This window comes from Haliotis rufescens, unplaced genomic scaffold (genome assembly GCF_023055435.1).
Source record: "Haliotis rufescens isolate VD_foot unplaced genomic scaffold, xgHalRufe1.0.p SCAF_2, whole genome shotgun sequence".
In the NCBI taxonomy this organism is placed as follows: domain Eukaryota; kingdom Metazoa; phylum Mollusca; class Gastropoda; order Lepetellida; family Haliotidae; genus Haliotis; species Haliotis rufescens.
This window is the reverse complement of record NW_025963890.1, coordinates 5,908,470-6,052,648: the sequence shown is the minus strand read 5'-3', so window position 1 is coordinate 6,052,648 and position 144,179 is coordinate 5,908,470. Positions and strand designations below refer to the sequence as shown.

Sequence of the window (144,179 nt, the reverse complement as noted above, 5' to 3'; positions counted from 1 at the left end):
TACATACGTTGTTAATTCTGTAACACGTGAACGAATATCAGATATTTTGGATAGGATTTAAATGAGAAGTAATAAAATGAGGACGCTCCTATGATATCTGTTAACACATATATGTCCAAATTAAAGTACATTCTAGTTCGACAAACTTCAAACAAACAATCCCCATCGTTTGACCGTTTGATTTATCTATAGGATTATTTTTTTTAAAAATACTGGAAAAGATAAAATGCATAAAAATATTTGTTCCCCTAATAAGATGTTTTAAAAGTATGCATTGAAAAATAGTATGACCCTGCTTCTCCTTCAGATCACTGAGACCAAAGTGATGGCATAAATCCTGCCGGGAATCATGCAGGAAGCAAAAGCCCTGTAAGTCCCCATGATCCCCAGTTAGGTGGTCTAGCTTTGGTTGCTAGTGGTCTATAGCCTGGTTTTAATTTATAGGAAATAATCTGCTTAAAAATTCTTTTTTTTGTTATTGCTTAGGTTTGTTTTATATCTAAACGATGATATTTACCTTACTGTTTTACTGTCCTTTGTCGACAGGTCTTTAATTGTAGAAACTACCTTGTTCTCATCGCGATATGGCTGCAATATTGCCGATGCGATGTAAAATTTTAACTCACCCACACTCACTCACTCTCACTAACTGACTGATTGACTCACTCACTCTCACTAACACACTCACTCTCATTAACTGACTTTCTGACTGACTGACACAGTAGTCATATCGCCACTCAAGCCAGGGGTGAGGTGATATGGGGTTTAACGTCGCGTCCATGATTATTGCACTTATATAGCGACGTGCATGTGTGTGTGTGTGTGTGTGTCTGTGTGGCTGCTTGTACTAGTCCGGAAGGATGCCGATTTATAGTGCTAGCCCACTGAGATACCATGCTGCAGTTTAACATGAATACCCCACTCGGGCACAGTATACAGACTCCGAGCCGACCAGTCCTTGTTTTAGTCCCTTAATGCTGAACGCCAGACAGGGTAACAACAAGTACCATCTTTAAACGTCTTTTGGTATGACACGGCCGGGGATCGAACCTCGAATCTTCCGCTCTCCGGGCGGACGCTCTACCACTAGACCACGGAGGCGGTCCTCAAGCAAGAAAGGAATACCGTATCAGGTTACGCGTATAGATTCAATTCTTATAACCGTCATTTCATGCTACGTAAATGTAATTAATTATACTTGCAAACATTATTCTGATGCCGATTTGAATAACCAAGGAAATCGATCAACATATCTGAGTCAATTAACCGATTTCGTTGTCAGATACCTAGACGCCTTTCCAAGGTTAAAAAATGTGATAAACGGCCTATTCCGGCCTGTCGCTATTGATCCACATATTCTATGGCTTTGTCTCTGGGCCTAGTGTCTATTTCTGGACAAATCTATTGATTTCTTATTTGTTTTCATCAACAACAATACTGTGGAGAACACTATGGGCGTGATATATCGAATCCGTAAACATTTTCAGCTTTGTTTTGTTGGAATATGTACACGTGGGTTATATACGGTTGGTCTATAGTGAATATACATGATTGACAAAAATGGGTAGTCTTGTCTTGTAGCTTAATCCCAACGGATGCTGGTTTGATCAAATAATCGTTGAGTCAGCATAGATTTACTGGACTAGACCATAGGTTCTATAATCTGCGGATAGATTTCCATATTGACATTGTAAGTGTTGACTTAATAAAACATTATGTCAAAAGAAGAAGTGAGGGCACGGGTGGCCCAATGGTCCAAGACGCTGCATTGATCTGGAGTAGTGCCCCTTAGTTGTGACAGGATCCGCTGATCGTGGGTTCGAATCCGTGATTCGTACTCACTCACTCACTCACTGGACGAGAGAATAGTCACGATTTTGTAATGTCTGCTAAAAGTTCATACACACACGCTATCTGTCAAATTATCTTGTACCTGCTTGTATTTCTCTTCTCTCTTCATTATATGATGCTGTCACATTAAAACTGGCTACATATGTTAAAAATGCAATTTCTCTTAGAGACGAATTGTTAAACATTCAAATATATCCAACTATGTTTGTTTTTGTTTGCTGTTTAATGTCGCACTCAGAAATATTCCAGCTATATGACGGCGGTCTGTAAATAATCGAGTCTGGACAAGATAATCCAGTAATTTGCATCATGAGCATCGGTCCACGCAATTGGGATACGATGACATGCACCAACCAAGTCAGCGAGCCTGACCGCCCGATCCCGTCTGTCGCCTCTTACGATAAGCATTGTCGCCTCTTCACGGGTCTCCAAGATGTAAAACTACTCAGATGTAACTGTTATGTATGGGGGCCTTAAATGAAATAAAAATATTTAAATTTGACTTTGCGACCAGCCTGACACTCACAACCCAGTGGGCGACATTGTGGCTCAAGGAGCAACTAATACACGCGTATACGCGTTCCCTGGCAACCACCCATCCGTGTGCTATCCATTCTGCGAAGCCATAGTGACCTGATTTCTGTTATGGTAAATTCCTATACGATAGGTCTACACGTGATCTATTCTGCTTCGGCATCCCGTGGGTCGGTCGGTTGGTTGGTTTGTTGTCGAACGCCGCACTCAGCAATGTTCCAGCTATATGACGGCGGTCTGTAAATAATCGAGTCTGGACCAGATAATCCAGTGATTAATATCATGAGCATCGATCCGCGCAATTGGGATACGATGACATGCATGAACCAAGTCAGCGAGCCTGACCACCCGATCCCGTTAGTCGCCTCTTACGACAAGCATAGTTGCCTTTTACGGCAAGTATGGGTTGCTGAAGACCTATTCTAACCCGGACCTTCACGGGTAGGCGTCTCCTTGGGAAAGTGACTATGTTCACCAGTGAATGGGTACCCGGTAGGAAGAGAGGTTGTTAACCTTCTAGCGCCTAACAGGCAGCTTGGTTTGTATACTCCCCAGGGAGCTGAGAATTATTCTTGAGTGTTCACTGATTCAGTGGCCGGTGTAATAATAGCGCTTTGAGCATGCCCCTGAGTGGTGTGGAAATATGCGCAATATAAACAATCCTATTATCCTACAACAAAACACCTAAAGATCTTAACTGGTGTAATTCTGCAATTCAAACCCGCGACCAGTGGATCAGTACACGACTAAGGGACACAACTCTGGTGCGCTCTGAGCATGTCTGGCATGTAAACAGTGAATACACAAATGGACTATTATTATTAAATCTAAACTTTGGAAACTTGAATAATAAAGCTAATAAGCAAGATTCGTTCGGGCTGCCTAGAATTGTAGACAATGCATTTAAGATTTAAGGAGGTTTTTAAGCATACGCATAACTAAACGAATTTCGATCTGGTAGGTTAAAACATAATTAATAAATTAAGTAAAACTGTGTTCATGGCACCGATTTAACGTCATGTTTTATTCAGCAACGAAACAATCAATATCAATCGTATAATTTGTATTTCTTCTGAATATATGTAATAATAATCATTCCAAGGAGAGGAGACCCGTGAAGATCAGGGTTAGAATAAGTCTTCAGCAACCCATGCTTCTCTAACGGGATCAGGCTCGCTGACTTATTTGATGCTTGTCATCGTATCCCAATTGCGTAGATCGATGCTCATGATGTCAATCACTGGAATGTCTGGTCCAGAATTGCTCATTAACACACTACTTTCATAAAGCTTGAATATTACTGCGTGCGGCGTTAAACTACAGCAGCAACAACAAACAAACAAACAAACAAACAAACAAACAAACCGAAAGAGAGTCCCGTTATTTTCGGTTTGTCACACAGTGAAGCGGACTGAACTGTGATAGTGTTTGAATCTAAGTACACACTCCCCTTGAAAACTACGGAAACATTTTACTGATTGATGCAAAATTGAACAAAGGTGAACGGGAAGTATTCTGCAATGCTATTCGGGTTAGCGTGTACAAACAGGGTTAACATGAATTGAAGAGACGCACAGGACAAGGTCCCTGTGATGTTTTATCGATAAGATATCAAATTGCTGTTTATCAGTCATTTCTCTGTTGTGTCCCTTGAGGCGACAGAGCTGACATAACTGTGTCGACTTGTCTGGTTATATAAACCTAAAGAAAGGCGGAGCGGTGAACATTTATACAGTGAGTATTTTGAGGATATTTGGCTTTTCTTGTCAAGTTGGATAATATCAACCTGGCCTGACAATTTGGATATTTTCATGAGTGGCGCCGTGAAAATGGCAACCTATAAGTGTCATAGAAGGACGAAATGTTATATTTATTTCTTATTTTTTTACCTATCTCACTCTGAAAAGGGTGGTCGGGTAGCCAAGTGGTTAAAGCGTTCGCTCGTCACGCCGAATACCTGGGTTCGATTCCCGACATGGGTACAATGTGTGAAGCCCATTTCTGGTGTCCCCCGCCGTGATATTGCTGGAATATTGATAAAAACGGCGTAAACCCATACTCACTCACTAACTTACTCACTCACTCACAAACACAAACAGGAGCTACTTCGACCTGTCCTGTTCCCCGGTGGGGGCGGAAGCAGAAAAGATCACATGTAGACCTGTCGTGTAGGAATTTACCATTCATTTTCAATTCAGATCTCAGCGTGCCTTCTGAACTTTCGTTATACTATTTGACATTGCTCAACCTATACGAATATAATCAGCCCTGTCGGTCGTGCTATCTGTTTAGTTCATGGTCATGTAATAAATACCGTAAATCTTTGAATAAATGACAGGTGTTTATTCATTTCCCGGGACCTGGTGTTAATTCTAGACAGGCGTTTAATTTTTTTCAGGAGGGGATTTTATTCTCGCGTTCTTTAGGTGAGGTGCTTTCCACCATGGATCAATACTTCACAGGTTGTGCATATACTACATTCACGTTCCTCCACGGACCAATACTTCACAGATTGTGCATATACTACATTCACGTTCCTCCATGGATCAATACTTCACAGATTGTGCATATACTACATTGTACGTTCCTCCCTGGATCAATACTTCACATGTTGTGCATATACTACATTCACGTTCCTCCATGGATCAATACTTCACAGATTGTGCATATACTACATTCACGTTCCTCCATAGATCAATACTTCACTGATTTTGCATATACTACATTCACGTTCCTCCCTGGACCAATACTTCACCGATTGTGCATGTACTACATTCACGTTCCTCCCTGGATAAATACTTCACAGATTGTGCATATACTACATTCACGTTCCTCCATGGATCAATACTTCACAGGTTGTGCATATACTACATTCACGTTCCTCCATGGATCAATACTTCACAGGTTGTGCATATACTACATTCACGTTCCTCCCTGGATCAATACTTCACAGATTGTGCATATACTACATTCACGTTCCTCCATGGATCAATACTTCACAGATTGTGCATATACTACATTCACGTTCCTCCATGGATCAATACTTCACAGATTGTGCATATACTACATTCACGTTCCTCCATGGATCAATACTTCACAGATTGTGCATATACTACATTTACGTTCCTCCCTGGACCAATACTTCACAGATTGTGCATATGCTACATTGTACGTTCCTCCCTGGACCAATACTTCACATGTTGTGCATATACTACATTCACGTTCCTCCATGGATCAATACATCACAGATTGTGCATGTACTACATTCACGTTCCTCCATGGATCAATACTTCACAGGTTGTGCATATACTACATTGTACGTTCCTCCCTGGATCAATACTTCACAGATTGTGCATGTACTACATTGTACGTTCCTCCCTGGATCAATACTTCACAGGTTGTGCATATACTACATTTACGTTCCTCCCTGGATCAATACTTCACAGATTGTGCATGTACTACATTCACGTTCCTCCATGGATCAATACTTCACAGGTTGTGCATATACTACATTGTACGTTCCTCCATGGATCAATACTTCACATGTTGTGCATATACTACATTCACGTTCCTCCCTGGATCAATACTTCACATGTTGTGCATATACTACATTCACGTTCCTCCATGGATAAATACTTCACATGTTGTGCATATACTACATTCACGTTCCTCCACGGACCAATACATCACAGATTGTGCATATACTACATTCACGTTCCTCCACGGACCAATACATCACAGATTGTGCACATACTACATTCACGTTCCTCCATGGATCAATACATCACAGATTGTGCATATACTACATTTACGTTCCTCCCTGGATCAATACTTCACAGATTGTGCATATACTACATTGTACGTTCCTCCCTGGATCAATACTTCACAGATTGTGCATGTACTACATTCACGTTCCTCCCTGGATCAATACTTCACAGATTGTGCATGTACTACATTGTACGTTCCTCCCTGGATCAATACTTCACAGATTGTGCATATACTACATTCACGTTCCTCCATGGATCAATACTTCACAGGTTGTGCATATACTACATTGTACGTTCCTCCCTGGATCAATACTTCACAGATTGTGCATATACTACATTCACGTTCCTCCACGGACCAATACATCACAGATTGTGCATATACTACATTCACGTTCCTCCATGGATCAATACATCACAGATTGTGCATGTACTACATTGTACGTTCCTCCATGGACCAATACTTCACAGATTGTGCATATACTACATTCACGTTCCTCCATGGATCAATACTTCACAGATTGTGCATATACTACATTCAAGTTCCTCCATGGATCAATACTTCACAGATTGTGCATATACTACATTGTACGTTCCTCCATGGATCAATACTTCACTGATTTTGCATATACTACATTCACGTTCCTCCATAGATCAATACTTCACAGATTTTGCATATACTACATTCACGTTCCTCCATAGATCAATACTTCACTGATTTTGCATATACTACATTCACGTTCCTCCCTGGACCAATACTTCACAGATTGTGCATATGCTACATTCACGTTCCTCCATAGATCAATACTTCACTGATTTTGCATATACTGCATTGTACGTTCCTCTATGTATATACTAAATGTGGGTTCTACATGCTCGATCGTCAACATTGTGGGTTTGTTGGTACCTGTTCCAAAGTCTGCTAGTCACGGACTGTGAACATTGAACGTATTGGCCACTGCACGCTGACCTGCCAGTTTCCAGAATGTCGTTAGTCCGTAGGCGTTCCGCGCGTTGCAGACGCCACATCGCTAGTTCATACACACACATGGAATGAAACCAAGTAAACCACTGTATAATAAGCAGAAAAAATAACATTGACAGAAAGAATGGTCCACAGAGATTAATCGGTCTTCCCTGAAAGTATCCAAATCAGGAATGACGCTCAACGCAAGTGTGTTGCACGTTCAAACTATCGGGTGTGTTTTGGTGTTAACTTTAACAGACATAAAAGTTCTTCGATTGGGTGTTTGTCGTTTGTTCGAATACCGTATTCGACGTAATAAGCACCCAGGGCGCTCTCAAAATTAGAAATAGTGGGCTCTTATTAGAATATTATTTGGGTGAGAAAAAAAAACAGAGTTGAAAGATCGTAAATTTCGTTGTCTGTGCTGATAGCCTTAAATGTTTATATACAACAGATATATTTTTCTAGAATTTAATTGCCCATAATTAAGGGTGTATATAACACACGATTGCGTATTATACGCGAATAAATAAGTCTTGTGTGCATTGATCAATCGGAAGGGGTGCTATTTGGGATTGTTCACTAGCCAATATACATGTATTAGTAAATATCGCCGTGGGCGCTTATAAGAGCAGGGCCCTTATTACGTCGAATACGGTACTTGGTATTAAAATTTATAGTTCATGATCCCTACCCTTTTTTTAAGAGTATATTAATGTCTGAAATGGAACCTCCAAATTAGAGACGAATTCTGAAAATTGAAAAACAAAACAAATAACCACAATCTTAATCAAGATTTCAAATATTTTTTCTTAGAAAAAAACCTTACGCAGTCGTAGTATCTATCATTTCGTGAAGTAATTTCTGAAACATCATTTGGGAGAGAGAAGGTACTCATGGGTTTTCATAACTTCACAACACATACATTGAAACAAGAAAGCCATGTATTATAATATTTCTACAGCTACATGTATTATTAGATATAATATAACCATCCCTGCGCATAATGTCTTCTCTACTCAACCATAGTTAGGATAGCCACGTCGATGTGACGCTTGTGAATATAATTAAATGTATTTATTATTTTTTCTACAAGTAACTGTAAACTTTCTTGCTCTTTGCATTAGAAAAACTAGTTTTAACACATTATATATTACTGAAATATTGAAGATGTACTCTGAATAATTAGAAAAGAATATTTCAAGCGGTTTTGTAACATCAAAGGGTGTTTAATTTAGGCATAAGAACCTTTTTGTGGAAAAGAGGTGATAGATTTTAGTTTTTTTAAAGATAGAAGCACTACATGACGTAGGAGTAAGTCTTTAAATGGGATAACAAAAAGATCATTGTTTCGTGTGGTAAACTGATAGAAATCCTTTTGTGGAATTTAGCTTTAAGAGAGTCGAACACGTATATGTGTCCATGTGCGCATGAATAAGATGCATGTAAACCTTAAAGAAGCTATGAATGGAGAAATATTAGAGTTACTCCCCTTCGCGCACCTGTTACCACTGGAGGGCGTTGGTAGCAATGGCTACCTTAGGATGAGTTAACGGAAACATACAGTCAGGTTGACGATTCGGATGATTTAAAAGTTTCATGGGTAAATATTGCGATGAAGCATAAATACTTTGCAATTACTTGTCAATGGAGTAATGAGTCACTTTTCCATGTTTGCTAAATAGTTGCATTAGCGGAATGGTCTCAAATGCCAGTAGAACGGTTTAGAATTTTCCTGATGATCGTTTGCCAGGAACTACACTCGGAATATCTCGGGGTACTTCGTGCATCAGCTGTTAGGGAGATATGTTTGCGATATGGCGATAAGCATTTCATAGGTGCGAGGCATGGTGAGATATTTTTTTTTATTTTTCGAAAAATAGCTATATTTCATGTTCGTGTTTATTTTTTACATTAGTCCCAGTGAACATTAGATCTATATAACATGTAGCCTATGTTTAGGGACTGGTCATTTATTATAGGGTGGGGTTGGTGGGTCTCATGAATAAAAAAATTAGATTCAGTCCAGATTCATATTTCTGAAACTCAGTGGTGTGTTAACACTGCTAATGCCGCATTCAATGCAATAACATTAAACTAAGCAAAATGCCATTATGCCTTTACAGGTCCTGTTGTCAGTAATCATGGTAATGTACAAGTCACCATAACAAAGCCTAACACTAGTCAAATATTATGAGCATGATGAGTTGAGTTGGGAAACTTAAGTTTCCAAATTGGAAATGTTTACTGACATTTGTTGCAGACTTGGGACCAAGTATCTGGCTCCGTGCGGGTCTGGATAAATCACTGAGTTGAACACAAATATTTTTTAAGGAGCTGACTGAAAATTCTTGAAAACATGCTATGAATGTGTTCGCTGACAGTTAACCAATTGGACATTTGTAACAACTACAAAGCATTAATTGATCGGGTAATGGCATACAAGAGGAAGTGTGTTGAAGCTTACTGAGCTCCATTTGATGTAATGGTATCAGATCCAGGCTAATGGTAATCACAATTGACATATTGTTTGTTTGATCCAGGCCCATAGGTTTTTGTTGTAGTTGTTCTGTGTAGGTTCTAGTACCTCACCATGTTTTATGGTGCAAAACCTTTCTTACACACTTAAGTTCTGATAAGGAATTAACTCACACTGTGATTGTATATGTATTTCAGCAGATGGTCTAGATTCAGTTTTTTTTTCAGATTGGTCAGCAAGATGGAAACTGATGTAAAGGACGACCATATAAAACCTCCTGAGAGATCTCCAGGTGGTTCAATGGAGGTTCCTGACTCGGCTAACAAGGTTATATACCATTTTGGTCATACTCTATGGAATTCACTTTGACTTAGATTTTAACTTGTTTATGTTATGTTGCAATTAAATGATTGCAATTTTGATTGTTGTACTTTCTAGCATGTGTCTAGTAGGGATGGGTATTGAAAGTTTAAACAATGTTAAAGTGTATCGCAATATTTTACTATGCATTTGGCCGTATTATGATTGGTATCACGATATACTGTATAAATTTGGAATTTAGAAGACATTTGAAAGTATGAATTGAAGTTCATAAATGGAACAAAACAAGATACTGGTACAACACAATGTTTATATATGCATGTATGTATGTTCCGGATGCACGCTCCATGTATGTGGTAAATGTATTACGTTAAAAACATGATAAAAAATACTCTTTGAATCAGCCGAAATACTGAGCATTAAAAAATGATATTCGGATATGTATTGTGGAAATAATGAACCTCAATTTACCGGTAATACCTCGCACCCTCAGTGTGTAATATTAGTAGTGAGGACAATGCATGAATCCATGAAATACAAATTATGAGCTTGATTGACCAGACTTTATACATTTGGCTCCTTGTTATGTTCATGTCTCAGCATTAGAAATTGGCACTAGTCCTGTAGTCCTTGCCATACTGCCCAACAGTTAAGGACTTGTAGAAATTTACCACTTTTAAGGGATTTGCTATATGCTATAATTATAAAAATGTTAGTTTCTACCGCTCATGTCTTGAAACACTGACAAAAACATGTTCTGTCTCAAACATGACAAATGAAAGTCTAACAATTAACAGCAGGTAAACATGGTCAACTAAACCACTGTAGTTGCTGTTGTTGCATGTTGCAGATGAAGCTGAAGGAGTCCAATGGGACGGGGGGCAAGAAGGTGGTGAAGGGGAAGGCCAAGCCCCTGTATTTCTGGTCCAGTGCCGATGTCAACAAGTGGCTGCGGAAACATGGAGGGCAGTGTTTTGATCTGTATGGGGAACTCTTCAGTGAGCATGACGTGACAGGTGAGATTGGATGGGTATTGATGCATGCACCAACCTTCAGACTCCAATTTATTTTCTAAAATTACTCGGCTGTCAGGTAGTCTAGTGGTTAGAGCATTTTGCTCGTCATGCTGAAGGATGAGGTTCCAGTCCCCCTATTTCTGGTGCCCCCACTGTGATATTGCTGGAATATTGCTTAAAGCGTTGTAAAACCATACTCCCTCTAAAAAATACATTATTATTATTATCATCATCATCATCATCATTATTATGGTCTTTTCTTCAATTATCATTGATTAGTGTGGATTGAGTTCCAGTACCACACAAATCCAATCTTTTACTTCGATATGATCCTGATGTGAGGTATCGTATTTGAGTAAGACATCTCATGTTCTTAATTGAACCTGTTGAAGTACAATCTCAGTTCTTTATTGAAATACAAAAGAAAAGTTCTGTGGTCAAGGGGAGGTAATTCACACAATTGTCTAGCATGATTATGATAATTATTTCATTTCACCCAGAATTTGACTCAACAACAAATGGCGTGGCACTGTGACCTTGTAACTGTATTTAATCAATAGTCGTGAATTTTCATGTCAAGTACTATCATATTTGACATAATAAGCATCCAGGGTGCTCTCAGTCTTGTGTACATTGATCAGTCGGAATTGGTGCTAATTGTTGGGATTGTTCACTAGCCAATATATGAGCAAATATCGCTGTGGGCGCTTATAAGAGCAGGGCCCTTATTACGTCTAAAAACGGTACTTAGTATTAAAATTTATAGTTCATGATCACCACCCTTTTTTTTGGAAGAGTATATCAATGTCTGAAATGGAACCTCCAAATTAGAGACGAATTCTGAAAATTAAAAAACCAAACAAATAACCACAATCTTAATCAAGATTTCAAATATTTTTTCTCAGAAAAAAACCCACAATCATAGTATCTATCGCTTATTAGAACGGGACGCTAATTAAGTCGAATACGGTACATTGTACACTCATGTGGCTTGGTATGTGACATCTTCATGTTCTGTCTTGTCTTGCAGGGAGGACACTGATCAGGATGAATGAGATAAAACTAGAGAAGATCGGAATTACGAGTAATGACCACAGGTTTGTACTTGGGCACCTACTAAGTAACCACATCAGAATACTCAAGCATGGATACAATTTTCTTTTATGATGGTTCATTTTTAGTGAGTTTTTGTTGAAAACATCATAAAACATGGAAAAGGGTTTAGTTATGTATTATCTTATACATTTACATATTTACCTACTAAGTAACCATGGTAACCACATCAGAATACTCAAGCATGGATACAATTTTCTTTTATGATGGTTCATTTTTAGTGAGTTTTTGTTGAAAACATCATAAAACATGGAAAAGGGTTTAGTTATGTATTATCTTATACATTTACATATTTACCTACTAAGTAACCATGGTAACCACATCAGAATACTCAAGCATGGATACAATTTTCTTTTATGATGGTTCATTTTTTAGTGAGTTTTTGTTGAAAACATCATAAAACATGGAAAAGGGTTTAGTTATGTATTATCTTATACATTTACATATTTACCTACTAAGTAACCATGGTAACCACATCAGAATACTCAAGCATGGATACAATTTTCTTTTATGATGGTTCATTTTTAGTGAGTTTTTGTTGAAAACATCATAAAACATGGAAAAGGGTTTAGTTATGTATTATCTTATACATTTACATATTTACCTACTAAGTAACCATGGTAACCACATCAGAATACTCAAGCATGGATACAATTTTCTTTTATGATGGTTCATTTTTTAGTGAGTTTTTGTTGAAAACATCATAAAACATGGAAAAGGGTTTAGTTATGTATTATCTTATACATTTACATATTTACCTACTAAGTAACCATGGTAACCACATCAGAATACTCAAGCATGGATACAATTTTCTTTTATGATGGTTCATTTTTTAGTGAGTTTTTGTTGAAAACATCATAAAACATGGAAAAGGGTTTAGTTATGTATTATCTTATACATTTACATATTTACCTACTAAGTAACCATGGTAACCACATCAGAATACTCAAGCATGGATACAATTTTCTTTTATGATGGTTCATTTTTTAGTGAGTTTTTGTTGAAAACATCATAAAACATGGAAAAGGGTTTAGTTATGTATTATCTTATACATTTACATATTTAGCATGCTTCAAAACATTTATAGTGGGTAGGGGTGTACCCCTCCATCCCTCCCCCACCCATCCCTGCACCCCTTCAATTGGACCTACATATGAAAATTAATTCTGGTGAATTAATTAGTGACAATTTCAGTCCCCAGTGCCTTGCTTCTCAAAACCCCTTTGCCTATGTTAAATCAAATTGACACCCAGTACCAACTGTAGTGTTGACTGACTGAACCATCGGAACCTCAATGATGTGGGTCGTTGCTGATGGCTGATAACTGAAATATTGTCTGACTATGGTATAAAACATCACTGTGATGAAGAGGATGATCAATAAGATGAATATGTTTCAGGAAAGACTTGATGCAGCATATTCTCCGGTTGAGGCTTAAGCATGAACTGACTGATTTGAAGAATCTGGACCAGAAAGGTTTGTTATTGAGATTGTTTGTATCTAAGAATAACAAAGAATAAAAAAGTATTATTTTACCTTCATCATGTTAAAAGTGTGTCTTTTGGGAGAATGTTTTCTTGACTTTTTCTGTATTCTAAAACCAATTTAGGGATGAAAATTTGTCATTTACAAATCTGTGTGTGTGTAATCATGGTTGTAGTCAATTTCAGTCAAGTCCCATTAATCCGACATGGTTGGTTGCATATGATTATGTCGGATTAACGAGTATGTCGGATAAACAAAATTAAGTAGTATCTACGTTCCTGATAAAAAATCAGACAGCTACACGATAGATAACCATTCCAAAACGTAATATAAAAATGGAAAATGAAGTATTTATATCGTTATGTTACATTGTTAGCGGAATCTTGTTGAATCTGCAGCCGTTGTAATATGCAGTTATTCGCCGACTCGTCTCGCATCAAAACACGGGCTGGGTACTCGCAGGCAGATGGCCACGGAGTACGCTGATCACTGTGTCCGATTAACGAGACTGATTAATGAGGGATTTTGGTAATTCAATGCAAATTAGGTGTGTCGGAGTCGGAGTGCTAGACTGTCGTATTAACAGGTCTAAATAGCACTAATTCAATCGGTTCCCATCATTTGTGTCGGATTAACGAGACTTGACTGTATAAATTATCTTTTTCAGGATCAGGGTTTGAGCTGAAGCTGCCAGAGCCTCGACTGCAGCCAGAGAAACATGACAAATCCACAAAATTGACACCAACAGGAATCAAGTAGCATCTAGACTGTGCTATCAGACTCTGGATACAGTTGACAAGGATGGGGCACACAATAGACTTCTTCTCATCTGTCCGGCATGACCACAGACCTATCAGCGGAGGATACTGTCTTCCAAACTGGAAGGCCTGTGAGCAGAGAAGAGCCAATGTATTTCAGTCACTGTGTTATAATAGGACATCAGCCCCAGGAATTACCGTACTGAGAGGTTTTCAGCAGGTCAAGTATTACTGATGCTAAATATAGTGTCAGTTGTAGCTATGGTAACCAATCATGATATGAGGTCAAAGTCATTGTGATGGTTACTGATGCTGACTATGCAGAAGACAAATCAATGATTTGGATATGCACCCATTTCCATGGTAACTGATGCTGAATACAGTGCACAGATAGCTTGATATCACTATGGTTACTGATGCTGCAGATGTAAGGAAGAATGTCTAGATATCGCTATGGTTACTGCGGATGCAAATGTAGAAAGAAAGAAGAGCCAGTTGCTATGGTTACCAATGCTGCCTATGATGGAAGAAAGAGCTAGATATTGCTATAGTTACTGCTGCTGCTGCAAGCTAGTAGGCTGTGGAGGAACTTTCCGTTATTGGTATGCTGTGTGTTACTGATGCTACTATATATTGTGGCTTATAAAAGGGGTAGCATTGGCCACCCAACCATAACCAAAATAATTGCTCCGGGCAATGGAATGTAACCTTGGAAACGTCTCTCTGTGCAAATCTGTGGTGTTGTGACCAGTTTGGAGTCTGAAAGAAGAATGGGAAAAAGAAAATTCTGAGAAAGTGACTCAAGGACCAATATCATCTTTGATGTTGGTGTTGAAGATTCACAATGTTCATTGGATGATTTTACAGTGGTCTGAACAGCTAATGTTAGGATTATGAATGCTTTCTTAAGTAATCTATTCAAGCATGATCAGTAGATCTTTCGAGAAGTCTTATTATTATTACTGACCTGAAGATATGTTACTATCAGTGAAAAAACACATATTTATTGAAATAATACATAAACATGTACCTTCAAGGGGTAGACACCATTGTATTATCCGATTAGGCCACAGCTTATTTTGGACTAGTGGTTTACTTAAAATAACTAGATTTGGGGAGAAAACTAGTCCCTCTAGATTTTCACTAGTCTTGAATTAACAAACTAATGTCTGTGTCTAACCTTGTCCTTATTTTGAGTCATTCCAGGTGAAGAATTAAACTGTTTTACTGAGTTTTATTATCACTTTTATCAGGTGATACATTAGTCAATTCAATTTTACAGTAGCCATGGTAACATGCGAGATAAACCAGTTTTGAGTTTATAGGTACATTATGCATAATTTCTCATATATGTAATGTTAAGACTCCATGGAAGACATAATCTTGTAATATTATTCTGATTATAATACAAACATTTGATTAAGTTACCGTGGTTACCTCCACGTTTTAAAAGAAATTTCACGGTACAGATTGTAACTCATACCACTGTTTGTTGTTATGGTATTTGCTGTGACAGGATCTTCAACGTGTAAATTATAATTTGTTGTATACATTTGTTGTATATAATTTTATGATCTATTTATTTGTGTTGATTAATCAATGAACTTCATGCATCACATCCGAACAGTTCTGTGGATGTGACAGTCAGGATTTGCACTGGTCAGCCTGGCAAGGAAATGGTTCAGTGTATTGTTTGATATGCTTATGAATTGGTATGTGTTTGAGCAAATTGAGTCCAAAGTGGAGCTGTTGATGAAATGTTGATGTTACATTAAGCAAGAATAGGGACTGTGGATATTGTAGTGGATATGTCGAGTCCCTGTGTGAATCTGTGTGGTCCTTCCACAACCATCATACGATTAACTTCCAAATGAGCTGTGCTTAACAGTGGCAACTTGACTGTTACACACGTCTTTCATTCTCGGAACCTGTCTCAAAAGTTTTCAGTTTTTTATTCATGTTATTAAGTGTTTTTGATAGTTTGGAAATAATCCATGAATTATGTTTGTTCTCAATCTCATTAAAATCAGATCATAGTTCTTGCTGCCGCTAAACAAAGATCTGAGGACATCCCATGTCAGAACGACCTTTCATCCGACCAATCAGACCGTTGCTTACCAGATCATGAAAGTGACAGTAGGAATGTGATTTCTCATCATGCAGCCTCGAAAACTTTAAAACAGAGTATTCCGAACGATAGTTACGGGCTTAAAGACTGAATCTATACAATCTAGACCATATTTTAGCCATTCGAGAATGTTCTTTTGTTCAGGTTTCAAATTTTTCAAATTTTTAAGCGAGAATTTGTCAAAATATGTTTTGATGTCGACTTCTTGTCAGTAATTCCAATCGTCGGTCAGAGTTCGCGAAAGGTCTGTCTGACGTGACCCGTAATGGGATGTCCTCAGATCTTTGTTTTGTGGCAGCGAGAACTAAGATCTGATTTTAATGACGTCAGGTTGTTACTTTTGTTTGGTGTGCATTATTTTTGCTGAAATGTACAAATGGCAACATTTTGCATGATTAGCGGGAAAACCTCATGAACACAGAGTCCTGATTCACTAGTGAGATTTAGAAAATGAGAAATCTTTTGAGACAGTTCCCAATCAAGTGCAATAAAAATGCATAGTATATTCCTTAATGTATGCACAGAACATTTCGCTCATTTAAAATGTGTTTAATGAATGAATGCACTGGTAAAATCACTTTAACTGTTTATCATGTCAACCCTTTCAACTGTCATTCTTCCTAAGTAAGACACTCATGAAAGTCTAACCAATACATTTATTGGCTCATTCATAACATAGCATAGGTTTTTTGTTTTGTTATCAGTGTTAGCATTGGTTAATAAGGGAATGTATTCCTGTTATCAGTGTTAGCATTGGTTAATAAGGGAATGTATTCCTGTTATCAGTGTTAGCATTGGTTAATAAGGGAATGTATTCCTGTTATCAGTGTTAGCATTGGTTAATAAGGGAATGTATTCCTGGTTATCAATGTTAGCATTGGTTAATAAGGGAATGTATTCCTGTTATCAGTGTTACCATTGGTTAATAAGGGAATGTATTCCTGTCATCAGTGTTAGCATTGGTTAATAAGGGAATGTATTCCTGTTATCAGTGTTACCATTGGTTAATAAGGGAATGTATTCCTGTTATCAGTGTTACCATTGGTTAATAAGGGAATGTATTCCTGTTATCAATGTAAGCATTGGTTAATAAGGGAATGTATTCCTGTTATCAGTGTTACCATTGGTTAATAAGGGAATGTATTCCTGTTATCAATGTAAGCATTGGTTAATAAGGGAATGTATTCCTGTTATCAGTGTTAGCATTGGTTAATAAGGGAATGTATTCCTGTTATCAGTGTTAGCATTGGTTAATAAGGGAATGTATTCCTGTTATCAATGTAAGCATTGGTTAATAAGGGAATGTATTCCTGGTTATCAATGTTAGCATTGGTTAATAAGGGAATGTATTCCTGTTATCAGTGTTACCATTGGTTAATAAGGGATTGTATTCATGTTATCAGTGTTAGCATTGGTCAATAAGGGAATGTATTCCTGTTATCAGTGTTAGCATTGGTTAATAAGGGAATGTATTCCTGTTATCAATGTAAGCATTGGTTAATAAGGGATTGTATTCCTGGTTATCAATGTTAGCATTGGTTAATAAGGGAATGTATTCCTGTTATCAGTGTTACCATTGGTTAATGAGGGATTGTATTCCTGTTATCAGTGTTAGCATTGGTTAATAAGGGAATGTATTCCTGTTATCAGTGTTAGCATTGGTTAATAAGGGAATGTATTCCTGTTATCAATGTTAGCATTGGTTAATAAGGGAATGTATTCCTGTTATCGGTGTTACCATTGGTTAATAAGGGAATGTATTCCTGTTATCAGTGTTAGCATTGGTTAGCATTGGTTAATAAGGGAATGTATTTCTGTTATCAATGTAAGCATTGGTTAATTAATGAATACATTCCTGTGTTAGCATTGGTTAATAAAGGAATATATTCCTGTGTTAGCATTGGTTAATAAAGGAATATATTCCTGTAACCATGGTAACCAGTGTTAGGATTGGTTAACAAAGGAGTAGTTTTATTGGTATTTCTGAACATAACATTGGTGTGAAATCCGATATTGACTGATGCTCGCACCTCCCCCTCCATCAGTGCCTCCATATATACAGGTATGCAATTGTCAGTGTAGTCGTGTGGATGGATGGTATTCGTGTGTCTTGGGATATGTGTAGTAGCCTAGCGGTGAGTGGTACTGGGCTCATGTTGGGGAAAGGCATCTGGGACTGAGCAAGTGTAAACTGACCTTTCACTTAAGGAAACGAAAAGCTTTATAAGATAACAACTTCTGGCTTATTGCATGTAGTGACATTTTGATGTAAGTTCTTATCATCAAGCTCCAAGTGTAGGGATCTACATCCAATTCTTCAATGCCAATCAAACGGTGACCTTTCACTTGCTTACTATTAAAACATTCCGAAATTTCATGATTTTAGAATCATGTAGTTAGCTCACCATGAGGCACAAGTCACATAACTCAATAATCATTTCTGGGTTTTGTGCAGTCGAAATATGAAAAAATCTGTGAGAACATATGCTTAAATGGAGCAGCCAAATACATTTAGTTTATATATATGGAATATCCTGAATTTGAGTTTCTAATTTTAGAAAATGTTTTTCTCTCTATTTGCTTTTTACCTGAATCCGCAGACCTGAGTTAAATGGGCATTGCTCTTTTTAAAGAAAAGTTGAGAACCTTTTAACAGTTATGTCCCCTGATTGAGTTGAAATCTGATGTCTTCAGGTTTAATCTGCTAAAAAGTTTCAATTTGGAGGGCAACTAAAATAATTTTGTAACTTGAACATTAATGTATTCTTATATTTCAGAAAAAAATCAATGTTTGTTAGATGCCTTGTATGGTTTACTTTGACTATTATCAAAGGAAAGCAGTGTGTGTCATTATTTAAGAGGGTGCATGAATAATAAGTTTAGTTGCTGTTGCATGGATATTGCTAGAGGTCTTAAGTTTATGGTAAAGTTTGCATGCAATTTTGTGTATTTTCAGTATATCCATGTATACTATAACATGTCTATACTGGCTCAACTTGTGTTGCCATTACCATGTAACAAGTATATTTTGTATTCATATCATGTTACAGACTGTGACTGGTTACCTCCCTTGGTTCTGGATAAATTAATCTCAGAAGCATCTGTCCTCAATATCCAGTATCAGAGGTCTTGCATCATAAATATTGGTGTTAAACTGTTATTTTTGTGTGAGAAGCCATTTATAGGTAATGGATAGAATTGAAAAAAAAAGGTCACATTGTTGGTGTTTTTCAAATAAGCTTAGGTAAAGATATAATTTTGTTACATTTTTTTTCCCAATGAACAGTCTATTGTGTGGGTCAGTTGATTTATTTGATCAAAAAGATACAGTAAATTTACATTAAATGTAGTTTGACCAACCTTCACATGTTCTTAAGTAAAATTCAGACAAAAACACCATTACCTTTTTTTTTTTTTTCGTCACTAGGAGTATCTTTAAACCATAAGTGTGGCCTTGGTGTGAAGCGAAAAAAGCTGGTGGGAACAATGTGTGCACAGTACTGAGACACTTGTCTTGGAATTACTCCTTCATATTGTTGTTGGGAGAGAAGTATTTGCCGGAACTTGAATTGTAACCAGTGCTTCCCTGTGTATGTGGGTATGACTGTGTATTCTTCATGTTCATCGGGGGGCGGTCGGGTAGCCTAGTGGTTACAGCGTTCGCTCGTCACGCCGAGGACCCGGGTTCGATTCCCGACATGGGTACAATGTGTGAAGCCCATTTCTGGTGTCCCCCGCCGTGATATTGCTGGAATATTGCTAAAAGCGGTGTAAAACCAAACTCACTCACTCACTCATGTTCATCGTCACGTCAGGTACCTACATTTTTCACAACTTGGATGGCTTTTGAATTCCCAGCAGATCTTAGTGGTATGTCTATCTGGCATTGACAATTTGACTCTGTTATCTGTAAGAAAGACATGTCAGAGAAGTGAAAACTGTCTCAAACTACTGGTTGGCGGGTCAACTCTGTCAGGACATTGCCAGAAGATGTTCTTCCTGTTGTTATGTCAGGTCTTTCACAGTAATGTATGTACGGGGGGCTCGGGTGGCCAAGTCACCGCGATTAGCTGTGCAGAGTTGCGCCCCTTGGACACGCCAGAAACCTATGATTGTGGCATCGAATCCCGGTTTGCCCCGATTATGTTTCTAGGTTTGTCAGCACCATACCCCTGCTCCTGGGTCTGAGACCTGCATCACTTCGGGCTTTCCTCACACATTAAGCTGACACGCCGTGATATAACTGGAATACTTTTAAAAGCGGCGTTAAACCAAACTCACTCACAGTAATGGATGTATGAATATGTCCGCTGAGAAGTAATCAGGAAGACCTAATCATTTCTCAAAATATGACATCAGCCTATCCTCTCTCCAGCTATATTTCTTTTTAAACTTGGCAACAGTAATAGAAACTAACGGTAGTCTACCAGTTGCAGTGTGGTGTCAAAATATTCCCTGCGAGCTTGTTGCCTATCACCTTAAAGAAACACCTATATCATCACTATGCAGGCTAGCAAAATGTCCTGGCTACTTTCTATCCTGCAATGCAACTTTTTAGTATTTTCTGACCTGACCAAACTTAATTTCTTGGTCTACTACTTGCCAAACCATGTCAAAGGCAGGTGGTAAAATAAATAAAATAAATAAAATGTCTTGAAGGTTGAATTGCGATTAATTTCATAAGAAAAAGACATCTAGAAATACAAGTGCTGATAAAAGGGCATTTTCAGTCAAACATATTTTTGGTTTCACCCTGTCCAAAGAATTAGAACGTAGATTTGACTGGCCTCATGAGTTTCTGTGCCAGAAGGCAGGCACTTTAGACAAGAGTCAAAGCAGGAGTGCAATGTCTGGAAATGTCATGGTCAAGCACTGTACTGTTTAAGACCAGTTAAATACATGGTGCTATATGTGTACAAGACATTGACAGAACAAATCCTACACATAATGTACATTTAATGATAATAAAATGATTCATACAGTTATGTGTTGCTGTTACTTGATATCCGACTCTTTTTTCCCCACCCCCTGCATGGTCAACATTACCATGTGGAATGTTCATCAAGTGTGTTGACCATAAAAATTTGATGGTTCTTTGCCATTAAGCTAGAAAAAGTATAAACGTGATAAAAATTATACACAATGTACATCAATTCTGTGTGAAATATGAGATAAGAAAATCAGTAAAAATCTACCACACGGAGATCTGGATGATACAAGCCATCCGATACACATGTAGCTCTTGAGGCCGTTTTTAAATAAACTGTGTAAAAGACAGCACAACTTTCTTCCCAGTATGGCCCAGCCAATGCATGTGTGGGTTTTGCGGTCCGGGCTGAGCCACCCAATACACACATGGGTCCAGATAAGTGAGATATCCCATTCACATGGAGATCTGAGGCCCTGAGAGGCTCTACATCTGGACTCGGGGCCCACTTGCACACAGCAATCTTAGCGCTAAGATGAATGTAACTCCCATACTTTAACATAAGCTTACAATAGTCGTTGTGCTAAGATTGCTTTGTGCAACTGGGCCCAGGAGGGAGAATCTGTGAATTGACCCCAAGATCATACGAGATGCAACGTTTGACACAGACTTGGGGCGACTGAAAGGGCGCCTCCATTCCTCAGTATAAAAATGAATGACTTCATCAGCCTTTGGAATATGATTTCGAATAGTGAAATAAAAGTCCAGTTCCAAAATCAGAATTCATATTCAATTCATCCCAACAACTATGTATGCTTAAAAGGAAGCATTTTTCTGAAATATGGTTGCTTGATGTTTTCCATGTAGCTGTTAATTTGTGTGTTGCATTTTCATCCTGGACGATGTTCCTGGACGATGTTCCTGGACGATGTTCCTGGACGATGTTCCTGGACGATGTTCCTGGACTATGTTCCTGGACGATGTTCCTGGACTATGTTCCTGGTTGATGGTCCTGTTTGATGGTCCTGGTCAGTGGTCGTGACATCTCAATCTCTGAATGATCACAGCTACAATGAATTCTCCCATGATTGTTTGAGAAGTCGATGAGCTGTGACAATCGCCTCAGGTCACGACTCTGTCCCTTTCATATACATGTCCCCCTGTGAAGCAGGGATGGTCATGAATGTCGTAACCTCACCACCATGACTTGAATATTACCAAACTAACATGGAAAGAGAAACCCATGCCAGTATCACCTATCATAGGCCTCACATATAGTGGCTCCAGCATTACAACTGTGCACTTCAACCACGAGGCTACCCCACCACCCTCCACCACAATGGAGACTATTACTTTAGGAAATATTAATTGTCAGAAGTAGATTTTTCAAAAGTTTCACATGTCGGTCAGTCAGCATCTGTCATGAATCTTCTCCGTCTAGAATGAGCTCCCCATAGTAGGCAGTGATGGTCTTGAGCTTAGTGTTGAGGATGTTTTGTTCAATCTCGACACACTTTCCCGGACCTGCGAGTGCCGTCAGCTGGAACAAGTCATCAAGACAGTTGAATAGAAGTCACATAATTCAGTGAGGTTTGTTTGTTTGTTTGTTTGTTTGTTTGTTGTTTAATGCTGCATGCAGCAATATTCCAGCTATAAGACGGTGGTCTGTAAATAATCACGTCTGGACCAGACAATTGACACGAGCATCGATCAATGCAATTGTGATACGATGACATCTATCAACCAAGTCAGCGAGCCTGATCACCGATCCTATTAGTCGCTGCTTATGACAAGCATGGGTTGCTGAAGACCAATCCTAACCCGAGATCTTAACGGGGGGTCAACTCACAGTGAAACTCTGCTCATGCAAATGTACTGTTCATGGTGAAATTATAGCAATTAAACATTTCCAGGTTAATAAACCACAGGTATTTAAGAATTGTCTTCAATATTATTTTGCACCATGGAGGCATAAACATAAGTCAGTTCTTATAAAATAGATTAGTCAACTATAATAACTTCACAGACTGCTTATTTAAGTATAACAAAAAAGACAACTTAAGGAAATCCATGGCATTATTCAGCAACACCAATCTCATTAAAATCAGATATTAGTTCTCGCTACCGCTACACAAAGATCTGAGGACATCCCATTACGGGTCACGTCAGAACAACCTTTCGCTAATTTTGACTAACCAATGAAATGACTGACAAGAAATCGACATTAGCCAATCAGAAGTCAGCTTTCTCGAGCTTAACGACACTAGTTTCAAATTGGCAACTACACATCGAAACATATTTTGACATATTCCCGTTAAAAAAAATTAAAACTGATAAGAATAACATTCTTGAATGGCTTATAGATGGCCTAGATTGTAATGGATATAATCATAAAACCCATAACTGTCGTTCGGAATACCCCGTGTTAAATATTTCGTGGTTGCATGATTAGAAAACACATTTCGACTGTCACTTTCATAATCTGGTAAGCGACGCTCTGATTGGTTGGATGAAAGGTCGTTCTGACGTGACCCGTAATGGGACGTCCTCAGATCTTTGTTTAGCGATAGTGAGAACTAAGATCTGATTTTAATGAGATTGTCAGCAACACAAGCCATGCCCTCAGTATTATTAGCCAATCAGGAAACAGTAGTCTGATAGTTGGCGTGTCCTACTTTTATAATTTTAAATTTTGCTTGGTTAGCCAATCAAATGCCAGGGAATCCATTTCAATTTATTTCTGGAGTAATGTCCTCCTTATCTGACATTCCTAAAAGTATCACTTACATCATGGTTTTGTCACAAACAGGGTTTTACTGTCCATACATAAATGTAACATATCTCTTTATTGTAGTGAGTGAGTAAGTTTGGTTTTACGCTGCTATTAGCAATATTCCAGCAAAATCACAGCGGGGGACACCAGAAATGGGCTTCACACATTGTACCCATGTCGGGAATCAAACCCCGGTCTTCGGCGTGACAAGCTATGGCATTAACCACTAGGCTACCCAACAGCCCTTTCTTTATTGTACCAAAGGAATGGTTAATAGTTTTTATGACCATAAACATGAACACGGTCAACAGTTCTATGTCCTAGTTAGCAACTATACAGCCACACTATGAACTGGATTAGAATTCTGGATAAAAAGGGGGAATGTGAAATATTTTGACATTCATTTTGACATCTCCAAGCTGATTTGTTCAAAATATCTACAAATTCTCAAAAGAACTAAACTATAGAAGTATAGCTCAACAATCATGAACTACTGTGAATCCAAGCGACGAGGGGGAGACTTGACCTACCTGTTCAACATTGGCATTTCTTGGCACAAAAAACGCTATGTTCTCGGTGATTTTCCTCGTCACTTCAAATATCCTGGAAGTAGACTAGTTAAGGAAAATAGTAACACAGATCATATTACAGTGCACAGTGAATTAAAAATAACTTGGAGATGATCGACAACGAAATCATACCAAATCTTGAGAATGAATATAAATTTAAAACCCAAACTACTGAAAATTAGCAAGGAAATTATCCCCGTAACTGACACTGTCCCCTCCATACTGATACACCAGTACATGTTAAGACAGGATGTTGATACACACTTGTCTTCACCAGCAAACATATATTACACTTCATGCACTCGCACGCGTTGTCACAAACTGCCGGCCTAGAGCAAATCAAAATGGCTCCCGTAAAGTCATTCCCAAACCAAGTTTCGTATCCAAAAGAAGTTTTATATTCAAGGGGAAGTTTTGTATCACATATCAACAGTACATACAGCCAACATAGAGTGTGTGAAGACATGAATAATAACATTGGAAAGGATATGTCTTGAGTTCTATCATGGTCTCGAGGTCATACACCTCTGCCCCCAGGTAATCTGGCCCTCCCCAGGGCGGGGACAGGAAGACCACGTCAGCCTTGAGGGTGGGGGCCACGAGGAGGTAGTCCCCCAGGATGAACTCGATCCTGTCTGAAACACCATACACCCCAGCATTGTGGCGGGCTAGCTCCAACTTCACCGGGTCTATATCAACAGCGATTACTGGAACATAAAGACACATTGGACGTACAGGGTACTATTTCTGAAATTGTACATAGAAATTTTACAGGCAAAATGTGTACAGGGAAAAATGATAGGCTTATACTTTTTGGTATGGCCTTTGATTCGTTCTAGGTATGATATGAACAGATTAGTTACCCATCTGTTTGGGAAAAGGCTTATGACTTTTCAAAAGGGCAATAAAATTGGTAAATTTAGAAGGCAGTCCATTTATGTTGTGGGACTGAAGTAGTCCATATTCCTGATCAAGGTTTGGGGTGCTGATTCTTTATAAATATAAACTTGTACTAAACACATGTTAAAGACTTCATGTGTTTTTTCCACCACTACTTTTAAACATTGTTGGTAATGGCTAACAAGGCCATGTCATGTAACACTACCTAATGTGCTGGTAAGAAGCCACGAGTAACATACCCCTCTCACAGAAGAAGGCAAACTGTATGGCGTTCCCCCCGGCACCGCAGAAGGCGTCTACGATGGTGTCACTCTGGCATCTCTCTGCAATGTGTTCTGCAATCTTCTCTGGCGTCACGGAGAACCAGCTCTCTGGAAGCAGGAAACACTGGTTGGCACTGGGTATACCTGACATCTTCACATTTACCAAACATTCTCTCAACATATGGAAAAGTTCTCATGACATAACAAGAATTGGCAAAGAAATTTGTGAATGAAATTTCTTGACCAAGAATTCTTCAACCATAAATTCTTTGTCAAAAGCACATTAAGCGTAACTTCAAATTAGTCTCTCAAGGGAATTCTCTCAAGCTAAATGTAAACAGACATGCTGAAACAACAATTCGATTTTCTCAAATATTACTCAGAATTCACTAAATTATTATTATTATCTTTGCTCACATGACCAAACCAATTGCCATCAAACTGAAAAGTATACAGAACCCAATCTAATTTAAACTCCGATCTTTACCCTGTTTAGTCCGACATCTCTCTGTGGGATGTTCTGACGACACATCCCTAGGGGGTTGAGTTTTCTGATCAAACAATGAAACATTGTGGCTTCTAAATTCTCAGTGTAAAGCATTCACACCTGAGAAGCTGATTTCTGTATCTCAAAAACTAACTAAAAAGACAACTTCTGAACGCAGATAAATAAGGTGGTACCATCATATTTTTGGGGAATTCTTTCACACCCTGTCGTTTCTGAGCGCAATGGCATCCACAGTCAAAAGGCAGTACCATCAAACGAATACAAATCAAAATTTCTGAATCAAGGCAAAGAAATGAAGCCGAATCATTTGACAAAGCAGACATCTGATTGGCTCAAGAACTCGCGCATCCTTCATTTAGACTGAGCGGTCAAAATTTGTTGATGGTTCTCCTGATGAAACTTCCTATGGCGATGCAGATGGGTGTTGTTTCGGATTAAGAGATCTTATTTTAATGAGATTGATACAGAATGAACAATTCCTTAACTTTGTGAGTGAGTGAATGAGTGAGTGAGTGAGTGAGTGAGTGAGTGAGTGAGTGAGTGAGTGAGTGAGTGAGTGAGTGAGTGAGAGAGAGCGAGAGAGAGAGAGAGAGAGAGTAATGCTTTAAGCATTATTCGGAAATATCACGGCGGAGGACACCAGAAATTGGCTTCATATATTGTACCCATGTTGGGAGTCAAACCCGGGCCTTCGTCGTGACGAGTGAACACTTTAACCACTAGGCTACCCCACCGCCCTTGCTGTGGTAAGAACCTGCATAGCACCACCTTGACTGTCAAACCCACCTCTATCCAGCTTAATGCCCTCATCGAACTTGGAGAACAGCCTGTATCTCTGAAACCAGTATTTCTTCAGCTCCTCATCTGATGCAACATCTTCAGGCATGGGAATACTGGGACGCTTCTGCTTCTTCTTTTTCTTCTTCTTAGACTTTGATTTTGATACAACCTTATCCCAAGTGTCCGTTACCTTAGAAGCAGCTTCAACATCATCAATCTGTTTCTCTTCCTTCAAAGCAACAGATGCATCTTTCTGCTGCTCAGAATCGGAATCCTCCAAGTCCACACCCTTGTCTTCAGCACTGGCTGCCGGAACCAGATGCTCCTCCAGAACCAGATGCTCCTCCAGAACCTCATCTGTTTCCTGTGAGGCTTTCAAGCGTTTGTGCAGGAAGGACTTGACTTTCCTCAGAGCTTTGCTCTCACCTTGTTTGCCATCATCATCAAACTTGATGTGGACAGGCTTCTGACCAAGATTTAGGTTTCGAGTCTGACTCAAAACCTTAGCTTCCTTATATGTTACATGTCCATCCTTGATTCTAGGCAGAGAATCACTGAAATATACAAATTGGCACTCATATCTAACAGCAAATGTGTACCTGTACAAGAACATTGTTCACGAACCTGAATGATAAGTAAAAACTGCATTACATTGTGAAAAACAATAAAAACTTACTTCATTCAGTTAAGTGAGTAAGTTGGGTTTGGTTGGTTGGTTGGTTGTTGGTTTGTTGTTTAACACAGCACTCAGCAATATTCCAGCTATATGACGGCGGTCTATAAATAATTGAGTCTGGACCAGACAATACAGTGATTAATGTCATGAGCATCAATCCACGCAATTGGGATTGATGACATGCATCAACCAAGTCAGCGAGCCTGACCACCCGATCCCGTTAGTCACCTTTTACGACAAGCATAGTCACCTTTTACGGCAAGCATGGGTTGCTGAAGACCTATTCTACCCCGGAATCTTCACGGGTCGAGTTGAGTTGGGTTTGACGCCACTGACCAAGGGACACAACCCTGCACAGCGAATTGCAGTGTCTTTCATTCAGTTAAAAGTCACAAATGTAATAATTAAAAACAAGAGCATATCATATTCTCAATGTTTACAGTAAGTACTCTCAGTCCATTAACCATCTGACAAGAACCAGTGTGATTATTTGCATTGCAGAAGATAAATCTATGTTTAGAACAGCGAGAAGAAAAACATACCTCTCCTCAGCAGACAGTTTGTAACCAAAAGACTCCAGGCTTTCCCGAACTGTCTTCTTTTTCTTTGGACTGCCATCTATTTCATGACTGGAATGAAGAATGAACATACATCAACAAGTTACTTCAGTAACAATTTAAAACTTGTAAACTTTCAGAACAACATCATGAACATAGCTAACATAAAAATCAAACATTTTTTGCATTATTTCATTATTCATTTATTCAAAATCTTAAAAATATAAATTAATGTTGACATCATTATCTCACCCTCTGGGAAGTTTGTTAGGAATCTCCTCGGGAGGTTCTTCACCATCATCTTCCGACTGGGACGGCTTATCGGTGGAAGTTCTCTCCCCTGTGCCTAAAGATGCCAAGTACCAAAAGGTAGTATTTTCAAAGCGACACAAGATATATGGATTTCAAATTATGTATTCTATATACAAACTGTTTCGAGACTGCTTCTTCATAAATAGCCTTGGAAAACAGTCTATAAAGAATACAGAAGCTGAAATCATATACACACTGACATAAGTTGTTTCCTTGACAATGTTTGTTTGTTGCTTAATGCCACACTCAGCAATATTCTAGCTTTTTGAGGACAGTGTGTAAATAATCAAATCTGGACCAGACAGTCAAGTGATTGACATCATGAGCATCAATCTACACAACTGGGATACAATGACATGCATCAAACAAGTCAGCGAGACCAAACACCTGATCCCGTTAGTTGCCTATTACGACAAGCATATGTTGCTGAAAACCAATTCTAACCTGGATCTTCTGGGGGACAAATGTTGTGAAAGCAGTGCAGTGTGTATTTTCTGAAGGAGTGAGTTTGGTTTTAATTTCTTTTTCTACAGTATCAATTCATATTGTGTCAGTATTCATGTTGATTTGGGAGTAGTGAGTGAGTATGGTTTTATGCCGCTTTGAGCAATATTCCAGCAATATCATGGCGGGGGACACCAGAAATGGGCTTCACACATTGTATCCATGTCGGGAATCGAACCCGGGTCTTCGGCGTGACAAGCGAATGCTTTAACCACTAGGCTACCCAAGCGCCCTCATTTGGAAGGAACAACACAAGTTGATATATTTGGACTAGACAATCCAGAGATTGACATCATGAGCATTGATGACATGCATCAATCAAGTCAGGCAGCCTGACCACCCATTCCTGTTCGCTGAGGACCAAATTCTAACCCGAATCTTCACAGGGGTGAACAATCAATTCCCGAAAGACAAAGATCTTTGGATTGGTATTAATGTATTAACTTATTTGCATCTCTGAATCAATTTCACAGAGAATAGATAAATTTCACTTCGGTAAAATACTGCAAAACATAGCCAAACTGATAATGTTCCTAAACACACTTTTTACTTTTAATAAAATTATCTCATACTAAAATAAAGAGCATGACAAATAATGTATCCATACCTTGACAATGACTTGATTGGCTGTTCTTTGAACCACTCGTTTTGCGCCTTCTCTTTCCAGCCCCACTCCCATCACATGGTTCAGCATCAGCATCTCCATCAGGTCTGACCTGCCCAATAGCATGTGGAGGAGGCATCAACTGATGCTCAACATCTCCATCAGGTCTGACCTGCCCAATAGCATGTGGAGGAGGCATCAACTGATGCTCAACATCTCCATCAGGTCTGTCCTGCCCAATAGGATGTGGAGGAGGCATCGACTGATGCTCAGCATCTTCATCAGGTCTGTCCTGCCCAACAGGATATGGAGGAGGCAACAAGAGGCCACTATCACCATTAGGTGTACTTGCAACACCTTTGTCATCTTCAAGACTTAAACTTGTCTCTTCAAGTTTTGGACATGGCAAATCCTGCTGCTGATCACCATACTGCTCGGCATCACAGCCAGCCTTACAGGAAATCAAAGAGTTGCTTTCATCACAACCAGTCTGATCTTCATCTACCTCATCATTAACAATGACAGCACCTCCTTCAGCTTCTAGACTACCGTCAGGACAGGGACACAAAGGTTCAGAAGATTCTGATTGCATAACTTCCACTGATGAATCAGGGTTGACTTGTATGACACCTTCTGCTATTGTGACGTTTTCAGAATTAGCTTTGTCTTTCAGTGCATGGTAGTTCTCTAGACTCTCTGTGAACCATGAGGCAAACCTGTTGTAGTGATACCAATAGATCTCAGTGTAATGTTCCTCCCATAGATCAGTCCACATTTTGTCACTGTTCACCTCCGCCTCCATGACTTCCTCCCCACCATCTTTCTTCCTGACCTCTGATTGGTCAGTTTCACCTGTGTCAGGCTCTGCGATCGGTTGGGGACATGCATAACTATGCATCATCTGAACAACTTCAGCACTTCCTGAGAGTGCACCAGCTTCATCTACTGTTAGTTTTTCAGCCTGATGTTGTTCACTACGACATTTCATTGTGCTTTCAATAGCCTGGTTGAACAACACAAAATTATCACTAATCCTCTGAGAAATATTATCCTGCTCTTGCTCCACTGTTTCAGAACTTTCCCCGGAAACAACACAATCCACACCACCTGAGGGCATAGTTGAATGTCTCAGATGACTATTTGCTACTATTCTTTCACCAGCTTTCCCACACACATCAGCACCATCATCAACAGAATGTAATTTAGTCCCAGTAACCCTGCCATCAGAACATTCAGGCTTCGTAACATCTGTCACAAGAGGTTCTGGAAAACGTTTTACCTCTAAACCTCCCGAATTATGTCCTTCACCATTTTTATCATGCTGCATGCTCTCACCATCAGATCCTAACCCCTTCCCCACCATGTCCCCTACAGCATCTGGGTCCCCCTGTCCCTCCCCCTTCCTTTCTGCATCGATGTCCCCCTTTCCCACTGCATCTATATACCCCTGCCCCTTCTGTCCTGCATCTATACCCTCCTGCCCCTCCCCTTCTGCATCCCTATCCCCCTGCCCCTCCCCCCTTGCCCTGACAGTCCAGCTGCCCTCCTCGTCCAGCACCAGTTCGTCCCCAGCTCCTACCTCCACCTCCACCACTGAGGGCATCACAGTGAGCTTGTCGTAGTCAACATGGTCCGGATACTTCGACACCCAGCCCTGCCACACGACCATCTCGCCATACTTTGTCCAGAACTCCTGCCATGCTGTCTCCAGGTCCTGTGTTGGTTCCGCGTCAGTGCAGGCGGAATCGAAATTCGTATCAGACATCATTTGTTGAGCAAAGGTTCCATCACTGGAGTTGATTTCTTGTGTAAACTGCTCTGTATCGACTGGTGGATCATCTTTTGATTGTTTGTGTTTTGATTTCTTTGCCTTTTTTCGTTTTTTTTTGGAAGATGTTTTTTCAGTTGTATATACCACTGTCTGAAAACGTATTACAGAAACATCAGAGGTGAGCTTATATTGGGGTTAACGCTGTGTTCAAGATTATTGCACTTATATAGCGAAGTGCACGCATGTTTATGTGTGGCTGTTGGCACTAGTACTGACTAATGCCGGTTTTATAGTGCTAGCCCAGAGAAATATCCTGTCGCAGTTTAACATGTATACCCTACACAGAAACTGTATACTGATTCCAAGCTGCCATGAGCTTCTGCTCTCCCACTAGACCACAGAGGCTGTCACAACCCAAATAAGTACTGTGTGTGCCAGACTACTGTGGGTGGAAAGCTGAAAGTGACACAGTTTCACACTCATGAGTGACTGAGCTGGGTCTAACGCTGCTTTGAACAGCATTACAGTTACATCAGCGTGTCAGCTTAATGTGGGAGAAAAGCCCAAAGTGACGAAATTCTCCTACGTTTACCACTTTGGTGAAATTCATGAGCACAGGTATTGTGCTGAAAAACTAAAAACATGATTGGGGCGATAATCTGCACAGCTAATTGCTGTGCCTTAGATGACTGTGCCACTCGTGCCCACCACACTAAACTTAGGGGCATTTTCATTGCAAACTAGACATACAGATAATCCCTCATTTGTTGGGCATGCCATACATTGAAGTGAATGAGTGTAGTTTTAGCAATATTCCAGCAATATCATAAAATGACACACCAGAAATGGGCTCCACACATAGTACCCATGTTCACATGTTATGTTGAGAATCTAACCCAGGTATTCAGCATGATGAGTGAAGGCTTAACCACAAGGCTACCCCACAGCCCCTATACCATGTATACCTTTCAACATCTTAAATCAGATGCTAAACCTCAATTCACAACTTCTTTAATGTTTGTGAACTTGGCAAAGCATGTAGATTGTAAATTCTTCATTACATGTTCTGATCTCAATATAGCAAAGAACAATGGATATTTGAATCAGTGATTGTAGTCACCTGGGCTTTCTTTTTTGATTTCTGTGATCCAAAACTGGCAGGTAAGCCCATCTGCTGCATCATCAACAGCTCCTCATTATCGTAAGGACACTCTTCCTCCAGGCCATCCTGTTCCTCCTCATTTATTAATTCTTGACTTATCCTCTCCTCAGTTGTAGCCATCTTCTCGAACTCATCTGAAACAGTGTCGATGTCATGCTTCTCTGTGTGGGTGGAGGCCAGATCTGTTGAATCAACACCTGCAGCAGGTTCTGATGGTCTGTCCATAACACTGTCCCCATCCTCATCATCTTCATCTGTTTCTGAGACTGACTCTGTCCACAGACCTTGCTTATACAGCCTGGAATCACTAAATTGTAAATAAATGAGTGAGTGAGTATGGTTTTACGCCGCTTTTAGCAATATTCCAGCAATATCACGGCAGGGGACACCAGAAATGGGCTTCACACATTGTACCCATGTCGGGAATCAAACTCGGGTCTTCGGCGTGACGAGCGAACGCTTTAACCACAAGGCTACCCGACCGCCCCAAATTGTAAATAAAAGAATAACACATATAAAATATATAAATCAAACAGAGATAGAATTTGGCTTCAAGGACGGGAGTAAGTATAGTTTTAATCTGCTGTTAACATTCCAGACAACTCATGGTTTGAGACACAAGCCTGAAGTCTGACTGACTGAATAACGATACAAACACCAGTTAGAAAAGCCCTGCAAATAAGTCTCAATTAGCAACTTATCATTCGGGAAGTGATCGGGAAGTCAAATATCGCGATCCACCGATGCATTGGTGTATGGTCCCACCACTATTGATGATCGGATGTAACTAGGATACATCACAACACTTCTTTATGTCATCATTCCCTGTGGGGATTCCTGGTTAGAAGAGGTCCCCAGCAACCTAAGCTAGTTGTTAGAAGTGACCTAATGGATCGGGTAGTCATGCTTGGTGACTTGGTTGATAGTATGTCATCACACCCTGATCAGCTGATGGTTGAACGCTGCTCACAATATAGATCACTGGATTGTCTGGTCCTGGCTTGATTATTCACAGCCGCCATGATATAGCTGGAGTATTGCAAAGTTTGGCATTAAACAACAAACAAAGGAAGTCATCACAAGTCATTAGTGTTTATAGGCTGCACCTTATGAAGGCCCTGGTACACTGGCATCGGACTGTCTGTACCTCGTCAGGTGCCCCCAGCCCAGTCTGCAGGATCTTCACCTCAGCAAGGTGGCTCCATCGATAACACATTCTGAAATTGCAACCATTCTGCGCTCAAATCAAATCAGTCAGGGGATCAAAATAATGTGTTTTCAACAATGTGTTCAATGTAGACCTAACATAGTAGCTATAGAGCTAACATAACAATCTGCTCCAAAACCTTTTTTTAATAATGCCATCAACTCTACATTGGACATGGCTGCAGATTGGAAACACTGTACATAACATACATTTAACGATTTCTTGGAAATAGGTTGACCTCATATTGGAGTGGAGAGACTGTGCCTGTGGTAAACAGTCCTGCCAGTGATGCAAAATTTCTCATAGCAAATTTTGTGATCCCTGTCATATCAATAGTTATCAACAGAACTAACTCCATATCGTTGTGGCTGAGACGCCACTGGGTTTGTTTAACGCCACACTCAGCAACACTCAAGGTATATGATGGTGCTCTGTTAATAATCGAGTCTGGATCAGACAATCCAGTGATTGGCATCATGAGCATCGATCTACACAATTGGAATACGATGACATGCATCAACCAAGTCAGTGAGACCGAGCACCCGATCCCTTTAGTCACCTCTTATAACAAGTATGGGTTGCTGAAAACCAATTCTAACCTGGATCTACACAGGGACAGCATCAATTCATATTGTGTCCGTAATCATGTTAATTTGGGAGGAACAACACAAGTTGATATATTTGGCACTAAAAGACACATGGGTAAGATTCTATTTATCATCCAAACTCATTCTTCCAACTTTTCACATGTAAACAGTAATTAGCAGTGTCTTGAATATAATACATACTACTGAACACCTTCAGTGGCAGGGAGATTAGTGATGTCATTTGATTGAGATATCATGTAAGAGGCGACTAACGAGATCAGGTAGTCAGGCTCACTAACTTGGTTGATGCATGTCATCATATCCCGATTGTGTGGATCGATGCTCATGATGTCAATCACTGGCTTGTCTGGTCCAGACTCGATTATTTACAGACCGCTGTCATATAGCTGGAATATTGCTGAGTGTGGCATTAAACAACAAACAAACATGATAACTTATGACGTCACAATGGACGCCACAAATTCATTGTCACAATATCTCCCAAATGATATGCTTTATCTCATCCAAACGATATCTCCTGTGGAAGTCAGTTTTGGATGATAAATCCCAATGTCAAAGACTGACCAACAAGCATGTTTATGTTCGGAGAAACCAAGGATCATAATCACAATGAGAAGCGCATGACAAAAACACAACCCTGCACATCAAGTTGCAGCACCTTCGACTGCTGAGCCATATTTGACTCCTTAATTACACAGAGCATAACCACTGATATCTTGATCACACATGATCATATAATAAGTGATCTATTTAATTATTTAAAGTATTTTTCATAGACAATTAGATACTTGGTGTTTCATAATGTATGTTTATAAGTTGATGCATTAAAGTAATTCTTCTGTGCCACAACGCACAAACAAAATCTAATAGAGAAAAAAAGTCAAGAAAGTGTATGCATAGAATATTGAAAAACATGAATATTGAATTTACTGCAATATGGTTCGAGGTATTTACATAATCTTTTTTTATTCGATATCAACAAACGTGTCAGCTGAATATTGCGTTCATAAATATATTCAAGCCAAAATGAGTTCACTTAAATAAAGGATCTTAAACATGTTACAGAGTCGCGTGAAAAAACATAGCTTCGAAACTGTAAAATGGTATTTTGCAGAGCGCACACAAGTCGGTTAGCGATCACCAGCACAATTACTGTTAGTAGTGTTACAGTCTCTCAAGAATCAACGATGCTGTGTCGTTGGGACACTAGTCATCAAATTAAATGCTGTTAATTTTCTATCAGAATCAATTATATCGTTAGCATTAACTGAATGGAAAACAACCTAAAAATGTCTTGTTTGTAAATGTTATCAGAGTCGTAGAACAAACTATCTAACCTTCACCTTTAGAGATAATTCTTACATCAAAACAACGTGTGTACAGATGCCATTTCGCGCTATGAGGGAGACCTGATTATTTGAAATACTACTGATATTGTTAACACCGAAATGTCATTAAATTGGACTTGCTTTGCACCGAAAGTGGGACAGTATTTTAAAAAAAATATAGTTTATTAAACATCGACGTACATATTCAAGCTTAGCACGCAGCATTAAACCAAACACATCTGAACTTACGTATTACTCCCTTGTGAAAAATCCGGAAATTAGAAAACAACCAGTAACCGGACCCTTGTGTACGGACTACCGCCAAACAAATATTTGAATGAAAAGAATTGTCTCACAGAGATATTGTTTATCCGTATAAGTTGATTCCAACCAAAGAAATGCCTAAGATAATATTTGATGGAGATTGGCAATTTTCTTTCCATTTGGCTGTTTTGATAATGTCAACAATTCCCTTTAATGCTAATACAGGATATCATCAGTGCCCACTGCATGCACAAATAAATATAAGGTTAATAAACACCCCAGCCACAGTCCGTTTTTAAAGACAAAATATCTAAATGGTTTTGACAGACTATTTTTAACTTTGAAAACTGGATTTGTGTTTAAAAATTCGGTGTTTACAATTCATTAAAACGTTTACTTAATATTAACCTTTGCACTTATACCAATCTCGTGAAATTTCTCAATATGCAATACAGGCTCGGTACAAAATCCACTGATAGACTGATAAAGCTGAAATGTCACTGGTTTGTCTGGTCCAGATTCGATTATTTACAGGCCGTCATCATATACCTGGACTATTGCTGAGTGTGGAGTTATATAACAAAAAAACGTATGGCCAATCATGTCTCATTGATGGTAAAACTGACAGACTGATAAAGCTGAAAATGTGAAACAGTGTCAACTCAGTACAAAGGACTGTTAATGTCAGTTAATTACAACTCTTTCATGTACAAGGATCCATAATATGAAACGGGGCGGTCTAGTGGTTAAAGCGTTCGCTCATCACGCCGGAGACCCGGGTTCGATTCCCGACATGGGTACAATGTGTGAAGCCCATTTCTGGTGTCCCCCGCCGTGATATTGCTGGAATATTGCCAAAAGCGGCGTAAAACCACAATCACTAACTCATAATATGAAACACAACAGAGATCCGAAAGAACAATGTTTAACAAAAACATGAAACGATCCAATATAGCCAGGGCAATCAGTACAAGTAAAGATCCTCAATATGCATTTCCAACTATATCCGATCAACACAGAATAGAACAAGTCAGAGAAATATAGAACAGGTTAAAAAAAGAAGGTCTTTGTCTCTTACACTGTTTATTTTAGATATCTAGATCACATATACAACCTACTTCTCTGGTGTCGTACAGCCTTTCCTTCTCTGTCTCAACACCTCCCTACATATCACACAGCATCAAGGGATAAAGTCCTCATCTCAAATCTAGCCAGGCATCCTCTCTGGGACCCCACTGTTGGTATTTGTAAACATAGCTTAATGTATAAGTCTGGAAGGTAATTTAAGGTACCGATGTTTACTACAATATCTGAAAAACTATCGGACCTACTCCAGTCAAAGTTGGTATAAGATTATTAAACAGTGATACATAACTGGATATTACATTTAATGCCCCTTCATCTGGTACTTTTGCAGTTACACTTCTAACTACCCATCTGGCCACCACAGGAATCTGAGTACATTAGTCGTCAGCGTGTGTAGAATCCATGTAGAAGGTTTCATTCTTCATGAAGTTTCTTCTTAAAGGGGAAGTGTACACGCAAAAGTTACTTTCTTTCTTTTTCTAAACAAAACGCAATTTTAGAATTAGTTAGTATCTGTGTTTGAAAATATACACTCATTTTTTCACAGTGAAAGTAGGAAGCTCACAATAGTGTGAAAATGATATGCCGTTATGAGGCCTTCGTTTTTCGAGCTAAACAGGCCTGAGTTATCCCCCTTAGATTATGACGTAATTGGTGCCAATTCAACTGGGTCCCTGTCTATTCTCAACGCAAAAGATATCAAGTACCAGATTGCGGTAAAACAACATGGCCCACGACACACTCCGGCGCAGTGGTGACTCAGCATAACACTATGCTAGCTGGCATCTGAGACGCAAGAATCACACAACTGTACCTACACCACGTGAAGCGGCTCTAACAAAGCATGATGACGTCATAATGTTTATCAATTGGCACCAATGACGTCATATTGCAAGGGGCATAAGCCATGGTGTTTTTGTTGTGGAAATAGAACACTTGGTAAATGTGAAAAATATAAATCGTTTTAATGCGAAAAATATGTTAAATTAAATTAATTGTGATATTTTTATATTTTTGTCTTTGACACCTCTAGGTTAACACTTTTAATGTGGAAAAAGTACAAGAAAAATAGGTTCATTTCCGTGTGAACTTGCCCTTTAATAGCATGCCATTGTATCCAAATGTCATGGATCGATGCTCATGAGGTCAATCAATTGATTGTTCACACCAAACTCGATAATTTACGAATGGCCGTCGTAACGCAGCAATATTGCTGACTGGGGCGTTTGAAAATCAAAACAAACATATCTAAGTGACATGTATTTAAATCTATGAATTTAGCCAAAAGGTCTTACTTACACTGTTTTCCTACTCCCTCCGGGAGTTGGGAACTTATTACACTGGGCTGCAAATCCATGTCGAATCCGCTCGTGAAGAGGTTTCTGGATACAAATTTGAAACGTGCGCGCCTACAACTACTAGAGGTTTTCGGAGAGTCTTGTCCTCAGTATGTGTGGCAGATGTATATGTTTGTCCTGGGAAAGGGAGGTATGTATATATGTCAACCTGAAGACGATTGGTTTAGCTAATGGTTAACATTGATGGCTAATTGATTGGGTTTTGCATGTTAAGCCAATTATATGTGTCTCCTGTCGAGATATTGCTGGAATGTTGCTAAAAGGATCAAAAGCAAAATTTACCAGCTCGCGATCTTTGCTACATACAATAGGTCGGATCCTGTAATGTGCCATTGGCAAGCAATTACCCTTTAAGGCAAATAATTAGCTGTAGCATAGTTAAATGTTCGAGTTGGTGTGAGTGAGTGTTATGTTATACAAAAGTCATCCATATTGCAGCATCAAAAATGGTCGACAGACCCAATGACAGGACACAAGGATACCCAAAAGCAAGGCAGTGTCGTAGATCTAGCTAGACCGTATAGCTGACATATTGCTAATTTCATCATTAAGCAACATTTATTCAATGTACAATCTTCAATGTGCAGTGAAAGAATCAGTGTGCAATCATGTATGTGAGCTATTCTCCCGACCAAGACAGATTCCTTTGGGGGTAAAAGGCAATAAAGCTGGTGAATAAAACATGAATGGATGTCTGAGAGTCAGAGATGGACACCTGGTGTTTACGCAAAGGGTTAGCTTTCAGCATGTCCTTTCTCCTCGCCGACAGGAGGCGAAGGGCAGGGTATCAGTCTTGCGGTATCCAATCCCTTTGCCTATACAGCCTTTCGCTGCGTTGAAACGTTGACCCATTGCCGTGAAGCTGGTGTGTCTGTCGTGAGGGACGGAGACAGGCTCATAGTAGATCGCTATGCGGAAAACATTAACAAAGTTCCAGTGTAGCGAGGCATTAGCTCTTTTGGACAGTGGTTATTGGTTGTCACACACTACAAATTAATCTTGTCACGTCAGCTCCTGACATTTTACGAGCCTTAGAATTAACTGCCACTTACAATCTTCGGCACTACTCTTACAATATATTCAGCCACATGACATGACTCAAAGATGACTCAGTCAAGTAAAGGAATAATGCATTGTTAATATTCGTATTGGCTTGTCAATTTTGACATGTAACACTGATATTGCATGCCAATCACCATTGATTTGGGCTCCATGTGGATAAATCGCAAATGTGGATAATCTGTTTGGCAGCCATGTTGGTTTGAAAGTTTTGACAATGCAAAGTTTAAATACACCCACTGTCGATATATATCATTCATGAAAGTACACAGCAACGCCTGCGTAACGGTATTGTATTCAGGCTTTAATAGCATAATGGCCAACACAGGTGTCCAAGAAGCCAGTCTTAGAGGATTATACCTGAGGATTATCCTTCCTCGTCATACGTGTACGTAAACACAGATTGGACTCAAGGGCACCACCTGCAGGGAGCTACAACGACTGTGGTCAACACAGCGAGGCAACAAACACATTGATCATACCCGGATCTGGACGTGTGTGCGTGCGTGCTTGCATGCGTGCGTGTGTGCTTGCGTGCGTGCGTGCGTGCTTGCGTCTCTCTCTATCTCTCATTTGGTGACATATATACAGACTGTAACATGCATGTATTGACAAAGTAATGGCTTAAAAAACGCAAAGTTATCTTGTTTAATCTGTGTATTTCTAATATTCTAAACAAATCTGCGCACACACCCCACACACGGTCTGTAATTAATCGAGTCTGGACCAGAAAATCGCAGTTGGCATCGATGACATGCATCAACCAAGTCAGCGAGTGTGACCACCCGATCCCGTTAGTCGCATCCTTCGACCAGCATAGTCGCCTTTTACCGCAAGCATTGGTTGCTGAAGATCTACGCTACCCCGGTTCGTCACGGGTCGCTTTTATTATGGCATTCACCTGTGGGAATTCCCGATTGGCATTCACCTGTGGGAATTCCCGGTTAAAACAAAATGCTTTTCGCAAGAAGTGACTTAATGAATCTGTGGTGGCCGGTTTGGTGACTCTGCTGACTGCATGTCATCGTATACCACCACGGGGTATCTTGTTGCTTGTAGCATCAATCACCGGTCTGTCTTGTCCAGATACGATTATTTACAGGCCGTCGTCATATAGCTGGAATATTGCTGAGTGTGGAGTTATTGACAAACAACGTGACAAAAAATGTTCCATTCATTGCGGTAAAGGCTCATTCATGGTTCCACCGGCTGGTACTTCTAAAGCTTTATTTTATTTGATTCAGTATGTAACTATTGGTGATAGAGCACAAATATTCCCTTGAGATAGCAATGAGGAAAAGGTTGTCCTATGTGACTTCTTTGGGTTTTTTTATGCAACAAGACTAAACAAATATTCTATGGTTGATAAACTATCGTACTACATCACCCTAAATATACCAGAAACGGAATGTTTCAAGCTTGGTTGCTTTGGGAAACAAGGAAATGCCAACAGAGCACCAGCTTGCATCACTGTGTACCCATGTAGAACGCTCCAGATGGACAAATACAAAATGGCAGCATCCTGGACCATATGGAGGAATATGGAGACGGTCGCCGACTCCCCGCGCACTGGCATACCAGCTGTAGTGCCTGTCACCAGTCCCTGCTCCCGCGGCCTCTAGTTGTGTGTCGGTATATGGTCCCTGTTTGTAAGGCTACTGGACCGCCTCCGTGGTCTAGTGGTAGAGCGTCCGCCCGGAGAGCGGAAGGTCCGGGGTTCGATCCCCGGTCGCATTATACCAAAAGACGTTATAAGAAGGTACACTGCCTGTTTCTCGGAAATAAGGGGATAAAACAAGGCTCGGAGTCAGTATACTTTGTCTCAGTGGGGCATCCGTGTTAAAGTGCGGCATGGTATCTCAGGGTTAAGCACTGCGCATCTGGCATTATTCCGGACTAGTACACCACACACACGCACACACACATTTCACCTCGCCAAACCCTGTACAGATACTATATTCAAAATATGCAACGACTGTCGCAAGTCTATGTTAAAGTATGGGAGTTACGATCGTTTAGCTTTGTGGAATGGGGTACTGTTTAAATCTCTAGACAGCTGTCCCTAACCCGCTTGCGACTTAACACATGGTGACTATATATTAATGAATGTGCGATCTCTACAAAGGACGAGGTGTTAAGAGTTCACCTGGGCTGTTTAATGCCGCAAAGAGCTGTATAATCGGATGAGATATGGTCAACTAGTGAGATATGCCAGAAGAAAAGTATTTGGTCAAACTGGTAAACCTGAGGCCAGGCAATCCCGAAATCAGCGTCCTGTCATTCAGGAAGTTAACTCTGTACTCTGCTCCTCCAATGAAACCAATTCTGCTGAACAGAACAGAACAGTTTATTCTCTCCAAACCATCGGCGGTGGTACAAAAGAGTACAAAAGAATAAGCATGTACACATAAAGTATTAATGTGTGACAAGACTATAGTATGTCATGCATGGATATATCATATCTTTTCTGTTTTGTGTTTTCGTACTGCTTTAAATAATTCACCAATAAATTTCGATAGGAGTAAGATCTCTAGTGTTTTGACTGGACAATAACCTCTTAAATGTACACAAATTAGACCACTTATTTTGGTAAGCAATTTGTAAATACAATGTATACAAGTCTATGTTTTGACAGTGCGTTGCATCAAAGCAGATAATGAAATTCGTCTGCAACTGAAGTTGCACACCACACATACACAATGCTCTTTCTTTACATTATTCCAACGTTGGGTTTCAGTTGGTAAATTATGGGTACATGTTCTGAATTTTAAGATTGGGATATACATATTTTTGCCATTAAAAGGTATCTTTCAAATATGTTTTTTCTGTCAGATACTGATAACAGTAACCTTTTACTGCTCAGTGAGTCAGAAAGTGTATGTGCAGAGTGTGATCATACTTCTATTTATTATACCTTCATCGATGCATGTTAATGTTATTGTATAATTGTTACATATGCGATTGAACGTAATCATGGTAATGTAGGCTATGTACAGTAGTGACACGTTGATAATCTCTCTCTCTCTCTCTCTCTCTCCCTCTCACACACACACACACACACACACACACACACACACACACACACACACACAATTTCATTAAAATCGGACCTTAGTTCTCGCTACCGCTAAACAAAGCTTTGTGTTATAACGATCTCTTCTTCAGCGCTTGCTACAATAGATCATATCAAGGTGACGAGGTCTCGCTGCCAGGAGCTGTGAGTGTTTCTTTTTTTCCAAGCTCCTTCCCAGCGCGTGACGCCTTCGTTACAATCTCGGTATAGAGAGCACCGGGAACGTACTATCGCTGTGAGGAGCTTGCTTTTTTTTCATGAGAGGTCGAGGTCGTCGGTCGCTGAGATTTCCGCTTGCTGTCAGTCAATGGGATGAAATATGATGTAGGACCGCTGTAAAAAGTCACTGGACATGGCCAAAATACCACTTTCAAGTCGGAGTAGGGGTGTAACACCCTATCGCTATCTATTCGGACCTGATTCAGACGAGGATGAAGAAAGTGACGATCTCAATCATGTCACCAACAGGCCATCGAGGAAAATCGAAACAGCAAGCAGACGAAGATCTGACAACTTGGATGGAAGAATACAAACAGCGAATAGAGATCACTTTTACAAACCCAATGAAGTCAAAGAAGATGTTATTGACTACCTCACTAAGGACAAAAAACCAAAACCTATCATCATTTCACACGACTCCCGTGATATGGGCGTGGTTAGGGCTGGGGTTCCGGAGACACCGTCAAGTTCAACGCCTTTACACAATAATCATAAATTTCCAACAAAACAAAAGAACACATTCCATTATGAGTTTGGCCTGTATGAGTTATTGATCGGACTTGGGTCAATCATATTATATTTTGGAGATTTTGGAACTGACATTTGGCTTGTCGTGAAATATTTCATAAAAGGGGAAATATTCTACGGTTCAGTTTCACTTGTACTCACAGCGGGGCCGTCAGTTGTGACATGTGGCCTCGGTCTCACCTGGTATGTTTTGGACTATAAAAGAGAAAAAGAAGCATTGACTGAAGCAAGACGGGACAAAGACCCAAGTAAACTTGAAAAAGTGAATGAGAAGATAACACCAGGCTATCAGTGGGCACTTAGGTTCATCATGACAGCTCTACAATTTGGACCAGTGATCAGGTATATCCTTGTTTAGATAATAGTTCTCAAATTACTCAAGAGTTTCTAAGCAATGCTACTTGGACTACAAATTGTCAGTGGCTTAATTTTGTCAATGACCTCAAATTTGGTCGATCTCATTAAAATCAGATTTTCAATCTAAAATCTCTCTACATCATGATCTTACGAACCTACCAAAAGAAGGCGCATCAGCTGAACCCAAACTTAACATTGAAGGCACAAGAGAGCTGATATTTGATATCATGTATATTTTATTCATACGTGACTGCCTGTTTATGTTTGTACTTGGAATGCAGATACTATGAATTTTGAAGTCTTCACACTGATAAGCTGAATAGAAATTTCACCTGGCATTACCTCCACATGTGCTATGGAAGGTTTGTCAGATCTTGACTCTGAGAGGTATTGAATGTGAGGAGATCTTGTTGAGATTGTCAGTGATCTCAGTTTTAGCATTCATTCTAATCAAAACAGACAATACTTGGTCAATATCCAATAAATGGATGTGTTTCTACACTACATGTCTAATGGTGTTCAACTGTGTATAAACATGATAAATATGAAATGAGCTTATGAAATAGTATAAACATTTGATAACTTTGAAGTTGAATACAATGACTTGTTTACATAATGAAATACATGTATGTGAATATGTATGCCTTATAGGTTCTACATGTGTTTGTGTAAACATGCTAAACAGATACCGGTAAACATTGAAAAGGTTCTATTTCTAACATGACATACAATGCATCTTCAAATCTTTCAGGATTTCAGAGTACATATACAATGGTTGGATGTTCATGAAGTCAGAGGGCAAGTTAAAGAAGCACTACTATTGGTTGATGTTGTATGAAGATGTGGATGCATGTCTTCTTCGACTATTTGAGAGTTTCCTGGAATCGGCTCCACAGCTCACCTGGCAGCTGTATGTGTGGATCATGCTGAAGCCGGAGGAGGATGTGGTGGGATGTAAGCAAAGATGAAGGGCCAGATCACCCTCCATTTTCTCTCCATATTTTTATATCGTTACAGATAGATAGCTGCAGTTCCTACATCCCCTCATCCATTCCTCAATTTTATCCTTGTTTCTTTGCCAAGTATGTCAATACTGAGGGCTTCAGAGTTACCTGTTAGAAAGTCTGCCAATGTGCGGTGTAGGATTTACAGCAAACTTCTTCCATGTTAACCATGTCTACATCTCCAATTGGATTCAAATGAAAATACAAATTTTGATCGATATATGCCTTTTTTATGTCTTCCTTAATCACTTAACTCCTTCCGGGGTAGAATAGGTCTTCAACAACCCATGCTTGCCGTAAAGGGTGACTATGCTTGTCGTAAAAGGCGACTAACGGGATCGGGTGGTCAGGCTCGCTGACTTGGTTGATGCATGTCATCGATCCCAATTGCGTGGATCGATGCTCATGATATTAATCACTGGATTGTCTGGTCCAGACTCGATTATTTACAGACCGCAGTCATATAGCTGGAATTTTGCTGAGTGCGGCGTAAAACAACAAACCAACCAACCAACCACTTAACTCCAAATACATATGCTTTTTTCATGAAAAGTGAACTTTCAATAAAGGATTCCAGATCAAAATAAAAAATCAGTAGATGTTTTGTAGGTGCTGTCATCTTGTTTTCCTTAACAATAACATGTATCTGTTTTTGTTTTTTCTCTGGAAGTAGCGTAATTTGAAGGCAGTTTATTAAGGAAGTGATTAGTATTTAAGATTTTAAAATATATTTTATGATTTGTAGCCAATCAGAGATGTAGAAGTGCACTGTAAATCATATTGGCAGATTTCTAATTGGACAAACCGTAGCCCCTAGTTGTGACATATAGAAGTACAGATCTTAAACAATGATTGGACAAGTTGTTATTGTAACTGCAACTGTACAGATAGTTTGAAATATCACAAAATAAGGATGAAGATAGGCATCCTGGGGGGTACTTGTCGGTAAGAACAGTGAGAATACCATGAATTACCAGCTGTGTGGCACTGAAAACCTTCCATACCTGAGCATCCCATAACTTGAAAATATTGAAATACTCAATATTCAATGTCAAACTGAAGATTTAAAAACTTTATCAAAAACATTCAGGAACTGTTAAAGACAAGGTTTGAAGGGAAGTGATTTATTATCCCCCGCCACAAAGTGGTGCGGGGGATATTGGAACGGAGTTCGTCCATCCGTCATTCAGTCTTTCCCTCCATCCTTCTGTCCGTCCGTCCGGTTCTCAAAGGGGACAAATTTTCTCAAAAACTATTTAGTCCGAGAAATGAAATTTTGCACACTGATGTTTCTGGTCATGATCTCTAATGAGTTCAAAAATTGATTTCGTTAAAATTCAAGTTTTTACAGAATTATGACCCTTGCTCTGTGGTTTTCAACTTAGTGCATAGTACATGAAATGGGGACAAGTTTTCTCAGAAACTACTGAATTTACATGAATGGAACTTTGTATGCTTATCTATTAAGAGATACTTGACAAGACTGAGTTCAAAAATTGGTCCTGTCAATTATTTGTTTACGGAGTTATGGCCCTTGCCCCATGTTTTTCAACTTAGCGCATAGTGGGGATGGGTTTTCTTAGAAACTGCTGATGCTACAAGAATGAAAGTTTGCATGCTTATCTAAGAGATACTTGACAAGACTGAGTTCAAAAATTGGTCTGTCAATTATTTGTTTACAGAGTTGTGGCCCTTGCCCATGTTTTTCAACTTAGCGCATAGTGGGGATGGGTTTTCTAAGAAACTACTGATGCTACAAGAATGAAAGTTTGTATGCTTATCTAAGAGATACTTGACAAGACTGAGTTCAAAAATTGGTCCCGTCAATTAGCATGATTAGTTGTTTACAGAGGTACGACCTTCGATCCTTGTTATTTGTGCAATTGGACAAGTTTTCTCAGAAACAACTGAAGTTAGTTCATCTAAGAGATACGTATCAAGACTGAGTTGTTTTTTCCAGAGACACAGCCTTTTGTGTGCATTAATTTCACATTTAAACATTAATCCGATGACAAAAAGCGGCGCAAGTGCTTATCTCTTTTTAAGGCTTTATGGGGCTCTTTTTTAATAGTACATGTTCACTATAATATGAATAAACAAACTCATGGCGGGGGATAGTGACAACGCTGTTTTCTTGTTATGCATGGTTGTGATTTTATTTTTGCAATTTTCATATCATGTGCAGTGTATGATCATGACACATACCTTCACTCTACACAGCTGTCAGCTTCATACCTGAGTAAATAACTACGTCATTCCTTCCCCCAACACAAGGGGGCTATACAGCCCTTCTTCTAAGCTGCATAATTTGCTGAACTCTGTTGCAGCCTTTAGCATGTTTAGGTGTGCCAGAAAACCATGATTTTGTGTGTCTGAATCACAGATTCACACTGATTATGTTTATAGGTTTGTCAGGACCATACCCAATGTTGTGGGTTTACTTTAAAGGGGTAAATGTCTCAGACCTGCATCACTTCGGGTTTTCCTCCCACAACAACTTGACGTTCTTTGATATTACTGAAATACTGCTCAAATAAGTAAATTCACGAAATGACACAAACTTGACAGATATTACAAAATACTTTAATTACTAACCACTGAATCACACATTACATATGTGGTCTAAAAAATAAAATGCACTTACAAAAGCATTAAGAATGATATTTAGATGATCTTGTTTCTTTGTTGCAGTGAGTGAGTGAGTGAGTATGGTTTTACGCCGCTTTGAGCAATATTCCAGCAATATCACGACGGGGGACACCAGAAATGGGCTTAACACATTGTACCCATGTCGGGAATTGAACCGGGGTCTTCGGCGTGACGTGCGAACACTTTAACCACTAGGCTACCCGACCGCCCTCTTTGTTGCAGTGTCACTCAGGTTGGGCTCTCTGATGTCGTCCTGGCTGTCACTGGCTGTGTCGCTGTTGTCGTATCACCGCTCACTCAGGTTCTCCAGGGAGGAGAAGGCTGTCATGGAGATCCGATCCATCCCCTTCTACTTCATATGGCGGGCCAGCGAGGTCGGGACACGTGTTCTTTGTTTGTGCCTCTTCGCGTCTTCCTTCCAAGCGTTTGTGTTCATCCCTGTGGGAATGCACTGGGTCATCATATCAGTCTGGCTCATGTGCCAAAAAACAAGGTTTTACAAAGATAATCTCTGTTTTGAAAAGTTCTTTGACATTATCTGTGGTTATGTAATGATATTTTGTTTTTTGAACCTGAAGGAAGGTCATTCAAGGTTTAGGTATTTGTTGTATTACGCTCTGTTCTATTCCGAAAATATTGCAATGTTGACAGTTTGGTTTTTGTATTCCTCGCATGTCGGAGAATGGTTTCATGTTGGAGGCTTCATCGCCATTTTGACCATGGCAGGATTGCATGTGGTTTTCCAGCTGCTCTACTACATGTGTTGCCATCCAACTGACAACATCAAGTTTTGCTTGCCGTGTGAACAGTACACATGCTACGAGCTTGTTTGTCATGACTCAGAAGAAACAGCTGATCGTGTCAATGTAGAAATGATTGTGAAACGTCCCAGTCAAGCACAACAGGAGAAAGAACAGACACAGATATGAACAAGGATATAGAGAATCTCTTCTGCTTACCACCGTGTTAGTCAAAATTTGTTTTCACTTATACATCCACCAATGTTCATGTTTAGGATTTCAAGTATTTGCCATTTTTGGTAAATATGTATTTTATTTTTACTTTTAGAGTTGCAGAAAGTATAGCTTGTTATTTCAATGTTGAAATCCACAACTCACATCCAATTGTCTCTGATTCTTCATGTTCTTAGCTACTGACATACATGCTGTGTATCAGTGTTGGAAAAATTAAGATTGAGAGGGATCGTTGTCTCAATCCTAATGTTAAAAAGCAAATACTATAACATCAAACATCAAGGATCCCACGATGCCTGTTAATTTAAAGGCGACAGTTGATATAATCTGTTAGTAATCCTCAAGGTAGGATTACGACAAAATCTGTTTTTGCTGATTTGGGATTCTATATTCTGATTTTGAGAAGTATTATTGAAAAGAAAACAGTATTAAACACAAACAGACAAAAGATGATTATTTTTATATAATGTAGCCTTATCTTTTGTAAAATTATAAGTAACGCTGTTTATATTGACAGTATACATGCTGATTATTATTATGATGATTATGAATGCATATGAACATCATAAACCTGTGTGGCATAAGGGGAAGGTAGTGCATAGTAAGTGCTAATATTCACATTGTAAATATTCATATTTGTTTGTAGATAAGTGCTTGTCATTATCATGCAAAAACTAAAATGAGTTGTAACGATACAAGGTTCCTGAAAGTGAAATGAGCAATAATCAGTATCCATGTGTCGTATCATGATACACTTGAAATATACCATTGTGAGAATTAAGGCTTTTGCTGTGTCAAACCAAGGGTAATAAGTATAATGGCTTGTTGTGTATCACAAGTAGTCTCACAGGACAAGGGTGATATCTTGAACTTCTACACTGTGTATCATGTTGTTACCATGGTTACCCCTGAAGATGTGCCTTGGTTTCATATGTAAGGTGGCCCATACCCGCCACTGGTGAGATCATTTTTCACTGTATGCCTCTATATTTTGTCTGGCGCCCGCCAGATACTTCCACTGGTGAGATCATTTTCTCCTGTAAACCTCTATATTTTATCTCACCAGTGGAAGTATGGGCCACCGTACATATGTGATGCTCTGTAAAAGAACGTTATTGCAAAACATTGAATTGCTAATGAATTGATTAAAGCTGGGTACACCATTTGTTTACCATGTGTATAAATATTCACTTAATGTGAAAGATATGCAAACCAGTTTGGTGTGTTATAAAAGCGTTATAGCATGGTACATATTGTATGTAACTCTGAAAACATGTTGATAACGATAAATATATTTCAGTGTACCTGTTGTTTTGTAACTGGCTGTATGTCATTTGGAGGTTGTAGATAAGACAAATTCAGCTTGTAACTAAAGCCCCACAGAGCACTGTTTTCATTTGACATAATGTACTATTTTAGCTGTGTTCAAGAAGTTAAAGGTTCGTATGAGCAATACTGATGTCCATCCGAAAAACATGTTTACCTCAAGTTTACAATGTAATTACCTCTAGTGTGATTGAGCAGAGCTGATTGATTTGCCAGACTGAGGTGAGGTACTGTGGGGGACTATTATGCTCAAGATGTTTGTTTCATATAAACGCATCTTTGATTTGTTAGGCTTCATCACAAAGTCTGCCGCAGGTTTCGTTTTTATTTCCATTTTTAAAAAAACCCTAAAAATCCTTAAATATTCCAAATCCAACAGTAGTCAAATACTGTATTCCACTGTTTTACTCATCAAGGAATTCATTTATGTAGGAAGGCCCTTTTTCGAGAGTGATTGTACACAAGTACACAACTGTTTATTTGGTAACACAACTGTTCTTTTGTTTACATACTAGTTTGAAACATTCCCCCCCCCCCCCCAAAAAAAAATATAGACACTGCCTGCCTGCACTATATTTTCTAAAACCATTGCCTGAGAGTTTAAAGAAGTACAATGTGCCTCTTTAACAATAATATGATCAACATGGTTATATTGAGAAACAAAAGTTCATCAACATGCTGGCATTACCCTCATCTCTTCCTGGAAATGGACATGGGTGGCACCGTTGTCTTGGACATGGAACCGGGCCGTTGTCAGTTTGAATCCCAGTTTCACAAGCTTACTATTCATTGGCTGATGCCAGTACTTGCAGGTTTCAGCCTAGGTGTGAACATCTACGGTCTGTGTCACTTGAGGCATTTACCCACATCAAAAATGAACCAGTGTATTATGACTGGAAGACTGTTAAAGTGAATGAGTGAGTTTGGTTTTATGACGCTTTAAGCAATATTCCAGCAATATCACGGAGGGGACCACCAGAAATGGGCTTCACACATTGTTCCCAGGTTTACAGTGTGATGAGTGAACGCTTTAACCACTGGGCTACCCTACGGCCCTGTTGACAGTGGTGTTCACCCGCACCCATTCACTCTCATTTCTGTTTATTTTTCCCAGGCACTTTGGAATAATCTTTCTAAATTTTGAATATCCATGTCTGAATACGTGTTTTGAAATATTTATTTTCTTCAAAACATGAATTATGATTTTAATCTGTAGTTAGAATGGTGCTGCATAGTTATCATTCCTGTTGTTGTTTAACATTTGTTTACTGGTGCATGTTTGACCTTTGTTTATGCAGAGTGAGTGAGTGAGTGAGTGAGTGGGGTTAGAGCAACCATGACATGTTATCAGTTGTTTTTCGTACTTCGTTTTATAATTACTTCTTCTAATACTGTGTTCCTCTATACTGTATATTTAAATGTATAGCCAAGGCTCGATCAAATTCATTTCTTGTTTCACATATTTTCTTGGTCAACTTGCAAGAGACAATGAGGCAAACTAATGAAAATAGAAAATGTTTTCCTTCTTGATTTGAGGTATATTTGTTTTTATATTACCTTCATGTTGAGAAAAGTGTGTTAATTAAACACATTATTAAGTTTTTTTATTGATTTTTACTCTTTTCACTTACTGGTGTTAGCTTGTCCGTGAAACAAGAAAATGAAGCAGTCCTTTTGAGGATTTTTTAATGTCTTTATGTAAATTTTATTTTATTCTATAAATGATTTGTACTTAATATCATTGTGTGTCTGACCTGTATCGTATGTGTCGTAACACAATGCTGTACATTTGCATGAGTGTTTCCCTTTCTTTAAGATAGGTCTGTTGAGATTTGTTAAGTCAGTTTTGAACAATATCTTGACATTTGTTATATTTATGTAACATTTAAAAGCTCTAGCATCAGTGAAGACAGAATCGAGTTATGGATTTCAACTTCTTTGTATTCTTTAATATTCAAACAAAGGTGCAAGTTTCTGTACTGAAACAACCAGATTGAGAAGGTTGAATCCATAAGTTGTCTTGTCTTCATCAGCATATGAAATGAGGATGTGTTGAGACTGGGGGTTTCTTAAGTTAACCTTGTTGCAAATCTTGCTTATACTCAGAAGTAATTCTTCTTTTTATAGAATAGAGTTGATGTTTATCATATTTAAATCTACAATAATAAGTAAAGAATAAATTGGCATTATTAGATTTAATCATATATCATGCTACAGGTATAAACACTTTCGAAAGTTAGTGCTTGAACAGGAAGTAAAAATGACAGAAGTAGTTTGTTAAATTAAATTTTAATTCCATCCAATCCTTAGAAACTTTGAATATTTTTGTCATATATTGTGTATCTTTTAACACTGTTGATTCAATGCATTTTTGTGAGGTGCTTGCATTATGTCAGTCGTATACAATTTGGCATGCAGCGACAGACTATCAATATATAACATGCAAAATATATACATCGTTATGAAATAATGCATTAGATATGATCATAATAGAATATTATAAACTCTGCTTTAAGGGCAATTGTATTTATAGTGAATTCCCATCAGGCCGGCATAGACTAAAGGTAGGTAATTCTTGGTTGATATCCTGACTGGGACGAGGTGTGCATTTAAGAACATTTCAATTTTCTGCTGTGTGAATTTTCAAATCAATTACTTATTTGAGTTTGTTTTCTATATATGATTTCAGTTATTTTGTTTTTTAACTTCCCTTCTCTTTTGTTTTATTTCTCTATTTGTCTTCTAGTCATATTCTTAACCTCTGCTGAATGGTGGGAAAGCTTTATTATTTTGTCTTTTTTCTTTTAGTTTTTGTTAGTGATATCCTGATGATTATTATACTCAATATACTCTTTATATAATATAATAAAAAATAGTCTTTTTTAATTTGAAACTACAGTAATCAAGACTTGCCAATTAATATAGACATGCATGGGATGTATTGGACATATTTATTTCAGGGTCTGTATGATAGAGTATGTCAGGTATTGACGAGCAGTTAAGCACTAATTTGACACTAATGTTTTAGCAGTTGTAAATGTATAAACATTCATTATGCCTTATCACTATGCAACCATGATAAATTAGCATCCGGGTTTGATCAATGATCAAGGATAAGATCCGAACCATGTCCTGTTCCAGTTTACCGTCTACGTAGAATTACAAAATATTAGCAATATTATAACCAGAAATTATTGTGTTTATTTATGCTATATGACATTATCTTGGTAAGAGAATAATCATCTGTGACATACTTGATTTTAGTGATACTAATACATTCTTTATTGAAGCTACTTTTAATTGTAACAATTTGGTAAATAAGGATTTGTTTCCTCTTGTATGTCATCTGAGAGTTCTGCCAAGACATCCCAGCTCCAGGGACTGTGTCCTTGGTGATCTCTCCATGCGGTATAGGATATGTCTCCATCCAAAACCTGTTTGACCAATGGCAGTGAACATGAACAATCTGTGTCCTTCCATGAAAAATAGTATTTAAAAGGAACTTTCATCCGCCAATTGATATTAAGAAAATATATTTTTCTTGCACACTTTTCGAAAGCATTTCTGACACTGTTATCGTTCTTTCAGATGTCTGATTTTGATTTGTTCAAAACCAACCTTGAAACTGCTTCATGGGACTTGACCAGGAGTAGGAAATGACAATCAAACTAGTTGTTGTATATTGTACTATTGAGATTCTGAGAGTCCAGTGTGTTCCTGTTGACTGTAGGTGAGGTGAGGTGAGGTGAGGTGAGGTGAGGTGAGGTGAGGTGAAATTGGGTTTAACGTCACGTCCAAGGTTATTGCACTGATATAGCGATGTGCATGCACTAGACTGGACTGATGCCGATTTATAGAGCTAGCCCACTGAGATACCATGCCGCAGTTTAACATGAATACAACACTCAGACACAGTATACTGACTCCGAGCCGACCAGTCCTTGTTTTAGCCCCTTAATGCCGAGCGCCAGACAGGGTAACAACAAGTACCATCTTTTAAGGTCTTTTGGTATGATGCGGCCGGGGATCGAACCCCGGACCTTCCGCTCTCCGGGCGGACGCTCTACCACTAGACCACGGAGGCGGTCCAGTTGACTGTAACCTGTTAATCTGTTATATAACAATCAGATTAGAAAAGTTAGATCTCAATGACCTCTGAAGTTCCATTCAACAAACCCTATTGATAGAAGACTAGATAACAGATCATTTCTGCTTTCTAGCTTTATGTTGTATTTATGTACAGTGAAAGTCTGATTGTTCGGACCAAGCTGTTTGTCCAGGAACTGCCTTACAGATGAGTATTATTGGCAATGTCTGTATGTATTTATAGGGACCTTACCTGTGCTTTGTTAATCTGTTAATCTGTAACTCTTTGTAAACAGGATGATTCTGTAGGGATGGTATAACCAGATTAACATGGAACAATTGACTTGACTTTGCATGTGTTTGTGATGGGTACCACTGGTTCGCAGGCACCTGGTATCATCACTACTTGATAGTGATTCACATACACATTCATATGATATAGGCCTACAATGGACTCTGCTTTTAGCAGATATTTCATATGATATTATGGAAATGGTTATGCCGCTTTTTAATGTTGCATGCTATATGCAGCCAACCATAAGGATTTGGGTGGAATCATAATGATATTTGAACCAAATTCCACCAATACATTTAAGTGAAATATTTATCGAAACCATACAGTCAGCCAGTGTATGGTTAGATCTGGCAGTACCATGTACTTGATGAAGCTTAACTTGAAATGTGAGTGTTCCCTTGTAATGATTCTATCGCCTCACAATGCGTTACTACCAGTATAATGAAAGTGAAAATTGAACTTGTTTTGCACTGTGTTATCTAGGGTTAAATAGAACCACGAAGTCATATACTGTGTTTATAGTGTACAGATAAATACTATAAGTTGAAAAAACTTTTCATGTTCAATTTGCAGTAATGTACTAGGAGGCATTAATAGTGCAACTCCCATGAATTCTTGTTTCACCCAGTTGCAGCAGTTAGTGTCTGTTAAGTCTAAAGCAGTATTAACACTGTAAGTATCCAGAAAACAAATATGATATGAGTGACAGCCTCTGTCATGTATATGGGGGCATGAGTTGCCGAGTAATCTAAGGTGTTGCAATTCGCTGTGCAGGGTTACGTCCCTTAGGCATGCCAGGAACCTATGATGATGGGTTCAAATCCCAGTTAGCCCTGACTACGTTTCTTGGTTTGACAGCCCCATACCTGTGCTCATGGGTTTCACCAAAGTGGTAATCCAGTTTTTAATCAAAATATTGTGTTTGTTTTATTTAATTTGGAAAGAAAACATGTCCCAATTCCACGAAACAAACTTAGCCCAAAGATGCTCATGACTCCCATACATGCTGTCTTTTGGCAAATTGTCGGACTAAGATTGCCTTATGGAACGGGGCTACAAAATTCCTAACATTGTTGGATCAGTATGATTGAAGTACAAATATTTACAAAAACAGATTGAGTGATTATTTCTACTAACAGGGCATTGCAGTTTTGTTGCCTCCCAGTACATTCACCAAGATTTTATGCGTAATTAAGTCAAATACCGTAATGCCTTAAGAGAATGATACCCTCCCTAAATATGAGCAATATCAATATGTGATTATTTTCTACCTCCAAACGTAAGCACACCTAAAAGTTTTAGAATGTGACTTACTGGAATAGGTTTTGCATTTACAGGCAAACAAATACCTAGATCTGTAATTATGAAGATAAAATGATGTATGGAAGCTCCTTAGTAAATAGTTTTGGAGACGATGTATATGAGGATGCATCTGCTGTAACATTGTATGATAATTGTATATTGCACTGAGGACTGTATGATAACCTAGTGTTTAATATCTTAAAAACTTTGCCATATCCATCAATAAATTTCTGTAACCAAAGGTTCCAGTTCCTAAAAGCTGTGGTACCAGGTAAATTGTTCAAGATGTTTTGATGAAAGTTAAAGTCATCATTCTGTCATTTATTTCAAGTTCCCAATTTTAATGTTTTTATGACTTTACTGCAGCGAGTGTTTGGCCTTATAGTGTGGCATAACCATTGTTACATCATTTTGATTCTTGTTATGTTATCTTTTCAAGGTCACATGTCCATTACTCTCAAAGTGTTTGATATGGCATATGTTAATATATACTCCTCAAAACTAGTTAAAGAACAGCCACATTTTGGTGGTTGTGTGTTGCAATGACAGATTAGTTATACATGTAGTCATATGAAAAAATCAGGTGTTCTTTAACTTCTTTTGAGTTGTATATTTCCTCTATTTCCATGCTATACTTGTATGTGTTTGTGAAACAAAGGGAAACCCATTATAACTGTCACTTGAAATATATCAGAATATGATTTGAATGTAATCAAAAAGGTGCTGCAGAGCAAATACAGACAAAGACCAGTCTGTAAGAGAAGTTCTGCACTGCAGCATGTGACAGAATTGTTAAGCTCTCTGTAGAGAATGACTGATATATCACCTTGTTATAGGGAATCTTGTAATAGAATGGAAACCTTTGAGGCCATGATCTATTGCATGTATTAATGAATGAGGATATATGTGTTCAGCATTACGTTAACCATGCTTTGCTCTGCGGTTGTAAAGGAATCTAAATATATATTATGTAGGAAGAAGAAATATGTTTCTCTTGCAGAGTGAGTGAGTATGGTTCTAGCAATATTCCAGCAAAATGGGGACAGGTGTCAGAAATAGACTTCACACATTGTACCCGTGTGGTCTCTATCACAATATCCACACAAGCTAATACTGTTAATCTGTTCTTGTATCTCAAAAGGATTTTTTATGGATTTGAATTTTATTTGAATTTATCATGGTAATGTGTTTCATCGATTGTATCAGCCTTTTACCTATTTTTACACCTACCTGTTTATGAAAGAAATAAAAACCAATATGAAAGGACAGATTTTGCAACGTGGTTACTATGACAACTATTTTATAAATAGTTTTGCAATGTCTGGAAGACTGTGAAGTGCTTAATAAATTGTTTTCTTTGAAATGGTAGGAAGATTATTTTTATACAATATGATTTATGTATCTTGAACTTGTATGCATGTCAATTTCATACTTACAACTTGTAGTATTATGTACAAGTTTATAAGTAATAAATCTGTTTTCTACACTTCGATTGCTTGTTTCTGTATCACTGTCATTATCAGTGTCTCTTTCCCTCATCCATGATTTACCTCATACTGCATCCCCTTGCTGGAATCATGTGTTGACAAGCCATTCTGTGCCTGTTGTAAGAGGTGAAATCGATCGGATGGTCAGGTTCTGTGACTTGGTGACCGCCTCCGTGGTCCTGTGGTAGAGCGTCAGCCCGGAGAGCGGAAGGTCCGAGGTTCGACCCCCCGGCCGCGTCATACCAAAAGACGTTAAAAGATGGTACTTGTTACCCTGTCTGGCGCTCGGCATTAAGGGTCTGAAACAAGGACTGGTCGGCCCGGAGTCAGTATACTGTGTCTGAGTGTGGTATTCATGTTAAACTGCGGCATGGTATCTCAGTGAGCTAGCACTGTAAATCGGCATCAGTCTGGACTAGTACAAGCAGCCACACACACACACACACGTACATGCATGTTGCTATATAAGAGCAATAATCTTGGACGCGAATTTAAACCCCATTTCACCTCACCTCAACTCACCTCACCTCACCTCCGTGACTTGGTTGATTGTGTGTCATCGTACCAAGATGGTGTTGGATGTTGATCATAATGTCAGACACTGGTTTGTCTGGTCCATAATTAATCATTTACAGGCTGCAGTCATATGACTGAGTGCAGCATTAAAAAACAAAAACACAAAAGTGAATGAGTGACTGTTGTTTTATTACAAGTCATTTAATCTATATTACTGTGGCCTGTAATTAACTTAATCTGATCCTCACTAGTCAGCTGCTGTCACAAGTGGGGATAACTGGTGATATTCTGTCCCACATGTAGGCGAGGCATCTCAAATTTGCTGCTGAATATTGGCAGGAGTTTTAAACATTTGGACACTTGAATACTGTTTCTGCTTGTTGATGTAGTGTATTATTGCAGTAGTCAGAGGTTGAAATCTGGTCCTCTGGTTGCTACATGCTTGGTATGTTTCAGACTTCATGGACTTGTTTTGTTGACTACCGTTTGCTCACTCACTCACTCATCAGATGTGACATGTAGATTGTTCATGTTTGGTTGTAAAAGCAGGACAACAGTTTTGCATCCCTTGAGGTATTTTGTGTCCATGAGCTAAAGCCACTTTCATCTATGTGCTCTGAGCTACAATCACTTTAAACTGTTGCCTAGGAACTAAACCACTTTGATCTGTGGCCTATGAACTGAAACCACTTTCATATGTGTGCTCTGAGCTAGCTTAGTGCTTAAAGCGTTCGCTCGTACGCGGAAGACAGTGTCGATTCCCCACATGTTTACAGTGTGATATTGCTGGAATTTTGCTAAAAGCCAGGCAACCCTACTCACTCACCAAGGTTGACGCGCTGTTGTATAAATGCTGTTCACGGTAGCATTAACCTTATTAAACCAAACCCAATCATTACATCAATGACCTCTCCGGTGATTACACAACTCATTATTGAATAAAATTTTCGAAGGGGCTTGGCAGGTAGTATTCGGGTTTTATTGGCTATAGCATGTGAACGTGCAGCTGCTTGTTTCCAACGTCTTGCCCTTGAGTGAGCTGGGTTGAACGCCGCTTTCAACTGTATTCCAGTTATATCGCGGCGTGTCAGCTTAATGTGGGAGGAAAGCCCGAAGTAATGCAGGTCTTAGACGATTACCTCTTGAGTGAGACCCACGAGCACGGGTATGGTGCTGACAAACCTAGAAACATAATCGGGGCGAACCAGGATTCGAATCCACAATCATAGGTTTCTAGCGGGCCTAAGGGACCCAACTCTGTACAGCGAATCGCGGCGCCTTAAATGACTGGGCCACCCGCACCACCTTGTCCTTTGAAAATGCGATAATACATGATTATTCAATAATGGACATTGTGGTGTTATATTCAAATACACACAGTCATGAAACTAAAGACACAGGAACAACGAATTTCTCAGGTATTTGCACGTACACTTTTAACCTGTGTCATTTAAGTACATCATACTTACTTGTGTCCTACAGATGTGGAAGGGCCAATTATATTTCTTTGAAACATTGACAAGTCCTGTATTATCACGCGGTATTGTATTTATCCGCCCTGATTTTTCAGCGATAGTAAGAGAATGTTTAACGCAGCAATCAGCACTACTCCAGGCCTGAAAAAAAATCGTTCACGGACCAGGGTCGTTCCACACAGCGATTTTAACTACGCTAAGATGTTCTTATTCATACGTTGACATGGACGTACGACGATCGTATCGCAAAGATCGCTTTTTATTTGTGAAACGGATCCCAGGAAATAGCTATGGTGGCCGAGAGGGGACATCGCTTTCTCGCTTTCTCGCTCTATCGCTTTCTCGCTTTATCGCTTTCTCGCTTTATCGCTTTCTCGCTCTATCGCTTTATCGCTTTCTCGCTTTCTCGCTTTCTCGCTCTATCGCTTTCTCGCTCTATCGCTTTCTCGCTTTATCGCTCTATCGCTTTCTCGCGGTTAAGCAATATCCCCTCTTGACCACTATAGGGGCCGCATGTGATATCTGCTGCAATTGGGAGGTAATGTTGAACTTTTCTCACTATTTACTTAAAACATAATTTAACTGTAGAGACGTCGGTGATTTTAAAACAATCCACCGAATTTTGCGTAAAATATAATTGATTTATTTATGGCCCTTTTCGGTTGTATGTGACCATCTCGCCGAAAGCGCGTGGCAGATACTGGCAATACGTTCTAAATAAATCAGGTTAAAATCTAAATATATACTATATATAAAAGTTAAGAAGACTTTGGTTAATTAGTCATGGCTGATTGTTTTGCAAAAATACAATCTTATAATTTTGGATGTTCTATAACTAGTTTTCGGTAGTATATGATGTTACAGTGTGTCATAATTTGGTTGTCCGTAAATGTTCTTTTTGACATTTAACTTGAATTGTGTTTCTTGTCTTGTGCAAATCTACAAATATATGTACTTGCATATAGTAATTTGATAAAGACCGCTGTGAGTAAGTGAGTGGGAATGGTTTCACGTCGCTTTTAACAATAATCCAGTAATATCACGGGGAACACCAGAAATGGGCTTCACGCATTGTACCCATGTGGGGAATCGAACTGGGTCTTCGGGTTGACGATCGAACGCTTTAACCACTTGGCTACCCCACTGCCCCCATCGCTGTGGCGTTACCACAGTTGATATGTGTTCTGTGTTAACTACACATATGGAGAGACATAATTAGTGTGGCCACATAGTTAAGGTTGATAACAATACGAAATGCATTACTATAATTATCTATAACATATATTAAATCAGCTATCATTATAATATGCTATGTATATCTTAAGTATAGTTTTGTCAAAATTATGTATGTGTGTATGTGTTTGTGTGTGTGTCCGGTAGTAGATAACTACAGAACTCACATCAGAACGCACAATTGTTAACCATACAGTTTAAATGGATAGAGAATTGCTACTTAAATATGTATATTCCTGTCTGAGCCTATACTATAATTGGATATCTAGTCTCTCCTGGCGGGAAAGTTAAACTATATTTTACAAGCACTTTAGCATTAAATTTAATTCCCGAAGACAGTTTGATCGAAAGTCATTATAAGAAACGAGTTGTTTTTAAAAAATATCTACGACGCATTTCATTTCTGTTGTCCAAGGAATGGGGTTACGGGTTAATGACGCTCTCGAAAGTCGTATATATGACTTAAGGTAGAGACATATATCTAATTCATCTGTATTTTGTAAGGGAAACATAACTGTGTACATGTACATCTTTTGTTTGCATAATGTGCATGCAACTTAACTGCATGAACATAATTGTGATCCCGAAATCGGACGAGCATATATTTTGCTTCAATTCCAAATCTAATGACCGAAAAAAATAATTCTTTGGACGTTGTAAAACAATACAAACTGGCTAATAAAACTGACAATTGTTTGTCAATATATTATCAGTTTTAAGATTGATGGAGGAATGAGGGGAGGATACTATGAACAAAATGAAAATATGAACAGTGAATCTGTATTCTGTGAATCTTGCTTATTTATTACACTACAAGAAAATATACAGGCTAAACGAGAAAAAAATACGTGTGTATTTTGTAACATATTTATCTACTACAAGATGTTTAGAAAATCTAATCATAAGAGGCAAAATAGCGGTGAGAATTACAGGAATGGATCACTAAATGTCAGCAAAAACCGTTTTAATGTACGGCATTATGGGAAATATCGCTTTCTCGCTCTATCGCTTTATCGCTCTATCGCTTTCTCGCTCTATCGCTTTATCGCTCTATCGCTTTCTCGCTCTATCGCTCTATCGCTTTCTCGCTCTATCGCTTTATCGCTTTATCGCTTTCTCGCTTTCTCGCTCTATCGCTTTCTCGCTCTATCGCTTTCTCGCTCTATCGCTTTATCGTTCTATCGCTCTATCGCTCTATCGCTCTATCGCTTCCTCTAATGACTAGTCATATGAAGGAATCGGGTGTTCTTTAACTTCTTTTGAATAGTATGTACTGTAAATCTTGAAATTAACGTTAGAGTTAATAATAGATGCAAACAAATTAGCGTAGACTTAATTACCGCATTCGACGTAATAAGCGCACAGGGCGCTCTCAAAATTAGAATATTATTTTGGTGTAAAAAAAGTTGAGTTGAAAGATGAATTTCGGGGTTTATGCTGACAGCCTGAAATGTTTATGTACGACAGATATATTTTTCCCGAATTTAATTGCCCATAATTAAGTGTGCATATAACGAGTGCTTATTATACGCGAATAAATAAGTCTTGTGTACATTAATCAATCGGGAGGGGTGCTTGGATTGTTCACTAGCCAATATATTAGCAAATAACGCTGTGGGCGTTTATTAGAGCGGGGCGCTTATTACGTCGAATGCGGCAATTAAACTTAGCATTTATGTCTCAGAAATGACTGTTGATAAGACGGCTTCACTGAACACTTTGAATAGCGGAAATACCAACTTGAATATAAAACCAATCAACTATCTATTTCCACATTACGGTTACTGAGAACAATATGTCATCCAAAAACTAGAAATTACATAACGAATATCCGGTAGTATTACCATTGCTTGGGTGAGGACTTCCACTTTGATGACATCTACTCCGCAAACAGAATAAGCATTGATATAAGCGTTGTTTTTAGGAAAACACTATTGCCTTTTAGGAAGTACGTACTACTCAGCGCTGTTGAGCGGTGTTATTTGCTATTTGTTTCGATACCTTGGCCTGGGGGCGGGGGATCCAATAGCTAAATAGGGCCTTAAATCAATCAAATTCTTTTTTACGCAGAAATACGTGGATTGTTATAAAAGCACCTATGTCTGTACTGTTAAATTATTTTTAAGTAGATAGTGAGAAAATTTCAACATTCTCCGTCCATAAGTATAATTGGAAATGCGACTTGGAAAAATCTCAGCCCCCCCCCCCCACACACACACATCAGCCCCCCGACCCCCCCACACCCCCCACCCCCACCCCCCCACCCCACCCCCCTCTCACACACACACACTGAGGACAATTCATTAATGTTGTTTTACGTATATACTTTTTATCGTATAGAAACACATGACGCATGCGACCCATATCGTGGCCAAGAGGGAATATTGCTGTACCGCGAGAAAGCGATAGAGCGAGAAAGCGAGAAAGCGAGAAAGCGATGTCCCCTCTCGGCAACCATAAATAGCTGGGTAGCTGTTCTGACCCGAGGTTCCCACGTGGTGTCTTTAGGAATATGATAACCCCGGCTAAACCCAGACACTGCCGACGCAACGCCTGTTCACTGGCTAATATCGCCGTTACACAGAAATATACCGCATCATGCAGTGCTGCGTTGGTGTAAGTTATTCATCCGTTGGCGGGTCTTTACTGCAGTGCAGGTCGCAATATCACAACGTGTGACCGTCCCGGGAAGGCCGTATAAACTGACGTTGTTGTGGGTTGAGATATAGCTACTTCAGGTATTCTTTTGTTACTTCTTTCAGCGCGTAACACACACACCACAAATGAACCGGCAGAGAGAATGACGGGTTAGGGTTACGTTTGCCACCCTGCAACACGATTCAACACCTAGCTAGCTGTTGTCTGATTCACAGCGTTTCCTGTCTTCCAAGGCTTCCTATATTACCTTCACATGCTACCTTCTCCTCAGGATTCGGCTAACTTGAGCCACTGGGTTCATAAACAGAAGGTTGCAGTTACGTCAAAAGTGTCGAAGCGATTCAGCAAAAACTCGCCAGTCGGGACCCCGGTTATACAGAACCCCACCTCCAAGACGAAAGCTGCCTGCTTACAAAGTGTCCTTTATTCGTTAACACGGAAATTCGTAATCGGAACGGATAAGGGAATAAACCGAGTGGGTCTGAGTGTCACTTCCGAGCGTCATGGAAGCACCGGATAGAAGCGAAGACCCTATGGTCATGTCAAATATACCTTTGTCAAGCCGGAATAAGGCTGTAACGCCCTATACTTATCTATTTGGGCCTGAATCAAAAGAAACAGCTGATGATACTGTGGACATAGGCATGAGTTACGTTGCGCCTCCAATAGGAAGAATGGCAGCAGAGCCAACCAAGGAGGAAAAATTCGCGTCCGAATTTGGAAAGGTGGGCGCTGTGTTCGGATTTATTGGGATTTTATTCTATGTTTTCGATGTTGGATCTGACATTCAGATGGCTGTGATGTATTTCATAGGAGGGGAGCTACTGTATGGGTCTGTGACGCTGGTTCTGATTGTTGTGCCATCACTGGTGATATGTGTGCTGGGGCTCATCTGGTATGCTGTGGACTACGACAAAGAACAGAAGGCACTGGATGAAGCAAAACGGGATGAAGACCCAAGTATGCTTGGAAAAGTGAAAGAGTTGCTAACACCAGCTTATTTGTGGCCGATAAGGGTCATCGTGACACTTCTACAATTTGGAATGGTATTCAGGTATGTAAATATTATTGTTAGATGATTGGTTCTCAGATTATCTGTTAAATGGTATGAGACTTGAACCAAAGAGTGTCCTTTGTCCGTCTGTTCATCCATCTCCAAAACTACTGATACTGTAAGTCTGCCTTGTTGGTTCCCTTTTCGAGTCCTATGCAGTGTTAAATTGTCACTACACATCTCCAGCATTGCTTGATGTTTGTAATGCGTGTTCCTGGCCAAACACGGGAATGTATGTAACGAAATCTTAAGCCCCCAAGTTAGGAAAGTGTGAGTGACTGTATTTTTTTCGACTAATTTAGCAATATTCCAGCAATATATCCTGAGGGGTGCGGGGAATATGTTTCACACTTGGAGAATCAAACCCAGGACTACAACGTGACAAGCGAACGGTTGAACAAATAGGCTGCTCTCCCACCCAAAGGAAAGGGTGACTGTTAGGGAACTTAGACGTTTTCGGTGTGCGTAAATAACAGTCTTTAAAGATACATGTTGGTACAAAAAACATCAACGTGAAGCTGTGCCACAATGTGTACAGAGGTTTCAACAATGGTCATAATAATGTGCAGATGGTCATTCATTTTAGATCATCATCGTCGTCGTCGTCATCATCATCATCATCATCATCATCATCATCATCATCATCATCATCATTTACACATTATTTCACATCGGTTACTGAAATATTCGTATTCTTTTTCAAAAACGAGGAAGGTGGAAATAATGCAGGTCTTGGCCATTTACCACTTCACTTCTAGTGACTGTAAACAAACAGGCTTGAGTGAGTCAGTTTTCTTTAACGTCTCTTTAAACAGTATTTCAGGGGGGAGTACTATGTGACGCAGATCTAGACATTTACCTCTTTGGCGAAGCCCACTAGCAGGGTTATGGTCCTGACACATGTAGAAATATTCAGAATGAAACTGATTCGAGCCCACGAATTCATTGGTTTATAAAACGCGCAAATCTGCACTGCGAAACGCGGCGCCTTAGATCACCGGGCCACATTTGAAATAATAAAAACATATAGTTTTAAGTCCATTTTTATACCTAGTGCGATGGAATTCTGTGTGTAGCAAGTGCTTGTTAGGGCCTCCACCCACCAGATATATTTATTGTAATATCCATGACCACAATGAACATAACTTAGTTTAATCATCAAACACAATTCACTTCCACTGTTTCAGGATTTACGAGTATTTAAAGAGTGGTCGCAAGTTCATGGAGACAAAGGGCCCGAAGAAGAAGGTCTACTATTGGCGGGTGATGTGCCAAGATGTGAATGTGTGTCTCCTGCAGCTGTTTGAGAGTTTCCTGGAATCGTCTCCACAACTCACCTGGCAGCTGTATGTGTGGATCACGCTGAAGCCGGAGGAGGATGTGGTGGGATGTAAGCATGGAGTGTAATTCACTTACGTTTTTCTTTGTCATGTATTTTTACAAGAATCACTGACCAAAAACCTTCCTTTAACATAATAATCATTGAATGAAATTAACGTGAATCAATCACTTTCGGGATTCCTCCCACATGAAGGTGGCGCGCCGTGACATAACTCAACTACTATTCAAAGCGGCGTTACACATAATCCACTCACTCACTCAATATATGGGAGGGAAGTTTCAATGGCTATGATGAATCATTGCATCAAAATTTAAATCTTTATTTTGCAAGTCACAAGTATTGGGTATTCTGATGTGGTGAAAATTGACAGACATGATCGTAAGGTATATAGAAGACATTGTTGGGTGCTTAGATGGCATATTACATAAGGTATGTAGATTACGTGGGATGCTCAGTGGGTCATATGGTTCCCTGGTTGGGGGCTAGGTATATAGGCAGGATAGTAGATGACGCTCTCCTCTATTTCTTGCAGTATCAGGACGTGTTATAGGACTGCTCTCCTCCTGGATATCGCCGACAATGAGTCTGATGCTTTATCACCGAGCTATCAGGTTTTCCAGAGCTCGAGATGGTTTCAAGCCAATGACGTTTAGATCCATCCCTTTCTATTTGATATGGCGGGCATGTGAGTTGGGGACGCGCGTTCTATGCATATCTCTGTTCGCGTCTTCCTTCCAAGCGAGTGTGTTAGTCCCTGTCGGGGTCCACTGGTTCTTAATTTCTGCCTGGCTCATGTGCCAGGAGGTCAAGTTCTACGAAAAGAATCCACGACTTGATAAAGTTTTTGACGTCATATGTGGCTTCGCTATGATATTTTGTTTCTTGAACCCGAAAAAAGGCCATTCAAGGTTTAGGTGTTTACTATTTTACATTCTATTTTATGTTGAAAATGTTGCAATGTTGACGGTTTGGTTTTTGTATCCCACCAATGTTGCGGAATGGTTCCATGTTGGGGGCTTCATTGCTATTTTGGCGTTGGCGTTTTTGCATGTACTCTTTCTATTGCTATATTACATGTGTTTCCATCCATCTGATGAAGACATCAACTATTGCTTGTCGTGGAATGAGGTTACGCTCTACAAGCTAATTTGTTAATGAAGTTCCGTTCATCTGACCAAAGGTCAAGCATTTTTATGTTATGGCCTGATTATCCGTTGTCGTCTTCTCAGAAACTAGTTTGTTTGTTTGTTGTTTAACAAACATAGTCGCCTTTTACGGCAAGCATGGGTTTCTGAAGATCTATTCCACCCCGGATCTTCACGGGTCCAGAATCTAGTGGACCAATGAAGTTGACATTTGTTTGATCACGAAATGGCGACTATGCTTGTCGTAAGAGGCGTCTAACGGGATCGGGTGGACAGGCTCACTGACTTGGTTAATGCATGTCATCCTATCCCAATTGCGTGGGTCGATGCTCATGATGTCAATCACTGTACTGTCTGGTCCAGACTCGATTATTTACAGACCACCGTCATGTAGCTGGAACATTGCTGAGTGCGGCGTTAAACAACAAACACCACCACACCTGAAATGACGAGACCTATATTCGTACAAGAGGCTCCAATTAGAACAACAAATCATTCCTGGTCATTATGAAGATTTGTGGAATTCTAAACGTTATGGTACATGGGAGTACACACTGTTGTTATTCTGTTTGTTTATAACAGTTTATGTTTTAAAATATGTTACCACTGGTAGTGTATTGTACCCGGTATTTAAGTATTGACTTCAACATGTTTTGCGTTTATGGAGGTACACACGTATACAACCGGTATGCATACGGTGTTGGTGCCAATTGTGCAAGGCAGCTTTTACTTTTATTTGAGAAATAAACGAAGAGTGGGAATTCTATTCAGGGAGTCATCATTATTAAAATTAGGGTAACTATTATTGAAGCTTGCACATTTTATCAACATCCTTAAAGAGGCTGTACATAATGACGATATCTTATAAGAAATTAACGACTCGTGGTTGGTGTTTATCGTACAATGTAACACTGCAGGGAGAATAAACAATGAGGGCCGCAGACCCAAGTGGTTTATTCTCCCTGCGGTGTTTTATTGTACGATAAACACCAACCACGAGTCGTTAATTTCTTATGAGATATCGTCATTATGTACAGCCTCTTTAAGGATGTTGATAAATGTGCAAGCTTCAATAATAGTTACCCTAATTTTAATAATGATGACTCCCTGAATAGAATCCGTCGGCAATGACGGACAAGTCCATTTTATGAACAGGTGGGTTAAGTTTGGTATTTCCCGCATATTCTCACAATCCTCACGTCGATTTTATTTCGAGCGCATATTCGAATCTCCACAAATGACGTAATGGTAGAACAATGTTTCATCGTGAAACAAACCACGTTACGTTCTTCATTGCTCTTTGCCGTTTATCGCGAAACCATCTTTTATAACTCCATAAACGCCCCCAAATTATTATTATTATAAATACGTCAACATAAATAACTTCGCAGACTGCCAAATCATTAACACTTAAACAACTGAAGACAACAAGATGGACGTCGCTGACGTCAATAATGCAACACAAAGCCCTGCCTATTTTATTAACAGCCATCAATCAGTATCAGGAAATAGTTGCCCCACAGTGGGCGTGGCCTAGTTATGGGGTTATAATTAGCTAACCACAGAAACACTTATTGAATAATTAAACATATTTTTTCTGCCCTGTGTGTTTTTTGTTTTATTATTCATGTATAATTCCCTCTACCCCCTTCTTGCAGTCTGTATAATACGAGGGGTGACTGGAAGGTTCCGAGCCCTACTGCGAAGGATGCGTGTTACACCCTGACCAGTTTACATGCTTTACGTCAGTACTTAAGTGTCCATGCTTACAGGCTGTATTGGAACCAAATACACGGCCAGGCAACATATTTCTGCAGGCATCAATATGACTACCTATTTTCTGTTCATGGAAATGGACAAATGTGGCTACCACGCTGTGCTCAAGTTTCTCCATTAGCCACCAATGCCTGCAACTGCAACGAATTTTGTTAATTCCCTTTCCACTGTTAAGAGGTGAAGATGGAAAGAAAGAGCCTCGAAGATGATCTAAGATCAGGAGAACCTTCAACTGCCACCAGGAAGGAAAATGTTGATAAAATAAATGATATGATTATGTACGATCGACGACTCACTACAAAGTACGTAACCAATTCAGTAGGCATCTCTCATGAGAGAACCGCCTCCGTGGTCTAGTGGTAGAGCCCTCCGCCCGGAGAGCCTAAGTTCCGAGTTTCGATCCCCGGCCGCGTCATACCAAAATACGTTAAAAGATGGTACCCCTTGTTACCCTGTCTGGCGCTCGGCATTAATGGGCTAAAAAAAGGACTGGTCGGCACGGATTCGGGTATTGATGTTAAACTGCGGCATGGTATTTCAGTAGGGTAGCACTATAAAATCGGTATTAGTCCAGACACACACACACACACACACACACACACACACACACACACACACACGTCGCTATATAAGTGCAATAATCGTGGACACGACGTTACATCCCATTTCACTTCACAGGTGCTCGCGAAAAGAGTATGCAAGAGTAGATAATCGAGACTGCTTATTGACGTTTTATGTTTACAAGCGCATTGGTTGTGTGCGCATTGTTTACAAGCACACTGAACCCGGTCAATAAAATAATTCATCTTTTGTTCCAGACAACCAACGTCTGACCAACTTTCTATCCAAGTTGTTTTTTTCCCCAGTACTTCAGCCTATACAGATTTCCAATGCAGACAGCGGCCCACAGAGCGTTGACATATTACATTAGAACAAGTACACTCAGATGTTAAAAGCACACTGGCAATACCTTACAAGAGTGAGTGAGTAAGTGAGTTGGGTTTAACGCCGCTTTTAACAGTATTCCAGTTATATCACGGCGTGTCAGCTTAATGTGGGAGGAAAACCCGAAGTGGTGCAGGTCTCAGACGTTTACCACTTCGGTGAAACCCACGAGCACGGGTATGGTGCTGACAAACCTAGAAACATAATCGGGGCAAACCGGGATTCGAACCCACAATCAAAGGTTTCTGGTGTGCCAAAGGGACGCAACTCTGCACAGCGAATCGCGGCGCCCTAGACGACTGGGCCACCCGTGCCCCCCACCCTGCAAGAAACAATAACTAGTATAGAATGAACTTTGACACCTTCTAACTTGGCGATGCTTAGATTGTACTTAAGTGTGCATATTATTGCCTTGTGAAGAATCAGTGCAAGACACGGAGGCGGTCTCAGTCGATGGGGCGCCTCCTAATTGTTATGTGCTTATAGTCCCTATCCGATATCCGTCTTAATCCAAAGTCATTAAATAAACAGTTTTAAGATTTATGCCTACGTGTTAACCTGTGTACCTGTATATAATGTAGATACTCGGGTCGACTGGTTTTCCGACTGCTTGTGTTGGACGATCGCGAGCAGGATGTTCCACTCGTGGGAATTGCCCGGATGTTGAGCTGGGACTCGTTTCATCTCATGTATGCCTTGGCTGGAAACTCAGCTCATTGTTTATTTGTGTATTAAATGTCCAGTGATGCCGATGTTTTTCTTTATTCCCCAGCACGGTGTAAAAATGACATAAGATGTTTAGCAAAACCTATATTTGTTCTAAGATGTGTAGGGGCGGCCGGGTAGCCTAGTGGTTAAAGCGTTAAATCGTCACGCCGAAGACCCGGGTTCGATTCCCGACATGGGTACAATGTGTGAAGCCCATTTCTGGTGTCCCCCGCCGTGATATTGCTGGAATATTGCTAAAAGCGGCGTAAAACCATACTCACTCACTCACTCTAAGATGTGTAAAGGACTGAGGCTGAGCCAACTATTCTTTCCTTCAAGTGTTTATTTTCCACGTTTACCATCACTACACAAAGGTAGTGTATATTATATAAAGTAATTGTCTAAAGAACATGTGTATCAGATATGTACAAACATATTTCAAAACAAGGCAATATTCAGGCATAGGCATATATAGGTATTATAGCAACGGTTAGTGAATCAATGCTTGCCAGAACAATTCTTCAGCATCTGGAGTCAAAAGAAAACTACATTAGACCACAACAATTTATAAAAATTGTTCTTTCCCATACTTCTTTATCATTTCTTGCTTTCAAGGATTTTTGTCAAGACACATTTTCATAGCTCATCCCCGTCAACTGATTGAATAGCAATTAGATGACAAAGTCGATATTTTTTATATATTGTTTTCTATCTTTCTAACCTCAGGGTTTTTTTCAAGGCCCAATTCAATATTCTCACCTTTATTAGGCCCAGTTGATCAGTAGCAATGTTTCCAAGAGTGAGTGAGTTAATATTTAACGTCACATCGTCATTATTTCAGCCATATAGCGACTTGTTTCCAAGAAGATGAGAAGAACGGATAAATAACATGTTGTGGCCAACAATAGTTATTACTATTTATTTATTTCACTTGTATTTTAGGTAACGGATCATAAAAGTACCGAGAGATAAAGAATCTTCAAAGGATACATTGAGGCAATAATGTGAATTCAGGCCATTAACCCATGAAGAGGATCGTATGACATTGTTTAAATTTAGACGATTGATATAGTTTGTGATCATTACTGACCGTACACAATAATGATTTTACTATGATTCTACTTTAACAATACACAGGATATAAAAATACAAATCTGGATGACATTGAAACTGTATATGAAGTATGCGTTCTATGTACAAGGGTATCTTACAAACAGCAGATGTATTGAAATACAAACACAATGTTGAACACCGTCTGGCCCTACACACATGTCCACAGACCCTATACACATGTCCACAGACCCTATACACATGTCCACAGACCCTATACAAATGCTGCGATCATAAGGTAAAGATGTATGTACAAAGCTTTAAACGTATAAATAGGAATTATTATTTTATATCGCCATTGTGTCTATCGTATACAACCATTCTGCACGGTATATTGATATATGCTAAGTAGCAGTGAAGTACAATGGACGTGTTTCAAAAAGTTGCTTTGACCAATCACTGACTTCGTTACATCAATTGTTAGATAACTTAACAGACTGTAAAAAGGAGCCTTGTCATAAAGGGGGTCCCGTGTGCGAAATACGCATCAGTCGGAAAGCGCACGTTAAATCTCCAAAGTAAGTAAGTAAGTAAGTAAAGGGGGTCACATTTCAATACATCATTACGCGCGATTGGGTTAGAGGTGGTGTATAAATGTTTCTGATTGGTTTACAAATATAATCAATCAAAATGGGAAATTGTACGACTATCAGAGTGTCACATTACTTGAACAGGTAAAAATTGCCCTACCTTCACTTCAATACATGACGTTCAAAGATACAATAAACTCCCCGATTTCTTTGACAAAGTTCCTATTCACATATCAATATTCAAATAAACAACCCCATTGGTATACATTTACCTAAATGATATAATAGAGTTAAGAGCCAATCAAGTAATGTTTGTAGTGTTATTCGACCACGTTTTCAAGTATGAACTAGTTTTAAGAGCTGGTTGTATCAGAAACCATGGCCATGTGGAGAACAACTTCTTGAAACATTTCCACAACTGCGTCACAATAAATGTCTGAATACGTACTGGCATGTCAGTAATTGTTATTTCTTCATGTTCTCTTTGAGGAACACAAATAAAGTAGTACACTGAGCACGTTCTCTTGTTCAGAATATAACGGGCAAACTGAGAGATCGTCTTTCAAGAGTTATCTCCCTTCCACTGATGCCTGTTGACCGTCAGCTTCTTTGAGACAGGAATTCTTTTTTCATTTTCAGACTTGCTGTACGTTAATGCGGAAGGAACAAGAGAGGTTCAGTGTTGGTAGAGTCCTGCTAATGACCGGTCAATCATTTGAAAAGAAGTGTTTAACCACGTCTTCTGGGAAAGAAGATTACTCATATTTGTCAAATTTTCTCTCGCACTGTAAGAAAGTGATTTTAGGATTTTTAGTTTGCGGTCCAGACAGCAACACTGCACTATCTTTCATTCAAACTGCAAACATGGAATTGGTGAGTTCCTGTGATCAGCGCTTAATGTCTGGAGGCTGGACGGATGTTTAATGTTGAGCTACTGTAGGCCTGGTTCTGAAATGAAATAATTTGTTGAATAAACGAAAACCAAGTACAAAGGCAAGAACGATAAGATTACGATATAATATGAAATCTCCCTCGTGAAGGTCTGGGTTAGAATTTATCTTCAGCGACACATGGTTGTTAAAGGCTACTAGGTGAGGTGAGGTGAAATTGGGTTTAACGTCGCGTCCAAGATTATTGCACTTATATAGCGATGTGTGTGTGTGTGTGTGTGTCTGCTTGTACTAGTCTGGACTGATGCCGATTTATAGTGCTAGCTCACTGAGATACCATGCCGCAGTTTAACATGAATACCCCACTCAGACACAGTATACTGACTCCGAGCAGACCAGTCCTTGATTTAGCCCCTTAATGCCGAGCGCCAGACAGTGTAACAACAAGTACCATCTTTTAACGTCTTTTGGTATGACGCGGCCGGTGATCGAACCCCGGACCTTCCGCTCTCCGGGCGGACGCTCTACCACAAGACCACGGAGGCGGCTAAAGGCTACTGACGGGATGGGGTCGCCAGGCTCTGATTTAGTTAACGCATGTCATCGTATTCCTTTTGCGTAGATCGATGCTTATGAGGTTAATCACTGGATTGTCAGGCTAAGATTCGATTATTTACAGACCGTCGACATACAGCTGGAATATTGCTGAGCGCGGCGTTAAACAACAAACAAACAAACAAACAAACAAACAAACAACGAGAGAAAATAAGAAAGAAACAGCTGGTGTCAGCAATGTGATAGGGTGGGAGTGAAGTGTTAAAGTAACTCAGGAAGTGGGTGGAATACGTGGGAGGGGGTTGTGTGAGTGCGTTCCTGGGGGGTAAAGTGGGGGCGATAGAGATCGAGTGAGTGAGGATGACGTTTAAGGGGCTTAGTTAGTGAGGGAGTAAGGGAGTGAGTGATCGATTGAATGAGTGAGTTGGGGTAATAGCGCAGCAAGGAGAGGTGAGGTGAGGTGAAATTGGGTTTAACGTCGCGTCCAAGATTATTGCACTTATATAGCGACGTGCATGCACGTGTGTGTGTGTGTGTGGCTGCTTGTACTAGTCCGGACTGATGGCGATTTATAGTGATGGCCACTGAGAAACCATGCCGCAGTTTAACATGAATACCCCACTCAGACACAGTATACTGACTCCGAGCCGACCAGTCCTTGTTTTAGCCCCTTAATGCCGAGCGCCAGACAGGGTAACAACAAGTACCATCTTTTAACGTCTTTTGGTATGACGCGGCCGGGGATCGAACCCTGGACCTTCCGCTCTCCAGGCGGACGCTCTACCACTAGACCACGGAGGCGGTCAGCAAGGAGATAGGGGGTTGTATGAGTGTGTTGATGTTGGGGTAATAACTGAGTGAGGAAGGTGATTGATTGTGTAGTAGATTTAGTCGAAGGGGATTCGATAGAGAAGAGAAGTGAATGACGGACGGGGTCCAGTGAGTGAGGAACTGTGTGAGAGAGAGAGAGAAGGATGGAGGAATGAGTGAGTGCGAGAATCAGAAGTGGGACCACAAGGTCGGTCAAATGGATACTCTGTTGTATATTTACCCCGTATGCAGGGTAGAATCTTTTCTTGGCGTCGTGTGACCGCGGGAGCGGCAGCGTCTCGGCATGAACGTAGTCATCCATCATCTGCAGCAACAACGACAACATCATCAACATCAGGGGTATACAGGGGGAGGATATGTGGAGATCAGAGCCGTGTAGAGACCAGAAGTAACTCGTGATGTAAACATGAATTATATCTCCATACATTGTTAGTGAGTGAGGAAGGTTTTACGCCGCTTTCTTTTTCAGTTGTCCAGCCACATCACCAGAAATTGGCTTCAGTCATAGAACTCATGCTGGTAATCGAACTCGGGACATCGACGTGACGATCAAACGCCTTAACCACAGGGCTATTCAACCGCTCTGCATCACTATATTAAGGTGCCCGGCTGAGAGTCCATGAGTATGTGGGCACAAGACCTGTTTGACACTCCCTGAACCATGTTATTTTCCCTTCTGCTCAGCCCTTACTGTAATGCTATAGCCCTAAATGAAGCAAGTCTCGATTTTCTGAAATTTCCATATCACTGGGGATCCTTTTCAGTTCAAGTGTAGTTTTCATCAAAGTTATAAACTGCCAGTCAAAAGAAAGAATACGCTTGAAAATTGTACTTGACTAAAAAGTTACAAACTACATGTATATCGAAACGTTACTAGGCTGAAAACGGTCGCCGAAACACTGTCAACTTAAGGCCCGAAACACTGTCAACTTAAGGCCCGAAACACTGTCAACTTAAGGCCCGAAACACTGTCAACTTAAGGCCCAAAACACAATCTAAACCGTCATCAAATACATCTCCATCGAATCGTTGTTTGTTTCATATGACCGGCAGTTAATAGTTTCAGAGACGAAGCGTCAGGCCACTAGGTCAGTAGTTTACTATTGCATGCTTCATAAATAAACATACACCCCCCTACCCCCTCTCTTAAACCTAATTCCAATCCCAACTACGCATAGAAATTTAGGAATGATTATTTTTCAGCCAAGTTGACACATGTCAGAAAAGTTTCCCACCAGGGTATTGTACTGCTGTCAAACCAATGGCACATGTTCATATCAGGGATCACATCAGCGAATCAGGGATTGAGCCCCCGCCACTGTTTCCTGTCAGCTCGCAACACTACGTTGCACCTTAGGCCACTCTGGAATGTATCACATCCACATCGTTAAAGGTAGACATCGAACAGCCATTTCATGAAAAAAAGACTTGGGTGTATGCCAAAAATACTCGAATATTGTTGTTTGTGAGATTTAGACAACGTGCTGTACTGCTACTGTGCAGGAAGAGAATTCCACTGTGACGTATTGAGGCCACGTGTAAGTTTAGATCCTCCAGCCTTTTAGTATGACTCGATGACTATCTTTAAGTATATATGTGTGGTTACTAAGATACACTTACATATTCATCTACGTAGCGTATAGGTTCCGACACATAGCTCCATCTCCTCGTGTCCCTAGGGGGTAGTTCATATGGGCGTGTCCCATCCATCCACACCCGGGGTAGCTTAACCACACTGGTGTCTAAACTCCCCACTCCAACAGTGCTGGATCGGCTGGATTTTCTAGAGATTCCAAAAGATTTTGTGAGCGAAATATTAAACAAGGCCGATGATAGTTATCCTAACAAAAGCGACAAAACCATTTCCATAATCATAAGAAACTATATTATAAGCATGTGTTCATGAATTACAATCAAATAGATACCGGGTATCATGAGGGTATCGTGCCCAACTGGGTCCACTCGTCACAAACACATCCAAAGGCAAGTTAATTGTTCGCCAGAAATAAAACCATGGGAAAATGTCCGCCACATGTTTACATAAAAACGTTTTGAAAGCCTTTTAGCAAGAATCGTTTGACAAAGTTGTGAAATTTAGACACGAAACATAAGGATCGAGATGCTAAATATATTCTCGGGCGCCTCTTTTTTTATATTGACCAAGTTGCTTGAGCGTTTTCTTGATCAAAATTATGTTTTAAAAATCTGAACACAACCTTACCCGTACCCCTACTAGTTCGATGCTGTAAATAGTTACTATTGAATTAAAATACTTTGGTGGAATAATTACAAATTGTATTTATTTGTGTGTTTTTTTATGTGTCGATGTTTGTTTCAGAAGTGGATTGTAAAGTAAGGTATTTCGATTTCATATACAAGAGTATTTCAGAGAATTCGTTAGATGTACACAAGTAATAGTATAGAATGCATTTTTTTACTTAAAGACGGAACCGCCGTCATATAGCTGGAATATTGCTGAGTGCGGCGTTAAACAACAAACCAACCAACCAACTTAAAGGCGGTAGACACATAATGGCATCCACACATTCCTCACATGTGGGGACCAGAACCCGGTCTTCGGCGTGAGGAGCGAACGCTTTCACCACTGGGCTATTCCACTGCTTCGTATCTAATCCAATATAACCGAGATTCTATTCTATTTCAGGCCCCCGCATGTTAACTATTTTTAGGAAAGATATTTTTTTTATTCATGTTAACAGATCTGCCCCTGATTGTGTAAGTGGGTGAGTTTGATTTTATGCCGCTTTTAGCAATATTCCAGCTATATCACGACGGGGGACACCAGAAATGGCCCCCCCCCCCCCCACACACACACACACACACACCCGATTGTGTAAAATATTAAACAAAAAACAATTTTTAAGCAAGGCTTTGAATGATCCTTTGGAACAAATATTTGTATGAATCTTTCCTAACTTTCACATTTATTTATTCATTTGTTTATTTATATCCTGTTTAAGAAGACCGCTATTTGGTCTGGTCTTACCTGTTTTTGACAGCACAGATACAGACAAGACACAGCAGGACGGTGAGGACCAGGAGTCCCCCAAGAACGCTACAGCAGATGATGAGCAGGTCTGAGGCAAAGATAAACATCCGGTTATTTCAACTATGATAATAGGACATGTCGTGGTGTCGACGCTTGCCTTTTGGCAAGTTGTCAAAATATCGTGCCATTCATGTGATAAGCAAATAGTCCTTACCCATGCTATGCAGTAGGATCGACATGTTTTAACATTCTCGACTACATTTTTAGATTTTTTGATTTTTTATGACTGACCTCAACAGCGTCATTGCCGACAACATGTCAGCAGCAATGTTATCAAACCCCGGAAACAAACAATAGAAATACGGATAATGTTTTACAAGTAATTCCGTTTGCTAATTAGATTTAGTTCTCAGCTACCCTCACATGCTGACTTCTCAAAGGGTCAGTGATTGACTTTACATCATGCAAAAGACTGGACACTAGGGCTGCAACGATACAGGAAGGTCACGATACGATACGCATCTCGATATTCTGGTCACGATACGATACGTATCTCGATACGCAATGATAAAAAAACAAGACTTAAAGCATGTCAAGATTGAACCTTTCATGATTTTGGAACAGTCAAAATTATTTTATAATAACAAGGCTACTGAAGTTGTTCAGCTTCAAAGTGAAACTTTCTCTAACTTTCCTTAAAAACAATTCAAAGTTCAAACACCAGAAAATAATTAATGTGCTCCACCAGTGATACAACGTCAAAGAATTTTGATGCAATGGTCGAAGAAATTGTATCTGAAATTATTGTTTTATCAGGAATAATATTTTCCAATATCGTGTTACCTTAGTTGCAGCTTTTACTATATATATATTTCAAATTATAAGAACCACAAGTGTAGCATATTGGTACTGGTGATTGCTGTTGCAGGATATTTTTACACATGGAACAATTTGACCAGTCACCCTAGGGACTTCCCGTGCTACATGTATTTCGATTGCGAAAACGTTATGTCGGTGTAAAACCTGAGCTTATTAAAAATGTAAGTACGTTTTTGGGAGCCATGCGTTTCCGCGCGCTATAACCAGGTTAGCGGTTTATTGAAAGGCACAATAGCGAGGAAACGCTGTACTTGAGATTTGCGTTCCGTATCGGGGCGTATCAATAAATGGGCCTACGTTTATCGTATCGTGGGTCAAGTATCGCGATGCATCGGTGTATCGTTTCACCCTTACTGGACACTCACGGTACATGACAGTGGAAAAGTTAGTGTACACTCACACACTACCAGATGTTCACACACTACAAGATCCTCACACACTACATGTTCACACACTACACGATCCTCACACACTACAAGATGTTCACACTACAAAATGTTCACACACTACAAGATGTTCACACACTTCAAGATGGTCACACACAAGATGTTCATGCACATGATGTTCACACACTACAAGATCTTTACACACTACAAGATGGTCACACACTACAAGATGTTTACACACTACAAGATGTTCACTCACTACAATATCCTTACACACTACAAGATGTTCACACATTGCAAGATCCTTACACACTAAAAGATGTTCACACAATACAAGGTGTTCACACACTACAAGATGTTCACACACCACAAGATCCTTACACACTACAGGATGTTTACACCCTACAAGATCCTTACACACTACAAAATGTTCACACGCTACACGATGGTCACACACGACAAGATCATTACACACTACAAGATGTTCACACACTTAAAAATGTTCACACGCTACAAGATGGTCACACACAATATGTTCATACATAAGAAGTTCACACATAAGATGTTCAAACACTTCAAGATGTTCACACAAAAGATGTTCACACACTACAAGATCCTGAAACACTACAAGATGTTCACACAGTACAAGATCCTGAAACACTACAAGATGTTCATACACTACAAGATCATTACACACTACAAGAATTTACACACTTCAAGATGTTCACACACTACAAGATGTTCACACTACAAGATGTTCACAAATTACAAGATGCTTACACACTACTAGATGCTCACACACTACAAGATGTTCACACACTGCAAGAGCCTTACACACTAAAAGATGTTCACACACTACAAGATCCTTAAACACTACAAGATGTTCACACACTACAAGATGTTCACTCACTACAAGATCCTCACACACTACGAGATGTTCACACACGACAAGATCCTCACACACTACAAGATGTCTACACACAACATGTTCACACACTACAAGATCCTCAGACACAACAAGATGTTCGCACTACAAAATGTTCAATCACTACAAGATGTTCACACACAAGATGTTCACACATAAGATGTTCACACACTTCAAGATGTCCACACACTACAAGATCCTTACACACTACAAGACGTTCACACACTGCAAGATCCTTACACACTAAAAGATGTTCACACACTACAAGATCCTTACACACTACAAGATGTTCAGACACTACAAAATGTTCATACACTACAAGATGTTCACACGCTACAAGATGGTCACACACAATATGTTCATACACAAGATGTTCACACACTTCAAGATGTTCACACACTACAAGATCCTTACACACTACAAGACGTTCACACACTGCAAGATCCTTACACACTAAAAGATGCTCACACACTACAAGATGTTCACACAACACAAGATGTTCACACATTACAAGATCCTTACACACTACAGGGTGTTTACACACTACGAGATCCTTACACACTACAAGATGTCCACACACTACAAAACGTTCACACACCACAAGATGTTCACACACTACAAGATGTTCACATACTACAAGATCTTTACATACTACAAGATGTTCACACATTACAAAATGTTCACACACCTAAAGATGTTCACACACTACAAGATGTTCACAGTACAAGATCTTTACACACTACAAGATGTTCACACACTACAAAATGTTCACACACCACAAGATGTTCACACACTACAAGATGTTCGCACACAAGCTGTTCACACACTACGAGATCCTTACACACTTCAAGATGTTCACACACTATGAGATGTCCACACACTATGAGATGTTCACACACAAGATCCTTACACACTTCAAGATGTTCACACACTACAAGATCTTTAAACACTACAAGATGTTCACACACTACAAAATGTTCACACACCACAAGATGTTCACACACTACAAGATCCTGAAACACTACAAGATGTTCACACAGTACAAGATCCTGAAACACTACAAGATGTTCACACAGTACAAGATCCTGAAACACTACAAGATGTTCATACACTACAAGATCATTACACACTACAAGATGTTCACACTCTACAAGATGTTCACAAACTACAAGATGCTCACACACAAGATGTTTACATACAAGATCTTTACACACAAGATGTTCACACACTACAAAATGTCCACACACTATGAGATGTTCACACACAAGATCCTCACACACTACAAGATGTCCACACACTACAAGATGTTCACACACTACAAAATATTCAGACACTACAAGATACGCACACACTACAACATACTCATACACTACAAGATGTCCACACACTACAAGATGTTCACACACTACAAGATGCTCACACACTAAAAAGACCTCACACACTACAATGTGTTCACACACTACACGATGCTCACACACTACAATGTGTTCACACACTACGAGATGTTCACACACTTCAACATGCTCACACACTAAAAGATGTTCACACTACAATATTCTCACACACTACAAGATGTTCACACACTACAATATTCTCAAACACTACAAGATGTTCATACACTATGAAATGTTCACACACCACAAGATGTTCACACACTACGAGATGTTCACACACTACGAGATGTTCACACACAACAAGATGACCATCTATTATAAACTATTCATACACTACAGAATACGCAACGCCCAGAAGATGCTCACCTATACACTACAAGATTGTGACCAAGGGTATACGGAGGATTTCTTACCTTTTCCATTGATTTCACAGTTGCTTCCGATGAACCATTTCGGGCACCTGGTATGAATGGGATGATTTAGTTATACTAGGAATCTCACGGTACAATGCTTTATCAGAGGCAACTTAGATATAAATAGAATGACACATTTTTCACTGCACTTGTATTTATTGACTACACACATCCCTCGTGGTGTCGGGGGTAAAATAGCTCCCCTACCTTTCCCCAGCTAACCGGGGTTTCCTACGTGACGAGCGAATGCTTTAACAAGTAGGCTGAGCGAACGCTTTAACCACTAGGCTACCCTGTCAAGCTAGACTGAATAATGAACATGGTACATAATATATATATATAGTAGGTGAAGGACACCATGGACACCAGAAATGGACTTCACACATTGTACCCATGTCGGGCATCGAACCCGGGTCTTCGGCATGACGATTGAACGCTTTAACCACCAGGCTACCCGACCGCCCCAAAGAGAGATTAACATGAGTAGTTTAAGTAATGACAACAGAAGGATATCTATTCTATTTAACCACTGTGCCGCCCTAACACATGACGTCTATGGTATTCGTCGTATGAATGCAAGGGCAACAGAATGTCGTTTGTGTCGTTATAGTGCGTACAGATGTGTCTCCTTACCGGCACTCAGTCTTTCCGTTAACAGAGTCACAGGTTCCGTTATTGCGACAAGGACATTTGACTGAAACACAATTGAGAACATATACATGTATGTCGACGTGCCACTGAATTGTGTATGTGGATGTTATACACAAGTATTTTATTTCCAATTTCACGACATTTCTTCTGTGTAAATATAAAACGTTAACCCAAGAGAATAATCATTGTCGATTATCTGCTGAAACAGATTCCTTTGGGCGTAAAGTCAAAATAGTCATGAAAATTATATGAATACATCACTAAAAATCAGTGATGACACCAGGTGTTCGCGAAAAGAGTAACCATGTCCTGTTCTATCGGTAGCACCCACCACTAACACAATTTGTTTCTAAATAAAATCAAATGACATTATTTTAAGCTACGTAATTTACTTCCCTGCCTACATATAACATTTAAAAAAAAAATCAAGTTACGTCAGTTTTGGGCAGGACATTTGATGAAAGAGTAATCGATTTGCTGAGGCCTGCGTTGATGTCTTCACATTTACGGCCCGGTTTTTGTTTGATTTTTAACTCAGCTGTTTGCAATCTTGCCCTGGGTTTTAAACAAAACAAGATCGTACAGAAAACTAACATACCAGCACATTGTTCGCCGGGAGTACGAAGCTTGTCAGGAGAGACGTCGACAAACCCGTCGTTGCAACTACAAGTGAAGGATCGCATCTTGTGGGTACATCTGGCGTTCACGTCGCAGTAGTTGTGTGCCCGCTCCACACAGTGGTTGGTTTCTGGAAACAGCACTGGACACTTATACTTCTATTACGTTTGGCGTCTTTGAACGGAAACCACCGGAAATATACGGAAACCTTATCCTCCGTCGGTGGTTCGATCCCCGCCGCGAAAGATATGAAACCCTTTCCAAGATTGAGACGATGTAATAAGTAAATTAAAAAAAGTCCTAAATTATCCTTCCTTTTAGAATTTCGTTTTTATTGTTACGGAAAGTCGTGGTTCGATCCCCGACCGCGTCATACCAAAGGCGTTAAATTTGGTTTGGTTTCAGCAATTACCAGTTATATGACGGCGGTCTGTAAATGATCGAGTCTGGACCAGACAATCCAGCATCGATGCACGCATTTGGGATCGATGACATGTATCAACCAAGTCAGCGAGCCTGACCTCCCGATCCCGTTAGTCGCCTTTTACGACAAGCATAGTCGCCTTTTACGGCAAGTATTGGTTGCTAAGTACCTATTCTAACCCGGAATCTTCACGGGTCCAAAGGCGTTAAAAGATGTTACTTGCTGTTACCCTGCCTGGCACTCGGCATTAAAGAGACATATGTGAAACAAGGATTGGTCGGCTCGGCATACACGTTGCTATATACAGTTCAATAATCTTGAACGTGCATATAACACTTTAACGCCAGAAAGTAACCTGTCTCGATTATGGACGTAAAAAGGAAAATAGCGGTGAAAATTATGTGAATGGAACACAGAAGATGAGTGATAACACCAGGTGTTCGCGAAAAGTGTTGGCATGTCCTTCCCTACCAGTAGTCCCTGCCACTGACACTATTTACATAAAAAGGTAAATGTTTGATTGGTGCCCGACGCCGCACTTAATCAAAATTAAACAAAAAATTAAGTTCGTTGTATCCGTCAGTTCGTTATAAGCGTGTTCGTTATAACCGTAGTCTACTGTATATGACTGCGGTCTGAACATAATCGATCTGACAATGGATCTGACAATCAAATGATTTACATCATGAGCATCGATCTACAAAATTGGGATACGATGACACGCATCAACCAAGTCAGCGAGCCTGACAACCGATCCCGGTAGTCGCCTCTTACGACAAGCATGGGTTGCTGAAGACCTTTTCTTACCCGCACCTTCACGGGTCGGGAACATACGTCAGTGAAGTACATATTTTACAAATAATATTTTGGCAAATTTCTATTTGTCTTGTATTTGTAAATCCGACTCTTTTTCACACGGTAAATAAAGACAACTGATCATCTTATATCCGAATAGGAATACTCACCGGTGAATGGTTTTAAATACCAAGCAATACTGCCATTGGTTCCAAGGATCAAGTCTGTGCCCTTAAGCTTGACCAGTCCCTCATTCTCATCCCTGTGGGCTGTGCTGGTCAGGCCTTGATAGTACTGACGCTGCAGGTAGTCACGGCCGCCGGAGTTCACTTTGTCCACTGCAATCTCAAAGGTAACCAACACCTTCTCTGTAGCTATGTTGGTAACTTTGATACGCAAAATACCGGCTACATCTTGGCTTTTGAAAGCTCGTAGCAACTGAAAGACGAAGTAAATACGTGATTTATAATTAAGCATAGTTTTGTGAAAATAAAAGGCAAGAAATTAGATAAAATCATCCCCTTATTTACTTCGCGGAATTGGTAGAAAAAGATGACGTTTACAGTGCAGGTTGTGATCACGGTTGGAACAAAGTCTCAGGGTTAAGATACTCGTCTTGCATGGAAAGATTTGAAGGAAACACTAAAGGCGAATTTGATTAAGCATAAAAAGCAATACTGACCTATCCTTTTTGAATAAAATCCTCCTATGTGAAGTTTGTATATTTATCACAAGAAGATTTGATAAAGTGAAAAAATGACCATATAGTGCATTAATATATATTTGAGGCTTAACACATTATGGGCGAAAGATAATTATAAATGATCATTATTATAGAGTATGACTCGACATAAAGATAATTTCCTTACAACTTGCTGCAGTTGTGATGTCAGTTTTATATATGCATCGCTAGATTTATCTGCAAAATCTTCTGTGTAATCGTTGGCTAACTCAATTTCACCAGTGAAGAACTGTGCAGCTGAAACATTAAAAAGGACCACGTATAAAGACATAACCTTGGCTGTCAAATATATTTCAATTATTTTCCTTGAATTGTTATAAAACACATGAAGGATTGTACTGTTTGAGTGAACGAGTGTGTTATATCACGACGTGTCAACGTTATGTTGGCGAAAAGCCCGAAGTGACGTTGATCTGAGATGTTTACCATTTTAGTGAAAGCCAAGACCACAGGTACGCTGCTGAAAACCTAAGACAAGAGCCAATCTTGGATTCGAACCCGCGAGCACAGGTTTCCGGCAAGCGTAAGAGCCGCAACTCTGATAAGCTAATTGCGGTGCCTTGGGCGACTCTGTCACACGCACCCCCTTACAGAATTAGAGCAATAGTCTTTCAATAGTTTGTCATTTTACATTCACAACTTTTGAGGTAAAATCGAGCATTTTCTTTTTACGAACATTTCAAATAGTGTCACACGACGATCAAGGCTTCAACATTCAAGACCTTGAGCTTTCAAATTTTATATGGTTTGGTTTGATTTGGTTTGTTGTTTAACGCCGCACTCAGCAATATTCCAGCTATATGTCGGCGGTCTGTAAATAATCGAGTCTGGACCAGACAATCCAGTGATTTACATCATGAACATCGATCCACGCAATTGGGATCGATGACATGCATCAACCAAGTCAGCGAGCCTGACCACCCGATCCCGTTAGTCGCCTTTTACGACAAGCATAGTCGCCTTTTACGGCAAGCATTGGTTGCTGAAGACCTATTCTACCCCGGATCTTCACGGGTCTAAATTTAATATGGTAAACATATGGAGGCCATTTCCAAGTCAGTGACAAAAATGATGTCAGATGCAATCACCTATTTTGACCTTTGACAACGTCTGAGGTACAATCGAGCTTGTTCTTTCGTAGCGTCATACGACTCATGCTCAAAGGAGTTGACTGATCAAGGTTACAACATTCAAGTATTGCCTCAGTAAAGCTTACATTTTACGGTAGCCATGTGGATGGCATTTCCAAATTTGACGCATCAGTGATAAAATGATGTCCGATGCTCTTCCCTATTTTGACTTGTGGCATATGTTCCCGTGTTTAATTCAGGTGAACAATTGACTTGCTTTTGCATGTGTTTGTGACGGGTGCTAGGTTGGGCAGGATACGCTCACCTTTTCACGACACTTGGTATCATCACTGTGTGAGCGTGAATCATATGAATCAATGTTTTTTTTTGTCGTTTTTATTGAGAAGACCACAGCTTTATTTTTAACAAGAGACGTATGACGCTATTCGAAATCTTTGTAGTAAAACCATACTCGATTATACCTCAAAAGTGGAAATGGAACTGGAGGAATATTCCTCGGCAAAAATCTTCCCGTATAGTGTGAAGATCCGAGTTAGAATGGGTCTTCAGCAACCCATGCTAGGCGTAAAAGGCGACTATGCTTGTCGTAAGAGGCGACTAAGAGGCGTCAGTGGGCCTGATCACCCGATCCCGTTTATCGCCTTGAAAATCAAGGAGTGAGTGAGCATGGTTTTACGCCGCTTTTAGCAGTATTCCAGCAATATCACGGCGGGGGACACCAGAAATGGGCTTCACACATTGTACCCATATCGGGAATCGAACCCGGGTCTTCGGCGTGACGAGCGAACGCTTTTACCACTAGGCTACCCGATCGCCCCTGAAAATCAATGAAGACCCTAGGTATAAGCATACGATAGCCTAGTGGTTAAAGCGTTCGCTCATTACTCCTCAAACAAGGGTTCGATTCCTCACAAAGGATGAAGGTATGAAATCCATTTCTCGTGGCCACCGTCGGGACATTGTTAGAACATTGCTATAAAAGGAACGCAAAACCACACTCATTCACTCATATACATTTACACATGAATACACAATATACATATACACATGACTTCCTAAAGATAAGTACAAGAAACTCACCTATGCATTTTTCTGTTATGACGTCTTTAAGGTATCCTCGGAGGCATTCACATGTCCCCATTTGAGTACATCGTTCATAATTAATGACGTCGCATCCTTTGTGGGTCCTTTGAGTACATGTAGGCTGAGAGCTAGTTGTAGCGCTATTAGCCAGTGGCGTTGAACTGGTACCTTCCGGAGCCACTGTGCGTTCGAGGTTCGCACTTTGCATGTCGGACGTGATATCACGTACATTAAAGGGAGATAACTCAACGTCCGTACCATCCTGGTCATTTTGGTCGCCATCATTTTGGACAATGGTCGCTGCTGGTTTGTTAACATCGCGTGCAAGGTCACTCAGTGCTCTCATTGAAGTGAGGCTGCCAGCTTTGCCATCTTCAGCCTTAGAAGCTGTCTCGGAAGGTTTCGTGGATCCAAGCGTCGTCTGGAACCCCTTTGACGTAACTTCTCGGGGCCCGCTGTCAGTAATATTCTTATCCGACTCTTTTTGTTGTGTACTATATCCTGTATAACACACAGAAAAATAGCGTGCAAATTAGTTGTTTTCGAGTATCCATACCTAAATAAATGTCGGAAAACAGTTTGGATGCTGCTTTAAGAATAACCCTTTTAGTTTGGTTTAACTGTTTCAAATCAATACTATTCAGAAGAACACAGTGTGATGCAAAAACTAAAATTGGTACTGAAATCACTTACAATCACATCCCATTTATACTCAAGTTATAAAACATTAAAATTCCAAAATAACATTCAAGCAGAAACATATTATATAACAGTAACGTACAAAATAAAACATATCCGAAAACGCATATTTCTGAAAGATCTTTGATTTATACATGAATCATCAGTCGAAACACACTCAGATGACCGCAAAGTTCGTCAATTACAATCAACACGTTATCACTGTAGTTTATGTTCCCATACTTCTATATGTTTAGATAAATACATGTCAGACTGGTTGACGGAAAGCTTCGCAAATGCCCGCCAGTCACATGCATGCAAACAGCCAACACACATACGTTCGCATTTAATTACCATCCAATAACTATTTTTTTTCAACTAAATTCCTCGCATGCTGCGTTTTCAACAGTGATTTCTTAAATACCTTAGAGAAAGTCCAATCTCATAATGCCTCAATCATCAGAAAATGAAGCATGCAAAATTCGAAATGTCAAACCGTGAGCGCTACGAACAAAATGTCACTGTGCTACCTTGAGGAAACGTTGACCTGGCGGTCTGCCAATCGCCTAGACTGCAAGAAGAAGCGAGATGCACGGGACAGGCTTTGAACCTCGTTCAACCTTTCATGCAAATTACGCAACGCGAAAGAATCTGCCCCGGCTGTATGTAAATATTGGCAGGGTCACCTTGTCTGACCTTGTAACGAGAACTTATTTGTCCTAATAAACCAATATTTGAAGGTTTTAATTCTTTTTGCACTAGAAATAAATCAACTGTCATGTATGTGGCATGGTACAAAATACATTGAATTTCCTAAATCAGTTTGGTTACGTCTTTTTATATATGAATGTTTGAGCCAAGAACAGACTCCTTTCCCGTAACATGTTCCTCAATTGCAAGTGTTTCTCTTTACTTATAAGGAGCAGAATTTCTGCGCTTGTACACAGCAGACGTAATCAAAATTTTAAAATGTCGGTTTTAGCTTCACCAAATCAGTAAACGCCCTATCGTGTCACTGAATTGTCAGGACCAGAATAGCCATCACTGAACTGTATAGTCCAGACTCGACTGTTTACAAGGAACGTTGTATGGCAGGGGGATTTCTGGGTGCAGCATTTGGCAACACGCACTTTCTTTATATGCGAAATAGACCCGTGAAGATTCGGGGTACAATAGGTCTTCAGCAACCCATGCTTGCCCTAAAAGGCGACTATGCTTGTCGTAAGAGGCGACTAACGGGATCGGGTGGTCAGGCTCGCTGACTTGGTTGATGCATGTCATCGATCCCAATTGCGTGGATCGATGCTCATGATATCAATCACTGGATTGTCAGATGCAGACTCGATTATTTTTACAGACCGCCGACATATAGCTGGAATATTGCTGAGTGCGGCGTTAAACAACAAACCAAACCAAACTATATGCGAAATGTGTCAGTGACGGGTATCATCTGGGGAGCAGGACATGCTTACCCTTTCCGTGAACACCTTGTGTCATCACTGATTCAGTGATCCATTCATTTAATTTTCATCACTACTTTGCATTTTACACCTGGTGGAATCTGTTTGGCAGATAATCGAAACTGGTTATTCTCTGGCGTTGACGTTATATTTACATATCCGACATGTGTTTGTTGTGTGTGAAGTTTGAGTGTTTGGATTGTGTTTTGCGGTTATTTGCTGTCCAGAAAGACGTCACAAATGTCATCCTTCCTATACTGCATTAAGACTAAAAGTTTAATCCACATGAAAATATAACTGTGGGGCAGATTTCATGATTCTGTATCCTGCTATCTATCACCTGTGCATTACATTGTTTTTAAGTGTGTGTAACACCTTTATTTCAAGCTGGAGGCCACAGGCCCATTGAACATAACATTGCAGAAATACAATTACTGATAAAGTGACTTATACAATTTCATTGCATTCAATATGAATTTCGATAGCTGTACAGTAGAAGGTTTATGATTAGATGACATCAGACGAACAAAGGATTCCAGTGACGGATTTACAAAGTATTAAGGATCAATGTGTCGTTATCTTAAATCATTAAAAGCAGGCGGACATGTGTCCAGGTCAGCCAACATGGCGAATTGTATAAATCTGCCCCGACTAACATGGCTACGTTTTTCAAGGGAGGTTGTCATGACGTGCAGGCTTTCGCGTAACATTGCAGAAATACAATTACTGATAAAGTGACTTATACAATTTCATTGCATTCAATATGAATTTCGATAGCTGTACAATAGTAGGTTTATGATTAGATGACATCAGACGAACAAAGGATTCCAGTGACGGATTTACAAAGGATTAAGGATCAATGTGTCGTTATCTTAAATCATTAAAAGCAGGCGGACAAGTGAAAAATGATATTCATTTTCCACTAGACTAACATTTTGTTTTTAAGTAGTTCTATTCATAAATTTGTTTTTGGTAATCACAGATTTTCATTTTTGTCATTATACTTTTGTCATCTTCACATAAAAATTACAGATTTTGTCGTAACCCTCACTCTCAGTTTGGAAAGAATCCACACCAAACACGACCAGAACAGAGCAGCACTAAATTTCTCTCAGGCCGAGTGCATCAGCATATGAGGTACAAACAATATTTTACATTGCGGCGGACAGAGGTTAACCGCGAGTTTTTACAATTTTCATTATAATGTTAACATATTTACATAGTTTCTTTTGGACAGAGATCTCATGACAGTGAAATAACCGCTGGAGTTGTAACATGTTTGGTCTTTTTGAATAGTGTTTTGGGATGTAAATGTCTCCATGTTCATTGTAATATTTACATTTGAAGATATAGTGGAATTCATCTTCAATGTCAAAGCTATCACACAACTTGCACAAACGTTCATTCAACGGAGTTTTATTCCATATTCCGGTTTCTTTTGGCAGGCGGGGACAAGATGTACTAAAGAATAGCAATTTAAAGGATACGTGGGGAGGAATGTTTATTAAATATGTTTCAAGTTTATTGGCGATTTAAAAAAAAAAGATATGAGGAGCATTTACTAGAATTTGAAATATCCGTTTTCCAAGATTGCCAATATGTATCAGAGAGTGTTCTGGAGACATATGATTTCAACACTATACTGAAATCTAACATATGACACTGGGCTTGTAAATGACACCATTGACTACGTGATGTAAACTACATGTATATGACAACTGAAAAACAATTGGTAAACTACCCCTAAGCTTTCCCCTATAGTGTTGGATATTATTTTACATAAAATACCCAAACACATACTGCTCATTTGTTTTGGTAACAAATCGCAACAAACGTGACAAATGACATGTGCACATTAATGTAGGACTATGTATAGGCGTGTGTAGAAATATGTAGTTAAGATACTCTAGCAAACAAGTTATTTTCGTCGTACGGTACATGTGGTATACCACCTGCGGTACATTTCATCAGCATGTTGTCATGCATCCTTCATCATCACTTTATCAGAACCACTGTTGACTGACTGCACTGGCCTTTGCCAGCGCTGCGTCAATCACATAGGGGTCTACTTAACAAATATGTCAATGGACATTCACATTCATCATGAATGATATCCGTGATATTACTGGAATATTGCTAAAAGCGGCGTAAAACCATACTCACTCACTGATGTGAATGGATATTGTATTAATTACGAAAGTTCTCTTCATATCATTATCAATATCATGATACGTTCTTTAGAACTAAATGGATTTATGTTTCAAAATAGATAGCATATTCATTTTCCCTTTGAACAGTTTTCATGACATATGTACTGAGTATTCCATCAACGAATATTAGCATTTGTATCAATTCAGAAATATTATTTTCAATTATAATGTTTTACAAACACAGTTCATTTTCACAAAAAGAGAATGTTATGCAGATCAGCATACGTTGGAAATATATTTCCTATCCCCCCCCCCCCCCCCCCCCAACACACACCCCTCAGCATTCTGAATGTCTGAATGACACACACAAGGAGCAATGTCCGGACGTTCATATTCAGCATGGCAGTTACAGACAATGTTCCGAAACATAAAAAATAGGTGTCTTAAAATAGATAGGACATCGTGACCTCTTACATTTGTGCCAAGTCAATGACACCACCAGAGCCTCGGGGGTGAGATTACCTTAGTTAATGTTAACACTCGGAAAATAGTCTCAAGTAAGAATACATGTATATTTATTGTTTCAGAGCAATGTTTTCTGTAAACAATCAGGAGGTATTTTGTTTACTTAAAAAGCAATGGAGTAAGATGTTTGTTACTGTCAAAATATTTTCTTTAGCAGTGATTAATAAATGTTCTAATCTTGATGTATCACTAAATGAACATAAACATTAATGAGATGTTATGAAACATTTAACAGGGTAAACTTTCGAACTGTGTACACACGCCATTTGTCAAAAAAAGTCAAGATAAACTGAGCGGGGGGATTTTTAATATTATTTTACAGAACAGTGTAAGGGTTTTCATTTTCAAATGCATGAAAGACAATTATTTTCTTCAGCACGTTTTTCGTTTTTCTATACCAGAGCCTGATTGCTTTACGGAAACAGGGGACACAAGAAAAGGGCTTCGCACAATGTACCTACGGTTGAAATCGACCCCGGGCCATTGTTCTGACACCCGAACTCTTATATGTCTCTGAATTAACTTTAAAACCACATCGGGAGTGTCTCAGCCATATATAAGTATTTATAAAGTAATAACATAGTGATCGCTTATGTAACCCTCAAACTGTAATACATTTGCATGGGAATTTTGTTATATTTTGTTTCAGGGCCTTCATTGATAGACGGAAGTAAGCATACACGTGTTCACTTATGTTATTCGGCTGTATATTTCAATTCCTTTTCAAAACCGTAGTATATAGCATGTGTCCAGGTCAGCCAACATGGCGAATTGTATAAATCTGCCCCGACTAACATGGCTACGTTTTTCAAGGGAGGTTGTCATGACGTGCAGGCTTTCGCGTGACATTTTGCTGCAACTTCAGATACAGCCTCTGTTATTTGATGTTAGTCGTGAAATGCATGGCTCTAACACAGGCGATGTGGTAGGTAACACAACAGTGTTTGGCGTTGAATCTAAGTGCCTTGAAACGCATTGCTACGATGGCTGCAGTGTGCCCGAGCGTAAATAAAAGATATGTGCTCGTAAAAATTTATCAGTGATTATAACTTAACGGTAAATTCGGATGACGTCATCTATATGGCATGGTCAACGTTCCAACTGTGTACACAATCGACACGTGATCCCGGGAGAGTAAATAATGTTTATGCATATTGTGGTATATTTACCTTGCCCTTTTCACCTTCTTACACTGCTGGTGCTCAAATTGAGTGACACGAAAATTGTAATCTAACGTAAACTCAACATTGTCAGGAATACAATCAGATTTGTTTGAATCTAAATGTATAAGTAGCCTGAGCTTCATTAAAGTTAAAGGTATCATCTGAAGAGAAGCCTTAAGTTAGATGTTTCTGCAATATCTCGCCGCGGGTAGCTGCAAAATTCCTGATGTGTCTAAAGCCATATTCACTCACACACTCATTCACTCATAAAAATCATAGCGATATTTAGGTATATAAACCTTCGGGTAAAAGCAAGTAAACCATTGAAAATAGTGATATCTGTTTCTCATTCTATGATGTCTGTTTCTCATCTGTGATATATCTGTTTCTCATTCTGTGATATCTTTGTTTCTCATTCTGGGATATTTCTGTTTCTCATCTGTGATATCTCTGTGTCTCATTCTGTGACATCTTTGTTCCTCTTTCTGTGATATCTCTGTTTCTCATTCTGTGATACATCTGTTTCTCATTCTGTGATATATCTGTTTCTCATTCTGTTATATCTCTGTTTCTCATTCTGTGATATCTGTTTCTCATTCTGTGATATCTTTTTCTCATTCTGTGATATCTTTTTCTCATTCTGTGATGTTTCTCATTCTGTGATATGTTTCTCATTCAGTGATATCTTTTTCTCATTCTGTGATATATTTCTCATTCCGTGATATCTCTGTTTCTTATTCCGTGATTTATTTCTCATTCTGTGATATCTGTTTCTCATTTTGTGATATCTCTCTTTCTCATTTTGTGATATCCCATTTTCTCATTCTGCGATATCTCTGTTTCTCATTCTGTGATATCTCTGTTTCTCATTCTTTGATATCTCTGTTTCTGATTCTGTGATATCTGTTTCTGATTCTGTGATGTCTCTGTTTCTCATTCTGTGATATCTCTGTTTCTCATTCTGTGATATCTCTGTTTCTCATTCTGCGATATCTCTGTTAGAAGTAGAAGACTGTAAAATCTCAGTTTCAATCGTTATTCCACTCCAACTAAAATACTGAATCAGTAGTATCTTACGCATGAGACGACATGGCAAGGTTAGTAGCACCACACATTCGAGGGTGTGTTCTACAATAACAGAGTACTTTCTATGAGATTGATCAAAACATATTATCATCGTGACACTACACTGACACACACGCACGCACGCACGCACGCACGCACACATGGAAAGTCGGTGGTTCGATCCCCGGCCGCGTCATACCAAAAGACTTTAAAAATAGTACTCGTGGTTACCCTGCATGGCATTCGGCATAAATGGGAAAGAATAACGACTGATCGGAGTCAGTATACTGTGTCTGAGTGGGATATCCATGTTCAACTGCGGCATGGTATCTCAGTGGGCTAGCACCGTAACACTGGCATTAGTCCGGACTAGAACAATGAGCCTCACACAGGTACGCACGTAAAAACACACATATAGACACAGAAACAGAGGCACACACACACACACACACACACACACGCACACACACACACACACGCACGCACGCACGCACGCACGCACGCACGCACGCACGTACGCATGCACGCACGCACACGTGGCTATATAGGTGCACTAATCTTGAACGCGACATTAAACCCAATGTCACCTCACCTCACCTTTCATTGTTTACTGAATGGTGGGTATCCCTTCAGCCAATGCGTGTTAGTCCCTTCTTTGTTGAGTGGGTAATCACATCTTTTGAAAGGCTTGTCCCCGCTCTCTGTTGACAAGAATGCGTCCTTTTGTTTTCTTCATTACAACGCTGTGTTTAATTACCTGTACACTGTTAGACCAGGAGTTCAACCAAAGGTCAGACTGAATAGTTATTATCACTAAGTGGTAATTGTCACACTATCACGATCTAGATGTTTAAACGCTACGTATGATGGCGTCGACATATCAACTGCCCCCATTGGTACAGTGCGTGTAAATCAATGTGACCCAATTTTGGTGCTCCGATATTGCTAATATATGGTTAACCTAGGTCGTAACCTCATAATCACTCTCACTCTTTATAACATTAAAAGTTAGAATACAGAGATTACCGAAAACAAACGGAAAATAATTCATTTTGTCATGACATATAAATGTTATATTATGCATGTTATTTCACACAAGTACATGCATATCTTTGACAATTGGAAAAAAACCCAGTGGAACTAAGCAAACCTCGCAAATATTTCAAGGATATAAATAACCTCCATTATTTACGAATATGAGGATTATTTTCTTATTCTCCATTTTGGAACGTATTTTGCTTATGATAAGCGACAGTGTTTCATACTCGATCAGGAACAACTCATTGAAGTAATTTTGAATACATAGCTGCATATATGTTCTGTTGGTCATTAACTTGTAAATATAAAAAGTCAACGCTAGATAATAACCAGTCTCGATTATCTGGCGAAATAAATTCCATTGTGAGGAAAACGCAAAATAGCAGTGAACATTATACGAATGGATCATGGAAAATCAGTTACATGTTATAATCTTATATACCGCCGTGTTAGAATCTACAGTTTTGTTCCGTCCGTTTAAATTTCCAATAATGACCTTCTTACGAAAGAGTGATGGCATTGTAAGGCTTCTTTACATGCATAAAGAGAACAGCACTTATGAATATAAAAATGCATCTAGATCAAGATGACGAGTAATGCTGATGTGATTTTTACAGATATAGCATGATAACCAACATGCAGAAATATGCATGGGTATAAATGTACGTGACTCTGGTAGGGTCTTGCATAATGTTACAAAGATAACTTTCATCAGATTGAAACTTCAGAGCGATCCGAACAAATATGACTCAAACTACTATTTTCAATATTTTTAAGAATGCAAAAGTAAGACAGGAATTATATGATGAATATGTTTTAAAACCTTTTTAAGACTTACATTGTGAAGAGGTCATGTTCCCTGATGAAGTTACATATTAGTTAAGAACAATTATACTTTGATGTATGTAAACTGAATAACGAAGGTCACTGTAAGAGACACTTAAGTACAAGATTCCAAAAACAGTGGGAAAAGCATACTTGTAATACACCGGTCAGCCGCGGAAACTGTCCTTCCTGTTGTAATCAGAAGACGGGGAAATTCCTCGGACGTCCGAAAGCTACCTGTCCGGTTGTTCGTAAGAAATTGTAAGCCACGAACAGAGCTTCAAACCCGATTCCAGCTCACGTTCTTAAAGCATTCCGATTTCGTATCAGCTCTTTAACCGTCGTCTTTTTGTAGAACCCGAATCTGAGTTGACCAAATCTGTGTCAATATTGAATCCGTGGTTCGTTTGTAGACTCCCTGGAAACTGTTTGGACAATACCGGGCTAGCAGATAAAATTACGTAAGAGGTTTGTTTTCGGCGCCGTAAAAAGATGGTGCACAATTGAAAAGTAGAAGTTGCGTGTTCTCACTACTTTTGATATTGGCTTGCAGACAGCAGTCCCGAGGTCATGATCAACTCCCCGTTTGCCCAAAAAATAAACTCCAACAATGACCCATTTAAACAAGTGTCTCTAGTTTTACTCAAAGGTTCTTTTGTTATATAAAACAGACAAACAATTGTCTCGTCTTGTTGACTCAAGAACCTTATACATCTTTCCTAAATTCAACTGTTTTGTCTTACACATGATTTCACACAAAAGCAGGTGCTATAATTCACAATCTAAACATTTTATCACAAAAAGGTGACAAGACGCTCCTTCATTCGTGTTTTCTCAGTCATTGTGAGGCTACGTGCAGATATTTAGATATTTTGATTTTATATAAAAGGACTTAAAGAACTATTCAGAAATGTTTACGTAGTAAACATTGAACTAAAATGTGAAATTCAACTATTTTGTCTGCGTCGCTAACAGTTAGAAATATAAACTGACGTCCAAAAGAAACTTTACCAACTGAAAATATAAATTTCAGACAAAGTATAAATTGTTTTTCGATGAGGCCTATCTAAAACACATAACCTAACAACAATAGTGTATGCAGAAAATGTTAATCGTCTGTTACATGTTTGCGAGATAAAACGCTAAAAAGTGAAAAACACGTGCACCACGGACAACTGCAAATGCACGTACGGGTAAGGGTATAAAACGATTGCAACGGCAAGTCAGACATCCACAGTGATAAAAAAACACAAAAGAAATGCCACGACCCACAGTCGAACAACGTGAACGAGCCTTGGGTATGGTACAGATGGGAGCCACCCACGCCCATATTGCACGAACCTTCGGTTGCTCCCGTGTTGCCGTTACCAACTTGATGCAACGTTACAGACAGACAGGGCGGACCGCTGACAGGCCAAGAACAGGTAGACCCAGGGTGACCACGCCCCATGATGACCGGTGCTTGCGTACCTTGCACCTCCGAAATCGCTTCCTGACAGTGACGTCATCGGCGACAAATTCCTTAGGTCACAGGGTTAGTCGACAGGCAGTGGCCAGGAGACTCAGAGCTCATGGAATCGGGGCTTTTAGACCATACAGAGGACAGCTATTGCCAGCGCAACATCGTCGTCTGCGATTGAGATGGGCCCGGACTGTACGACGTTGGCAACGACGTGACTGGCAGAGGGTTGTCTTCATTGACGAAAGTCGATTCTGTATGTTTAGGGCTGATGGAAGACAACGTGTTTACCGCCGAAGGGGTGAACGAACGGCGGCGTGATGCGTGCAGGAGGTCGTACCATATGGTGGAGGGAGTGTCATGGTGTGGGGAGGGATCTGTGGGCAAGAGAGGACACCGCTGGTCATCGTTGACGGAAACTTGACAGCTCAGGTGTACATGGATAACATTCTTCGTTCAGTTGTCCTACCATTTCTCCAACAGCAGCCACGTGGTGTCATTTATCAGCATGACAACGCTAGAGCCCATACAGCCAGAATTGTCACTAACTTCCTCGCAGCCAACAACGTCAACGTCCTGCCGTGGCCTTCACGCTCACCCGACATGTCCCCCATAGAACACCTCTGGGACTTGATGGATCGTCGTGTTCGACAACGACCACACTCTCCAGCCAACCGGCAAGAACTGATCTTCGCCCTCCAAGACGAATGGCGTCAAATCCCACATGACCTCATCAGTCGAGTGACTTTTTCTGTGCGTCGAAGAGTTTTTGCGTGTATTGAGGCATTTGGTGGTCACACACGCTACTAATGACTTGTTATTGAACGTGAGCGATTGTTTATGTACTCTGCCTATTGTCCATGATTCTGAAAGCTCGAGTTTTGTACCACACCCAACTTTGGGGGGCTCTGACGTCATTCTCGGTCACGGTATGATTGTCATTTTCAGTGTTGATTATGTTGATATATTGATCTTCTCAATACACTTTACTTCATGCATGTATGTTTTGTTGTTTTTGAGCAAGAGTGATTTCAAACTCTGGTAAAGTTTCTTTTGGACGTCAGTCTATAAATAATATGTATTATTTTTTAAAAATACGTCGGACGTGTATGACCAGAGAGGGATTAATTTGAGATAATTGCACTTTACATAAAATGCTTCATTCGATTATATATTTTGTGTTTATGGTCTATTCAAAGAAGAATATTTATGAAAGTATTGTTTGATACACACATAATTAATATTTATGTGCAGAGTGACTTGCTGCACCAGGGGGCATACAGACATACGTGGTGGCATCTACGTATCAGACCCATGAAGATCCGGGGTAGAATAGGTCCTCAGCAACGCATGCTTGCCCTAAAAGGCGACTATGCTTGTCGTAAGAGGCGACTAACGGGATCGGGTGGTCAGGCTCGCTGATTTGGTTGATGCATGTCATCGTATCCCAATTGCGTGGATCGATGCTCATGATGTCATTCACTGGAATGTCTGCTCCAGACTCGATTATTTACAGATCGCCGTCATATAGCTATACGAAAGCGACGTTAAACTGACACCCCCCCCCCAAACCAAAAAACAACAACTAGGTATCAATAACATCAAATCTTTCATTGTTAGAATATGTCTTGCAAAGAATCAAATCTCATTGACTTGTTGAAAGATTATGCACAGGCCATGAAAGGCCGTTACACGAACAGCTGCATCCGTGAACATACGTGTTTAGATGTTGACAAACAAATATTTCATCATACTCATTGCAAATAAATACGTAATCAAAATAAACAAGGAAGATTTAAGGCACTTGTGTGACACATTCCTGACTGCCTTACGTGTCTGCTAGACAATCAACGTCCGCGAGAAGCACCCAGAGATTCTACCACGTCAATGTTTGAAAAGCCAACATGTGTAACTAATTTAATAACTTGATTAGCGATCCAATAAATACATCATCTTTACTGTATGCTATTTTCAGCAATTTGATCGACGAACGTGAGAATATACGTGTTTATAGCATAATAAAGCGAAAACAATTTAATCAATCGAAAACATGAACTACTAGTACTGAAGGAACTAGCCCAAGGTTTTCTCATACAGTAAACTACGGTTATAACGAACTCAAAGGGACCACTAATTTTAGTTCGTAATAACCGTTGTTCGTTATAAGCATATATACAGCATATATACAAGAAATGGCCGGGACTAAAAAATAAGTTCGTTATATCCGTCAGTTCGTTATAAGCGTGTTCGTTATAAACGTAGTTTACTGTACATGTAAACTGCAATTAAAGGAAAGTATATCTTGAAAATTGGATTTGAACAACAAATTACAAACGTTATCAAAACATTACTAGGCTGAAAACAGTCGGTAAAAACTTAAGGTCCAAAACACAACTATGATACCCGTCTCAAGTACATCACCATTGAATAATCATTTCTTGTTTGTTTCATTTTAAACCACCATCAAACATGGGTGTATTCTTTATGTTGCCCAGGTTATTTGAACGGCTGCACTCGCAAGCTTACTAGTCTATTATGTTCGCGTCAAACATGAACCTGTATTGTTCCTTAAGGAATGGAAACATTGTATTGACTATTTCTAGGAAATGGTCACTGCTCAACTCGATCATTTGTTGAAAGAACTCAGAAAGAAATACAGAAAAGTCTGTATTTTAGAAAGCAACCTTAACCAGAAAGACAGAAAAGATGTGGACAGCATATCTAAATAAATTGATGGAATGTCTTCAGTATCTGTGTTTGTGTAGTGGCTGTGATGGTGACGTGTGCACCGGTGGAGCAGGCAAGGCGACCACCTGGTATCACCCCTTTTTCATAGAGATTCATAAACACATACTCACGATATCGTACAATATCGGAATCGTACGATCAACTTTGCTTTTTGCAGAGATTGTTTATGAATATGGAAAGGGGCTTGTCGCTTTTATCGCTCTTTGACACATCAATCGTTCACAGTAAGTCACCAAATGTCCAAATTTTGCAAGGATAATACGGATTGGGGCTGATTGTTAAAGTTATTAATCGACGCATAGCATATTCATCTACTACGCATGTTTCTGATCAGGCGCTTCACGTTCACTTTAGATAAGTTATTCTGTGTATTTGAAGCGAGATCGTGCTGATAACAGGCTATCAGGAGTGGAAACGATACAAGAAATTGCCATTGATTACAAAAACTTCTTCAAATTGGACAAGATGTAGTAAGAAATATAAAACGTCAACGTCAGAGAATAATCAGTCTCAATTATCTGCCGAAACAAATTCCAAAGGCAAATTAGTTGTCACTTAATGTAGCTCATTCTAATTAGTTCAATAGTGCTTACGTAATCACTGTCATGATCACTATTCGTTCGTCAGTTTAACGTCACAACGCATTTTGATAATTACTACTGAAATAGTTACATGTTTTTCTCAAGGGTATTGTATTGTATATTTACCTTCATTTAGAAAGTTCCTCAAGTGTTTTTATTTGTCTGATAAACTAATAAGTTTTTAACTGTAACCAGATAGAGACACATATTGTTGTATTGATAACTTATTATAATATACTAATATGTACGTATTCAAAATGTTCCTAATTTATTTTGGAATTAGTTTAGCCGTAACAATGGAATAACCGACAAATCAGAATTGAAAATAAACAACCTAAAAACTAAAACACATGAGCGAATATTTACATGTATCCTGATATCTCCGAACCCAGCGGATAACACTTCCGGAATAAAGGTATCCCTTTTCTCAAAAGGCGCCATACTAACACAATATGCAGGTATATATCTAGTAGTTGTCATTTCGTGAGCACCACGAGTTGTATATAGACGCTAGGATGAAGCCTCATCTCGTGCACGTGTGTGTACAAGGGTTAACTGCACAGGTTCGTTTATACTACATAATGATGTTGACAGATTGAAATAGTGCCCTTCAAATGGTGTGTGCAAACCCTGCGTTTCATTATCCCTAAATACATAGTGGCATGTGGAGGGGATATACAAGAGTTAACTACCAAAGACATTTCATGATGCGAGACGGGTTTGACTCGTTTGTATTTAGTCACTTGTCTATCTGTTTATAATCCCTTAGATCTATTGAGTTTAATTAATTATGATATTGATATTGATATCCACTTTAACTTGAAATGAGAAAAGTTTTATTTTCTGTCCATCACCAAACACATGGAATGAGATTCGAACCCGTACGATGACATTTTTTGTGTATAAGTGTGTGTGTGTGTGTGAGAGAGAGAGAGAGAGAGAGAGAGAGAGAGAGAGAGAGAGAGAGAGAGAGAGAGAGAGAGAGAGAGAGAGAGAGAGAGAGAGATGCCTAACATTGGGTAACATGACTTAATTACATTTTGGTGGCCATTTTGACAAATATTACATATGAGTTTCCAAAGGTTTTCAGTATAGAATGTGGTTTCTGAATGTGGATGGTACAGAAAACAATGGACAATGCTTTTAGCAAATATTTCTCATGAATAATGAAAGGGTTTTTTCAGGTGTATTTATAACCTTCTGTGCCCTGAAATCGGTGTGCATGCCAGTCTTCTATAATCGAAATTACTTGTAGGCGGGGTTTGATTCAATTTTATTAATATCAAAACGATATGTTTATTTGGATAGTGTCACTGTGCTTCTGAACGTGTTCAGTGTACTCCGACAAATATACATTAAGTCTACCGTTTGCATATTTATTCCCTATGTGTTGAGATTGACACATGTAGGTGTCATTACAGCATCACTGTGTGTCTGTGGTCACAGGAAACAGACCACAGGCGGCACATAATGTGTCTGGTAATGGAAAACACAACGAAATCTATAACTCCATTGAACAGCCCGATGTTTTTTGCTGAATACATGTTTGATAAAACAATGATACTCTGTGCTAGAATGCTTCCTCACGGTGAAACAAAGAAGCCAGACAACAACATTACACATTGTCTCCGCCGTATGGACGTTAGATCAAACATTCCAAATGTAACATTTTGTTGATGAATCCAATAATATTCCGTGACTTTGGCGATTCATGACAACATAGAAGCTGATATTGTTTACTCATATGAGCGAGCAAAACAATGAAGCCAATTTGTGAAAGGTGTATTGTTTTCATGGTCATCAAACTATCACACAAGTTGTGTGTTATGAATCACTGTCGAGTCATAAAGATGGATTTTTCTACACTAGCACCACAATGAAAGCATAAGCTCTGATGTTGCTGGAACGTATGAATTCAACGTATCTACATCTATTGTCTTCAGCAACATACTATTCATTAAGGAAAGTTTCAAGTTTGAATTTTCCTGATCAAAATTAGTTGGACTGATTGAGAACAATCCAACATCGTTAATAGCTTGCTTCCCACATAATGAAAGACGCAAGCAAACTAGCAACCTTCTTGGAAATTATCAATCATCAAATGCATAACAATGAAAACACACAGTTTCATCGAGAGAGGGAGAAAACCTGTTTTATTCTGTAATATTCAAATCCTGTAATTTGTGTAATAACAAAACTTCAGTTAGAAATAAGGACATAACTGCTGAAAAAAGATGGGTGACATATTATTAAAAAATATTATAAAAAAATATTCAAACCAAACATAAGATGTTAAAATATATTTACTTTAACCGTTCCAGTCCTATTTTTACGTTGTCGATCTTACGTGAAGTTAATAAATGCTACAAGACACTTATTATTTGTTAGAATAACATTTTTTTCAAATGAAAAAACATATATAAATGATCCGCATCAAGCGCAAGTTGATCACACAAATTCGAAGCACTAATTAAATATTTCTTGTTGAGTCATGAATGGCTGCCATGAAAGCACACGCCTAGTTGTTGTCGGTTTCTGCGACTGACAGTATACTTCTAGCTTCAAGTTTGCGGAGCGATGCAGACTGACGGACAAAGTGTATGCATCTACTTTAGAATAAGAATATTCTAATATTTTTAAGATAATACAAAAACAGCACAGTTTACTTTGTAACACTGGTTTCTAAAGAAGCCGCAAAAATATGTCAATAATCATTAGAAATCCCTGCTTAAATCAGAGTCCGTTGTATGAATCTGTACATCCGGACAAGACGTCAGTTGTTGAGGTGAATGATAACACTTAGAAACAATATCAAACCATCTGTATTTGGTGCTGTGGTCATATACAAATAAAAGCGACAAAATCCTTGCCATATTCATAAGAAATCTCTATCAAAAACAGAGTCGGTTATACGATGCCAACTATATCATCAGCATGTGTTTATATATCACTATCAAATAGTGATGATACAAGGTGTTCACGAAACGGTTTGCGTATCCTGACCCAGCGGTGTCGCCTGTCACAAACATATGCAACATAAAATGGTTTATTACGTCTGTTTATTGCAGTAACATCCTATGGTTTATTACCTCAAAGCAATCACATCAATGGCCATTAGCTGCTGATATATATAAAAAGGGACTTACCTATCTCAGGAAAATGCTTAAAATGTCATCGGTGTTATTCAGTGATGAAGGCTAAAACTGTACTAAGGTTGTACTACAATTCCTAATAGGTACACTACGGGTACTGTTACGTCTGTTTTGATTGGTCAGTTAATTGTGTGGCAGGAACGAGGAGATTATCATGGCGCCATCAGACTTGATGCTTCTACATAGTGCCAAGGATATCGGATGGCGTGAATTCCATTGAAACTACCTAAATTTGAGCTTAAACGAATCGATTTCCACTGTTGTCTCTTTGTAAATATACATTACATTCACTGTTCGTTAAATATGAGGTCGTGATTAAAATCCAGTTGCCCGCCATCGATCTAACCAAGTCGGTTAAGCTCATATATGTGTTTTTTCATTTAAATTGTTTCTCTCAATGTGTTGATAATGCCGTTTGTGATTTTATTTAACCGTTTGTGTTTTAATTTTCCGCAAGGCATTTTATTGACGGACATCTAATCTACTGTTTACAATCCTTTATTTCACAGTTGATTTGTACGTTGACAAAATATTGCAGTTTCTAAAGCTGACTTTATAATATGGAACAGAACCAGCTAGACGTAGCTATTTTATCACAAATATATACGACAGTATTATGTATTTGATCAGTTGGTTGTTTTTACACATATTACATATTTGATTTATTCTACTTACATAAACATTGACGTATTAGTCATGTTGCATGTTCTTTCTGCTGTTTTTCACGCAATTATTCTAAGAAAATATATGAAGTCATAATTTATGTTCATGAGATTGTTTCATTGTAAGTTTGAAATACCGATAGTAATAGCACATGCATTACCTCTGCTTGAAACCATCTTGCACGGTTGATCGCTTACATCACTTGAAAACATTAAAGGTCTGTAGCCGAGGTCGATACAAGCTCATGCCAACATAATTCCCTCATAAATTATACACCGCCGTTAAGGAAACGAAAATTGAGTCTGTGGATATTATGCCTCCATAATTATTATTACCGCATGCTTATGATGTTGTCACACATTTGACTATGCTTTTTATTATGGAAGGTGTTTTGTCGCATTCTTCTTCTTCTTCTTCTTATCATTATTATTATTCTAATTATTATGTTAAGGATGTCAAAATACATGCAAAGAAAGGTTCTTCTTCTTCTTATTATTATTATTATTCTAATTATTATGTTAAGGATATCCAATCACATACAAATAAAGGTTATTCTTCTTCTTATTATTATTATTCTAATTATTATGTTAAGGATATCAAATCACATGCAAAGAAAGGTTCTTCTTCTTCTTATTATTATTCTAATTATTATGTTAAGGATATCAAAACACATACAAAGAAAGGTTCTTCTTCTCTTATTATTATTATTCTAATTATTATGTTAAGGATATCAGTGAGTGAGTGAGTGAGTATGGTTTTACGCCGCTTTTAGCAATATTCCAGCAATATCACGGCGGGGGACACCAGAAATGGGCTTCACACATTTAAGGATATCAAAACACATACAAAGAAAGGTTCTTCTTCTTCTTATTATTATTCTAATTATTATGTTAAGGATATCAAAACACATGCAAAGAAAGGTTCTTCTTCTCTTATTATTATTATTCTAATTATTAGGGCGGTCGGGTAGCCTAGTGGTTAAAGCCTCCGCTCGTCACGTCGATACCCGGGTTCGATTCCCGACATGGGTACAATGTGTGAAGCCCATTTCTAGTGTCCCCCGCCGTGATATTGCTGGAATATTGCTAAAAGCGGCGTAAAATCATACTCACTCACTCACTCTAATTATTATGTTAAGGATATCAAAACACATACAAAGAAAGGTTCTTCTTCTTCTTCTTCTTATTCTAATTATTATGTCAAGGATATCAAAACACATGCAAAGAAAGGTCATTTGTTCACAAAAACGCCCCGTAAACATTACGCTGCAAAGTCAAAATAGCTTTGCTGAGGCCTCGAATGTTGTAACCTTCATCAAACAAAATGATCATATAAAACGTCAACGCCAGTGAATAGCCCTCGAACTTTATGTATGTGGAATCTTTAAGAATAAATCATGGTACTACATACCGAGCAAATTTATCTCATTAGAAACACCTTGCCTATTTAACCATTTCCGGACGTGCAGCGACGTCCAATTGACGCCGTGAAATGATGTTACCGAGTTGTGTCGACATTGTCATGAGAGTTCTGCGCAGCACACATTCCGTTCAGCCATAAGCAACGAAAGGAATTGTTGTGCAATTGATCTTGCCTGTAGACATCCTTAAGTTGTTTTTGATAAGTATCACAAAAAATACTGTGTCTTTCATAAAAGAAATAATTATGATTAATGCCTATTGTATTTACACCACTCTTACTTGTCCATTGGCAAGACAACTCCCTTTTCCTACATTCAACAATAGGATACCATCTAGGTGTGATACTACTGTCCCATTCCTTTTTCCCAAATAGTTGCCATTCCATCAACATGACAACATGGACAGTGGTCAAATATTTATGGCGGTTCTACTGTTTGCCTCTGTGATGACTGAAGTCTGGCTGAATTGCCTTTTGTTTCAGAAAACAATAGAACTTCCCAGTTGTTTGTCAATGCTTTCCATACCAGGAAGTGGTCGATGTTACTGAGGAACCAATGAGGTTGCGTATCGGTATGGTCTTACGCCTCATGTCAAATTGATGCTGTGTGAGAGATGTTTCACAAACATTTCTTAGACAAGTCGACCTAACCCAGATCTTAGTCATCCTACAGCACGGATACTGGCTTTCTGATACGTCTTGAAATGCAATGAAAATGCAGTGTTGATCACAAACACGACAACTATATATTTCTTCTCTAATTATATTGCAAAGATGTTTTGTAGTGTTGGTTATGATTGCAAACACACATTCACGTGACTCCATTCGTGTCTCAGTACAATAGGACATTGGTAGGCATCTATATTGCATCTCGTTTTATGCAAACGACTATCACCTAACACAATGTTTCATGAATTTGATATAATCTTTCTGAGTGTTTGCTTTAACTTCAAATGAAAGTATAAACCTAATTTATATTGATCATATAATACACTACCAGTCATGTCATACGACCTTCATACAGCGGATCTGTGAAATCATACAATGTCATCACTTCCTTGCTGGTCGAGGTATTATCTAGTTAGCGGAATAAGCCGAGTGGACCCGATTTAAGAACACAACTACTCGATACCGCCATGAATTTATAGAAACTGAAAACATAAGTATTTCGGAAATCCGCGTTGCAATAGCCACGTGAAGGTTACCTCGATATATAAAAAAAATTGAGAGACCGTGTATTGGTGATGGGGTGTGCGGGTGGGTTGGGATTGGGGGTGGTGGTGGTGGTATGTGCGGTGTGTGGTTTATTATTAAATAATATCCCACTCCCCGAGGAATACATGACCAGGCATATATTTAGTGGTTTTGTTTACTTACAAATAGTAGCAATAAATAATTACAATGTTCTAATTATGATTTTAGAATTGAGTTTAGTCAGTACAAAATTACATAATCATAAGATTCTCTGCAAAAAGCAGAGTCCATTGTACGATGACCGCCTCCGTGGTCTAGTGGTAGAGCATCCACCCGGAGAGCGAAAAACCCGGGATCGTTCCCCGGCCGCGTCATACCAAAAGATGTTAAAAGATGGTACTTGTTGTTACATTGCCTGGTGCTCGGAATTATGGGGCTAAACCAAGGACTGGTTGGCTCGGAGTGTGTCTGAGTGGGGTATTCATGTTAAACTGCGGCCTGTTATCTCAGTGGGCTAACACTATAAAATAGGCATTAGTCCGAACTAGTGTAAGCAGCCACACACACACGCACACGCATACACACACACACACACACACACACGCACGCACGCACGCACGCACGCACAGACACACACGTTGCTCAATAAAAGAATTATTCTTGGACGCGACGTTAAACCACATTTCACCTCACCTCACCATTGTACGATTCCGACCATATCATGAGCATGTGTTTTGACTTGTACCATGTGTTGCTGTGTTGTTAAGGAGAACAAAATGGAATTGCATCGGACATAACTTTTATCACTGATACGTCCCTTTTGGAAATGTCCTCCAAATAATTACCATTAAAGCTTTACTGAGGCCTTGAATGTTTTAACCTTGATCAAACAGCTTTTGAGCAAGTATGAGTCGCAAAACGGTATTGGTATGGTATTAAGTCCCCCTTTCTCAAATACTTTCTGTGAATATATTATAAAGAAAGGCCTTTCTTGGTTATATTAAGGACTATGGTTAATCTTTGAGACAGGAATATGGAGGTATTTGCTAGACTCAGCGACATACCTCTCTTTGTACAGGTTTTTATGGAGCTTTTCAGTTCAAAATGGAATGAATACGTCTTCATTTTTGAGAGTCAAGCCAAAAGTTGACAGTAATGATACGTGCCTTTGTCAGGTTTCCTCATCAGTTAACATACTGGGCTAATATGTGTCATTATTTGATATGTCACTTACACCAAGTTCTTTGGAGCAAATAATTAACGCATTAACTTAAATGTGCTTATTTAAGGCCTTGTCAGTGGGACCAACTACAAACCTTTCATGTAGGGCAGTCATATTTTGGATGACAAATGTCTGAGACAGGATGGTTTTATTCCAATTTTGTCCACCCTTTTTCAGTTTGTGCAATCTACGACTGACAATCTACCAAGAAATGGTCAGTTTCTTCAATGTGAAACCTCCAACTCATTTGTAATTCTACTGAATGTATGGGTATGTGAGCATGCACGTTGGTCTATCAAAATGCTACACACCTGTATGAAGAGAGAAAAAAGACACGCGTTAACGGTTCGGATTTTAGAAAAGGTCAATTTAGGAGGTAACTGATTGTGAACATATTTCACACACCAGACACTCCTAACTGTTTGAATAAAACTTTGTGGAAATAATTACATGTCTGCTCTCGCAAATTGTTTACCTGTACAAAAACAAAAGACCAAGCCCCACCTGTAGATGCGTTGGCCTTTGAAGTAGCCGACTGCGTTTGAAGGAAGAGCCCCCACTTTAACAAGAAACCTGTACCTGGCATGACGCATTTAGGAAGGTTAGGCCACCACATCTTACCGCCTTCATGACAACAGCTGAGATAACTGGACGTTCAAACAACAAAGTTATAAACATCTCAAAGGCGTGAAAGATTTAATGATCTAAATAACAAAGACAAGGCCGGGACAACTGACAGTACTGGCAAGTTTGATTCGTGCCATTGGAAATCCACTAAGATTGTATAACGGATGGTTACCTGGATTACACAGAGATGATACCAAAGTAACAGTAATAACAGTAATTATCACAACGCCTTGACATCGAGTGAAAATCCGCACCAGGGCCCACTTGCACAAAGCGATCTTAGCGCTAAGATGATCGTAACTCCCATACTTTAGCATAGGCTTACAATTGTCTTAGCGCTAAGATCGCTTTGTGCAAGTGGGCCCAGGTCTTAGAACATAATATCTCTACTATAACCTATGGTATAGGAATGGAAAGAAAAGGAACTACATCTCAAAGTGTTCAGGTTTCTGCGAAGCCAAGTTGTCTGCGTTACCCTGTTGGCTTAACATAGTTCACTGAGATAAAACTAGCCTCCTATCACTAGACATAAAAATTATAACTTTATAAGAAATAGATGACCACAGATGAAGTTACTGTACAAGATTGTGAAGAGTAGTAATGTAACACCTTAATGCACCGATGATAGTTCGACGGTTTGTACAGGAAAGAGCTTTTGTTGACCCAAAGTGGGATGAACATTACAAGAAAAGACGTCTGTCCCGTGCTAGGAATTTTTGTTTTCTATTGACGATTTAACGAGCACTTCCGGTGGAATTGATGTCGATGTGGAGGGGTTTGTTTTAGATACAGATAATTAAACTTAAGCGGCGGTCAGCTTTACATCTTACACAACACGAACGACGCTTTTTCAGGGAAGTCCTGATTGGTTCTTATGCTAACCACTAGGGAATCTATTGACTGGTAAGAACTGGTCTATTTCTAGTCCCCGCAGGTTACCTTCAGCAACCTCCCATAGGCTCATGTAGGTGTGTAGAGTAGAGAGAGAATCGGGGTGACTGAAGTCACACGAGAGGATCAAGACGAGGATCTGAGTGAATAAGCGTGTTTAACGATGATTTGAACATTATTTCAGTTATACCACGGCATGTCAGCGTGATGAAACCCCTAAGTGATGCAGGTCTTTGAAAACATTATCAGTACGAATCTGACATTGGAATCCACAATCATAGGTTTCCGGAAACCTAATGGATGCACTCTGCACATCAAATTGCAGTCTTATCTCTATGTAATAGGATAGTCATGACATGTTAGATTGAAATACATCCATTATTTGAGTTTGTAGCCCAACATATGGGTTCTGAAAGAACTGAATCAAATTTGGTGAGACTGCCAATTGACTGGATCCTTGCTCCCGTGTTTAATAAACACGAAGTTTGGGGAGGACACTGCATAATTGGACAGTAGTCATATTGCATTGATAGGCATTAATGCTATAATCATTTTAGTTTAGAACTACTAATATTGTCACAACCATTTAACTATACACAATTTTACTAAATTGCACGTAATCACATTCGAACTACATATGGGAAAATTAATATTTCTACGACTACTCATTAACTCCTGCTGGGGGCACGGGTGGCCCAGTCATCTAAGGCGCCGCGATTTGCTGTGCAGAGTTGCGTCCCTTGGACACGCCAGAAACCTATGATTGTGGGTTCGAATCCCGGTTCGCCCCGATTATGTTTCTAGGTTTGTCAGCACCATACCCGTGCTCGTGGGTTTCACCGAAGGGGTAAACGTCTGAGACCTGCATCACTTCGGGCTTTCCTCCCACATTAAGCTGACACGCCGTGATATAACTGGAATACTGTTAAAAGCGGCGTTCAACCCAACTCACTCACTCAATTAACTCCTGCTGATTGTAGGGACAATTTCAATGACTATACTTCTTCGCGAACAACCTGTAATACAAGAATCAAATGATAGTTTGCCGCTCTTGGCTCCACAGCGAATCTATCACTAGTACATCAGATACACTTTATGAAGTGAGTGTTCTCTTCTTTTCGATATGGGGCGGTCGGGTAGCCTAGTGGTTAAAGCGTTCGTTCGTCACGCCGAAGACCCGGGTTCGATTCCCGACATGGGTACAATGTGTGAAGCCCATTTGTGGTGTCCCCCGCCGTGATATTGCTGGAATATTGCTAAAAGCGGCGTAAAACCATACTCACTCACTCACTCACTCACTCTTTTCGATATTTACATTTCAGGGCTTCTTTAACGAACTTAGCACATTTGTTAAGGATTGACACATCATCAGAAGTCAGTAATTTATGAAATTTAGAAATATTTGATGTAATATGCCACTTCTGTATGTACTTATTTCTCAACAATAATATGCCTCGCAATCAAATATGAAATGGAGTTCATCTTTAATGCTATCAGTATTACACATTCTACAAATTCGGTTAACAATAAAACATTCATTACATCTGATATTACAACGCAGCGGCAGTTCATGCAATCTCAACAAACATATACTAGTATATCTTCTTAATTCCCTAACAATGAATTATTATTCTTAGAATGTGCAAGTCGTTTTGAATCATTGATAATACTAAAAATATTTTGTTTTCCACAATCTTCTAATCTCTGTCTGAACATTGACAGAAAATATGAAATATCTCCAATATTTTGACAAACCAATGCATATCGGAAACCATACGTTTATAACAACAATCTTACACAGGATGTCCATGTCTTCCTTCCTGCTGAATCTAACTTCTTAATAAGTAGGTAACATTCTCTTGGATAACGATCATCTGACATTCTTATGCAGTGTGGACAAATAAGACTGTAGGAATTGTTTAAATGACCTTTATCAACAGTTAAATCAATAACAATGGTATCACAGGTTACGCGATTTGCGATGTTAATATTCTCGTGGTTGTGTTTGTTTGTTTGTTATTGAGCTACCGGCAATTCTGCCCTGCTTTCTATTATTCAGTCTTTTGTTTCAAAGGGATCTCGGCTCTGACTGTTTTCGTAACACGCTTTGACACTGTGCGCATTTATTTAGGACTTGACAAGAAAAACTTTGTGTTGACCAAAACTCGGCCCCTTCAACGCAGTTTGTTTATCGGGCGGGTTGTTTGTTTGCACGGCACTAACACGGAATATCACCAGTCACCATTCGCCCACACCACTTACAAAAAATGCAATTTGAATTGTGGTTTTCGTGTATGAAATATCTCCAATATACTCACAAAGAAACTGCTTGTTTGTGTTATAATAATAATAAATAAAGCGACAAAACCCATTCCATATCCAATAGAAATCTAGTTGGTTGTTCGATTCCGACTATATAATGAGCATGTGTTTATGAATAACTATGAAATAGTGACGACACCAGGTGTTCGCGAAAAGGTGAGCGTATCCTGCCCCACTGGTCACTCGTCACAAACACATGCAAAGGCAAGTAAATTATTCCCCTAAAAAACCCAGGAACATGGTACAAGTCAATATAGGGAATTGTATCTGACATATTTTTGTCACCGAAGCGTCACATTTGAACAGACCCTATATTAGAGTATTTTTCTAATTATTCATGTTCGTATTTTAACCTGCAGGCGCCCCGATAGAGCAACATCACGAACACCTGGTGTCATCACTGATTTCTAGTGATCCATTCATACCATTTTCATCACAATTTTGGAGTTTTCACTGTGTTTTAGTAGATCTTGGAATTGATTATTCTCTGACGTTGACGTTTTGAATTTCCAGGTAAACAGTGAAGCCGATGCTACTTCATTGGGACGACAGAACTCGGTTGAGTCCGTATATTGGTGAAGCACGTGGTCCCATTACGCAACATGGGTGGTGGTGAGTTGTATAGTATATAGTATGAAATAGTTAGTATTCATATCTAAAGTACAGTATATAGTATGACATAGTTTAATATCCAATCCAATGTACGGTATATGGAAAGAAATAGTTCAATATTCATATTCGATATCCAGTTCATAGTATGAAATAGTTCTGCACTCCTATTCAATATACAGTATGAACTAGCTGGTATTCACATCCAAAGTATAGTATATAGTATGAACTAGCTGGTATTCACATCCAAAGTACAGTATATAGTATTAAATAGTTTGTATTCATATCCAATGTACAGTATATAGTGATAAATAGTTCAGAATATATATCCAAATTGTAGTACATAGTATGAAATAGTTTGTATTCATATCCAATGTACAATATATAGTATGAAATAGTTTAGCATACATATCCAATGTACAATATATAGTATGAAATAGTTTAGTATACATATCCAATGTACAATATATAGTATGAAATAGTTTAGTATACATATTCAATGTACAGTATATAGTGATACAATAGTTCAGAATGTATATCCAAGTTCTAATACACAGTATGAATTACTTCAGCATTCCTATCCAATGTACAGTACTTTGAAGTAGTTTAGTACAGATATCCAAAGTACAGTATATAGTATAAATAGTTCAATATTCATATCCAATGTACAGTATAGAGTATAAAATAGGTCAGTATTCCTATCAAAAGTTGAGTTATACATAAGGCATCACATGCATGTTCTCATGTAGTGTTATTTCAAGGACAAAATATTTATTTTCCAACTTCAAACCATTTAATAGTTGTTCATCAACGTGTTCCCGCATCCTCCAGCATTAACACGCATTACCAATGATCTTAAGCAGAGTCAGTAATTCTATTAGGACGGAGACCCAAAGTAATGTCTACAGGGGCTTCAAGGGTCGTTGAATGTGCCAGGTAAAACCCCTATTTTCCCTCAAAGCCTGCCAGAAAACCATTGTAAAAAATCCCTTAAATCTTCTTGTGCCCGTTGCCAAGGTCATAATCTTCCTTTGGCCCCGGGTCAAAGATCACACTGAACACACAGACCACTCTCTCCCTAGGTCTTCGGGACGTGCAAAAATGATAAAAGAATGGTCAGTTCAAACACTGTTACATTTTTGGCCTCTAATTTAGGAACGGATACGAGTGTTGTCCATATATATAATTGCTCTTATTCGTAACGTATACTGTTCTATCTGTTGCTTCCCTCTAACACGTATTCCGATAATTTGATTAACCATTACAGTCACTATGTTAACTAATTATGATATTCGCGCTCGTTTGATCCTGAATATACCCACGGTACATCGTGTTATACTTGAATTAAACTTTATGCTTTATATCATGTATGTGAATTATAAGACAAAAAGGCCCGTTCTGTACTTTCCCGTAAAGGTAATTCTTTGTATTTGAACAATAGTGCTCGGTATGAGTGTGAAGAGGAGCTGAAATCATTCCTAATTAACCTGAAAGACAAACCGGGTTTGGTTTTTTTATGACACAAGTTACAAATGTATGTCTTCCGGGTCGAATGTTTTTCAGCAAATCAGGTTTCGGCATGTACTTATTTGATTGAGTAATCATTGGTCAGATGGCATTTATGGTCTATGTACCTTATAGCTGTTTCAGAGTGGGGGTTAAACAATGGAAGAAAGTGTGAGTGAGTGAGTGAGTGAGTGAGTGAGTGAGTTTGGTTTAACGCCGCTTTTAACAGTATTCCAGTTATATCGCGGCGTGTCAGCTTAATGTGGGAGGAAAGCCCGAAGTGATGCAGGTCTCAGACGTTTACCACTTCGGTGAAACCCACGAGCACGGGTATGGTGCTGACAAACCTAGAAACATAATCGGGGCGAACCGGAATTCGAACCCACAATCATAGGTTTCTGGCGTGTCCAAGGGACGCAACTCTGCACAGCGAATCGCGGCGCCTTAGACGACTGGGCCACCCGTGCCCCCTGGAAGTAAGACGCCAGCAAGATCAGCATAACACGAAGAAGGATAACAATGTTGAGAATAGCACCGTAGTTTCCAAACCTAGAAACCAAGCTGTTTCAGTGTATGTGTGTCCAGCATTTACTGTTATTTTAGTCTGATCAAATTGTTTAAAGACACGAGCTGTCTTTTAGTTTCGTTCAGTTTTTCGTTCATCAATTGTAATATTGAACCATCTGTATCTCTTTCAAAGACAAAAACGGTAACTGGCGTAAATGAACGAAAGGACTTTTCCATAATCAGACGAAATCTCTGAGTCCATTGTACGATTCAGACTGTATCATGAGCATGTGTTTATGAACCAGTATCAAATGCGATGATACCGGGTGTTTGCGGGCGTATCATTCCCCACAGGGGGACACAGTTCAATAGCGTATAATGACATAACAGTAATACGCATGCACGAGATACGACACATGTTCAGCTTCCCGAAGTGCACACGGATATTACGTGGAAATGAAGTTTTGCAAAAAGGTGACTGGAACTCAACGGTCGATATGATCCTTCACAACGTTTGAAGTATTCACCAACCGGTACGTCAGTGTGTATGTACACCTTGCTTTGGAATTTCTATTAACAGATTTTATTCCTCGTCAAAACTGTATGCAGGAAGTAAACGAGAACGGCTGAACTTACTCCATTTCAGTTCACCTCCTCAAAAAGATACAGAGGATGGTATACTGAAGATAGATTGGAACACCAATGTCAGTAGAAATGTATCCATGAAAAGTATGACACCAAAACAAAAGTTGTCAATGAGGGTACCATATGGAAGTTATGGAGTTCATTAAGTTTATGATCAGAGCTTAAAACGAATTGAGTTGCATGTCTACCACGATATATATTTTTTGAGTCTTTGTAAAAAATGGAAGCAACTTACCTGTAAGGAGTAGTATCAGGGAACAGGTAACGGTTGTAGTCAGATGAAGCTTCATTTCTCACACTTGTAGTTTGAACCAGGGTTAGTGGAAAATATCCAGAAAGGTTACGCTAAAATGTCCAAGAGAAGGCTTTGTAAAGAAGTTCCGCAAAAGTGCCCCCTGAAGTGAAACCCACCCTCACAACCTCGCTAGCGTTAGAGGGATGAAGCGAGGCGCTTGTTGACAAAATCAACGAATATTGGCACTATCACTGCCCCTTTTGCAAACACTGTCGCTCCGGCTCGGGACGTGAGTTAAGGTTTTTCGTTAAAGGTGGGCCATACCTAGCGGGGAAATCTACGAGTAAACACGGTCCGTGAAGCAAACAGAGTTACGGACCATAGGCACGTCCCTATCACCATGAAAGGCGATGTTGTCGGCGCTGCGAGAATTCTTGCATTTCATTTCACTTAAAGCGGTCGCCATTATGCAGTTGCCAACTTCTTCCATGGGTCAACGCGATTGATGTGTTATTAAAAAGTCGACTCTATGAGGAAGAACGTTCCTCTGGTGTGATTGGAGACACCTTTAACATATTGAACACGTCTAACGGAGTAATCAGTTTCATTGCATGTCCATGCTACATTCCACCGGGAAATGATCGAAATAGATGCCGTTGCTGAACTACCCTAAACGTCTATTCCATCTTTTACAATGAAACATTTAATGCGTAGATACACATATATTTTTAAGAGAAATCAACATTTGCCCATTGACAAATGTTAAATGTGAATTTAGACAGAACCCGCTGACGCTGTTCTTTTTCAAATCGACACGTTACAGACATTCAAGGGTTGCTGATCAGCAATAAAAACGTATATTTCCTATTTGGAGGGGTTTTAGCGACCAGTCATTATTTCACAAATAGGTTGCAATACCATAGCTAATACTTTCTTCGCATACCTTTAGAAAATATAGATTATGAATAATACATGTCTATTTTTATAACAATTATAGGTACCACTCAACTTTTGATAGGGATTATGATATATCATTTTATTTAAATATACACTTGCCACATTATGAGAATCAATTTTGTGTATCATGGAAAGATGAAACATATCCCTGTCAGTAGTGGAGTAGTGTATGCCCTTTCATATAATTAAATGAAAAACATGTGATCCTAAAGATCAGACAACTGTTCCAATAGTGTTCAAAAACGAAATCAAAACAATGTGGAAGAAGCAAGGTAAAAAGTACGCTATACCTATGTTGGCCCGATTTACAAAGCGGGTCAGATTTCTACTGCTCAGTCACTAAGATTACTGTCTTAAACAACGTATGTCCCGAACTATAATCCTGCTACTTCGTGTGCAATGAAACGTACTGAATATGTTAATGTCCCGATGCACAAGATTCTAAAACAATATTTTGACAATGACATATCAGGAATCCATTTGAATGGTACAGTCATGTTGTTAAAAACTCACGGTAACAAGAGCATTAGTATAAAGTATTTTTTGAATTCGTAAGGTAACAATTGTAACTGACATGTAAAATCTATGTTTCGTGACTTCTAGAAAAGTTTGAAGAACAGTTACGTCAGTCTGGTGAGTCATGTTATAATAGAACCTGGCTGCAACCTTTACCACGCAGGCGTGCTGTCGCATAGCCACGATCCCAGGTAAGACATCACACCTGCCGCCTACCTGTCAACACCTTTGAAGTAGACGTAGGCTACTTTGCATTTTTTCAGACTTATTTCGTTGTTCGCGGTTGTCACGAGCGGCTTTGAAAGGAATTGCAGAATGTATTTTCTCAGAATGAATTATACTGGACTTTATAATTGTTTTTGTTTTGTTTTGTGTTGTTGTTTTGTTTTGTATTTTTGTTGTTGTATTATTTTGTTTGTTTGTTTGTTGTTTTTTTGGTGTGTTTTTTTTGGGGGGTGGGGGGTGGGGGGGGGGGGTTGCGAGGTGAATGTTTATAAATATATAACTACAATATTTCAACCCAGTAATCGCGGATATAAAGGCTAGGTATGCAGACAAAACTAAAACAAGTATTCATATGCTGGAAATGCATCGCTATCAATCTGCCTATGGATCCCTCTCTCTCTCATTAGTTTTTAGAAAGGAACGGGGGCGGTGGGGCAGCCTAGTGGTTAAAGCGTTCGCTCGTCACGCCGAAGACCCGGGTTCGATTCCCGACATGGGTACAATGTGTGACGCCCATTTCTGGTGTCCCCCGCCGTGATATTGCTGGAATATTGCTACAAGCGGCGTAAAACCATACTCACTTACTCAGAAAGGACCATGAGTAGCATACCACAGGCACTACCATAGCACAACGTAAGCTGATACATCTAAAATATCATTCAAAGCGGAGTTGCAACTTAACCCAGTTAATATTCATAAAACAAAACACATGCTAAAGAAATTAGTACATGCAGATACAGTAAACTACGGTTATAACGAACACGCTTATAACGAACTAACGGATATAACGAACTTACTTCTTTGGTTCCGACTTTTTGCTGTAGTTATGTTGTATATATGCTTATAACGAACTACGGTTATAACGAACTAAAATTAGTAGTCCCTTTGAGTTCGTTATAACCGTAGTTTACTAGTGGACTACGAATTCTCATGTCTGCCTAGTGCGAACATTTTGCCGTTCATAATGAGTAGCCCTTGTTTGAGGAATGTCTGTTTCGGGAGCTGGTTGGTGTGACGGGAATATCGACGGCCATTCATTAGCATATAGAGTGACCAGTAGAACGCTACACACAATTTCTGGTGATGGCACCCTGATCAATAAATAGTCGGGTCCGTTCAAAAATAACCCTGTTCCAGTTTGGCAAAGTAAAGTAGGAGTTACTGATATAGCAACTTGAAGGAAGAACATTCCCTTGACCTTAACAGAATATGTTGAAGAAAGGTAATGAAAACGTTTTAAACATTTCAGTTAGGGATCGATCATTTGACATTCGGGGCGCGTATGGGTTTGGTAGGCGTGGTGGTGGGAGGCGGTGGGGGGCATCTTTGTAAAAACATATTTAGGCTCATGATAGCTTTGATGAAAATAATATATCTGATTTTGCAGCAAGTGATGCAAATCCGACGTTTACCACGCAGTGAAGCAAGCAATATAAAGAACGTATGTTCTCTTTCATCGGGGCGGTCGGGTTGCCTAGTGGTTGAAGTGTTCGCTCGTCACGCCGAAGACCCGTTTTCGATTCCCGACATGGGTACAATGTGTGAAGCCCATTGCTGGTGTCCCCCGCCGTGATATTGCTGGAATATTGCTAAAAGCGGCGTAAAACCATACTCACTCACTCACTCACTCTCTTTCATGGCGGTACAGTAAATCACATGTCCACAAGCTATAAAAGTGTGTCTCCGAGGTAACACACATATCATGGAAAGTCAACTCTTTTCTTCAAAATCGAAATGTAACGTTACTGACATATACGAAAATTGGATACAAACCCACGGCTTGGTGTACCTTCAAACGGAAGAATTAAGCAAACATATAAACAACTTGCACAGGATGCTATTTCTAGGCTTGACCTCGTTCTTAGGGACGACATTTTGTATGATAGGATCACGAAACAGAAACAGCATATCCTTGCTAGACAAGCAAGCTACACGAACAACTATGCAGAAAAAAGTATTTTCGCTAGTTTGCGTCTCATCGCTGTCGACCGAGTCGACACCGCTCTTCTGACGGAAATATCCGTTGCTGTCAACGAGCAGGATTTATAGGGACATTCGCCTACAGTGGAATGAGTGTCGGCATAACAAGGTTCAAAATTAAGATTTTATTAGTTTCCCCATCATTTTCATTATTGTGTTAATTACAATGAACCAGACTGCTAGTTTCGCTATAACATCATACTGAGAAACGTTAGTCAGAGTGTTGTAATGTACGCTATACCATATGGACGTAATTTACACAAGTTGCAACAGCATTGCTTTATAAGTAAAGGTAGCTAAGCTTTGAACAGTGGACGCACACCTGTTTATGTAAACTGTGCGAGTGGAGGGTTCTATCGGTAGGGCAGAGCATGCTTACCTTTTTTTTCGAGGACCGGGGCTCATCACTGATTTTCAGTGATTTTCACCACCATTTTCCTTTCACGCCCAAAGGAATATGTTTCGTCGGATAATCGATACTAGTTATTCTCTGGCTTTGGCGTTTTATATATACATTAAACTGTTAAACTGAGATGCCATGTCAAAGTTTAACATGGATAGCTCACTCAGACACAGTATACTGACTCCCAGCCGACCAATCCTTTCTTATCACCTTAATGCCGAGCACCAGACAGGGTAACAACAAGTACCGTATTTTAACGTCTTTTGGTATGACGCAGCCGGGGATCGATTCCCGACCTTCCACTCTCCGTACAGACGCTCTATCCACTAGACCACAGAGGCGGTCATTAGGTTAGACATACATCAGATTATACTACCTCATCCGACAAAGGAGGCGGTCGGGTAGCCTAGTGGTTAAAGCGTTTGCTCATCACGCCGAATACCCGGGTTCGATTCCCAACATGGGTACAATGTGTGAAGCCTATTTCTGGTGTCCCCCGCCGTGATATTGCTGGAATATTGCTAAAAGCGGCGTAAACCCACACTTACTCACTCACTCACTCACTCATCCGACAAAGACACCCTTAGCGTTATTTGAACGACGTCTTTTAATGTACCACAGTTACTAAACACTGATGGTGTAAATTGTCAGTCCAGCCCGCGACAGTAGTAGCTTCCAACGTCCACGTCCCGGGCAGACTGGTAGACCCAAGTGTTGACGATACAGACCTCTGTATCAGTCTTTGTATCAGTTCGGAGACGTTTAGGTTGTGTACCAGAAAATATGAAAATATTATACCAACAAGCCCAGCGGTTTACTCAGTGAAGCAGTCGTAAAAGATATATTGACCTTCATTGCATTGTTGTAATGAGTTCTTGAAGGGAACAGCGAAATATATTTGATCTTGGTACAGTCGAAACTCATGTCGAAATTGGATGTGTCGAATTCCCGGTTGTCTCGAACTCATTTAGGTGTCCCAAGTATCCAAATTAAGCACACATTTCCCCTGATGTCTCGGACGCCGGAAAACTCGAACTTTTTCCAGCTCCCCATGACGGAGGTTTACACGAAAATAGGCAAGAACCTGTAAAGTCTATGTAGTATTATAAATAAATGCAAACGGGTTTCACTTCTGAAGGTCTACATAAATCGGTAATCCTTTGCTTCTCCTAAAATAATAATTCATCCTTTATGCCATAAAATGTAGAATGTTTAGGCGAAGCAAACTTACTTTATTCTGTTCTGAATGTGGTTTTCATAATCAGATAAAACCTCCAGCAGAAGAGATATTCCTAACTTGAACTTATATAGAAGTCGATTTTACAACCCTACATGGTTAGACGTTGACACACTTGAGCCTCAGGTCTGTCTGACTCGATTACTTACAGGCGGCCTTAATACAGCAGTAATATGGCTAACAGCGACAAGAACATCTTCCCGAGGCAAGAGAGTTAACTGACTATAAAAGTCCAGTTTCCACTTTTATAGTCAGTTAACTCTCTTGCCTTGGGAAGATGCGACGAGAACGGTAAACCATATTCACTCATTCACTTAATTTAAAAGCACAAGAAACATATTTTTTTATTGGTAGTATTCTACACAAAATGAGAAAACATCCCTTATTTTGAAGAACACTAACCACCAACGAAACGAAAAAATCCTGAATCGTCCGGTTTTATGTTTTTTTGTAGCCGGGCGTAGTAATTAGATATCAAGCCACTGGGCTGGTCGTCCAAACAGGAGTGAGTGAGTGAGTTGGGTTTAACGCCGCTTTTAACATTATTCCAGTTATATCACGGCATGTCAACTTAATGTGGGAGGAAAGCCCGAAGTGATGGCGTTTATGGAGGATGTGGCAGGTGAGAACGAGAGTTCAACGAACAGCATACGGTTAAGTGCTACCGTCAGAGAAGGACATGCCTGCCCTTTTCGCTGATTTTCAGTGTTTTCAGACCTTCATATAATTTTCACCGCTATTTGCCGTTTATGGAATGGAATCTGTTTCGTCGGATAATCGAAACTGGTTATTCTCCAGCGTTGACTTTTTATGTTTACAGTAGTCAAAGGAAGTCGAGTTGCTAAACAGTAAAATGAGGTGGTGGGTATGTCGAGAATAGACAGGGAAAGTCCAGGACTCGACATGAAAGGATGATGATGGAGGATGAAAATGGAAAAATATAATGTTTGTTTGTTTGTTTGTTGTTTAACGCCGCACTTAGCAATCAATATGTCAGCTATATGCCGGCGGTCTATAAATAATCGTGTCTGGACCAGACAATTCAGTTATTGACAACATCAACCAAGTCAGCGAGCCTGAACACCCGATCCCGTTAGTCTCCTCTTACGACAAGCAAAGTCGCTGTAAACGGCAAGCATGGGTTGCTGAAAACCTATTCTACCCCGGATCTTCACGGGTCCAGTATGTTGTAAAAATAAGGAAAAGGCCAAATAAAAACAAACGACCAACATGCTTTAAATATAGTTACAGAAATTAAGTAATCACCTTTATTTAAAATATATATGTTTGTACAAACTATATCCCGCTGGGGTCGCAACTTCAGACAATATCCATGTCTTAACCATACGCACGATTATAATACAATGTACGTAGATGGAAGTATCATCTACGTAGATGTAAGTATCGGCAACGTGGATGTAAATGTCACCTACTTAGAGGATAGTTTTCTAGAATGTGGCTCTAATGCGCGTCCATCGGTCTCAGTTGGAAAGAAAACGAGGTGCAATCGGCAAATAATCCCGATTTTACGGCCTCCGTGCTATAAGATTCTTAGGGGCCCGGATGGCCTCATCTTCCCGAGGCAAGAGAGTTAACTGACTATAAAAGTTCAGTTTCCACCCTTGCCGAACTAGGCTGGTATTATGGAGTTAAAATTTGTCTGGACTAACGAGTCTATGCATAGTCAAATCAAATTCGCGCACCGAAATCGAAATCCGGTTCGTAAACTGTCGTGCAGATTTCGGTGGATTGCAGGATTTGCAAAGCATGTGCACCGCCAACTCGTTGTCAGCAGATATTTTCCATTTTTTTAAATGTTTTTTATCAAGGTGCTCACGTGATTTGATGCATTTCGCGATCTAAGATCCGTTTCATCACAATATAGATCTTGATTATCGATCAGATCGTTTTGACATGGCGCCACCATTTTGTGTGAAGCAAACGCAAATGATACGAGAGGTGGAATCTGATTGGTCCATAGGAGAGGCTTAGAAGGGACAAAACTGGTAATAGCCACTGGTGGCGCTACGATCGAGCCAAGTAATTCCTGCCTAGTTCGGCAAGGGTGGAAACTGGACTTTTATAGTCAGTTAACTCTCTTGCCTCGGGAAGATGGGATGGCCCAGTCGCATAAATGCGAAGAGTTGCATCGAGTTGTGGGTCCGCCCTGATTTGGTTTGTCAGCATACCCTTGCTCTTAGAATCATGGAAATGGTAAAAGTCTGAGACCTGAATCCTGAATCACTTCTGGCTTCCCTCCCAGATCGAGCTGACATGCAGTGACAAAACGGCCATGAGCCAAACTCACCACAAAGTGTATGATTGTGAGATACCCAGTTAGTGAAGTGTTGATCACAACTGGATCAGTCAGGGTCACCAGGTGGAGCTGCACAACATCAGAAACAACAACAGCTGTTAAACATAACATACTGAACATTCCTCCGTATGTTTACTGAGAGCTTCAAGGTAGACACAGTAGGATATTCAACCGATTTAACAACTGTTGATATTTTACTGTCAGAATAGTGGAACGTTTGTCGAGGTCAAAACCATTGTGGTTAACACCGTTGTGGGTTGCTTCCTAGTGCGCTTCTGGCTTACCAGCTGACCTGCATCAACTATGGCGCCACATCTGGTGTACGTGGAATACACCAGGTAGGCTGATATTGTTTTGGGTCTTCCTGAAAATTTGGTCAACTCTCAGGCCAGATTCCTAAAACAAACTTGGTTCCAAACGAATCCAAAGTGAAAAGATATCAAAATACTGAAAAGCGTTTTTATTCCACCGACAAGAAATCAGTCTAATGTTATAAAACGACTGTCGTCAGTGCAGCCTTGACATTTCTGGTTGTTTGTTTCCCTATTTCCCCAATCCCCACTTTTTTCCTATCGACTTGAAATTTAGAGGAATATACGTTTGAAATTGGATTTAATTTTTAGGGCTACTGATGTGAAATTTTGGGCCCCAAATCTGCAAACTTAACACGCAAAAGGTCAGGCAGCAGGTGCGTTTACCGCCGCAATATCGAATGGCGACGTGATTTTTGTCTGTGAAGTAAACTGTGCTCGACAACGTGAACATCTGCAGAGAAGTATGTTATGAAGTGTGTTATACAGTATGTTATAATGGGAGTTATACAGAAATATATTATATTACCGAGAATGATGAATAAATATAATTTCAACTTTGGTTTCACTTCTGAAATATACGAAATATAAATTAATGTTTTGTGTATGTCTTGATGTAATTGTTTGTCTTGAAGCGCCGACTGCAACAAATACCCTTGGAACAAACATACCAGCCGGGATCAGGTGAAGTTCAGCAACATTAGTCGTGGTTGGTTGGTTTGCACTTTATGCACGCCCTAAAGAATTTTTTTAACCATAACAAGAAGTCCATTTATATAATGCGCCAGATTCCAATCAACAAGTTAATGTTTGTTTCTTTGTTGTTTAACGCCGCACTCAGTAATATTCCAGCTATATGACGGCGTCTGTAAATATCGTGTCTGGACCAGGCAATCCAGTGATTAATATCATGAGCATCGATCCACGTTATTGGGAAACGATGACATGCATCAACCAAGTCAGCGAGCCTGACCACCCGATTCCGTTAGTCGCCTCTTACGACAAGCATAGTCGCCTTTTACGGCAAGCATGGGGTGCTGAAGACCTATTCTACCCCGGATATTCACGGGTCCATTTGTTGCGGAGAGTAGATGGATGGGTACCCGTATTCGGCAGCTTGACTCCTGGGAGTGTCTAGGGATTTGCACACTGAAGCACATGTGGCATCTCCTGAGGAAAGTTTGAACTATGCCTCTGTTGACCCAGCAGTGAATGGGTACCCGGTAGGAGGAGATGGTAATGTGACGTTTAACCTTCAAGTACAGACTGCTTTGATTTCCACAGAGAGCTGAGAATGAAAATCGAGGTAACATAAGATCTATAATGGTCTAAGCGCATTTGAACAGTTTCAATTGGAAAGTGCGCTATGCAAATTCATAATATATATAATATCTAATTTAAGTGTAGACTTACATGTATACACATTTTACAAATACGTATAACAGTTTATATCATACCTCCATGTCAGAATGATGAGATCTGATTGGTCCACGTGATCTTGATAAAATACTTTATCATACCTTCATGTCAGAATGATGAGATCTGATTGGTCCACTCGATCTTGATAAAATACTGCTCATCCCGCCTTTGAGGATAATATATTTCACAGCGGGGGAATAAATCTCGTATACCCCGCCACGAGCAATCCAGACTGCACGTGGATTTTTAGAGGCAGAATAAATCCCATATAACCTGCTTTCTATGAATTTTGAATTTGTGTTAATTTCTTTTTCAAAGTCACATTAAATATGTCTTTCGTTGTAGCAGGGTCACTCAGGGTACATGGTCTTTTATCCGCCCCTCGTTATGTTTTATACCACTCGCCTCCGGCTCAGGTATAAAACCTAACGCGGGACGGATAAAACCCTATGTACCCTGAGTGATCCTGCGACAACTTATAATATAATCATGGTTGTTGTGTTTTATGTTATTCTTTCTGTAATGTAAATATGTTTTGTTGTTGCATATAATTTTATGATTCAGAAACATTTGCTACAGTAATTAACCCTTACCTTTACTCCCTTGCACTTCTAGTAAGTGAGTGAATGATGGCTATACGCCGCTTTTAGCAATATTCCAGTAACATTATGGCGGAGTGAGTGAGTGAGTGAGTGAGTATGGTTTTACGCCGCTTTTAGCAATATTCCAGCAATATCACGGCGGGGGACACCAGAATTGGGCTTCACACATTGTACCCATGTCGGGAATCGAACCCGGGTCTTCGGCGTGACGAGCGAACGCTTTAACCACTAGGCTACCCGACCTCCCCTATCACGGCGGAGAACACCAGAATAGGGCTTCACACATGTGAGGAATCAAACCCGGGCCTTCGGTGTGACGCCTGGCTACCCCACCTCCCCTTAGCACATCTGACCGCCTCCGTGGTCTTGTGGTAGAGCGTCCGCCCGGAGAGCGGAAGGTCCAGGGTTCGATCCCGGGCCGCGTCATACAAAAAGACGTTAAAAGATTGTACTTGTTGTTACCCTGCCTGGCGCTCGGCATTAAGGGGCTAAAACAAGGACTGGTCGGCTCGGAGTCAGTATACTGTGTCTGAGTGGGGTATTCATGTTAAACTGCGGCATGGTATCTCAGTGAGCTAGCACTAAAAATCGGCATCAGTCCGGACTAGTACAAGCAGCCACACACACACACAAACACGTGCATGCACGTCGCTATATAAGTGCAATAATCTTGGACGCGACGTTAAACCCCATTTCACCTCACCTCACCTTAGCACATCTACATGAGAGGACGTGCAACATTATACAATGGCATGGCAATAAAGTAAAAACTGTCATCACAATTATATATTTTTTATTATTTGATATACGTGAAACAATAATGTGCATTTCAATAAGTGAGTAAGTGGGTATGGTTTTACGCCGCCTTTTACATATATTCCAGCAATATCACGGCGGGGGACACCAGAAATGGACTACACACATTGTATCCATGTGGGGAAACGAACCCGGGTGTTCAGCGTCTTCACTAGGCTACCCCACCGCTTCTCATTTCAATAAGACTTGTGTTTCTCTTGTGTATTTCGACAAACACGTTATTGGGTATAGTTTACAATCGCGTTGAACAGTATTTCTGTTATATTTTGTGTTGGCACGTGGTCCTCTCCTTGTTTTAAAGGAGTGACTGTGCGTGAGTGAGTATGATTTTATGCCGCTTTTAGCAATAATACAGCAATATCACGGCGGGAGACTCCAGAAATGGACTTGTACCCATATCAGGAATCGAACCCGGGATTCTGCGTGACGAGCGAACGCTTTAACCACTAGGCGCACAGGTCACAAATGAGATCAAATAAAGCACTGGTCGCAGAGAGTTCTAGTCGTTGATCGGTGACCGAGTTCCGCAGCTTGACACCTAGGAGTTTCTAGAGCTTCGGTCCTGCTTCGCACTGAAGCACATGTAGCACAAAGTGACTTCGTGCGAAACATGCCTTTGTTCACCTAGCAGGGAATGGGTATCCGTTAGAAGAAGATGGTAATGTGACTGTTAACCTTCAAGCGCCTCACATGATGTATACTCCCCAGGGCGCTGAGAATGAACATCGAGTGGCCACGCATTCATTGACCGGGGTAATAATAAGGCAGCATTTTTATCCCTTTGGGTGTTGAAATTTAGCGCAATATAAAAAGACATATAATTTTGATACCAAGGCATGTCAGCTTGTTATGGGAGGCAAGACAACGATGCAGGTTTTAGACGTGAGCAACCTTAGTGAAACCAACGAACAGGTTGGCTAGGGGCGCAACTAGTCACAATGACATACACTACCGATATTCGCGTGCCTCTTCAAAAAATACCTACAATGTACATGCAGACTTAATCAATTTCTTATTGTTGCTAATGCGTCATCATTTCTTTGTCAAGGTTGAGTGTTGCCAGACTTTGATACCAATAGCTGTTTTAGCGTGAAAATCCAAGTTGTCTGCGCCATTCACTGTGTCCACTGGATTCCATCTTCCCGAAGCAAGGGAGTTGGAGTCAGGCAACTGACTATAAAAGTCCAGTTTCCACCCTTGCCGAACTAGGCTGAAATTATTGAGTCATATTTTGGCTGGACCAACGAATCAATGTATAGTCCAATCAAAATCGAGTAACGAAATCAACATCCGGTTCTTAAACTGCCATACAGATTTTCATCGATTTCGGGATTGGCAAAACATGTGTACTGTCAACTGGGCGTCAACAGATATTTTCCAAATCTTTTCATGTTTTTAATCAAGGTGCTCACCTGATGCACTTCGCGAAGTAAGACCCGTTTTATTTCAATAATGGTCTTAATTATCGATCAGATCGTCTACACTAGGTGTCGCCATTTTGTTTGAAGTAAATGAAGTAAAATGATATCAGGGATAGAATCTGATTGGTCAATTGAAGGGACATAACTCGTAATCGCCACTGGTGGCGCTACGGTCGAACCCAGAAAATCCGGCCTTGTTCGACAAGGGTGGAAACTGGACTTTTACAGTCAGTGAACTCCCTTGCCTCGGGAAGATGTCTGGATTCCAATCCTAGGCGGGATCGAGTTCGAGATTCTTCCTGATTCTTGGTTTGTCAGCACGAGTAGGAAACGTCTTAAACTTGCGTCCCCATCCAGCATCGGGTTTCCCCCACGCTATGTTGATACGCCGTTTTGTAACCTTTAAAGTACTGTTCAAAGCGGCGTTTTGTAACATTTTGTAATTACTTTGTGACCACAAAAGAACAGAAATGATTAAATAATGACAAGTAAAAACACATAATAAATTATGTAACAATAACTTTATTCCATCTCGTGTTCCTTGGTGTCTACGCATTGGTAGCATAATCATAATATAACGTAAATAGATGTATAAAAAGATATACATATCAATCACCAATTGTTAATACATTTCTTCCACTGCGTTACTGTTACCGTATGGCCTCTTTTAGACGCCATGTCGGCTATCAAGCACAAGCTGTTGACCGGCGTCTATTTGAAGCAGGTGTCTATAAGGGCCCGGCGTCATTCTGTTTAATCCCGCACAGTGGCAACTCACTACCTGTATATTTTAGAGTAATGCATATTTTCGGTATCACGTGACTGAAACCTTGAGGTCACCTAGTCGTTGGTATAGCCGAGTGTCAGCAACCAACTTTACTGCAGGGCAAAAGAAAGTATACGCTTTGGATTGGACCAACAAACTATAAACGTTTGTTGAAAACGGTCGCCGAAACACAACTATGATACCCGTATCAAATTCATCACCATCGAATACTAGTAACCATTTCTTGTTTGTTTCCGTTTTAGTCACCATCAAACATGGGCGTATTCTTTCTTCTGCCCAGAAGTTTGTATAACGTGCACTTCACAAACATACTGCGTAAATCATACTGTGCGGTGTACAAACAGTGGCCTTTTGTTAATCCGAAAAATTTGCTTTAACCGTCTTTGTTCGGATAAAGGCTTTCTACCATTTGGTGACTGACGTTGACACAGTATGAGGGCCGTATAATGCAATATTATACTCTAATTATATCATCATGCCATGTATCATGTCATATACAATAACTGTGTTAATATACACGTATACATGTACAATCATAAAATACATCTTGATATAAGACTTACTATTTAGAAACAAAGTATTTCCTTTGATGTCAAAGGATTCATACCGTAAAAGCATTCCTATGATGTCACAGGATTCATACCGTAAAAGCATCCCTATGATGTGATAGGATTCATACCGTAAAAGCATTCCTATGTTGTCACAGGATTCATACCGTAAAAGCATTCCTATGATGTCACAGGATTCATACCGTAAAAGCATTCCTATGATGTCACAGGATTCATACCTTTAAAGCACTCCTATGGTGTCACAGGATTCATACCGTAAAAGCATTCCTATGATGTCACAGGATTCATACCGTAAAAGCATTCCTATGATGTCACAGGATTCATACCGTAAAAGCATTCCTATGGTGTCACAGGATTCATACCGTAAAAGCATTCCTATGGTGTCACGGGATTCATACCGTAAAAGCATTCCTATGGTGTCACAGGATTCATACCATAAAAGCATTCTTATGATGTCACAGGATTCATACCGTAAAAGCATTCCTATGATGTCACAGGATTCATACCGTAAAAGCATTCCTATGTCAGGGGATTCATACCGTAAAAGACTTCCTATGATGTCACAGGATTCATACCGTGAAAGCATTCCTATGATGTCACAGGATTCATACCGTAAAAGCATTCCTGTGATGTCACAGGATTTATACCGTAAAAGCATTCCTATGATGTCACAGGATTCATACCGTAAAAGCATCCCTATGATGTCACAGGATTCATACCATAAAAGCATTCCTATGATGTCACAGGATTCATACCGTAAAAGCATTCCTATGGTGTCGCAGGATTCATACCGTAAAAGCATTCCTATGATGTCACAGGATTCAAACCGTAAAAGCATTCCTATGATGTCACAGGATTCATACCGTAAAGCATTCCTATGATGTCACAGGATTCATACCGTAAAAGCATTCCAATGGTGTCACAGGATTTATACCGTAAAAGCATTCCTATGGTGTCACAGGATTCATACCGTAAAAGCATTCCTATGATGTCACATGCTTCATACCGTAAAAGCATTCCTATGATGTCACAGGGTTCATACCGTAAAAGCATTCCTATGATGTCACAGGATTCATACCGTAAAAGCATTCCTATGATGTCACAGGATTCATACCGTAAAAGCATATAGCACGTAACGTAATTTGTGTTTCCATATCGTAAGTAAATTATTCTGCACATCATGCTAGTTGGTATCAATGTCACTCTCTAGATTCATAGGTCCTTATATTTCTCATCGACGAAAGTGTATTATGGTAAGTGAAATATACATCAATAACATACCCGAATACTTGACAAACATCGACCAAAGAGCATTTGAATTGGGGACCAACTATTTGATATTTTAAAAGGAAAAGTCTGTTCTCGAAAATGCTGGAAAAAATAATTTGTACTCAGGTTACAAGAGTTAAAAAGAAATATTAAACACCCCAAAAGGAACAAAAGAAAAAATAGATAAAAATCTCAAAAATTGTTCAGAAAAAGCGGTGGGGTAGCCTAGTGGTTAAAACGTTCGCTCGTCACGCAGAATCCCGGGTTCGATTCCTGATATGGGTACAAGTCCATTTCTGGAGTCTCCCGCCGTGATATTGCTGTATTATTGCTAAAAGCGGCGTAAAATCATACTCACTCACGCACAGTCACTCCTTTAAAACAAGGAGAAAATTTTATGTTTTAATGCAGGGAAACAAAAACTAATCTCTCGAACAAAACACCCAGCCATTCAACCTATTAAATGATCGGTTTCTATACTGCAGTGAGATCTCGCTAAGTCAAGTTCTTGGGACATCGAAAGGCTTCTATAAGAAAAAAAATTGGAACACAATGCCATCAAGATCAAGGAATTATCCACGTAACCAGACTTGTTTGTAGAAGGATCTATGTTCGTGATATGCTTTAAAACTGCAGTGAACAACAAACACGAATGCATAGTATGGTGTCACAATACGAGACACGTGATTGTTATACACACACACACACTCACACACACGCATGCACACACACACACACACACACACACACACACACACACACACGTACGTGTGCTAGATAATTAACTGAACACTTGCAAAATTTGACCTTTAATTGACATCGATGATGTACAAATATGCCATATGATTCAACTTTTTCAATGAGAGGCAAGTTGCTTCTTTTTTTCAAATTATAAAATTTCTCTGTTTGACGGACTTATGAAATATGTGTCACGTGAAATAATGACACAGTTCGTGTCATGTGTGTAGAGGCATGGCTACCTTACCGGCTGGTCTGTCTCCTAGACCCTAGAACATGAATGACAACATGAATCCAACCGATTGCTTCAGCTCTAGGCTGAAATAAAACAATGTTCTGGTCTCCCTATGGATTATATTTTATACTTTGTGGATATATATATATATATTATTCTAATTTTTTTCTTGGACTAAATGTTCGTCTACTGACCTACTACATCTGAAATATCATTGTAATATAGGTAAGGCCACATATTATACTCTTGTTTCAGATTTCAACACTAACTACCGTATTCGACGTAATAAGCGCCCAGGGCGCTCTCTAAAATGAGAAATAGGGGGCTCTTATTAGAATATTATTTTGGTGAAAAAACAACAGAGTTGAAAGATAAATTTCGTGGTTTATGCTGACAGCCTGAAATGTTTATATACGACATATATATTTTTTCCAGAATTTAATTGCCTATAATTAAGGGTGCATATAACACACGAGTGCGTATTATACGCGAATAAATAAATCTTGTGAACATTGATCAATCCGAAGGGAGGCTGATTGGGATTGTTTACTAGTCAATATATTAGCAAATATCGCCGTGGGCGCTTATAAGAGCGGGGCGCTTATTACGTCGAATACGGTATTGGGTTAGCTTTGCATCATGGTCCCATGAAAAATGGTTCATGGTAAATGAGATCTTTGAACAAGTGCTTTTCATGTGTGAAACATAGATATAAAGGATTTGTTCACTCAAATAAACCGTTTTACAAAAACAATTAGAAACAGAATTTATCATATAATGGGCAGGTTTCTCGACAGGATAAAGCCAACGGATAAAAACGATATCCGTTGGGGTCATATGCGGATAGAGATGCAAATATCAAAGGTAAAGTAGGACTACTTTCACTGTTTATAAACAAACATGGCGTCGTCCTCGTCATTCGGCGATCGAGTCAAAATTAACCATCGGGAATCTGGATAAACAACAGGGATAATTGCTATCATTATCAAAAGAACAGTCTAATATACTGAAAATCAGTGTCTAACTGTGACGTAGCTAAGGCATTTTATAAGTTTTGGCTACTTTGGAGGTATAAATTTCGAAACAGTTTTGCGAGGGCGCGAGGCCTTCCCAAGCGGGATCAGTAGCAATATCTGTGCTTGTAGACCTCTGCGACTTGAAACCTTCTCCACAAATTAAAATAGTTTGATTTGGCCGAAATATGTTTGAATTGTTACCTTGTTTGGTTTTGTCGCTGTGTGTACATCTGACTACACTTCTTAACGTTATGACAGGACAGACCGACTGTCAACAACGTCCGACCGTGCCCGTGACGTCTCATAGACTAGGGTTAGAATAGCTTCCCTTTGACAAAGGGCAGTTACTCCAGCGGACAGACCGATGGATTGCAGCGAAAGGCAATTAAAAACAACTGTTGTTTTAAGTATATGTTGCTTCGCCACTGTATAAGAAACAGATTTCAGTTGGAACTATATTGGCTACTCTCACTGTCCGACTGACACATCACCTACCCTGTGACGTAATAAATATTAATGCGCGCATTCCAGGAAAACTCGCAATGTTTCGGTAATGTTTATGAGAGAGGGATAGCGATTTTAAAGCACAGAATTAAAGCATGACATTATATGATAAAGAGGTTATCACGCTTGTGTGTTTGGGGATGGTAAATATCCTGTATTAGGAATAAACACTATGTATTTAGCTCGCCAAGGCTCGCTAAATACAATGTTTATTCCTAATGCAGGATATTTACCATCCCCAAACACACTCGCGTGATAACCTCTATATATGTGCATATACCGGCTAATTATGTTCAATCCTTTTAATGAATACAAGTTCGTCTGTACTTCGATATACGTGTCCATGCAAACGTCTGTGAACCAGTTTCGTTTTATATGTCAAGTGTCAGTTCTGCACGTGGCGCCCGGGATATTGGTGAAACCAGAACACAATGAAGTACGTTGAATGTGTGAGGGATATGTTGACGGTTTGGACGCAACTCACCCTAGCCACCTGCTCCAGAACCAGCTAATGTCCTTCGCTGCCACCACGCTCAGGCAACTTCGTTCTGTCACTCAGAAACATTCTGAGGACCTTGTTTGACAATCCAGTTCTCGTAAACTTCCGCTTTTCCCGTGTGAAGTGTCACCTACAGCCACACCCAGCCACAATGAATTCCGGCACGATCCGAGTAATCACATTAAATTGCCTATCGTAGTATATGATAGTCATGGGAGCTAGTAATGTGGGCACACACGATGCATGAGGAATTGCCCCATCGTTGTTTTGGATGTGATACATTGTCTTCATGAACGTATAGTTAGTAGTGTTTTGATTTGTCGACAGTAAACTACAATCTCCTCGGCACACTCCGGCTGACACAGTATTTGGGGCAATGATCCAAAACCAGCTGATCGCATCAAAATTCACATCCCATTCCATGCGGCGACAGTCACGATCATCCACATCTCCGATGCTATTCTGGGTTAAACTTTGAAAGAAATACAACGATGTGTTTTGGAATGTGTTCCTCTTGCGCCGTGCATGATCAAGCGTCTGTGCCGCAATGTGTTGATACACCACCAGGGACACATCCCGAGCCGACATATGCCGAGTGTGTGGAAAGTGAAAGTGAATTCGGCTGCGATTTTCATTTCGTGTAGTAATCACTTCCTCCACGACATTGAATGCGTAGTAATTGTTAGAAAATGATGCGTAATGTCTTTCCAGTGGTCCTGAATAAAAAAGAGAAAACTTGAGAAAAAAAAAAGAGAGTTTGAAGTAAGGGGGCGGTTTCAGCAATAACACGGCGGGGGACATCAGAAATGGGATTCACCCATTTCACCCATGTTAGAAATCGAATCGTCCTTTCACGAGCATAAACTTCGACCAATAGACAATTGACAATGCCATCATTCCTTAGAACCTCGTGCGTCTGCAATTTCGTTACTCTTAATATTATAATAACATATTATTTATAATCAGTAAAACGTTATAGTTAATTTGAATTAAACCATGGTTCCCTTGGTTTTGACTGGGCATTATGTGGCGGATTGTCAGTTAGACATCACTTGGCAATAGCCGAACTACCTTCTCCTATCGCATCTCTTGATAGAACAATTTCACGATAAACGTGTTTCGCTAGTGGGATTTGCACCTGCGAAGTCCGCACCGAAGGCTAATCTAGTCTTCTGCCAAGGCGACAGGGAAGAAACCTTATGAGTGAGTGAGTGAGTTTGGTTTAACGCCGCTTTTAACAGTATTCCAGTTATATCGCGGCGTGTCAGCTTTATGTGGGAGGAAAGCCCGAAGTGATGCAGGTCTAAGACGTTTACCACTTCGGTGAAACCAACGAGCACGGGTATGGTGCTGACAAACCTAGAAACATAATTGGGGCGAACCGGGATTCGAACCCAAGAAACCTTATGAAATTAACAACAAAATATTTACATTAACTTACTAATTATATAAACTTTTATGAACGGCGAAATATGTTTTATGCAGTACGTATTATGTAATTCTTTGCATTGTGCATACGCGTGATTTGGTAACTTGAAATAACGCGAAAAATATCAAAATTACGAGAAAATAATCGAAGCAATGAGACAAAATTAGAAATATCGAGTTTTTAAAACAAACTTGAACTAACGAGAAATTACGAGAAAAAAATCAAAATAGCTAGAAAATGATTTAAATTACGAAATCATAATCTAAGCAATGAGAAAAAACTCGAAATTTCGGGAAAATAAACAAATAATTGAAATAACGAGAAATTTCGATAAAAAAAATATCTAACCAAAGTGGCACCATTATGCTTTCGTATTCCACGTTAAGATGCAACACGTCGGCAGAACTTACTTCCTCTATACTTGGCCGTGACGTTGACGTGCGATGCATTCACGATCAAATACGCGTCGTGTATGTCGTTGAGCTTGAGTGATGACGGTATTTCGAATTTGAACCTTCTGCCGGAATCTGCAGGACAATAAACGTTACACACTGTGTCATATGATGCATTATCTGTTCCGTGACAACAAATATATATTTACGAATATTGATAATTCTTATAAATTCACATTATTGCCATAATCTTGCCTTTCAGTATTTTGGATGCGTACTTTTCCCAACGTGGTGTGTAAACACTAGAAATTGACTGCTACTGAATTTAATTGTGTATTTACATTAAGCGGCCACCGGCCCACAAACATACGGGACAGTACTACGTACATCTGGACAAAGCGCAGAGTATCAGCTGGTACAGCAAGCAAAACACATTATACTGTTAATGTTGAATTAATTTATACGTATATAATGCAGCTATTGAATTTAATCACAGTGCTCGCTTTCTTCAGGGCTAGAAATATATAGCAATAATCTTTTCAAAACACAAGAGATACAAGTTAACATTTGATGTTTTGTATGGCTGGAAACCGTGCAATAGTATTTGTGAAGAAGAGAACAAAAAACTAGAATAAAAGGGACATACCGGGCAGATTTTATACTCAGATTCACCATAAGGGATTATAGAAAATAGACAAAGTAGTTTCGATCGTGGGATATAGTACATTCATCCTACTATCAATAGGATTAACCGCTACTTCAGGTAATAACGTATTATCATGCTATTAACCACTACTTCAGGTAATAACGTATTCTCATGTTATTAACCGCTACTTCAGGTGATAACGTATTCTCATGTTATTAACCGCTACTTCAGGTGATAACGTATTCTCATGTTATTAACCGCTACTTCAGGTGATAACGTATTCCCATGTTATTAACCGCTACTTCAGGTGATAACGTATTCTCATGTTATTAACCGCTACTTCATGTGATAACGTATTCTCATGTTATTAACCGTTATTTCGGGGAATAACGTATACTCGTGTTAACGGCTATTAGTGACATGAGGATACTTTATTACCTAAATCGGAAATTCTGCATACATGTGTATATGTTTAAAAGAAAGCCATGAAGATTAAACAGCAAGACAGTGTTCAACAATCATTTTAAACAATGAATGCTGGTTGGGTCAAAGATCTAAGAGCTATGTTTGTAAAACCTGGCTAGATGAAACGCCGACCCGAAAGTAGGGGTGTATACTCATAACTTAAAAAGTGGTCTGGGTCAGTTAAATTGTTATGAGTTAAGTTTCAAACACGTTTGTCACATAAAATGGTAAGTCAAAATGTACCCCGTCAATTTGGTTTGCTAATAAAACAAGTGTGTTAAGACGTGATACAAAAGAAGCCACAGAGCTCCTGAAGATAAACGAAGTTAAACTATATATATATTTTGATAAAAACAAAACAATGATAAACAAGACACATAACATTTTGGATGACGTTAAAAGAACATAATTTACGCAGAAAATGTTTGTTGATTTTTTTTATATCAGATCAGTCGAAGGTTAATAAATTGATAATGCACCGACGTTATCAGTGATGAGTGTACGGAGATCCTATATGGTTAAAAGTCCGTGTAATATGTGATATATTCACAATAAATTCAAAACGCCAGAGAATAATAAGTCTCGGTTATCTGCTGAAACAGATTTCACAGGACGTAAGAGGCAGAACATCGTTTTTCAACGTGTGCAATCAAGGATATACATTTCTATCACAAGATCTCTTTTAGGTGAAATTAATGTGTTACTAACGAGTCTTTGTTTATGATGATGCACTGTTAAAGTTGATAAAGTGTCACCATTGATGTCCTTTCTTTTTATTTTGACGTTTGTGTGGATAATGTTAACTCCTAGTCACGTATATAGGTTACATTAGGGCCAGTCACGTGTCGGCAAGGGGGAGGAGACTTATCAGTAGGGGTCAACAGCTATGTCATCCGTCAACGCTAGAAACATAATTGCCGCTTACTCTTAGTCCTGCGACATGATTGTGGAATTTATATTTTTTAAAAGTCACGGCAAGTTTAGATCAAACCAAACCAAGTGGTCTACTTTCGTAGATTCCACAGCAGGGGAGGAAATATTATCTAAAAAATATATATTACAATTTTTTTTAATGAAACCTTTCATAGACTAAGTGTTTATCTACCTTACTTTGTTCCTCATTAATTAACAACGACATGGTATTCATTTTATTACATCTGTCACGACAAACGTAAAAAAATAATAATCAAAGCAAAAAACAAAATAATGTTTATTTAGAACAATAATCCTATACTTCCAAGAAAATAATTATGAACAATCACTACTTTCAGATTCAGTCTGATGATAAAGTTAGTTAAGCATTTTATGATGAACAATGCTGTAACATTCTTCTCAATCATTACTCAGAGCGTCTTTGTTAATAGATAGGAAACTCTTTGTGTTTTTGTAAATACTTATGAAAAAAGGTTTTTCCTTATTTCTGTGATATATTCAGATTCTTTTAGATTTTCCTTTTGATGTAATGAAACCTGTGTAGGAGTGCGAATACCAATAACGCTTTGATTATTTAACAGTTCTTTAAATAAACAAAAACATGTCTATCAATGTAAGACGTTGTAGCATCTGAACTAATATAACAACATAGTAAGCTTATAAACAGAAGTTCATCCATTATGTATGATGATACAGAGGTAACTCTCTGGTATGTTTCCCAATGTGTTTGTTTGTTGTTTAACGCCGCACTCAGCAATGGTTGTTTCCCAATTGGAATAATAAGACACGGCAATGGATAATGCCATGCCCAATTATTCTCAGGCAAAATGCACACACGTAAAATGTGTTTTAGCAAAATAAAATTCCGTCATGTATTTTCCATTTCAAATATTCATAGTTTTTCATTCGTTTACCTCGAACACAACATTGTATGGTAAAATGTAATACGTACTATCTTTTGATCTTGCCCGGAAGGATCGAATAACTGGACTGCGAGCGTACATCTCCCATGACGTCATGTGACTACGCAACATCTCCTGCTTCAGATCCCCGTACAAAAGATGCATAAATGCTGGCACTCTGTCTTCTGATGGTCGATGGCTCAAAGACACATCGACCTCTGTCAACAGATTCTCAATGGTGGACTCCCGTAAAGCACCGCCGTTGAAAGGCATCGACACATAGAGGTATGCATTCAATAATAATATCCAATTCATGATGTTGCCTCCGTTAAAAGTGCTCACTCACACAATCCGATGTCCGTCAACCGCTTGTAAAAAGCATCTGGTAGTTGATTGCCGCTCACGTAGATGTCACGTGTTCTAGTTTAGCGCAAGCGCAGAAATACTTTGGTGAGGATATAGACATATAATATCTCAGCAATGCAGCTGTGATACAGTGGAAGTAACATCCTATGTTATCATTATAATAGTCAACAGCAGACTGTATATATATAAAATCCTTCACTCTTAAAGGTGGTGAGGTGAAACGGAGTTTAACGTCACGTTCAAGATTATTACACATAGATAGCGACGTTCATGATCATGTACGTTGTGTGTGTGTGTGTGTGTGTGTGTGTGTGTGTGTGTGTGTGTGTGTGACACCGAGATGCCCTGCACCGGGCAGGGTAACAACAAGTACCATCTTTTTCATGTATTTTGGTTTGACGCGGCCGGGGATCGAACCCACGATCTGAACTGCACAACTACGCGTCGTGGATGCCAAGGAGAGACTCGCTTGAGCAGAAAGCGCTCGCCTATAAATGAATTAAATCTACTTTTTTTTAAATATTTTGTATCTACACATCACTGGAGTGACCCGTTTTCACTTGCGATACACTATTGTAATCAAAACAATGATTTGGTATCATCACTTTATTATATTGATTCATAAATACATGCTTATGATATAGCCGGTTACAGTTGGAATAGTACAACGGATTATGAAAGTGATTTTTTCGCTTTTATTTACGTCATTGACCTTTAACATAACACGGGTATTATCAGCATTCTCATGGGAATAGAGTGTGAGATATGATAATACCGATTTACCTTAATTGCAAGATTAATGCCTGTTGTGGTAAATTGCTGGGGGTGACATTTCCGTATTTTATTTTTCCCTCTTACCGAAAACGTCCATATACACTTCTCATTCCAATACAAACACAGTTATTCCCAATCAATTCAGAAAATAATTTTGATTTAGTTCAAATTAAAGTTAGAAATGTTACTAATCATTTCTTGGAATAAACTTTAAGTACCTACGGTGAAGTACTTACTCGGATATTAAAAGACCTTGTTGCTGATTGTGGACCTCTGAAACGCTAATTGTTTACTCCGCGTTTTAAAGGGGAAGAGGGGTATGCTGCACAGTCTGGTGTCATGCCCTGTTCTTGACATTGAAGTTATTCCATGTATGAAATCAAGACATTTTACCTGAACAATAAGGCTAATCATTAACTGGTAGATCGATTTATCACGCCGAACTGGCTTCCACAGGAGACCTCCTGGGAGATATCGCCACAATGAAATTGCATCACAATGCTTTGCAGACCATTGTGACATCATCGCCTACCATGTCGTCACAATCAAATGACCTCTCTACCACTGAAGCCACTGAACCTGGTGACTTAACTGTACTTTTTACACTCATAACAGGGGCCGTCTGGTAGCCTAGTGGTTAAAGCGTTCGCTCGCCACGCCGAAAATCTGGGTTCTATTCCCGACATGGGTACATTGTGTCAAGCCCATTTCTGGTGTCCCCCGCCGTGATATTGCTGGAATATAGCTAAAGGCGTCGTAAAACCTTACTCACTCACTACATTCAAGACACTGGCTATTACTGTCTACAAACTGAAAAAAATAAAGAATACATATCCTCAGTGTTTTAAACTTTCATCGACTCGTGTTGATATGTTTGTTATCAAAAGACACCAGGATGAGATGCTCTATAGACATACTAGAATTGTACTAACCGACAACCCTATAAAGGGGTGATTGAGGTGAATGTGACGTATTATTTTGCGATGATAGAATTAGAAAACGGCACTATAAAAAAGAGGTTTCCGCACTCGCGTGATTATCTATATTTGCACTTATCCCCGTCATAAAGTACTGGAGTGTTCCCTGTGTGATCGCTGCGGCAATATAGAGAGTGTACACATTGAGGGCATCAGTGGAGCACATGGAGAATAGCTGAAAGAATAGTTTAAAAAAATAGAAACATGTTATAATTGTGTTAAACACATTGATTGTACATGAAGCTTTCAGAATGTAGAGGTCGAGACCAGTACGAAATCTGTACTGGACCGGAATACGGCAGTGTAGGCTAAACGAGATTAAACCAGACTAGGACCAGTGTTGGCCCAGTACCAAACACATGGTTTGAACAGTATTCCAGTTACATCAAGGCGTGTCGGCTTAATGAGGGAGGAAAGCCCGAAGTGGTGCAGGTCTTAGACGTTTACCACTTTGGTGAAACCCACGAGCACGGGTATGGTGCTGACAAACCTAGAATCATAACCGGGGCGAACCGGGATTCAAACCTCGGATCATAGGTTTCTGGCGTACCTGAAGGGACGCAACTCTGCAAAGTGAATTACGACGCCTTAGCGCCACCGTGCCCCCTCAATATTGGGCCAGTATTGGTACAATGTAGGCAGGTGTTTATAAACATGGGATCGCTCCTGTCTATTGGCTACGAGTGACAACCGGGATCTAGGCAAATTATTGGGATAATTGTTATAATTATTATAATAATAGTCTAAGATACCAAAAATCAACTAACTGGGGCACAGCTGATACCTTTTATAAGTGTAGGCAACACTGGAGACAAACGAAGTATTTTAGCGAGGATGGTGTGGATATATGTTTCCATTCCTGTGCTTGGAGTCTTTTCCCGAAATAACAATAATTGGATATGACCTACTGAAGTCCGAAATTTGACTTTGTTTCATTTGTCGATGTGTCGGACATGTGACTGTATAAAGTAACTTGGCATCTCGTAGACTAGAGTAGCTTCCCTTTAATAAAGGGCAGTTACTCCAGCGGTCGGATGTATTGATTGCACCGAAAGACGATCACTGACAAAGCTATTGGTGTGATTTTAAAAATACCTTTAAAATCATATAAACTAGTTTAGCCAGTGTTTCTGTTGGAATTATTTTATCTGTTGTCATAATTCGACTAAGCAGTCACTGAGCTTGTAAGGTAATATGTTAATGTATTTGTGTCGCCCCTTTCCGTAACCTGCTTGGCCCGGACCTGCACAGTTGGTCACAAATGATATTAGTGTGCACATTACAGGATAACTTGCAATGTCTTTCGTAAACTTGGTGAGATATTTTTTCGACGAATTTTTTTTAAGAATGGCATTACATGATAACGATGTTGTACACACTTAGTGATAACATCTATCTATATTTACGTTTGTCGGTTAAATCCCGGCGATAATGTACTGGAGTAAACCGACGGAGAACACATGGACTGGGCAAGGTGTATTAAAGCGACATTGTCGAACACGCATCCTAAAAAATTATGATTAACAACAAGAAAATCTAAATACCATGCTGTCATGTTTATGAGACCCATGAAGATCCGAGGTATGTGTTTTTGTGTATTTTTTGTGGCAAGGCAATTATTATTTTCCCAACAGCCTGAAGCATATTCATTTTTTTTTCAAGTATTTTCGGTGACAATATACGGTAAAATCTCAGAGTTATCAGTGTTATGGGAAAGCAGTGTATACATTAATATGCTGTTGTAGTAAACACCATTTCATTCAAGCCATGTTCCACCCAGAAAGTCCGGTGGAATGTGAGCGTCTGACGTGTGAGAGGACAAGGGCAGTTGAAACTCAAAGTACACGACCAGCTTGTCAACTCTGGAATGATTGGCTTCTTTATATGCGAAATGGGGCTGAACACTGTGACGCTGAATGTATTAGCCGACTTTGCCATCATTGAATGCACGTTTAGTTTAAGGTGAGGTGAGGCGAAATAGTGTTTACTGCTGTGTGGCGTCGGGCAACAAACGCTTTCCCTTCAATGCAAATTGTGTGAGTGGCGGGCGCTACCTGTAGAGCAGGACATGCTCATTCTATTGGCGAGCACCTGGTGTCATCAATGATTTTCAGAGCTTCATTCATACAATTTCCATGGCTATTTTGCCTTTTAGGCCCAATGACATTTGTTTCGGTGTTTAATCGAAACTGGTTATTATCTCGCATTGACATTTTATATTTAAGGTCGCATCAAGATTATTTGCGCTTATATAGCGATGTGTATGCTCGTGTGTGGCTGTTTGTAGGAAGTATGAGCCAATTGAGATAAAATGCAACAATTTAACATGGATACCCCTCACAGTACATTGACTCCCAGCCGACCAATCCTTATTTAACAACTTTAACTTTATGGTATTCGCGTTTCTTTTGTCGGTGAGTATATATACCATGCATGTAGTTCAAACTTGTTTAGTGTTCAATGCTGACACTAAATAATGTAAACGTAACGCGTTATATGAATGGATCACTGAAAATGACACCAGATATTCGCGAAAAGGGTAAGCATTTCCTACCCTACTAGTAGCACCCGCCACACTCACAATTTGCAAAAAAAATGTAATTGTTTGTTTTTTGCCGCACATAAGTACTCATGTGATACGACGGTGGCCTGTAAAACAAACTTGTCTTGACCAGATAATCAAGTTGACCAGACAATCCAGAGACACGATAGCGCGTTTACTGATTTTGTTGAAACTAAAAACTATGTTAATTTTGAAAAAAACGTCTACATTGTACAAGTGCAGAGATTGTAAATTTACGTGTAAATAAATTGGTGTTAAGTTATTTACATGTACACGCCTTATTTCTCTTTTACAAAATATGTCAAATATTTCACCAATCTTGTTTTTCGAAAACAAGAGGTAAGTGCCATGACCTTTAAATTGCGTCTTGAGAAGAGTTTTCCCATTTTTTCTTATATACATGACATAGGTATGTCAAAGATGTACATTCCTATACCGTTATAAACGTTGAAGAAGGCAAGGCTGAAAACAACAGAAGAGCGTGTGAAATGATACATCTTAAACTTGCCTTTTTTCTAAAACACCTTACTCAAAAAGGTGAAGAATCCTATTATAGATTCCATCCTCTATTAGGTCGACAAATAAACGTGAACCTAATTTTGAACTAGCGAGATTCCGTTCAGTTGAAACAGGCTCTCCTTTGTAAAACGTATGTGTAACTGAGTATTGACAACCTCGTTGTCCATCGTCCTTCTGTCGTCGATGTAACTGTCGACGTCTCCGTTACGACAGACGCAATGAGCCTGAAACCTCATGGCCTAGGAAGGCTTCGAGAACCGCATGACTCATATTTAAGGCTTTAAAATAATAATTAATGAAGATATGTGTACGACCAAAGTGCGAAGTGAATTTATTGTGGAATTAAAACATTTGGTAATTTAATTTTTTTGGGAATATATTTGAGCTTTATCTTAATCTGAAACTAACAGACTTATGTTAGTGAACTCAAAACATTTTGTATTTGTAACTTGGTTTGTTCATGGAACAGAATTGAAAATTGAGATATTCTTTGGAAATTAAAAAGAAATGTTTCTAATTTTTAACGCATTATATATGCAAAGTAGATATATATATACTCAGTAAACGTTATGCACAATATTACCCATACAAACTTATATCAAACGTTTTATCTGTCAAACAAATGGGGTTTAACGTCACGTTCAACTTTATTTCACTCATACCACACATTCATGCACATGTGTATGTGGCTTCTTGTTGTAATCCGGACTATTTAATGCCGGTTTGATAGTGCTAGCCTACTGAGAAACCATGCTGCAGTTTAACATGAATACCCCATTCAAACACAGTATACTGACTCCGAATATATACGTCGACAAGTCCGTGTTGAATTCACTTAATACCAAGCGCCAGGCAAGGTAACAACGTTTATGGAAACAGGTGCATGGTGCATGATGTACCTCCATACCTGAGACCCAGCATTGTGTGGCCATTCCGGGTTAGAATCGGTATCCAGCAGCATATGCTTGATGTAAGCGGCAACAAAATGGATCGGGTGGACAGGCTCCGTGATATAGATGCTTACGTGGCTTAATACCTCGACGGCGCGAGACGTAGCACATACTATGGTCACTGGTTTGACTGGTCCAGACTCGATTATTTAATGGCCGTCGTCATATAACTGGATTATTGCTGAGTTCATCGTTAACAACACTCACGCACTTACGCACGCACGCACATTATTGCAATATCACCGAATTGAGTGAGTGAGTGAGTGAGTTGGGTTTAACGCCGCTTTTAACAGTATTCCAGTTATATCACGGCGTGTCAGCTTAATGTGGGAGGAAAGCCCGAAGTGATGCAGGTCTCAGACGTTTACCACTTCGGTGAAACCCACGAGCACGGGTATGGTGCTGACAAACCTACAAACATAATCGGGGCGAACCGGGATTCGAACCCACAATCATAGGTTTCTGGCGTACCCAAGGGACGCAACTCTGCACAGCGAATCGCGGCGCCTTAGACGACTGGGCCACCCGTGCCCCCATCACCGAATTGCATAAATATCTAACAATTCACCGATGTGTACTATGGCACCAGCCAGCGTCAGTGTAGCCTCAGTCAGCAGGTCTCATGTTCCTTCATAGCTGGGTGGACG

At 39.5% G+C, this 144,179-nt stretch overlaps 6 protein-coding genes across 12 annotated transcripts in view; 3 read left to right on the top strand and 3 right to left on the bottom strand.

Annotated features, from left to right (window-relative positions):
* The window catches only part of LOC124147938 (protein aveugle-like), a 23,882-nt gene extending 8,833 nt beyond the window's left edge, over positions 1-15,049 (top strand). For 3 of the 5 annotated variants that reach the window (XM_048399539.1, XM_046518791.2, XM_046518794.2), the window contains exons 2-6: positions 9,823-9,922; positions 10,767-10,932; positions 11,963-12,029; positions 13,445-13,521; positions 14,198-15,049. In XM_048399539.1, the coding sequence (XP_048255496.1) occupies positions 9,823-9,922; positions 10,767-10,932; positions 11,963-12,029; positions 13,445-13,521; positions 14,198-14,289 (502 nt within the window). In that variant the 3' untranslated portion in view covers positions 14,290-15,049. Of the gene's footprint in view, positions 1-3,705; positions 4,120-8,614; positions 8,720-9,822; positions 9,923-10,766; positions 10,933-11,962; positions 12,030-13,444; positions 13,522-14,197 lie in introns of those variants that run through there. The other 2 variants (XM_046518795.2, XM_046518792.2) reach the window with 2 other exon arrangements.
* A 6,120-nt stretch (positions 15,050-21,169) lies between these two features.
* On the bottom strand, positions 21,170-35,927 carry LOC124147919 (trimethylguanosine synthase-like). The gene is made up of 11 exons (XM_046518769.2): positions 35,881-35,927; positions 33,829-33,939; positions 32,681-33,029; positions 29,793-31,710; positions 28,622-28,715; positions 28,355-28,441; positions 27,143-27,690; positions 25,825-25,956; positions 25,176-25,392; positions 24,647-24,725; positions 21,170-22,883 (listed from the first exon to the last, which is right to left on the bottom strand). The coding sequence occupies exons 2-11, from the start codon at positions 33,936-33,938 to the stop codon at positions 22,764-22,766; spliced, it is 3,654 nt and encodes a 1,217-aa protein (XP_046374725.2). The 5' UTR covers position 33,939; positions 35,881-35,927; the 3' UTR covers positions 21,170-22,763.
* A 7,047-nt stretch (positions 35,928-42,974) lies between these two features.
* On the top strand, positions 42,975-48,838 carry LOC124147937 (XK-related protein 4-like). Its single transcript, XM_046518790.2, has 3 exons — positions 42,975-43,794; positions 44,561-44,763; positions 47,685-48,838. Exons 1-3 carry the CDS (start codon positions 43,058-43,060, stop codon positions 48,389-48,391), a joined length of 1,647 nt encoding a protein of 548 aa, XP_046374746.2. The 5' UTR covers positions 42,975-43,057; the 3' UTR covers positions 48,392-48,838.
* A 13,938-nt stretch (positions 48,839-62,776) lies between these two features.
* LOC124147936 (XK-related protein 6-like) lies at positions 62,777-67,165 on the top strand. The gene is made up of 3 exons (XM_046518789.2): positions 62,777-63,868; positions 65,056-65,258; positions 65,743-67,165. Exons 1-3 carry the CDS (start codon positions 63,318-63,320, stop codon positions 66,363-66,365), a joined length of 1,377 nt encoding a protein of 458 aa, XP_046374745.2. The 5' UTR covers positions 62,777-63,317; the 3' UTR covers positions 66,366-67,165.
* Positions 67,166-70,109: 2,944 nt separating this feature from the next.
* Positions 70,110-115,104, bottom strand: LOC124147935. 3 transcript variants are annotated; one of them, XM_046518787.2, is made up of 11 exons: positions 114,796-115,104; positions 86,109-86,612; positions 84,065-84,174; positions 83,366-83,633; positions 81,957-82,106; positions 81,341-81,401; positions 80,708-80,754; positions 76,708-76,798; positions 75,321-75,483; positions 73,921-74,004; positions 70,110-72,372 (listed from the first exon to the last, which is right to left on the bottom strand). In XM_046518787.2, the coding sequence occupies exons 1-11, from the start codon at positions 114,848-114,850 to the stop codon at positions 72,319-72,321; spliced, it is 1,587 nt and encodes a 528-aa protein (XP_046374743.1). In that variant the 5' UTR covers positions 114,851-115,104; the 3' UTR covers positions 70,110-72,318. The 3 variants fall into 3 exon arrangements, with proteins under 3 accessions (XP_046374743.1, XP_048255495.1, XP_046374744.1); XM_048399538.1 differs by lacking the exon at positions 114,796-115,104 and adding an exon at positions 95,169-95,500; XM_046518788.2 differs by lacking the exon at positions 114,796-115,104 and adding an exon at positions 87,214-87,345.
* Positions 115,105-132,317: 17,213 nt separating this feature from the next.
* LOC124147908 (bone morphogenetic protein 4-like) lies at positions 132,318-137,773 on the bottom strand. The gene is made up of 3 exons (XM_046518757.2): positions 137,434-137,773; positions 134,456-134,572; positions 132,318-133,332 (listed from the first exon to the last, which is right to left on the bottom strand). Exons 1-3 carry the CDS (start codon positions 137,696-137,698, stop codon positions 132,743-132,745), a joined length of 972 nt encoding a protein of 323 aa, XP_046374713.1. The 5' UTR covers positions 137,699-137,773; the 3' UTR covers positions 132,318-132,742.
* Positions 137,774-144,179: the final 6,406 nt, after the last annotated feature.

Coding starts and splice junctions, on each gene's coding strand:
- LOC124147919 (XM_046518769.2), bottom strand. CDS start 33,938: ATGTGTTATCGATGGAGCCACCTTGCTGAGGTGAAGATCCTGCAGACT. Junction 31,711..32,680: donor AATCAAAAAAGAAAGCCCAG/GTGACTACAATC, acceptor ATACGTTTTCAG/ACAGTGGTATATACAACTGA. Junction 27,691..28,354: donor AAACTGTCTGCTGAGGAGAG/GTATGTTTTTCT, acceptor TGTATATTTCAG/TGATTCTCTGCCTAGAATCA.
- LOC124147937 (XM_046518790.2), top strand. CDS start 43,058: ATGGCCAAAATACCACTTTCAAGTCGGAGTAGGGGTGTAACACCCTAT. Junction 43,795..44,560: donor CAATTTGGACCAGTGATCAG/GTATATCCTTGT, acceptor CAAATCTTTCAG/GATTTCAGAGTACATATACA. Junction 44,764..47,684: donor GGAGGAGGATGTGGTGGGAT/GTAAGCAAAGAT, acceptor TCTTTGTTGCAG/TGTCACTCAGGTTGGGCTCT.
- LOC124147936 (XM_046518789.2), top strand. CDS start 63,318: ATGGAAGCACCGGATAGAAGCGAAGACCCTATGGTCATGTCAAATATA. Junction 63,869..65,055: donor CAATTTGGAATGGTATTCAG/GTATGTAAATAT, acceptor CCACTGTTTCAG/GATTTACGAGTATTTAAAGA. Junction 65,259..65,742: donor GGAGGAGGATGTGGTGGGAT/GTAAGCATGGAG, acceptor TATTTCTTGCAG/TATCAGGACGTGTTATAGGA.
- LOC124147935 (XM_046518787.2), bottom strand. CDS start 114,850: ATGAAGCTTCATCTGACTACAACCGTTACCTGTTCCCTGATACTACTC. Junction 86,613..114,795: donor CCTGATACTACTCCTTACAG/GTAAGTTGCTTC, acceptor TGTGTTATACAG/GATATAGTACACAACAAAAA. Junction 75,484..76,707: donor ATCTGTGCTGTCAAAAACAG/GTAAGACCAGAC, acceptor TGGAATCTCTAG/AAAATCCAGCCGATCCAGCA.
- LOC124147908 (XM_046518757.2), bottom strand. CDS start 137,698: ATGAATTGGATATTATTATTGAATGCATACCTCTATGTGTCGATGCCT. Junction 134,573..137,433: donor CCGGGCAAGATCAAAAGATA/GTACGTATTACA, acceptor ATTGTCCTGCAG/ATTCCGGCAGAAGGTTCAAA. Junction 133,333..134,455: donor CACGGCCAAGTATAGAGGAA/GTAAGTTCTGCC, acceptor TTTTTTATTCAG/GACCACTGGAAAGACATTAC.